Source organism: Erithacus rubecula (assembly GCF_903797595.1).
Source record: "Erithacus rubecula genome assembly, chromosome: 3".
In the NCBI taxonomy this organism is placed as follows: Eukaryota; Metazoa; Chordata; class Aves; order Passeriformes; family Muscicapidae; genus Erithacus; species Erithacus rubecula.
Window position 1 is genome coordinate 123,387,801 of NC_136689.1, and position 144,179 is coordinate 123,531,979.

General features: G+C 38.5%; 3 protein-coding genes and 2 long non-coding RNA genes across 7 annotated transcripts in view; 3 read left to right on the forward strand and 2 right to left on the reverse strand.

Moving 5' to 3' along the window:
* Window positions 1-15,096: 15,096 nt before the first annotated feature.
* Window positions 15,097-46,416, reverse strand: LOC306800268. Its single transcript, XR_013773789.1, has 4 exons — window positions 46,140-46,416; window positions 36,687-36,826; window positions 32,777-32,863; window positions 15,097-16,119 (listed from the first exon to the last, which is right to left on the reverse strand). It is a non-coding gene; the product is annotated as an uncharacterized lncRNA (long non-coding RNA).
* A 6,527-nt stretch (window positions 46,417-52,943) lies between these two features.
* On the reverse strand, window positions 52,944-55,203 carry LOC306799713. Its single transcript, XR_013773670.1, has 2 exons — window positions 55,092-55,203; window positions 52,944-54,446 (listed from the first exon to the last, which is right to left on the reverse strand). It is a non-coding gene; the product is annotated as an uncharacterized lncRNA (long non-coding RNA).
* Window positions 55,204-59,218: 4,015 nt separating this feature from the next.
* Window positions 59,219-78,570, forward strand: RIPK2 (receptor interacting serine/threonine kinase 2). Of its 2 annotated transcripts, none has more exons than XM_079302459.1 (11): window positions 59,219-59,622; window positions 62,747-62,900; window positions 64,045-64,200; window positions 66,435-66,592; window positions 69,600-69,649; window positions 69,983-70,144; window positions 71,543-71,628; window positions 71,820-71,909; window positions 72,750-72,855; window positions 76,629-76,808; window positions 77,624-77,875. In XM_079302459.1, the coding sequence occupies exons 1-11, from the start codon at window positions 59,441-59,443 to the stop codon at window positions 77,755-77,757; spliced, it is 1,458 nt and encodes a 485-aa protein (XP_079158585.1). In that variant the 5' UTR covers window positions 59,219-59,440; the 3' UTR covers window positions 77,758-77,875. The 2 variants fall into 2 exon arrangements, with proteins under 2 accessions (XP_079158585.1, XP_079158584.1); XM_079302458.1 differs by lacking the exon at window positions 77,624-77,875 and adding an exon at window positions 77,969-78,570 and having other exon boundaries at window positions 59,224-59,622.
* A 1,743-nt stretch (window positions 78,571-80,313) lies between these two features.
* LOC306799138 (Y+L amino acid transporter 2-like) lies at window positions 80,314-102,601 on the forward strand. 2 transcript variants are annotated; one of them, XM_079299745.1, is made up of 10 exons: window positions 80,314-82,967; window positions 89,275-89,792; window positions 91,101-91,226; window positions 93,549-93,693; window positions 94,581-94,704; window positions 95,415-95,518; window positions 95,794-95,890; window positions 96,408-96,557; window positions 98,798-98,981; window positions 99,685-102,601. In XM_079299745.1, exons 2-10 carry the CDS (start codon window positions 89,291-89,293, stop codon window positions 99,747-99,749), a joined length of 1,497 nt encoding a protein of 498 aa, XP_079155871.1. In that variant the 5' UTR covers window positions 80,314-82,967; window positions 89,275-89,290; the 3' UTR covers window positions 99,750-102,601. The 2 variants fall into 2 exon arrangements, with proteins under 2 accessions (XP_079155871.1, XP_079155870.1); XM_079299744.1 differs by having other exon boundaries at window positions 99,690-102,601.
* A 29,090-nt stretch (window positions 102,602-131,691) lies between these two features.
* OSGIN2 (oxidative stress induced growth inhibitor family member 2) overlaps window positions 131,692-144,179 on the forward strand; it is a 14,573-nt gene continuing 2,085 nt past the window's right edge. The window contains exons 1-5 of the mRNA XM_079302972.1: window positions 131,692-132,096; window positions 134,958-135,112; window positions 139,899-140,035; window positions 141,678-141,869; window positions 142,474-142,565. Of these exons, the coding sequence (XP_079159098.1) occupies window positions 132,053-132,096; window positions 134,958-135,112; window positions 139,899-140,035; window positions 141,678-141,869; window positions 142,474-142,565 (620 nt within the window). The 5' untranslated portion in view covers window positions 131,692-132,052. The remainder of the gene's footprint in view (window positions 132,097-134,957; window positions 135,113-139,898; window positions 140,036-141,677; window positions 141,870-142,473; window positions 142,566-144,179) is intronic.

Genomic DNA, 144,179 nt, shown 5'->3' on the forward strand with positions numbered 1-144,179 from the left:
ATAGCAATACAGATCAATATTTTCATGTTAACTTGCACTTAAGAATAAACAAAATATATCACAAAAATGTCAGAATGAGACATTTGATATATTCATTCTTGGAGTTCATTGAAATTTCTTTAAAGAGCCTGTAAAAAATGGGTTGGTTTTTTGTTTTTTGTTTTTTGGGTTTTTTTGTTAGGAAGTATTATTTTTTTATTCAGATCTATTTTTTTTTTTTCATTTTTACTGCTCGGCTGCTTGGAAATGAATGATGTTATTACTGAAAGCTGAAAACAAGGTTTATCTCACCAGGGTATAATAAATCTTGCTAAAATACAGATTTATTTTTTAATGTAATGATTCTATGTTTGAAAAATGTTAAGGTTGAGACAAAAATCAACAAAAGCCAGGAAATTCAAAGTTAATTTTGAATTGTGTCCATAAAGCACCTCATTAAGTCCTCTCATTGTATCCTGTGTGCAATCATACAGTTTCCACAGACATCTGTAATTGTTCATAATAAAAGGGCATATTAAGGGCAGAATTAGTGGATCTCCCTGATCCAGTAATAAAATAATCTTAGTGTTCATATGCTCTGTAATCCACAAAATGTGGTTTTATCTGGATTTAAGTAACAAAACACTCTGCTTAGTGTAATCTGGAAAAAAAAAAACTCCAATTAAAGAAACAAAACCTTGAGTTAGGTGTCAAGCAAGGCACATGGGAAATGGAGAGAGCTCACAGATTTCATCCATTCACAATTTTGTAAAAGCACTTGTTGCTTTAGCATTAGAATTATTTGCATGTTTTTTTGCTGAATGAGTTCCTTAATTAACAATTACAGTTCATCAAAAATTATCTCCTGTAGCAATATCTCAATTGCCAAGCATTTCACTGATGCACAAGCAAGTAAGGACTGAAGCCCTCCAAGTTTTCCTGGAGGATCACCATAGGATTGACAAGAATCACCACGCTTCCAGAGTTTGTAGGTTTGAAGCAAACCCACTATATGCACTCCCAAGCCATTTCACTAGACTTTAAAGATCTCTTTGAAGAGAAATTTTCAAAAATCACTAAGAAATGTCCTGAATTTTTCAGAAAAAAAAAAATCCTTTTTTTTTGGGTGGGCAAAGAAAATAAGAAAACTTGAAACATTAATGTTCTATAATTTTTTACCACACACTATGTCTCAAAAACATATAATTTGGGGTTAAAATTAATTTTGTTTTTGTCCTTGCGAGATTTAAACTGGGGGGGGGGAAGCACCCAGGTTTTCTTTGTTTATGAAACACATGCAAATGTTGCATTGTTCTTCTGATGTCCCTGGGAGTGGAGTCCAGTGTGCCAGCTTAGCAGAGAGGTACTTATCTTTATAATGCAAGTGAATGGTTTTATTTTCCACACCTCACTGACCTTGCCATGGGCAGTATGTGGGGAACTTAGAGCTTGAAAAGTGTGCAGGGATCTCAGCAGCCAACAGATGGGTGATGCCCCTGAGTCCTGCTGATGGGCAAAATGCTGAGTGTGGGCTGATGGTGGGCTGGGAGGAAGGAATGTGGGCTCGTGGGACAAAATCACAACCCCAGCACGGAAGCCAAAAGGAGCTCTTCTTCCTTATGGAAATGCAGGGACTTACTGGTCTGAGCCTCACCAGGCAGGGTAGAAACAGTCTCCATATGCTGAGCTGGAGCCAAAACCCTTTTGGGAGCCCATCCCTTGAGGGCAAGGCTGCTGGGACATCATCTCAGCTGCCAGAGGAGAGAAATCATTGGAGGCATGTGCTGGCCTGGCAGAAATCCTAGGAGAGAAGGCAGCATCACAGGAAAACAGGGTATTGGCAAGAAGGAACTAACTGCATGGCTTCAGGAGGACACAGGCAGGGCCTTTGTGGGAGGAGGAATTCTCTGTTCCACCCCTACAGCATGGACCAGGCAAGGTGTAATTTATGTGTACATATCTGAATGCTTGGAGTACACCCTGTAAAACAAAAAGCAGCCAGGCAGAAACAGCTCAGTGTTGTCACTGAAGACAGTGCTCATACCATCTTGGGAGAATTTAGGTAATCAAGCCACACTAAATGCTCTTAGGCACCAAGGAACTTCAAGCATAGAGGACTAGAGAGCTTTGAAATGGACACCTGTTAGAAAAAAAAAAAAAAAAGTAACCACACACAAATAAGGAAAATTATTTTTATTTCAAAATCTCTGAAAACCTCAACTTCTAAAATCTGGGAACATGCAATATTCCAACTCCTACCAAAATTGTCTCTGGTTAGATCCTGCCTGCTTGAACATGAATTTAGAGATGTTTATAAGATTCTCTGTGGGGAATCAAACAATATGGTGGGAAATTGCACTATGATTATCAAGATCCTTTATGCTCTCTCAAATCAGGAGCCCCAAAATTGAAATATCAAAAATCATCAGTCACTTTGAAAATTTAGGTCATATTTCTGCCTGTCTTTTTCCCAACTAGAGCTCTCTTTGATCTGTGGCCCTTTTGCATTTTTTTCCTCCAGCTAAGTGAGATTAAGCTGCAAGAGAAAAGTAAAATTTAATTTACCTGTCACTCAGAACGAGCAGCTTCAGGGCTACAAAGTGTCCCAATATCCTTTGAATTGACTGTCACAAAGGCATTTTTAGGTGGATAGATCTATGTTTGTTACCTTAATGTTCTCTCCAAGAATATCAACAGGACACAAGTTTTATTTTGGACCTAAGGTATCCATGAACTAGCCTAACTAGCAGAGAAACACTCCAGGTATTTTAATCTATTTTAAAATTCAAATTATTTTAATTTTATTTCTGCTTGCACTCAGAGCCTGCTGACACAACCTTCATGAATTGATCAGTAGTAGCAGGCAAATTAACATGTTTGGTGCTGAGATCCTGCTTCAATTCAAAGTTCATTTGCCATGATTCAACATCTTTTTAGACATGCTATACCTCCATATTAAATCTCTTCTGATTTACAGACATAAAACAAGATTTAAGCTGCGTTTAGGCACCCAGGAAAGAAAATTTTTTCATCTATTAAGATGCTGGAGAGCTGTGAGAGTTACTAGGACTTACCTCCTTAGATTAAATATTTCCTTATTTTTCTTCAGAACTATTTTAAAGGCAATTATTTGGTACTTTGGTCTTGCTAAGGCTTCAATGAGATCTGAAAGTTCAGCACACAAGATCCCCAGAGCTATATTTATAACACAGCTGTAGGGCAAGCCTGGACCAAACTCCAGTCCTTGGACAAGGTACATCCACAAACACAAATCCTCCCCTTCCTCCCCATAACAGGATGTCAGTGTCTAAGATACCTCTTGGGCTCCATTTCTGGTGAATGCCATTCCTCTGGAAAAAGAAAAACTGTTCATTGCTGTCTGTCTTGACAAGTTCTTGACAATTACACTATTACTTCATCCTGCAGAAGTAAGAAAATGACAAATAAGCTGTTTTTTTCACATGTCAATGCCAAAATATTGATCTTTTATTAGGAAGCACTAAGCCAATTATAGCTGTGTTTAATTTGCTTTAGCTTAATCTGAACTTGAATTTTATTGTACTTTAAAGAATGTTCCATTGTGCTTTAGCAACATTAGATAAGTAAGACCATAATCTAATTGAATAGAAAGGTAGTCGAAAAGGTTTTGCAAGCATGAATGATGTGGAAGATTTCAAAGTGTATAAAAATGTCTTTGCTTTTTTAATGTGATCTCAAATCTTGTCATTGCTGTACCATTTCTATGACTATAAAAGCATGCCTAGAGAAAGGAGTACACTACTCACTTAAAATCCTAGCAAAACCAAAATGTTCTGAATTTTGCAGGTATTATCTTTGCTCCCTTACCTAGACTGCTGTATAGAACTCTGCATTCTGAAGCTGTACTGTACCTCAAAAGCAGTTGCATTTTGATGATGGATGAAACAAGCTATTCAAGTTCAGTGTGTTAAAGTGCTACGACACCCTTTGGGAGAAGGTATTATATATATGTACCAGAGGTACTATTTCAAGGCAGAAACTCTGCCAAATGTTAAACTGAGTCTGAAGCCTTACAGCTGAGTTGTTAACCTCTGGAAACAGGAGTTTAAACTGCAAATGCTGAGCTAACGTTACCTCTGGGGGAGCAAATGGTAATAATGAAAAATTATGGAGCTTTCACCTCCTCTCTAAAGGCAAAACAAACATTTTAAGCTTTATTTTATACTTTTTTTTCTGCAGTTAATTTAGACAAACTTGTTGGCAAAATAATATTTCCTGTGCTTAGTAAGTAGTATTTCAACTTTCTGAAACCCATTCAGCAGGAAAATCACATGGGTAGGCTGTTTTCATCCTTGGTCTGTGCCTAGAAGTGAATTCTGCACTCTGCCTTTTCAGTGCCTCCATCAGAAAATGGAAAAAACATACAAGGTAAATGTGCCAGATACTCAGTGGGTCCCAGTGTATAAAATCACAGGAACAAGCAAGTTGAGGTGAAAGCAAGCTGAAATGGAGTTGAAAGATGACAGGAGAAGTATTATCACAGATGAACTATCTTTGTTTGTTATGTTTAAAAAAAAGGAAAAAAGAGAGAAAATGCTCTTCAGTTGTGTGGAAGGTGGTAATAGAAATCAAAAACATGTTCTACTTTGGGTAGGCAAGGGGGAAGGAAAAGCTTCTTCTGCTCCACTCAGAACAAATCTTTGCAAACTCTTGGAGATGAATGTCACAAAGGAGCCTTAAATGGCATGATTGGATTTATTCACCAAAAGTGGTTCTCTTTGCATGTGATAAATGCTTTACTTCTTCCCTAAATATAGCTGCAGGCAGGGAAAGCTGGGGTAGGGCTTCCATTTCTAGCTTTGGGGAGAGAGTTGATACACCTCTTGGAGGGAGGGTTGCAAGGTGAGAAGAAAATGACAAAACAGAAATTTAAAACATGTGAACCCTAGCACAACACCCGCTGATATATTTTTATTTTTGGGATACAGAGATTTGAACTTGCCCATATACTCATGTACCAGTGTTTACTTATTAAATGCAATCATATAATCATAGAACATTTGGGATTAAAAGGACCCTAAAAATCATCTATTTCCAACCTCCTTGACATTTTACACTAGAACAGGGTGCTCAAAGACCATTCCAACTTGGCCTTAAACTCTTCCAGGGATGAGGCTTCCACAACTTCTCTGGGCAACACATTGCAGTGCCTTACCACCCTCACAGTAAAGAATCTCCTCCTAATATTTAATCTAAAACTACTGTCTTTCAGTTTGAAGTCTTTCTTCCCTGTCCTGTTAAGACATGCCCTTGTAAAAAATGCCCTTGACTTTGTTGTAGGCTCCTCTAGGTACTGGAAGGCTGCTGCACAGTCTCCCCAGAGCCTATTCTTCTCCAGGCTGAGAAGTTCCCTGGCTAAGGAAAGCACTGCCCTTTCCACCAGTGTGTGACACCAAGGGGCAAGACAAGGCAAGTGCAGCCTCAGAGTCTGCTTGGCATTTTCCATCACCAGTCCTCAGGTATGGATGTCCCTAAAATGCCCACACCCATGCATGGAAGTTGTGGAACCAAATTGTTGTCTGCAAACTTGTAGGGCCTTGGGAGGCTCCAGCAAACAAGACCAGGCACTGCTGGTCCCTGGAACAATAGGACCTTAGAACAATGCATTGTATGCATTTTCTTACCTGCACCACTATTACTTACCTGCAAAGTATTTTCTCCTGCCCTTTGAGACTCTGCAAATTGCAGGAATACAATTCTCTGATTCCAAATAAAACTGTGGTACCAAATCTACCAAACACCAGCCCTTTGAAATTGTTGTAACTCAGCATCATTATATTTCACACAACTTTTGCCATTTTTGTGTTCCTGTAATCCAGGGTCAAATCTAAGCTAAAGTTATCTTTCCACTGATAAAGAGGTGTATTGGACCCCACTGCTGTTATTAAACTGTTTCATAAACCAGTTTGATCTATAGAATGAATGGGCATTCTTATCCTTCCAGGACAAGGAGACAAAAGGACAAAAAAATCTATTGACCTTTCAAAATCTTGCATAAAAACTTCAAATAAAATTTATGTTTTTGCAAATTTTTTTATTCTTGTACTATATTGCATCAACAAAAACTGTTTTGCTAATTGTCCAAAATTATATTTAAATGAAGGCATTAGTATAACATTATGTTGACTTAAAAAAATTGTTTATTTATAACCCCTAACCTCAGGCCCAGGCTGCCACAGTGAAATTGCATTGCCATGTAACAATTCTTCAAAACACTGATAACTCAGATAAATGCTCTCTATTTTGATGTAATGATTTAATTAATTCTTGCCCTTCCAGAATAAAATATTTCTGGGTCATTTCCAGATTACACAAAACAGTTAATTTACTCTCATAGTTCATTGCTTTAAGTAACCAGCAAACAATCTCTAGTCTCCTTTCTGTTCTTTCAATCTTTCTCCCTGCCAAGTAAATCCCATTTTTAAAAAAGCATATTGGTATTCTTTTTTGTTTTGTTGGTTTAGAACACATCAAAACTAAAAAAAATTGTGAGCTATGGAAATTCTGAATACCTACTTTGTTTTGCAGGGTTTTTTTTTTTTTAAATAAAGAATTCATAATATGCACTCCTCTGCTCATTACCTTGGCACTCCTTGGCCTGCCTTTTCCCAGTAATTATGTTTCTACCCACATGACATAGCTAAGCACAAAAGGGACTCTGCTCCAGCCTCTGTGGAGCCTCCTCTCTGCACAAAATGCTAATGCTCATTTATCATCTCCAAGATACACGTGTAGCAAACAGAGAGCATGCTAATATACTAGTAATGTTTTACACTTTTGATTCACATCTACAAGTCGTGACTATACAAGTTTCAGGTGATGCTACAATATTTTCAATAAATTCTTTATATCCCACTATGTTTACTATTAAAAAAAAAAAAAAAAAAAAAGAAAATGACCCATTTTCAGTGGCCAAGCTGAAAAAATAGAAAAGAAAAAATAGAAAAAAAAATAGACAAGATATAGAAAAATAGACAAACTATAAAATAACTTAAAGGGAAATAATAGAAAAGAGTTTACAACAAATTTAATTTTTACACTTTTTTCAGTTTTACCAATCTATCTTACTTTTGTCTGGAAACATAACTTAAATAATGGCAAAAATAGAACCACTATCTAAGCTGATACATTTTCATATTTGCCGATCTGATCATTGCCCTGAACATCAATGAAAACCATCTAATCTGAAAATATGTCTATATTAACATCTCTGCTAAGGGAGGAGACCAGAAACAGATTTTTTTTTTATAACTCAGTTATGAACATGCTTTATAATAAGATACTTTAAAACCAAGTTATTAGCAAGATGGAAATATTCACTCTTCCAGGGCAGATTATTGCCTGTACCTACCTTTGGGTCAGTAAGGTTATAATTTAAAAAATCTGTACTCAAGGAAAGCAAGAAAAATATCTGGTAAAATGAGAGATGTTCTGTACTTGAAGAATAATTTTTATTTTGGTTGTTTTTATTATGTGTTTTTAATTGGTGCTGAAGGAAAACATTTAGTCAATTTTATTGTAACAGTTCATTGCAGCTGCTCATAAATTGGATTATCAGGGGTATATATGACAGTAAAACAGCAAAGATGATTAAGCAGATCTAATTTGGACAAAATCAATGTGGTTTTCTCTTTTTTTAAGGAGGAAATCACCATCATGTTAGGATGACAAGCATGTCAGATCCACAGGATTTAAAATATTCCAGTAAGTATAAAATCATTCTTAGGAGTCAATTCTTTCTAAGGGTCTGTGATCAGGAAGACTTCTTCCCTTCTCTTTTCTACTCAACCCTTTTAACTGTTTCCCACAGTAGAATTCACTAAGCAAATTCAGAAATGCCAGGAGCTGCATTTTTAAGAGACAGTTAACATCTTCATTAACTTTGTTCCCATCACATAGCTCTTCTTTGCTTTGAAACAAGACTGTGTACCTGATGGATCCAGAGTAAACAAAAAAAAACAAAAAAAAAACCACAAAAAAAAAAAAAAAAAAATTTTCCACTTATACAAGATTTAATCAAGCACTGTCTGCAATGGATGTGTCTGGGGGATGTCAAGCTACTTTACTTGGACCCTTGGTAGCTCAAAACATAAAATGTTTCCAGTACTGTAAAGTTGAATGGAATGAGGGTAAAGAGGTTTTTCTCTCCCACTTCATCTGAACTGTTTTGATCCTGATGTGTTCTGCAATCACTCCATTAGAGCTGTTTGACTCTTCAGGCAGTTCAGCCCTGCTGCTCAAGGCCCATAGTATGGCATCAAAAGGATCACTGGTAGAATGGGCAATAAATTGTAAATATCAACCTTTCATGCAGGTTTTACCCTTTGATAAGAGCTGAGATAGTGCACTGAAATGAAATGTCTCCCTCTACACTTCAGCATTTTCACTTTGGAAAAGACTAATACATTTCAGGTCATATAGCTTGCTCCCTAAAGTGAGATATTTACTAATTTAGAAGGTGCTATCAAAAATAGCATGGAATAGGAAATGAAAGAGAGCAAAATAGTGATATCTTTCCTGGCACAATACTCTCTGGGGCTTTGACCCAGCAAAAAATCCTCTTTTCTTAATCTGGAATGTGCTGGCAAAAGTTCCAAATAAGATATTAGGAAAGGCAAATAGATTTCTGTGGTGGAGAGGATTGTATTAACCTATCACCTTTACTGAAATGATTACTTTCTTTGGAATGATTTTTCCTTAAAAGCCATAGTGGTTTTGTGTACTAACTACAGAGAGAGACAGAACATCAAACATTAATATCTTGGCAACATTTTCCTCTGACAGATATGACATGGTTCAGGATTCTGCTTTCATTTTCCTTTAGTATAAGATTCATGTATTAGTCATCTTTCATGTAAGTAAATGTATTTAATCATATTTGGATAAAAAAAGAATGCTATGTAAGCACTCAATTGTGAAAGCACTCAGCTAGTTTATGTGAGGTATTTTGAGATCCCCAGAAAAAACCCAAACAGTATTGCAAACAACAACAACCACAGTATACTTCAAAAGAATTATTAACAATCTCTTGGAGGGAAGACATTTTTTCACAGAAATGGTAACTCCTTTGTGCTCCCACTCAGAGTAATCAAATAAAATATGCAGATTTTTACAACAGAATTTTGCAATTTTTAAACAGTCTTCTTGAATTTAAACATGTTGCTGATTACAATTGATATGAGCTTTCTTTTCCTGGTTTCTGCTTAGTTGTTAACAGATGTTAGGTGCTGCAATTAAAAAAATAAATAAAAGGTTGCCTTATGGCTAAGTGTCATGTCAAATATGGGTGTGTTCCTCATTTGTGGAAAGTTATATTGACTTGAATGTTCTAATCCAGAAGGCAAACTTCATGCAGATTCCAAATGAGGACATGTTCATGCTAAAAGAAGTACTGTTGGTAAGAAATTTTGCACAATCAACCATATTTGGTTGTAATAATCTTGGATGCAAATATCTCTTGGCCATATAAAAACAACATCCTGGCTGCACAGACCAGAGGCATCTGAACACGACTAAGAGTATTAGATCCAAAACACTTTTTTTTCTGAAGAAACTTTGTTTTATCAGATGGGTGTTAATACACATCCTAACTTTGTATTTTAGCTAAACCAAAATAAAATCCTCAGAGCTATATTGAGTTTACCATAAAAGTACTGAGTTACCTTTTCCTTTAAAAATAGCAAGACTTCTGCATAATTAGAAAGCTTGTCTAAGTTTACATCATTTCACCCTTTACACTAAAATCTGTTGTCTACCTTAGCATTTTCTGTCTCAGATAATAAGGATAGTCTGAAATTTTTAAGGTGAAGCACTTGCTTTTTTTTCTTAATTTAGAAACTGTAGAATCAGCTATCTGAAAAGGAACCCATTAAGTGGCAATGCCTTTATTTCAAGCACTTAGGCTTCCATGTGCATACAGGTTCATCAAAGATTCTACAAAAGGAAAGAAATCCTGGAACAGCTACTGGTCCATTGCAACAATAGTCACTTCCTAAAACAAGAATGGAGATCTGGGGGGTCTCCTATGTGAATTTAAAAGCATTGCTCACCTTTGTTAGCAGCATTTGATATGCATATATGTGCTTATACTTTGCCCACCTTTAGCTCTCTTGTCCCAAAGATAGTTAATTTTTGCACATTCTGCTCATCATTCTCCAAAATTTTGTCCACATTTCATCTGTGTTCCACAGATCCTGAAGGATTTAGCTACACTGACTTCTAGGGGACAGCTGGTCTCTGCAGCTACCTGACCTAGCATTCATTATCTCCTTTCCCAACACTTTAGGCTTGTGATAGAGCATCAAAGAGCACTTGCTACATACATGGTGTTTTCTTTGACATTGTTCTCCATTTAAAATGAAAAAATTCTAATCAGACTATGGAAAACATTCCTTCCTAAGAGTAAGACATGGCATCAGAAACAAAGAAAATCTCAAGGAACCAGTGAAGCTCAGGGTGCCACTTTGGGTCATTTGGCCATTGTCAAGTTAAAGATGTTTCTGGCCTTCATCCCTGGCCCTGTAGATTTGGTACCAAACATCCTCTGCCACTTCTACTCACTGTTTTCTTTAAAAATGGGCAACTGCTCACAGATTGTCTTCCATCAGCAATGTTTGGGTAATGCATCTCTATTTTATATGAGGTATACCTAGAGAGAGAATATATAATAAACTATTGTGCTGAGGCATTTATCTTTGCAACACTGAGAGGGATAACTTGGGAGCAACGTATAGTAGCCATGAAGATAAATAATGCTGCAGGGCATAGTATCATTTATAAAATATTCCTGGCACTCTAGGTTCCATTTCATTATTAGATTTTTAAAAAGAACCATTTTCTTGGTTAGTTTCCAGAGCTAGCCGTCACAGAGGCTAATTTCAAATTGCTTGAGGCCCTGGAAACAAAGATGTATTTGTGCAAACACTGTCTTAAATGCCAGTAAAAAATGTGAGCAGGACCCACTCAGCCTTGTAAGTGAATTATATACATGACAGTTTTTCTCATCACAAAACCCCATCTCCCCCAAATTTTTCTGTCATGCACTAGCATTTACAGAACAGCTTTCAAAGTGACAAAACTATTGGACAGGGAAAAAAGGATAACTAACTTGGATGGCTAACTTATATAGCTACTCAGCACAGAGATAGCTTCCTGTGGTGAACACTTAATTTTGGTCAGTGTGTGAAGACCTCTCTCTCTACCTATCTCCACTGAGATCTCTCCTGGACCATATTTAAGAAGGATGTGGGACAAAATGTGGAAGTCCAAGGCAGATCAACTGGAATGGTTAGGTGTCAAGGACTGAAAGAATTTGGATTGTTCAGCCTAAAGAAAAGGAATCTGGAAGGAGAGTAAGGCAGTAACTGGTATACAAACCACTAAAATTATTTGAAGCAAGAGATATTCTTCATGTCTGCAGTAAATAGAAGAATCTCAAAAGACAATGAGGGAAGCTGTGGTTGAAAACTTTTGCAATGTAGAAGTTAGGATAGGTTACTGGGAATGTGACATTTTCACCACTGAGTGTTTATCCTGAGATTAAACAAGTGCAATTAACACTGCTTAGGATCTGGGAGAAAGACTGCAACCTTCTAAAATCTATTCAGACCAAAGATTCTGTGACTTCTTAAAAAATGCTACATAATAAATATAGGCCTAAATGCTAGCAATAAAGCAGGAAAAATATAAAATTAATCATCATTATTCAGCACAGCATCTTATGCCAGAACTGTTAGCTTCTTTTTTTTTTTTAATGTAATGGCACAATTTAGCAAGAGAATGATAAATTATTCATCTTAACAAATGAGTTTAGTTAGCTTAAACAAATGAGTTATTTTACGGTTAATTCAGTATGTAGACTTTAGATCTGGTGGAGAAGAGTTTAAGCCCATTTTGAAACAGATTATTTACTTGAGATGATCAGTTGCTTTCCTTGCACCCTAATTTTTCACCTGTAAAAGGAGGAGAACATATTTTCCAGACTTTAATTAGTTAGAGTAGGAGAACGTAGAATAAAAGTGGAAGCCAACTATTTCCAAGGGTGGCCATATATTTTCTTTAGATAAAAAAATTCCCAGGGAAAAGGTAGGAAAAACCCAATAAATGTTGTAAGAATAAAATCCTCATTGCCTACAAAAATATGGGATTCTTTTCTTTTTAGGGTGGAATTGGTGGCAGTGGCTGTTCCTTTTGAATGTATCTTTTCTATTTGTAACATCATGTAATTATGGGATTGTAGCAATGAAACAGGGCTTATTCCAGATAACAAAACTTTAATATCTTTTATCTTCCAACAGGTGAAATAAATGATGTCCATTAGTGTAGAAACAGATCACTTCTTTTAAAAAAGCAACATAAGATGAAACTGAAATGATCTGTAAACAGCATCAAGCATTAGCAATAAAAGACCAGCATTAGCATAGGTATCATTCCATCACTGTTTAATAATTTCTCTAAACAACCCAAAAATTAAGGTTACATTTAATGGATAGCATTCTAATCAAGATTAGTTCTATCATATTTCAGGAGAGTAAGCATGGCAGATATAAGTTATTGACCCTTAAAAGTGTTTCTTGGACCAAATTACTCTAATGGCTATCAATTTGCTGTGAATAATTGGTTTTAGTCAGATATATTTGAGTTTATGCATCACAGTGCATATGTACTTTTCCAGAGAGGTGGATGGGAATTTAAGACCAGCAGGGAGTGAAAACAAAGCTTTCATGCTCTAGGGAAAACTCCTCCTGAAACAGTCAGAACCACATCCTAAAAGTTTCAAACTGGCTCTTTACTCACCATCACTCAGCACACAAGCTTTAAAGCCAAGTACCAGCCTTCCACCAGTGCTAGACTCCCACTGCCAAGAGACTCTAACAACCTATTAGTTCCTCCAATTCATCCAGCTGAAAGTGCAGATGTAAGAACTGGATCCCTCACCCTGCAGGAGGAGGCTGTACCAGGACTCAGCTCAGACTGCATTTGATCTTACCTGCAAGGTGATTGAAGTGCAGCTCTCTGCACAGGTGAATGTTGCCTCTGTACCTCCTCCCCTTGGCTCTGCTGTACACAGCAGGCTCTGACAGAATTTTTCTATTTAGTTTGGGGTCCTGTGAGCTGAAATTGGCCCTCCTAATTCTTTTGGTAGTGCTAAATGTCAGTTATTTGAGGATTTGTAGTCATAAGGCACTTTTTAGACTGTTTCTTTTTCTCACGGTTAGAGGGAGTGGCATACGTATTTTTAACAAGGAGCTATAAAACATAAAAAGACACAAATCTTAATTCTTTAGCTGAAATGCAGTGGAAAAAAAAGAATGTTGTAAGACCCAATTAAGGGTCTATTTTTCTAATACAAGATTACTAATAAAGTACACCTGTTACTGAAGCATGACTCAAAAAAAAAACATACTATTTTTAATAACTACATTTGTCTCATTGAATCCCTCTCTCAAACCAGAAGACTCCTTTCCCAGATTTCGCAAGAAATAAAAAATGAAACACTTCTATTTGAGTGAAAGTTTTATAACTCATTTTGGTTTTGATGGACTTGCCATTTATAGCTTTCACATTAAGTTTAACACATTTCAGCATGTCACTATGAGCCTGACATACAGAACAGATATAATAACATTTCTTCCCTGATGTTCAGTCTTGGACTGTATTCAGCGACTGCTGTCATAGCTGGACCCGTGGTGTGAGGTAGATCATTTTGCATGTGTCACAAACAGACACTCATGCCCACATATGTGCAGAATCCAAGAATGTAGAGAAGCCTGGATGACTCACCTCCAGTGCTTCTCCTTTTTTTTTCGTCAGCTAGGTTGGGTGGCGGAGCCTCTCTTTGTGCAAAGACTTCCAGGATCATCCTCCACCTCCCTCCTTCTCACAATCTCTTTACTTTTCTTATTATTTTCATTTTACCTATTTCATAAGCCCTGGTTTTGTATCAGTCATGTTGTTTTTCATGGCATCCTCAAGGTATATGAAAACAATGTTCTTACACAAACTGATTTAAATGTCTTTTGGTAAAGCGAAACAAAGACATTTGGTTCACTGGTGCTCTGCATCAATGTGACAATACCAGAAGATGCAGATCTTCTTTGGAGACAGGATAATCTGTCAAGGAAAAAACAACAACAAACAAACAACAAACAAAACCATAAGACCCCAAACTGCACTTAAAAGCCATATATGAAACTTCACATAATGTAGTCCATTCCCAATATATGTGCAAGAATTTATCACTAGAAAAAAATTTTAATCTGTCTTGACAAAAATAAGGAAGAAAATTGTTCCTATTTTACAGGTTGAGGCTAAGAGCAACTCCAATCCAAAATCTCATGTGATGGATACTCTTTTTTCTGTAAGTCATTGCACTGAAAACCATTGAATGGGAAAACAAATGGCAGGATAATGTCCATACATATTGCAGAATCAGGAACATAACATATGCACATAATCTTCATTTTCAAGCCATGATTTTGTTCAAACAGATTACATGCATCCATTATAGCTTTTGTGTTTCTCAAAAACTAATTTCATATTCTTACAGAGAAGCAGGTAATAAGATATATTTTCACAGTTGAACATCCAAAAGACCTAATTTTATAACATTTCAAATGAGCATGTAAGTTTAATTGCCTTTCTTTTTGCTTATTCACTACCAAGAAATCTTTTGGTAGGTGCCCCATGACATTTTTTGAATGCTTTAAAGGGGTATTTGAACTTTGCTATAACCTTAAGTAACTTTTGTGTTACTTGAATATTAGTGGTGCAATTTTTTCACTTCTGTTTCTCACAGTGCTTCAATAAAACTTTATTGGCTCAGAGTTTTCTGCAGGATATCACCAACATGTGCATTTGAGGAATCTTTTGATAAGCAAGACTAAAAGTATATTATTATTGTCTTAAGGAATGAAACTGTTTCTGCCTGAAATGCAGGTTTTTGAATATGGCTTTCTGACCTTAAATTGCCAAATATAAACAGTTTATGATATTAATGATGACATCATGAACTCTATCATGTTACTATGTAATTAGCTAACAAATTACATCTTTTTTAGTGTCATGTTGTCAATCACATCTTAGGGAAGGTGAGCTACTTGTGGGCAAACTTTAAAGTCTCTAAGACAGACTTCCATAGATGAATATGTGCTAGATTACAATGAGCAGTCAGCTCTGTGACCTGATGCTGCTTCAGGAATAGGAGAGCCTCTTGCAGTCCTCTACACTCTTTAATATTGTGGCTTATGTGAGGCTGTGGAGACCACTTTTTAGGAAGCTTTTCTGATAAACAGCTCTCTCTCTGTCTTCAGGTAAGCATCTATTTCCTCATTCACTCTTCTTGGGTTCTGATACTACAGCTTCAAAAACTGTGCGATCGTTGAAATGAGGAATTTGAAAAGCAAAATTACTGGAGGGCTGCCCTACAATACTGGGTTAAAACTAAGAACAACAAGCAAATACATGGTCCAAGACTTCCTTCAACTGAGCTTGGATATGGAAAAATTATTTACAGAAACATCTGGAACTGTGCACTCAGTGGTGGATCATCCACCTTGCCTCACCACGGACTTCAGGAGAATGTCTGCTCCAGCACCTGGAGCACACTCTTGGAGCACCTCCTCCCCCTCCTTCTTCACTGCTCTTGGTGCCTGCAGAGCTGCTGCTGTCACATATTCTCACAGTTTCCTTCTGGCTGCAGTTGTGCAGGTTGTTTTCCCCTCTTACATTTGTTACCCCAGGGCACTACCATCATCACTGATGGGCTCAGCCTTGGTTGGCAGCAGGTCCATCTTGGGGCTGTCTGACATTGGCTCTGTTGAACATGGGGGAAGCTTCTAGTTACTCCTGAAGACCCCCACTTCTAAAATGGCCATGGATACCCAGCTCAGTACTCCTAATCACAAGCTCAATGAGCTCTTCTTTGAAGCCAAAGTTAAAACCTAAGCAGTTCAATTCAAATTTCTAGCACAGAGCATTGCCAAAGATGAAGTTTTGATGTTTCTCCAAGCATTTTTCTTCTACTAAGCTTGATGTCTCAGGTGAAAAATGACATTAAGCCAGATGGCATAGCTGTAAAAATATGTGAGTAAAAAGAGAATCCTAAAGGGAGAAAAATAAAATTTAAAAAAAAAAAAAAAAAGTAAATTTATATGCTGAAGAATAAAAATGAAAAAAAAAAAAATTAAAATACAGAAATCACCTAAACTACACTATAAAAAGGTTTGAGCAGTGCCCTAAGTAACGAGTAAAAGTCAAGCTAGTGGTGGAGAGGGACTAAGATTAAGCAGGATGTGCAGGAGTGGGCAGAAGTGGGTAAGGGATCCCACTATACTGTGATTGGGATAGAATGCAGAACACTGAAGACCCACCACTGAACATATTCTCACACTCTGGGAACCTACCTACAGACAATAACTTAAGAGAGAAATTTTAACTATACAAGGTATTATACTATGGCAGGTGTCTCACTTGATTGAAGCAGTGCCTCTCTCAACAGTGACAGCAAATCATGAAAGCAAGATAAATATATGAGTTAGTTGTACTTTAGGAAGGTACTTCTAATTCCTCTTCTTGAAACATAACTATAGGTGTTTGATTTTTTAACACAAAAGGCAATCACATCCCAAAACGAAGATGAATGTGTCTTCATATTTCTAACATGCAGGTGTTGAAATATTTTTCTTTCTCAGTGTAAACACACAGAGTGCCTGAAGTACAGCCAGTTTCAGCAAGTTGATGGGCATCCAGCAACACAAAGCAGTAATCCATCAGCATGGTAGAGCTGCAGACTCCAGGCAGAGCAGCAGCTGCTAACAGGTGCCTTATTTTATACACTATTATTTGTGTTCAACCCCTTCCCATTCATTGCTGAGGAATGGAAAATTTGACGTTACAACTCCCTGAAAACTTTTCACACTTTAAATTTCTATAACGGTTCCATTACACTCAGTGTATGTTGGACTAGAAAGTAACTAGAAAGAAACACAGGAGCACAGGTGTGGTGTTTGCTGAAGTAAAGCAAAAAAGGACAGAAAGTTATACAAGCTATGAGGTAGGTGTGGTTCATCTGTCACAATATGAACAGGTCAGTGTTTAACAAAAAGAAAGAAAGCAGTGGTTTCACATGGCCAGGGATGACTCACTGTCTGAAAACCACAGACACTAATGGAGTTTTCTGTGAAAAGGAGCAGACTCAAACCTCCCTTTTCCACTGGCTCTGCACTAGAAGCACAAGATGGAATCTAGACAGTACCATACAGTGCTGCAGGTTTCAGCAGGCCTATTCCTCTACAAATGAAACAGCAGCAATACTTTTTAATCAACCCAACCATATTTTTACAAATACTTGTCTCTGCAAGGGTCTTGACTTTCAAATAAAAACAATGCAAGAGAGTAAACATATCAAAGAACCAAGGAGGACTATAACATAAAAAACATTTTATTGTGGGTTTGTTTGTAGTTTGGTTTGGGGTTTTCTTTCTGTGGTTTCAGATATGTTATTATGCCTTCATTTTTTTCAAAGTGAAATACATTTTGTGAAAGCAAAAAAAAAAGCTGTCACTAATAATCACCAGACTCTAATATGCAAGCAAGCAAATCCTATAGCAAGCATAAAACCCTGTCAATTCATAGCTAAGCAGCAATATCAGCTATAAATTTGGTCTAACTTATTCCAACCAAACTTCCTGTTATCTCAAAATCTTTAAGCCCCATATTGGGCACCAAGAGGATTGTCATGGCTCATTCTCAGACAGTAACAAGGCACCACACAGCCACTGGCTCTTTCCCTCTGCAGTGGCATGGGGGAGTGAATTGGAACAGCAGAAATGAGAAAGTTTGTGGATTGCAATAAAGACAGTTTAGCAGGTAAAGCAAAGCAAAACAAGGAATTAATTTGCCACTCCCCATGGGCGGGCAGATATTTATCCATCTCTAGGAAAGCAGGTTTCCATCATGCCTAATGGCTACTTGGGAAGACAAAAGTCATCATTTCAAATGTTCCCCCCTTTCATTTCCTCATCTTTGTAAACTGAGCAGGACACCATACAGTCCCATTCATCAGCTGGGCCAGCTGTGTCCCCACCCAAATCCTTGTGCACCCCCAGCCTCCTGGCTGGTGGGGAGCTGTGAAAAGCACAAAAGGCCTTGGTGCTGTGTAAGCCATGCCCACCTTCCAAAACTCACGAGTGGAAAAAAGGAAGAGATCATTAAGGTAAGCAGGAACAAGCTGCATGAAGCAGCAATATAAAGTGACCCTCATAAATACAAGAAAGATTAAGTGTAAGGTTTCTAGAACTATTTAGTTCCAGAAAAAGATTATAAATTAATTTGTATGCCACTGGAAGAAAATGTATCTTCACAAGTACAGACATAAGGCTAATCAAATAAATGTATGTCTCACTGTCTTAAATCAACAAGTTTTTCATTCAAGTCAACAATAGTTATTTTTCCAAACAAAACTATTCATAGCTGTAAGCAATACTAGAACACATGGAAAAAAACCTACCCCACGATGGCCATCACAGAACAGTCATAATTTTACCAAAGCTTTTCATTTTGTCTTTATTGTCAGAAACTTTGAGGATTCATAGCAACAAAGTGTTTGAGCACAAAATAAAACACCCTAAAAATTTCACAATAGCATAAACTGCCTTATGTCCTCTGAAAGGGCATATGTGGAATGAACTTGCTTTCTATGCTTTCTTTCTATTCTGTTTAGGGCATTATTGTCCCTTAGGACTCAACATTTTATGTATAATGCAATCAAGATGTAAAATTTGCATAGGTAATTTAATTAATTAACGTTAGCTGTGTAAGCTTTACTGTGAACAGCCAGCTAGTCATCATATAGCTCTATTCCTATCCAAGAATAGAATTTTCCATTTCTGGAAAGAAACGGACATTTCTTATGGGCAAAATATTTCATTGAACATCTGAGTCCAATTCTCAGATTCTCAGGTGCATATATCTTTACTGAAGATTTATCAGTTTTTCAGTTTACCAGTTTCAGTATAGACTTCCTCAAATGACAGCTGCCTTTGCACCAATATTAAGCTAAAGTATTCTAGGAATTGTTTTCCAGACAATTACTAGAGGGGTTTTTTTGTGCTTCCTGTAATCCGGTCACAACTATTGCATTCTTATGGAACACTACAGGCATTAAAGTGGCATTTCAGTGCTTGTGTTAGTGCTTCATTTGTGATTAGCCTATACTAATAAAGAGTCAACTATTTTGAATGAAAAACACCATGTTACTTGAGTGAATAGATGTGCTTATGGGCATAGGATCCTCGGACTGGATATGAATTCTTCAATGGAATAAACTTTATAGTGTAGCTTCAGGCAGTTACTTAACCTCTTAAACTCCAGTAACTCCATCAGAGGACTGGAAATTGGTATTTCTCTCCCCACACTTTACATGCCTGCTCCGTTGAAAATACCTGTAAGACAAAAAAAATCAGCTCTGTAAATGAAAGAAACTTTCTATTTCACTTCAGCATTTTTTAGATCAGGTTATGAGACACAGACTCTTGTGTGTGAGACATTCAGATATGAACATCGATTTGCTGTGTATGAACTTATGCATTGAGTACAGTAAATAATCTTCATGGAGAAATTAAAAAAACCATTTTCTAAGTATTCTTTATCATCTTCCCTATACCAAGATGGTTGTTTCCCCATGTCCAGGTAAAAGGAACCACCATGTCAGTTTTACCAATGCTCTGTTCAAAGTATGAAAATGAAAGGGACTTGATTCAGCATGGAAATCTGCTGCTATACAAGGTGTGCTACAAGAAGGCAGACTTGGTAGTGTCAGTTCAGTACTTATGCAACTGAAAAACTGCAGGTGGGAATTAGCAAGCACTGCCTAAGTGAAACAGATATAAACATTTTAGTCCTGTCTTAGTCTGGATATTAGAAAAGTCAATGCTCTCACCCTCTGAAAATTTTGCAAACTCATTAAACAAGAACACTTTTTCTAGCCTTGTACGTCTATTTGCCCTGCAAGAAAAACATTGTCAGATAGTGGCAATCAGAGGTGAAAAAAAGAGATATAAATTCAATTTGTACATATTCTGTACATTGGTAGGGGTTATTTATTCCTTTACTGAAAAAATAGCTATAATTTGCAGGATTTTGTCAAAGCTACAATACACATGTATTACATACCCCTCAATCCTCCTGTTTCTCTTCTTTTCACACAATTACATTTGAGTTGTTTTTATGTAGAGCTGATGATGGTTTTCATGTGGATATTACTCAGGTCTTCACACTGTTGATAACACATGCTGATAATTAGTTACTAATGATTGATAAACATCTCATTGGAGTTCATGCAACATTTGGTGTTGACAAAAACATCAGATTTTTGATTCTTTTACCAATAACAGCTAATGAACTCCAGCCTACAGAAGAAATTGCTCTTATTAGACTCCAAGGGCTTTGTGTTCATTTACTTTTTGGGACATAGCAAGATTATCTTTAATCTCTGTTCTATCATTATTGTGTAGTGGACTCAGGCCTTCCTGTGTTGTTTTTATTTATACAGCTGAACAACCTTTTGCTATTTGTTTAATTTCCTTCACAAAGTCTGGCCCAGACAGGTTCTTGGCATGTCTCACATTATCCCCATACTACTTCATCTTCTAAACATAATTGCATTGCTGAGTAGAACTTTTTCTTGTTCCTGGTAAGGTGTCTGCTTACTCCTGCAATTTTCTTTGTGGTTTTTATTCATCTAGTGGTGATGTCCTACCATAAAATTTCCCCTAAAGTTCAGAACATAAATTGTCCTTTTCACTCAATAAGATTGCACATCTCCAGTTGCTAGTCCTTGATCTTTTCAATGCAACTTCACAAATCTTAACACGTTCATCCACATCCCAGATGCCAGCCATCATGATACTTCCTTAGCATCTGGAAAACTTCTGGCCACACAAGCAATCAAGAGACACAGTAACCTCTAAAAAAATCCATTCATCAGACCACCATCCAGATGGCTCATCTTCCACCATCAGTTTATTTGCATTGCCCACTTGCCCTAGCCTGAGGTGACTTGCCTCACAGGATTTGCCCCATCTAGCCTGGCCTCTGCTAGTTCTGGACAAATCTCATGACTGTCACTGCTCAAAGAAGGATCCACAGACCCATAATCAAAGTCTTTATTAATTTATGAATCTTATCTAAGAAATTCACAAATAAGCTCTCCCCTTGTGTTAACAAAGTTAGGAATTCTGCTTTTATATACATTTGAACTTTCAAGTATCAAATTAGTGTAATTTAGGGTTTCAAAATCCTGTCAAAAATTCATAAATTTCAATTATTTGTTCACGCCATCAGTTAAAGCCTTTTCTATCGTGTTTATCCTATCTATGCCCAAAAAGGACAATTCATCATGGCCACAAACAGCTGACCCATCTTCCTGACAATCTCTAAGAAATAAGCTATTACTTATGTTTTAATTGGTCATTTTAACTTAGGTCATGCCGGTCATGAAAGAGGTCATCTTAAGCAGCCTTGCATACCCATAGTACTATGATTACTTTGCAAGTACACCCTGCTGTGCATCAGAGTTATGATGGAGGTGACTGGTTCCTTTTCAGCCAGCAGCTGCTCCTTGACCTCTCTAACACAAGTCTTAAGTGTCATGAGTGCTGCTCCCTTTTGTTGATGGCATTTTTTCTGAGCACTCTCACCTGTTCTTGATAAATGTCCTATTCCCCTTTCAGGTTTGCACACACAGAAGTCTTTATTTTTTTGTATATGGAGGGTCCATATACAATACTTGCCAGCTTGCCCCTCTGGCTCATTTCCATGCCCCCTGACATAACTTTAACACCAGTTAACACTCTTTTGGCAGCTTCCACTGACACGCATATGGGTGAATCCATATCACTGAGGAAACAGTGAGGCCAGAAATTATCTCAGTCACAGCCAAAACAATATGCAGAGCAGCCAGGAGTGAATAGATCCTTGATTGTTTTAGACCCCATGCAGCATGCATGAGTTGATGCTTAGAAAATGGATTGCACAATGGGCCATATGGCAAGGGGCACTGGAATGACAGGAGCTGCTCATTTAGGAGGGATAAGCACCAGAGGCTTCACAGTATGAGGGGCCATGGTGAAGGTTACTGTTTGTATGGGCTGAGGAGTTCACATGCTCTGTAATTGATGTGGAGGGATATAATTGCTGATGAAGAATCAGACTGGTATGAGGAGTAGCAGTGGTCAGGCATGCAAACCTCATTTCTGCAACCATTCTACACCTGCAAGGATGTCTTGATTTCTCCAAATAAATGAGACAACTCTGCACACAGACAGCAAGGCTTCATTGTGCAAGAGAACAGTAGAAATAAAAGCTGGAGAGATGCCCATGGCACCAAAAGAAAAATTTTGCAAAGCATTTTTAAGAACTTTTCTAGCAATGTATGCCGCTGCTTGGCAAAAGTACTAAACAAATCTTACAGCCAAACTTTGTTAAAATGTCATCATCTTTAATGCAAATAGGTTTGCTTAGTACACAACCTCACATGAAGTGCAAAGGTGGATTATTGGCTCAGAAAATAAAATCATTAAGCTTTGAAATGCAGAAAGAACATTAAAAAATAAAAACATCCTCTGTGAAAATTTCACTAAAAGAAGGACTCTCAAAATGTAAATATTTTTGGACAGTAAGTACTGCAAAGCTTTCATTATCACTGCCATTCTTATTGTTTCTGCTATATAAAGACATCTGAGATTAGAAAGTACATGAAAACTACTCAGTGAGCCCATTAAAACAGCAGCATTATCTGAAAAGCAAATTCTAATAGCACATAAATTTAAATCTCATAATAATCCCTTAATAGGAGAAAAAGAACTGTTATTTCAGCATAGACAGTGCTGGCATGGGGTGTAATTTAACTTGAATATCGCATCTCTGTCAGACTAACCAATGCCCTGGGTGCCTTGATAAACTACAAGGAGCAGATGCATAATAAAATAACTCAGACAGCTTGCTGAAGTTTCATCTGCCAGTGGGACCCACTTGGTACAGGCAGAGCCCTTTGCCAAGTCTACTTTCTCACTCTGTATAGATGGCACAGCTCCAGTAGCAGCTCTGATCTTCTATCCAGCTGCTCCACACACAATCTCAGAGAGATATCTTTCATTATGCTTAGTTACAAAGGCCTACTAAGAACAGTGAGACCTACCCACTACTCCTTAGCAGGTGGATCAGCATTTTTAAAAGCCCGATTTTAAAAGCCCTAGAGGTGACAAAATTCAGATTCCAGAAATGATTCAGGGCAAAGTGGACCTTGAGCCTAAAAGAATGTTAGGTCTCAATATCAAAAAGCAGGCTAGGGTTTTGTTAAGTTCTAAATTTTTAATAGAAAACTCTGACCTTGTATAAATACTGAATTTCCTATGTGTAGTTCCTGAAATCATTTGGCTTCCCAGCTATGATACTGCAGCTCCCTTTAGAAGGTTTCTTTTACATGTGCATTTTCATGGCAGAGGTTTAAGTCCTCGCTTAAATTGCTCCACTAGAACTTGCTTAACCTTGAGGGAGTCATGCTCTGAGGGGTCATCTGAGCTTCAAGTGAGTCAGAACTGCTCTCCCTGGTCATGTATGTCTGTGCAATTCCTCCAAAGTTCACCCCACGGTTCTGTGATTGCAGCAAGCCATGTTATTCTATCATGCTTTTGCTGAAATATAGTAGTGGAACTTTTTATGACGTTTCTAGAGGGTATTCTAGCTTCCAGGTTTAGCCTGAATAAAAGAAGTCTCTGGGGAGAACTTAATGCAGCCTTTCAATATTTAAAGGAGTCTTGTAAAAAAGATGGAGAGAGACTTTTTATCAGGTCCTGAAGTGACAGTATAAAAGGCAACAATTTTAAACTGAAAGAGGGTATATAAAGAGATGAAAGGAATAAATTCTTTACAGTGAGTGTGGTGAGGCACTAGAACAAGTTACTCAGACAAGCTGTAAATGTCCAGTGCCTGACCTCAAGATCAGGTTAGATGAAGCTTTGAGCAACCTGATCTAGTGGAAGATATTCCTGCCAGTGGCAGTCCCTTCCACCCCAAACCATTCTATGATTCCGTGCTTCTATGACTCTGTTTATTTGTGAAAAGGCATGAAAATGCCAGCTTCACCAAAAGAACTGAATAATAACTCTGCTAGGAGTATTTACTTTAAGATTTTAAATCCTCTTTTCCTTCCTGTAAGCTGTTGCACAAACATTCAGTGTTGATCAGAAAACAAACTTCTTCCTATAGTGTAGCACTCACACAGGGAATCAAATCTCTCAAAAAGGACAGGACAGTCAGTCAACTAAATGGTGCCATTAAATTTTCTTGAAAGGACCCTTACAACGGCCTATTCACCAAACTATATAGCCTGATGAATTCTTATGATTTTTTCTGTGCAGTAAATAATCTCTTGGGGCTTGTGCTGTGATGACCTCATTGTACATTTCTTACCAGACCCCATACCTATTTATTATGATTCCTCCACTTTTATATATTCCAAAATTGTCCTTCACACTTGACAGTCCCAAGTCTCAAAAATTTGCAGATTCTTTTGGTATATTTTACCTAAAGGATACGTATCTTGCATGTTTTAATATTTCCTCATAAATCCTCAGGTTATTTATGGAGAACACATCAGAACTCCATTGGTTTGGAGTTTTTATTAAAAACAAAATTTCTTTTTATTGAAATTAAAAGAAATAATGATGCAAACATTTATAAATTCTGATTATTCAGAACATTCTTAATTCCTAGGAAGTAACAGAAATTCTTTTGATATTTTATATTAGTTAACAATCTTCTCTCTCTTACTTTGGCTACTAACCACTTTTAAGTAGCATGTTTGTGAAATGGACTCTTTAGATGCAAAACATTAACCTCCACTAACAGACATTTGCTTAAGTAATAAAACTCTATCAAGGTACTCCACATTTCTTACTACAGCAAATCAGCACTGTCCACACACTCAAACTGGAGATTATACAAGCACATGTACTTCTGGTTAGACATCCTTAAAAAATACCTACTTGAATTTCAGTTTAGGGATACTCTGCTGCTCCCATATTTTGGGGTTCAGTTTTGTGAAGCTGAAATGTGATAAACTGAATATAAACTGGCTCACTCTTATAGATCATTAATCAGGCAGGGATTTCTTTCTTTCTTTTTTTTTTTTTTTTTAAGGTTATTTCTACCCTAAATTGAAAGAAGTTCTTGGATGAATTTAGTAAAAATTTTGGTTCTGTAATGAGTACAGAGTCAAGATTTCTGGATTATAGTCTTGGACATTACTAAATTATGCATAACTTTTTATGGTTTCTTTTCCCCATTACTAGATTGGATTATCATAAAAATTAATTATTTTCCTACCAGAGCCTTCAAATCAAATACTGTTCAGAAAGTGAAAACTGAGATAATTTTCAAACTATACAGTCTCTTTAAAAACTTATCAACAGATTCCAGAAAAACAAATTCTAGAACTTGAATATCTATGAAGAGAAAGTTTAGAAACAGATTGGGAAAAATGTTTTAGCATAGGATTTTTTCAGCACAAAACCAGACATGTCAATGACATTTTTATGTCCTCTTCATAGTAAGTTGCAGAATGAAGCCAACCAATCTGCAAAAATTGTACATGTACCGTAAGTCAGCAAATATTCCTCCTGTTGCCTGGGCTGTTTGATCTCACAGTCTAGAAAAAAAGCAGAACTATATTTAATGACTCTAGCAGCCTGAATTTCCATTTAAAAAACCATCCCTGAACTCTAGTCTTTTGAAATACAAAACCTCCTCTCATTTTCCTGTTCAGAGAGCCTGAAACAGATGACGGCAGGATCCTTCCAGCAAATTGCTGACAGGTAGCTGTCTGCCAGGACTCCAGCCATGAGCCAAATTCACAGAGGTCAAGGGTTGAGGTGAACATTATACATCCACAGACAAGTCTTATAACAGCCAAGTACAGAAGAGAAGGCTTTTGAGAACCTCCACAAGGGTGTCAGCAGCAGTGTGGAAGGAATGGGGAAGATATGCTTCAGACCCTTGCACTTGTATGGTAGGTGACAAAGTCTATAACTGTATGAGGTCTATGGACATTGTTAAGTGACAGAAATAGTGGAGATATTTTGTCAGTACTTGGATTACCAGGTCCTCAAAAATATATTGTTCATAGGTTGCTTATTTGCTGTGTCACTATCCCAAAACAATTTGTTAGTACTGGTTTTACTATTTCATTTCTTGGGCTGAATAGCAGAAATTCTTCACTGCCACAGAAATATTTGCACTTTCTGTTTAAAAGACAAGCTGGGGTTCATCACTCTAAGCAGCACAAATAATATTTCTTCTGGAGTTTTGTCTTTACCTTTGAAGAAAAAGAGGACTCTTCATGTAATTCCTGTGTTATGTTAGTGAGAGGCAAGACAAGAGAAGCCAAAGCCCCTTCAATTGCTCTTACCAAAGGAAAGTTTTACACAGGTTAATGTGTGACAGATGGCAATGACAGACTCTGCAGAGTTGTTCACGAAAATAAGACAACTGAGGCTAGAATAAGAGTATTGCCAACAAAGAAAAGGTAAAAGTTAATAGACTTTCTAGGCACTAAATGGAGCATTAGGAATGTGGATGTTTACAGAACAAAGCAGGAAAATAGAGTAAAAACTTCCACCAATATTCTCTGAACAACAGTGATATTCATGTTGGGGGGAGCACTGATAATAAGGATTTTGCCTACATTTCCTAGAAGCATTCCTTCCTATTTTCCTCTGCTTCATATTTGAGTGCTTAGAAAGATAGGTGACACCAATTTATGCCAGCTTGAACTTACTCCTGCTTTATCCACTCTGCAAGTACCTTATTTAACCTTAAATGAAAAATCATCCCTGGACCTAACTTCAGACTGTGTAAGGAGAAAGTCCTTTGCTGTTTCGATGATGGGATGTAATTCTATAGGCATTTAGTGACAGGAAAGAGCTTGTATATATTCCTCTCCTAGTCAGACATCTTAACTAAACTTATTTTGTTATAATATTCTTATGGTATGGCCAAATTTGTTTTATAAATATAAACTTGATTTCCTGACAGTCCAAGGTGAAGCACTGTGTTTTTGTGAGTGAGGTGGGTATCTTGATAATATTTTGCAAACTGGAATTTCTGTCTCTGTCACATTGTAACATAAATCACATACCATGTATGAATGCATCATTAGAAGTCACATAGGTTTATGGCATACTGTGACAGCTCTTCCTCTCAAGAGTCTGCTGGTAGTTTGATAGTGGTCTCAGACCTTGACATCAGTGCTTTTGGCAATTGACCTAGAGACACGCTCCAGCAAATGATGCTGACTGTGGATAAGGGATAAAAAATACATGATGAAGATAAATCTTCCTTCCTTACTAACAAGGAAAAAAATGTGGTAAAAGAGTGTGCTTGATTACTTATATACAGAGAACCTAAGGAACCAAGGGCTGTTTACAGTGAAATGACAAAGCGCTGATGGAAAATCTCTTTGGCAGCATTTGAGGAAATGACAGAGTGAACAAAAGAAACAGCCCATGTAAAATGTCGTGCCTGCACAAAAATCCTATTTCAAACTTCCTAGCTCTACAGAAATTTCAAGTTAAATGTTTTATTTCTCAGATTTATTACTTTAAACTCTCCAAAGTTTATAAAATATTTCCAGAACTGAGTGGTTGTTTATGCTAAAAGGCACACAGCACTATGCTAATGTAAGATAGGGAACTGCAGAAGTGTCACTGCAACAAACCATTGCTAGAGGTGTCATTTGGAATATTGTGTGCTGGGCTGGTCATCTGTACTCAAAAAAGATAAAATTGAACTGGAAGAGAAGCAGAAACAATCTATAGAAATTGTTAAGTAAAGAGAAAGACTTACAATGAGACTTTTTAGAGGTGTTTGGCCAAGCAAAAAAAATGGAAGAGAATAAATAAGGACTCTAGAAATATGTCTTTGAAGAAATTGAATGTCTTAAGCTAAATAAAGAATGTCTTAAGCACTAACATAAAATCAAATTACTGTAAATTGATCATGATAAATCTGTTCTGGAAATTCCTAGAATCTGAGGAGCAAAATTTTAAGAGTATCTATATAAGCTCTGGGAGAAAGTGAAGCTAAATTTGTTTCAAGATGAACTTCAGTTGATGTATAGGGAGAGCTATATAACACAGTAAGGAAATGTCTAGGACTAGGACATTGGTGGCTCACTTCAGTCCCCTAGACAGCAGCAACTAGTGCCATATCCTCAGCCATTGCTCCTGGCCTCCAGCTGCAGTCCAGAAAAGTTCTTCTGCAAGATCTGAGTAGTATTTGCCAGACCTATGTAGATTTTTCAGATAAGTAATAGTGTCTCAAATGGCTTGGGGTGACCATCTTTAAGCTTCTGAATCAGGTTGTGGGCATGGGCAATCAGATTTCAGGTATGTCATAGACAGAGACATACCCTGGAATTTTATGAGCTTGTATTGAATTTATAACATGTTCTCAACACATTTTATATGTCACATATGGAAGCATGGGAGGATTTCCCCAGGTGGATGCTCTAGTTTCCAGGGGAGCCAGATTTTGCTTTCAGCTTTGAAACTGAAAAGTGTTCACCATAATTGCAGGGAGGGAGTTTTCAAGACACATTTGAGAGTCATAGTGCATTATATAGCTTCAGGCTGATGCTAAGGGTTAAAGAAGCTACTGATAAAAAGAGGTGGTTTTCTCCCAAGGTTTAGTTTAAAGGACTTTTTTCTCTTGCCTTTCTATATAGAGAAGAAAGTAGTCAGTCCTTGAGTGAGTTCTGTTTTACACATACTATGCTAGTAGAGAGATGTTCTCAGTTTCTCACTCATGCTTCCCATGGCACAGCTGTGACACCCTGTGTAAAACCATAAATTCAGTACAGGGTGATGGAGATACTTTGCAGAGTCTCTATAGTCTTTGGAACTAGAAATTTTTCCTCAGTTGCCCACAGCTCTGGCTGTTTTAACCTACATAATCCAGACTGTCTGTTAGATCATGACCTAGACCGTCTCTTCCAGCCACATGCTCCTGTTTTTATGGCCATATTAGCATAAAAATCAATGCTGAATTCTAGGAGAACTTGCATTATGCTGCCTGAATTTTCTGTGAAGGCTAGCAGTATGTATTTTTACACTGATTTGCTGTCCCCGGACATGTTTTTCCACACGTCAGAATAAATAGATGCTATCTTATTTTAGATGTTCAGTGTCTTTGCTGTAGTCTGACTATTTTCTGGAATCAACTCAACAGATTTTAAGAGGTTTTTTTGGTTTTTGGGGTTTTTTTCTGTGTTTGTTTGTTGGTTGGTTTGTTGTGGTTTTTTGTTGGTGTTTTTTTTAAAGGTCTCATACACATTCGATATACTTGAAAAATTCTCAAGAAGGTGATAGCTACAGTTAGGTATTGAAAAGTATCCACAGAACTGTAAGTATAAAACAACATCATGCACAGAGAACATAACCTATACTATGTCAAGCTGTGAGCTTTTTATGTGCCATGAGTTTTCAGTTGTTTTACCTGAAGCTGCTATGTGGTTATGAGGAGGGGAGTATAAAAGGCCAGGTAGAAATTAAAAGCAAGAAATAAAACATTTAACAATACAATGTGTCTGTAAAAAAAACTTTTACATAGTAGATAGGAGATTAATGAAAAAATGTTTAACTGACTTCTTTCCCCTCAGAAAAATGAAAACTGGTGTCTCAGATCTCAGTCTTCATATTTAAAAGCCCCCTTGGGAGAGGTTTTGGGAGAAAAATAACAAAATTACCTTCTGAGACAGCTGCTGCTTCAGGAGGGGACTGGGTGAGAATCTGAGTTGTTGCAGGGATGCAATGCTGAATCAGAGTATTCTTGTGGGAAATGCCCCAGTTTAGGATGCCTGTGAGTTTACCAGGGAAAGTGAGCCAGCATGTAAGCTGTGACACTGATCTACCACCCTCCTGGCATGGGCATGAGGAAGCAAATCAGGATCCTGGTGCAGAGAGCTGCAGTTACTCTTTCCAGTATCTCAGTCATTAGTCACAGCTGTCACCTGAGACCTGGTAGCTGACTCCAGGCCAAAATCAACGGCTGGCTACAATCACAGAATGTAGGAATATATTAAAGGAAGCAGGAATTACATTAGGTATCACGTCTTATATTTTAGTTCCTTGCCCTGTCAATAGAAACAGAGGCTGCTGGAGCTGAAACCAGTGTACACAAGTACAAATCACAGAATTACTGAATCACAGAATAAATTAGGTTGAAAAATACCTCTGAGATCATTGAGATCCAACCTGTGGCCAACTGCCATGTCAAATGCCATGCCTGGTTTTTCTTTAAATACCTCCCTGGACAGTGATCCCACACCTCACTGGGGAGTCCATTCCAATGCAATCTTTCTGTGAAGAAATTCCTCCTAATGTCCAACCCAATCCTCCTCTGATGCACATTAATACTATATCCTCTTGTCCTGTCCCTGGCTGCCTGGTAGAAGAGACTGACCCCTACCTGGCTACAGCCTCCTTTCAGGTACTTGTAGAGAACAACAAGGGTCCCCTGAGCCTCCCCTTCTCCAGGCTAAACATCCTCAGTTCCCTCAGATGTTCCTTACAGGACTTGTGCTCCACACCTTTCAACAGCTTCACTGCCCTTCTCTGAACTTACTCCAGTACCTCAATGTCCTTTCTGAATTGAGAGGGCAGAATTTTCTTTCTCCTCTGCTCTGTTTTAAGGTGTAGTAAAAATGCTCTCTTGACCTGGACCTGAAATGAGCTAAAAGTGCACATTAAGGTTCACAGGACCTCAAATTCTTGCTTTCTGGTGCTGAGTTGGCTGAATCCATAAGTTTGGCCTTGGCAGTCAATGACACACCAAACCCAGAGGCAAATTTAGCATGTTAGCAGGAATGTTGATGACTGGACTCAAGGCTAAGGTTCAGTCATTAAACTATTGCAACTTCCTCTGATACAAAGGCAGAGCAGAGGAAATCAGAAGGAGGCAATTGTATTTGACCAACTGGACCGTGCTGCACTTTGTGTAGGAAAATGGCAGTGTACAGGCTGTGGATGATTTTATTTCTGTTTTCCTATGTAATGAAGTGCTACTGCAAACAGGATCTTGAAAATGCTTTCCATGCTCACAGTTCCCAAGAGCAGAACAGCAGGTAGAGAACATTTTTCAGGCTTGCTGAAGCAATCCCAGCTTAGCACACAGGCATCTGATACCCCAAATCCCTTCTAAATGTGTAAGAACTGCTGGATTCAATTCCATGCAAGTAACTTTTTCTGAAGTTTCATTGAGATCAGAATGGCAGGGGTAGAAAGATTATATACTTTATTTCAGAAGTCCTTTTAATTTTGTCTTAGCAAAAGACTGGTAAAATTTCTGCTAACAAAGTTAACAACTCTTTTTTTAATGAATTCATTCTATATGTATAAGCTTTGGTGCCTTCTCAATGAAACAGGTGACACATCCTTCTATTTTCTTCATGATAGTGACATCAATTTTAGAAGATCTTGTTTTTAGCATTGCTAAAGGGTTTTTTATTATAGATGTTCTCCAGAAAAAAACAACTTTGTATGTCCTGGAAATGTGAAAACTTAAGAAGACCATATCTAATTCCAAAATCAATCTAATTGGGATTTTTATGCATTCAGTTCACCAAAGCAATGCTATCAGGTACTTCTTTGCATCACATTCTGGTGAAAAGAGGTCCAACAGAAGAATCCTCATCCCTCTTAGGAAAAACTGAAATCAGTAAACACAGTCTGGAGTTACAAATAGACTTAAATTTCTGGAGGTATTCCTCTTTTTTCACATCTGGGAAAGTAGGAGTTAGGTCACATGCATGATCTTTGTTCCTGGACTGCTCTATCAGTTAGTTCATTCTGTTTTTCTTGAGAGCTTCAGGTTTTTTTCTTCTCTTTCATTCTCCAAGGAGGTTCAGCCTGTCAACCCCAAATGGTGCTTATATGATTATTACTATCCTACAACCATGGCACCATTCAGAAGAATAACCAGAAGAATATTCTTATACAAGAATAATCCTATATAAAATCTTACATAAAAGAAGGGCACAGTATGGTTCATATTGGTTTTCCTGTATCAGCTAAAGCAGTAGAACGACTTGCATGGTCTTCTGTCTGTATTGGTAAAGTTGGAGTTTTATTACTTGAATTTTGGAAATTTGGAAACAGGCAAAGAAAACAAGCAGCAGCTCAGGACCTGACAACACTGTGTAAAACAAAAGGGTGATCAAATGCAGAGCAAAGCATCTGTGGAGCTTAAATGAATTTGCAGTCTTGCGTTAACTCCTTGCAATTAAATGTCTTTATAGTCATATTAGCCATCATATGTCACAAATGCATTTTGTCCCTTAACAAAAAAATGCAATCGTGATTTAAAAGAAAAAAAAAATCAGGAATTTCTTATTCCATTTGGCAGAACAATGAGTAGCAGGTTACTTATACAAATAGCATCTCACAAGCCTTATTTTCTCAAATGCCACAGTTGTCTTCTACATTAATTTTTAATTCATGGTACCACTTTCCTCAGACCTACGTCCTTGGCCTTACTGTTTTGCCAGCTGATGGTTGCATGAATCAGCCTTAGATGTAAAAAGCTGACTTCTGGAAGGCAGAGTTATTTAGGACAACTGATGACAAACCACTGAAATTAGTAGGTGTTAGCCATTAAATTGTTCTTAATGAATTAATCTCACAAGAGCAAAAGCAGTACTCACCAGACAATGAGGATGGTGGCTGGGTGTACTCCTTCAGTGGAAAACAAAACACAATGTTCTAGACTGGAGTAGCATCCACTTCTCATTCTACAAAACATATAGTGTCTACATGTATTACAACAAAAGTAAGCCGAGAGAAAAAAAGATGTGATGAAGACATTTGCTTCCACAACCACAAATAAAGACCAGATATAAAATACAAAGGGAAAGTTGGTTATAATGAAGGCTGACATCTCACAGACCTTAATTTGTACATAGGTGTTCAGGTCAGATCTCTTGTATCAGAGCCAAATTGCTGAACTTAAGCCATATAAGCTTACCAAGACTCTAGTGTGTTTCAAAATAAGAGAATCTGGGAGGTAGAGGAGTTAGTGACAAGGATGTGATCCACATTCAGATTTTAATGTTTTCCTGAAAACCAGGTCTAGTCTGATCCTGCTCATTCAACACCCATTAGCTGTTGGAGGGCAGGCATTCTCCTGCAGCATTTCTATCAGTTCAGTTTCAGAGAAACAGAAATCCAATCTGTATTGTCCAGGTGTGAACTCTGAGATCAGCAAGGAAATTCATACTCTTACTCCTTATCCAAACTAGAGCACCTAGACATAAGTCTATAGATATGTCTGCCTTATATCTATAGTGTCTACCCAGCTGTATCTTCAGGGCACACACATTTGTGAGACTACATTCCCAGCCTCCTTCAATTGCATATATGCTATTATTAAGGTATTATGACCCAATAGCTCTTACATTCTTTGGCTCTGATTTTATGGTAGCCCATAAAACAGAGTCATATCTTCCTTTCTGCTAAGGAACTGACTGAACACCTGCTGAACTTGCATGAAAATCTTTCTGATGACTTCAAACAATTGTGGAACAGCTTCCAGGTAAAATGCTCACTCCGTTGCTTTGAGTTGGGTTTTTAAGTGAATTTAATTGTTATTCAGTAGTGCTGTTTTGTCTCAGAATCAGTGCAGGACTTATTTTGTATTGGCAGGAGCAGAGACTCCTTCTGCTGAGAAGACAGGAGATGTACAGAGCCAACTACAGTTTCTATAGTTCCAGCACTTTTCCAACACCTTCCAACACCAACACCTTGGCAGCTGTTGCAGCAAAATCTGACCTTAAGCATTGTATCAGCTTTTTACATCTACTGCTCTCTGTAGTAACATCTTTTTTTTTTTTTCACTTTTGCCATGACTGTGTGTATCTTGTATTGCTCTTTTTCCTCTATTAGCCCAAGGCCTGACAATAGTGCACTTTCACAGCTACTACAAATGCTATTTACATTTAAAAAGCAGTCAAGTACTCACCTGTATGAAACTCAAAACTTCTCCATGCTTCATGTTGGTCTGTCTAATGCTCTTCTTCCCTCAGTGACTATATTCTTACACCATTGTGTCAGGAGGCATGTAACACAGTAAAGCACTGCCAGCAAAAGCCACATCTCTGTCCAGGGAACATATCCCTTTTCACTCAGCAATTTCTCTGCTGCAATGGGTATGGTTCATTTCCTCTAACTGAAAAGCAGGTCCCTAGAGGAAAGTGCCTGCTGCACATGAAAATACACTGTCAGGCAAAAATGATGCATTCTTTGGTTTTAATGTTTAATGTGATTCCATGATGACCCTCAGCCCACACAGCAGGAATTTTTAACCTAGGTGACATTGGAGACAGAGAGAATCAGTTAAACAAATGTACTTTCTGTTCAGCAAGTCACTCCCTATACGTTCTACCACTGAGCATTTGTATTGCAAAATTAGGTTTGTTTAAGTAAAGCTGGCAGACAATTTTGTGATTAAATAATTGTTTGTCAGAAACTATTGATGTGTCCAAATAGAAAGGTATCACTGAGAAATACTCACTCTACTTTTAAAGGACAAAGCTGGACTGCTCAAATTCAGATGGAAGACAGATGTTCACTGACTTTAAAAGAGTTTCAGGCAGGCATGTGGGGGTAAAAATCCAACCATGACGTTCTTGCTTTGCATGTGTCAGTTCATGGATCTGAAACTCACACACCCACATACCCAGCAGGTTCTCTCTTTTCTGGACTATTAAGTCATCTTCCCTTATGCTCTCTCCAAAGAGATAATGCTGTTATCCATGAAGTTGTCCATGTGAAGTGTAGAATCTCCAACAGGAATGACTGAGGCACAGAGATTTACTCAAAATCATGACTCAGGCATTTGATTAAAATCTACCATTTCAGGTGAAAGAAAGAAAAAAAGAAAAAAAAAAAAAAAAAGAGAAAAAAAAAGGAGAAGGAAGGAAGGGAGGAAGGGAGGAAGGGAGGAAGGGGGGAAGGGAGGAAGGGAGGGAGAAGGAGGAAGGGAGGAAGGAAGGAAGGGAGGAAGGAAGGAAGGAGGAAGGAAGGAAGGAAGGAAGGAAGGAAGGAAGGAAGGAAGGAAGGAAGGAAGGAAGGAAGGAAGGAAGGAAGGAAGGAAGGAAGGAAGGAAGGAAGGAAGGAAGGAAGGAAGGAAGGAAGGAAGGAAGGAAGGAAGGAAGGAAGGAAGGAAGGAAGGAAGGAAGGAAGGAAGGAAGGAAGGAAGGAAGGAAGGAAGGAAGGAAGGAAGGAAGGAAGGAAGGAAGGAAGGAAGGAAGGAAGGAAGGAAGGAAGGAAGGAAGGAAGGAAGGAAGGAAGGAAGGAAGGAAGGAAGGAAGGAAGGAAGGAAGGAAGGAAGGAAGGAAGGAAGGAAGGAAGGAAGGAAGGAAGGAAGGAAGGAAGGAAGGAAGGAAGGAAGGAAGGAAGGAAGGAAGGAAGGAAGGAAGGAAGGAAGGAAGGAAGGAAGGAAGGAAGGAAGGAAGGAAGGAAGGAAGGAAGGAAGGAAGGAAGGAGGAAGGAAGGAAGGAAGGAAGGAAGGAAGGAAGGAAGGAAGGAAGGAAGGAAGGAAGGAAGGAAGGAAGGAAGGAAGGAAGGAAGGAAGGAAGGAAGGAAGGAAGGAAGGAAGGAAGGAAGGAAGGAAGGAAGGAAGGAAGGAAGGAAGGAAGGAAGGAAGGAAGGAAGGAAGGAAGGAAGGAAGGAAGGAAGGAAGGAAGGAAGGAAGGAAGGAAGGAAGGAAGGAAGGAAGGGAAGGAAGGAAGGAAGGAAGGAAGGAAGGAAGGAAGGAAGGAAGGAAGGAAGGAAGGAAGGAAGGAAGGAAGGAAGGAAGGAAGGAAGGAAGGAAGGAAGGAAGGAAGGAAGGAAGGAAGGAAGGAAGGAAGGAAGGAAGGAAAGAGGAAGGAAGGAAGGAAGGAAGGAAGGAAGGAAGGAAGGAAGGAAGGAAGGAAGGAAGGAAGGAAGGAAGGAAGGAAGGAAGGAAGGAAGGAAGGAAGGAAGGAAGGAAGGAAGGAAGGAAGGAAGGAAGGAAGGAAGGAAGGAAGGAAGGAAGGAAGGAAGGAAGGAAGGAAGGAAGGAAGGAAGGAAGGAAGGAAGGAAGGAAGGAAGGAAGGAAGGAAGGAAGGAAGGAAGGAAGGAAGGAGGAAGGAAGGAAGGAAGGAAGGAAGGAAGGAAGGAAGGAAGGAAGGAAGGAAGGAAGGAAGGGTGCTAGTTGTTGAGATATTACATATTATGGACTGTCTTTTTTACTGGTAACTTTGAAATGTCCTAATGCCATCTCAATGTACAATATCCACACATGCCTCAAAACATCAAATCTGCACTAAAAAAAATCACTATAGTAGATGGTAAAGATTTTTTATTGAGTTTAACACAGTCTGTACCACAGGAGTAGGGAAAACTTGAGTGATCCTTTGAGAACTCCTATTCATTTTTAAGGAGTTAATAAATTTATGTTCATGGATGCCTTGAGGTAGCTAATATCCTCATTTTGAGAAAAATGTAGTATCAAGATAACTAGTTCTCCATACTAAATAAAAATTCATTGACAGAACTGCATAAATAACATAAACATATTGATCTCAGCCTCACCCATGACATTATCCTTTACTAAAAAGTGTTCTTCCTTCTGAAGGTATCACAATTGGAGTTGAAGGGAAAGATGCTATTTCACCTCATCTGTCCTGAGTTTTCTCCTTTTTTCCTGTTCCACAGAGGGGTTCAAGTGCTATCTGTGAGGGAAAAGAGAAATATTTAGATCATCCAGTACTCTGTATTATAAAATGTATTCATAAACAAAGCAGTTTGAAGTATATTTGCCTTGGATCTCCCTTCCCAATGTTGAACAATCTCTACTGTACACTAGAGAAATTATGATGGACTTTTTACAACTTTTTCATTAGAGCATCATGCTTCAACAAACTATTTCAATGAATCACTTTCTTTTTTTCCAATGAAAATAGATTTTGCTGAGAAATTTCTAACCACTTGACTTTTAGAATAAGTTAATAACCTGGACCTAAATCCTGAATTCCTTCTGATGCATACCTCATCCTTTCAAGGGTTTGATCTGCCAAATAAAAATTTTGGGAGTAGTACTAGAAATAACAACCTTTCATAATGATAAAACTGTATTTTGTTAAGAAAGCAATTTTATTCATAGTGAAAACCCCTGGCAAGTTTCTTTTGACTGCAGTGACATCTACTGGTACCCAGAAAATTTTCTGGACATGAAGACAAAAATCAAAATGACACTAAGTATGGATGAGGTCTAGCTTGGCATTTTACTTCTAAGGAAAAACAGATAAAACAGATGTTCCAGAGTTCAAGCATGTATCCTCCCAAGGACTGCAGCTTGCTCTTGTGTCTTGATGTCAGAATACATGGTTCAAATAGAGAGAGAGCAAATACAAGTGTTTTAAAAGACAATGAAACTAGATCACCTGATGCAGGAGGAGAGGATCACTGCTCACTTTCTGCTCCAAAGTGAAGAAAAGAAAGGAAAAGACTGCTACAGGGAAAAGAATTCAAGAATGCTGCGGGGTCTATAGAAGCAGCAGTGCTGGCCAATATAGCAGTGAGCTAACGGCTTGAACTGTCAGACACCGCCCAGAGACTGAAATCAAACACCAATAAGATGAAACCAGCACAGTGGTTAGCTGAGGAGCTGAAATCCTGCACAGATCACCCTCCAGCATCCAAACCCTATCTCCTGCTTTGTTTGAGTGGTGCACATTTGATTATTGCATGTACCCTCCAGCAGACTGCATCCTCAACAGCACTGGGGCTGGTGGCTACATCTTCCTTCTCCTCACTAACAGTCCTTGTTCTGCCTCTACCTCTCAAATAGATAGTGGGTGCTTAAGAAAGTACTATAGAAGAGCTAAGGATTTTTATAAGATACTCATATAGCTATTTTTCATTGTAAATTGTTGCCTGTCACGTTTTTTTTTTTGTGGGGGATTAACTGCAAATTCATAAGAACACATACTAACCTCTTAAGGCATTGTCAAACACGCCTTTGAAGCAACACTATGTAGAGTAGTACCCTGAAAAGTCATTTATATATAAGTATCTCCCCATTTTCTTTCTCAAACAAATAGAAAATCTTCTATACTTTAGCTGAACTCCATGTAGAAATATGCACAATGGAAAAAGTATTCACAAATGTGTCCTTTCTTTAATAATGGCATAAGAGCATTTTGAAAGTCAGTACTGAGCATATTCAGATATGAAATTCTTAGTAGATATTTCAGACATGATTATGAAATCTATCAAGAGATATTGTCCAATATCAAAAATTTAATTCTATTCAAATTAAGAAAGCTGTCTTGTCTAATGTATTAAATGATTCTGTTCTCTTCTCCCCTTCAGTGAAAATCAAGATGATGCATTAATGAGAGCTTCCACACTATCTATGCCTCTATCCTGTAGCCATTTGGAGAAGCACTGGGAGCAAACGAGTTATGAGTCATGGGAAGAAAAAAAAAGACATGTCACAAATATTGAAATGAAATGCAAAAGGAAATGACAAGGTCTGGAAATATGAGCTGCCTAACAAACGACAGATAGTAAAATAAGGCAAGTGCTGGAAATGGCAAATAATACAAGAAGACAAATGCTGGGAAGAAAACACCATAAAATCAGAGAATGAAAACAAATATAGAACTAATGGCATCATTGATCCTAAGGATTTTTGAAAGGGTAAAACAAAAACACTGAAACAAACAAAGCTTTAGAGAAGATATTAAATTAAGGCATAGTACAAAATAAAGGATCAAAAGATTCACTTAGAGACTTGATCAGAAGCATCAGACTTGCCACTGATGAGCTCTTTGTTGTTTCTTTTCTTTGTTGTTGTGATGGTGGTGATTATAGTGGTGTGGTGGTGTATCTTCAGTACACTCTATTTCCTGGCATATAAAAGTACACTCAGATACCATTTTCAGGACTGTGGATATTTTTAAAGATCTTTGGCCATTGTTTTAATGTCACCATTCAGATTTTGATTTACACCTTGATTAGTCTTAATGACTTACAGAAAGTACACTTACTAAGGAAAGCAGAAATTTCTCCAAGCTTATTTATTGATTCTAAAGGAAAAAGAAAGAAGAAACCATGAAAATAAAGATTAAAGGCCAGAGTTTTAGCTGAGATGTGTGAGTGTAGTAAGATGATTTACCTTACTTGGGAACTCACCTTTAGGTTCTGTCACTGGGAGAGACCTTCTGAGACTAAGGTCTGCTAACAGAGCAAGGTCTAGGGAGGAAATAGATTTGTAATTAAGAGCAGTATTTACTTTGCATAAGGCAACTTCAAGCATGTGTTCTGAGTCACACTCAGAACTCAGGGCATTCTCTATGCACGGACTTTAGGGAGAACCAAGAGGAGATACAAAAAAAATGAAAAGACTTTGAAGTAGCCACACCAACACATTTATGAAAACCTTACTAGCATGAAACTAATATGTGAACATGAAATATTGCAGAACTTAAGGAAAAGATAGAAGGTTGACTTACATCACCATAAAGATAAAAGTGGATAAAACAGCAAAATTCTCATGAATTATTGACACTAAAATTTAAACACTAAAATTATTATAAGCAAAAAAGAAAACTATACATATAATTATCATACAATGATAATTCAACTTCCTAATATTTATTGATTTTTGCTTGATTTTCACTTATATAATTTCTTCCTGAGTCAACACATCACCAAGAGAAGTTTGTAGGTTGTATTTCCATCAGGTATCATAGATCAAGAAACTACTGAAAATTCAACTTTATTGTACTGAATTTTATAAAATTTGTCAAACTAGTGCATTCAAAGAGATTTTTTGCACTGATTTACCTTTTACTTAGAAAATAATTATCCATATTTGCTTGATGGATGCATGTAAATATCAAATTGCATTAATTTCAGTCCTATCCAGGTTGCCTTAATCACAAGGATTTTTCCCCCAGTAATGAAACATGAGCTTCATTGAAAAGGGTGATTTCCAAGACCAAGAATGTACAAGTCTGTATAAGGAATGAGTCATATAAAATTAATATTCAGCCACAGGATTCTTGAACACATGAAACTTTTTGTCATTTGCTGAGAATTGCACAACTAGATTAACGTACATGGGATTACTTGCTTACACTCTGGGTTGTATAATTTGATAATAAATGTACAAACAAACCATGGCTTCAGTCATAGCCATGTGCAATTCTTACAACTTTCCTGTAGCATAAGCCTTTAAAAATATATCCCTAAAAAAGATACTGGCAATATTTAAAATGAATGAAAAACTACATCTGAGTGCTTGGTTTAGTCTAATATGAATTTTGCTTGTGTAAATATATTGATTATTTGTTTCAAGGGTGAATTTTGAAGGGGGTAAGAAAACTATTAATATTTTAAAACTCAAAGAGGTTTACTACGATTTTTCAGATCACTACAAATACTCTTACATAAGTGGTAATAAAGCCAAAAATTACAAGTCCCTTTGTGTTTCCTTGTGGTTAAATCTATATTCAGAATTAATTCGAACCAAACTGAAGGTGGCATGTCAAGATCAAAGCATTTGTATTTTAGTCTTCCACTCTTTAGTGCTGGAAAGAACAAATTACCAAGTTCATAGTACCATGCCTCTTATCCAAAGATCTTGATGTGCTTCATAAACTTTAATTAAGCTTCACAGCATGACTACCAGTCAGGCAGAAATCTTATCATTTTCAGAAAAAGAATAGCATGGCCTTTATTCCTTGCACAGTTGCTCTGACTATATACTGCATTTTCTCTGCTGTGATGTATTTTGAAAAAATATATGATAGCAAAGCAAAAGGCCCCAGCGAGCCCCTTACATGGACTGTTCTATTTTTAACTTTACCACTCAATTTGTGTATGCATATCTAAACTGATTTTTTAAAGTTAGAAAGAGTTATAATTTAGATTTTGTACTCTAGAATCAACTATAGAAAATACATGCGAGAAAAGCACACAGAGTAAACACAGATTTTTACATTACTTGCTAGAGCAGTTGTACTTCTCAGAGCACAAATCCTTTTTTGCCCACATTTGCATGTATGTATAGCAGTATGAGCAAATTTTCTTTTGGGATACTGAAACACCTCAGTAAAAGAGCACAATATAATTAAGTGATTGTTTTCCTTCTTCAGAGCGTGCCTAAATGTTTATGCTTCTTTTAAATACAGTGCTATAAAGCAAGCCACCAAAGTGAGTGAGAGGGATATATTCATTAGCTTTTTGTTAATTGCAGTTGCAATTTTAGTGGTCTTGTGATACTTCTGACCAAAAACATGTTTATCTGGATACAAGTCATTTGAATTGAAGTTTGATATTTTGTCTACAAATAAAAACACGCATTTATGAAATGCTGAATTTAAACCAAAGTGCAAATACCTTGAAAGAGACACTAAATTATGAAAGTATATGTGATGAGCTCTCCTAGGTACGTGTGGTTCAGAGAAACAAAAAATACGTCTGAAATGTAGCATATGCATCTCAGTCAACACAATATAAATCAGAAGAAGTACTGTGCAGTATGAAAACTTTGCAATAAATTATAATACTTTAACAGTTAAGGAAAAGTTCCACAGGACGATTCACAAAGCATGGAGATATGAGGAAAAATACAAAGCACAAAGAGAAAATATTTGTGATAAAGAGATCGAAGTATTTCACAAAAATATTGAGAGTATATGCATTGTCCTAAATTATTTGAAGTACAGATGATGTTAGCATTTAAAATTTAACTGGAAGGCAATGTTTTCTTCAAAGCCAAAACAAAATAGCAGCTGGTAGCATGAAGCACCCTTTCTAATTTTTTAATGGAAATACATGTATTTCGATGTTGATTAAAATGCTACCTGTAAGAATTTTTAGCTTACATGTACTTATTGCAGTATCTTCTGAGAAGGCATATGTAGGTCTGTGTCTGCATGTTTGCCTACATTATTTTTGTTGCTATGAACACTAATAACTTGAAGCTGTAATTGCAAAATTTGATTTTAATAAAAGATGTTATCTATAAAGCAAGATATACCAGCTTTAATCAATCACACACATTTTTTTTCTGGCAGGATATATTTAGCCTTAGTCTCATTACAATTTAGCAGTATCTATGAAGTATAAAATGCTAGCAAAAGAATGAATCTGTAATTTAATGCCATCACCTGCAGAGTTTACTTTATAACGGAGCTCATAGCTGTCACAAAAACTCTTTATTGCCTTTCTCCCTGCACTCCAGTTCAGGGCGGTGCTCTGTCAGAAGTGTCACTTTGAGGATGACAGGGACTCGCTCCCGCCTGAGAGCCGCAGTGAGATGCTGCCTCCCGGGCGGGGACATTGATGTGCCGAGGCTTTTCCAGGGCAAGGCAAGCGGCTCCCAGCCCTGCCTCTGCTGCAGCAGCCAAACCCTGCCCCAGGCTCGTCACTGGGACACGTAGTGCTTGCTCAGCAGGTCTGCTAATGGGAGCGGATGAGCTGGCAGCGCGGCCGTGCCAGAACGAGGAGCGTGGGCGCTGGGTGCTGGCTCACCTGAGCACTGGCTCACCTGGGCGCAGGGCACTGGCTCACCTGGGCGCTGGATGCTGGCTCACCTGGGTGCTGGCTCACCTGAACACTGGGTGCTGGCTCACATGGGTGCTGGATGCTGGCTCACCTGGGCGCTGGATGCTGGCTCTCCTGGGTGCTGGGTGCTAGCTCACCTGGGTGCTGGATGCTGGCTCATCCGGGTGCTGGGTTCTGGCTCACCTGGTTGCTGGATGCTGGCTCATCCGGGTGCTGGGTGCTGGCTCACCTGGGTGCTGGCTCACCTGGTTGCTGGATGCTGGCTCATCCGGGTGCTGGGTGCTGGCTCACCTGGGTGCTGGCTCACCTGGGTGCTGGTGCTGGCTCAGCTGGGTGCTGGATGCTGGCTCATCTGGGGTGCTGGCTCACCTGGGTGCTGGGTGCTGGCTCACCTGGGCGCTGGGGCACTGGCTCACCTGGGCACTGGGTGCTGGCTCACCTGGCCACTGGGTGCTGGCTCACCTGGGTGCTGGTGCTGGCTCACCTGCCCTGTCACAGTGCTCAGCACCAGGCTGTGTCCATCCCGACAGCCTTTCCGTTCTCCGGGGCACTGACACTGAAACTGGCAGCCACTGATGTGCCATTATCTCCCTCCCCGTAAGACCTGCCTTCATATTACGACAAAAAAAAAAAAAAAAAAAAAAAAAAAAAATTCTAAAATAAAACAACATCTTCCCCACTTGGATTTGATGGTCCTTGTGGGTCTCTTCTAACTCATGTCCTGTGATATATGAGTATCTATCTTATTTTAAAATTGTTTTGCATGCAAGCAGAAAAAATTAGTTAAGTGCTTTCAGTTCACAGCTTTTCAGCTGAAAAATCCACGTCTCCAGATTCTACACACATGCTATATACAAGCTTAGTGTCTGTACAGATTTATTTGACCCTCTTAAGACCATTTGGCTGCTGAAGAGATAATAAGAAATCATTAATAATTTTTAAATCTGCAAATTTTAAGAATATTTAAGAACATGCTGTCATGGCAATAACTGCTTGTGATAGCAGGTCCTAAAAATACTCCTGAACTTATTATACAATTAGCATAGACATGATTCCCAAAAGAACCATTTCATAGAGTACTTTTGAGGGCCTAGTGCCAGTGCATTAATGTTTTCTGTGCTATAAAATCACTAGAAGAGAGTCTCTGTTATGAATAAAGACATTTCCTTTGCAGTGAAGGAAAGCCTAACTGATTTTCATGATGAAACCTTTCATGGCTTCTTGGAAAACCTGCTGCCTAATAAAAAAAATATATAGGGAAAGTTCCCCACATTGTAATTTTTTATCAACAATAGTAAACTTTCATCTATTTCTATTAACAATGTCTTTAAAATCAGGTCAGACATGGTTGCCAAAATGGTTGATTCAGCATTTAACTCACAGTAGCACTTACCTGTAATATTCTGCTGCTTTATTGACACACAGAATAAAGAAAAAAATTGAGATCTCATTGAAAAATTGGCCTCCAAAGGGATATTCTGATGTTTGCCTGGAGGAGTATGGCATAATTTAAATGTGATTTTTATGTGCAGAGATAGAGTTTCAAAGCAAGGAATATAACTCCCCTAAATCATCATGAGTGCTTCACTTGTAAAAAGCTGCTTGCCTGAGCATTCTGTCAGTGGCTTAGTTATGTCTTTCTGCCAGACAGATGTGGAATAGTGTGTAACAATACAACACTGATGCAGCATAAGCCTACTCAGCACTTTTTCAATGGCAAAGTGCATTAATGGTAGAATTGTCACAAAGTATTCTGAGACAAAATGGAAACTACTGCTCAGATTAGTGCAAGATATATCCATCCTACATTCTTATATTGTTAAATAGAACTGGCACTTCAGGCAACTGTTTAAATGTCTCAGAAGATTTAACTGGAAAAATTAGTTACTTTTTTTAATACTTCACAGAAAAGGAAAGTTTAAATTTCAAACAATATTTTCTAATTCATCAGTCAAGGGCATCATCAATCATAATTGCTAATCAACTGCTTCCAGAACAGCAGGGAATAGCACAATCCCCTTTTTCAGAGAGTAGCTGCCACAGCAAAGCCACTGCTGCATTTCATTGGAAATACAATTCAGGAAAATACTGGAAAATGTGTCTTTGGAAACCAGGCTACAGATATTCCAGATACTGCTAAGACATTAAGAATCAACAGTATTAGCAGGATGTCAGTGGGCTATTTTAAAATTTAGCAAGCCCTCCTACATTAATAATTAGGAAGAGAACCTAGTCTACAAAAATTTAGTTTACCAAAAGCAAGAGTTTTAAATTGTTTGAGTTGGCACTGGTTAACAACAGATTGAATTTCCAACTGCACAGGCGGCAGGAAATGGAGCAATTGCCCTTCTGAAGCGTGTGTCCTAGGCATTTACTTTAGAATGAGATGAATGGATTCAGAGGTGATGATTTCTCTAATCAGACCATAAAAGGAGTCCATTGACTTGTTTAGATGAAGACATCTATATTTGTTTAGGTTATTCACAGCAAAAACAAACAAAGAAACAAAAATAAAACAAAACAAAAAATCCTAAATAAACCAAACCCCCACCCCCCCACACACACACACACAAACAGCCCTTATAGTTGATTTCATACTGAGGAAAGTCCCAGATAAAACTGAGAATAGAATCTGACAATTTATTTGACAAACTGCTGCTTCTACTCCTGTTCTTACAGAAACTATTGACAGTCAATTAAAGAGCTTTAGGCTTTATTAAGACAGCATATAGGTACAGGTTATAATTATAGAGATCTCCCTTCTTTTCAGTGCTATAACATGCCTACATATCCAAGCCTTTTCATGGGCAAACTGTGCTGATATTTGTTGTCACTGGCACTTGGACTAGATGATCCTTCTAAGTCACTTCCAACTGAATACTCTAAAGTTTTAAAGACTTTTTAGAAGGAACACAGGGCTTTCAATGAATACTCAACATACATTTGATACCTTCAAGGAGTCAACAGAAAGAAAAGCAAAACTCACCTCCTTCTTCTTGGAGAATCACAATACAGTGCTAAAAATAAGGATAAACTTTCCTGGAAAGAGCACACAAACACCAAGAAGCACAAACACACAGAGACATTGTGAATACACACAGCTAGAATGGCATTACAGAGCAACATTAATTGATCTCCTCTGGGCCAATGGGCTTCATAAATGCTCTGAAACACCTGTCAATGACAAGTCTACAAGTCATGTCTCTTAAGTAATGCCCAGGTTCACACATATCCTCTTCCTGCTCCTCCAGCTGTTTTATTGCTTCTGTCAGCTGTCAGGGCTCAGGTGGTGCTGCTGCAGGCAGCACTTCCAGTGGATGCCAAGGTAAAATAAATCAGAACATTTTAGCCAATTGATGCAACTGCAAGCACATGAAAAATGATTGACAGAAAATTACCACCAAGCAAAATATTGTATTAGCTGTCAGCTTATGGTAGTGAAGTTTTATTTGTACATACCCTCACCTGCACTGTTTTTTGATGCAGGAGATTCAGCAGCTTGTTTCATTAATTAAGTCCTGCCAAGAAAATCCTTCACCACAGGTAGGCAGCAGGATTTTGAAAACTTCTTTGTGATCATTACTAAACAATGCTTTTTATCTAAATCATGAAGAGAAAATATATTTCAGATATAAGGCCATACATTTTTTAATATTTTTTTCCAAAAGAATGAGCACCTCAATTAAAATGAATATTCATCTGGATAAGGCAAGCTATGAAAAGGTATCTTCTTTGCCTTAAAAGGTTAGATTTTCATAGTATGACAAAATAAAATACCTTCTTAAAGAAATACCTCCTAGAGTTTAAACTCCATGAAAAAATAAGATAAATCAATATCAAAGAGGTGAGATTCACCAAATAAGGCTGCTTATTTTGTATTTACCTGTTTTGCTGTCCTTTAACTTGAACCTTTATGGCTGCTACAGAGGGAATAGGAACATTTCAGCAGGGAAGTATTGGCTTTTTGGTAAACTGTTTTGGTTTTCCTTTAATTTTATTTTCAGTAATTTAAATGAGATGTCTCAAGTAATGTACTTCTCTTTTTCCATCTCTACTAACAAAAGGTATGGAAGGAATTTCAAACCTTATTTCTGAAAGCATTTATTAACAGTATTAAAACTCCTATTACTGGCAACAAATAGAGCAGCACATTCATATTTTGAACACCTTCCTTAAATGCACACTCTCAGATGTCTAAAGTTCAGCATGTTCTCTTGCTATATTTTTTTTTTAATGAATGCAACTAAAATTTTACTTCTAATATATCTTTCAAGAGATGTGTTTCATCAAACTGCCACAGCACTTAGCCCCTTTCCCTTGGTGGTTGTCCTTGTTTTGCAAGACTCTGTGGCTTCCAAGCTGTTCTGCCAGTGACCAAGTAAGATGGAAAACATACATAAAAATATCCCCTTCTTCAGGATAGAGCTTCTGTGGCAAAGGCAGCACAAAATCCCTCACACAAGCTTTGGCACCAAGGGGAAGGGAAGGACAGAGCCATTTTTTCTTCATGTAAATAAGGTTCCCAGGGGCTCAAGCTATGCTAAGAGTGAATAATATGCGTCAACAAGTGTCTAGTCTTCAAGACTTCATATATTTTCTGTAGAGGCCATAAAAGAAATACCTGACTCAGAGAAATGTATGTGTGTATGAAATTTCTTCCCTCTTTGTAAAGTTCTTCTGGGATTTAGACAGTCATACCTAAATGGCTTTGTCTTTCTGGCACTTCCTCCCAAGGCTGAAATTCATGAGTACACTGAAAGAGACTTCTCCTTAATCTCTTTCTTGTCCTCTTAAACCCTCTGTGATGACCTGAAGAGTATGACCAACTAATGCAAAAGCTGATCAGCATTTACTTTGATTTTCCTTTCAAAAGCAAATTAGATCATATCCTAGGAGAGAAATAATATCTGAGTGATTACTTTAAAAAACTTTTCATATCTTCTTACTCTAATACAATCATTAATAGCAATTTATGGCAAATAGTTACCAAAGATGATAATAATTTTGTACAGTTGTTCTACCAAACATATGTTCTTCTCTAGCACTACAAAATGTACATGAATATTTAAAACTGCATCAAATAAACACCTCAATAAAAAATTAAAATACTGAAAGATCTTTTGAAATGTGCTTGCATATGAAGGATAGTCACTAAAAATGTACTGACATGTAAAAGCTTTTACCCATAGATTTTTAATACAAACGTCACTTTAAATTAACCTGTGTATATTTTAAAGGGATTCTATGAAAAATGAGAAATGTAGATCTCAACATTTTTTATACTTCTATTCTACAAATATCTGAAGAACACAGAAGAAAAATCTATCCTCGAGAGTGTTTAATAAAGCTGATTATTTAAACAGCTGTTTGAAAAGATGTGTCAAGCTGCTTATCTGAAATGTCACATTCACATCCTCACAAATATCACAACACAGCTGAAGTCTTTCCAGTCACGGATTTGAATGACAATAGTGACATCGAGTGGTCACTGCTGTTAAACGCTGCTGTGCATTGGCAGGATACCCCTGCCGTGATGGTAAATGCCAACGTGCAGTCAGTGTGAGTGGCACACAGTGCCAGGTCAGCTCACACTGCTCCTACAGCAGCTGCAGAGGTGAGTCCATCACAGCCTGCCAGCGTGCAGCTTAGCTCACAGTTTAAGTTCACAGTTTGTTCTCCTGGGCAGCAGATATCACTCAGTGGTAAAGGATTCAATGAACCTCTCGTGGTTTTGGTGCTCACTGAATCATGTTCCCAATATGCTGACCCTTTCTTCACTCCCTTTCCAGTGCCCATTGTCACAGCAAGACAGGATTTATACTAAAAATACCCCATCCTTTTTCATTAGTGTGTTTCATTTCTACATTTCAAAATGTTGCCCACACATTAAGGCTGTATGTAGCCCTAGCTGTGAGGGCAGTAACCTTCCATCAGTGACAAACCAGAAATCACTGGAACCCTTCACAGGCTTGAGTGCAAACAAGGTTCTCATTCAGAGCACGTCTCAATAACACATTCCCTGCTCAAACACACTTCCATATCATGCCCTGCATCTGCAGGCTGTGCCTTCAACAGAAAGCTCTCATCAGTACCAAGAGCTATAATGAGGGAACATGCTAAGAGTCCAATGCAAAATCTTTGATCTTCAGATTTCAAGGAGGGAGTGGTCTTTTGTCTGTATGACATTTAACAGCTTCTGCACATGGTGTGGGATTTTGGAGGAACTGAAGAATAATGTAGAAAAGAAAAACCATTTAATCATTGTAATAACAGCCCATGTGGATAAACAACCCCCTTCTCAAATCCATATGGTATGCACAAAATGTCCTGTTTCATTTGCATGTTGCTTTCTTCTTCTGATGTTCCCAGTCATTATTCCCTGATAAGCTACATTGGAAATAAATTATTTCTGCTGCATTTCTGTAAGAAAATTAATTGAGAGTACTAAAGTAATGGATATTTACAATAGGGCTGAAGCAGATGAAAAACATAGTAGGCTTTGGTATGTATACAGGAGGCTGAGATATCTAAAGACTTCCTGCAACTGAGATGGTTCCAGCATGGACCTGCAATAGTGCCCTTCCTGGAGCACCTCGATGCACTTACAGAGATAAGCAGCACAGGAGACAAGGGAGATGTCTCTCAAACTCCCAAAGAATGTACGAAGATGTAAAAGGATGGCAGATGGGCCCAAAACATAGTCTGTATTCATAAACATTTGGAGGCGTGGAGGAGGCCAGTGGAATGGGAGAATAATAAGTATATGTTAGGGGATCCAGGATAATACTTTATGAGAATGTATAAATCTGTAGATTGAGTATAAAAATAATTTAAATAATGTAGCATAAGCTGGGTTGCTGAGAGATTTCAGTAATGAAATTGAAATACAAAAGGATTGTTAGAAGATGTATCATTGTATTAAGTGGGACTTGCATGATGCAAATGGTATGGAATAAGGCATGGAGATTGTGTTGAGTATGGCTGGGATGGAGTCAACCTTCCCACAGATGGTCACAGTGCTGTGCTTTGTACCTCAGCTAGACAGGTGTCACTGTCACACAAGTGCTTTGGCTACTCCTGAGCACTGCTCCCACAGCATCAAGGCTGTGTTTCCAACATCCCCACACACCCTAAAAGCCAGTAGGCTGGGGGTGGGCAAGAGGCTGGGAGAGGACAAAACCAGGACAGCTGACTCAGGATGACCAAGGAGATATTCCATACCAAATAACATTGTACTTAGAAATAAAACTAAGAGAAAGAAGAAGAAATAGGGGCATTTGTAATTTAGGTGTTTATTTTCTAGAAAATATGCACACCCAAGTCCTATTTCCCAGGCATTGGCTGGATATCACCTGCTGATGGGAAGTAGATAATATATCTTTTTGTTTCCCTCTGCTTCCATGTGCAGTCTTTCCTTTTTCTTTATAAACTACCTTCATCTCATCCTATGAGTTCTTCATCCTCTATTTCTCCCCTGGGCCCTGCTAAGGACAGTGATAGAATAGTTGGATGGGCACCTGGAGACATTCAAGGTCATTCCATCACTACTTCATACAGCTCTTCCCAGCCAGCTCTTCCCCATGAGAACATTACATGAAAGAACTGAAAGGTTGCAGACCAATTACAGCCCAATTTATTCTTCTGTATGTGTCTTTCTAGTCTCCTGGCCATTGCCATCAATAAAGCAATTAATCATCTGTATTCTTTGTCTGACACCAAAACAGACTGCTGAAAAGGTATCTAAAAGCTTAGAAGCAGGCATCTACTCAATAACAGGATAAAAAAAAAAACCTCAATTTGTACTCCAAAACGTTCAATGACCACGTTTTTCAAAGAAGTATGGGACACCTAGATAAAAGAAAATGTTGATAATTCTTTTTTAATTGTCAGGCAGACATAGCATATAAAAAGCAGGCACTTTTGGAAGAGCAATGTATGATGATATACATTCACAAGCACAGAAGTTTTGAATGAGTTTAACACCTTACATAAGCCAACCTAAATCTATTCTTCTGTCAGTCCAAGTAGATTCTTAAAAAGAATTGGGCATCTTACAGTTTCATAATAAATGAATAACCAGAACACTGGAAGATTTTTTTTTAATATCAGATGCATAAAACTCTTCTTACCTGTTCTCTTCCTTGTTATTTTCTCCCTGCTTCCCTATTTTCTTCTTCTTTCCCTTGTACTCTTCAATTATCTTTGATCAATTTAAACATTATTTAAGGAAACAGAAAATATATTTTGGGTTGTCTCTGTCATTTTAAATACAGATATTTCTAACCCAAGCTTAAGTCTTTGAAAGAAATAATAATTAATGAAAAAATCTGAGTATTTTCCTACAAGACCTTTAAACACTTCCAGCCTTACAGAAATAGGTTAGACTAAAATTTCCAATCCCAATTTATCACAGAGGTTCTTATTTACCTGAAATTTAAATGAAATTTACTTCCCATTTTGACACTCAAGGCACAACAGGAAAACAAATTTCTTAATTGTTTTAAAACTGCAATGCTTTCCAATTTGAAATACTGACTCTTTTTTAGTGAAAAATCTTGTATAATCATAACACCTTGATAGATTTTTCCAGAATCAATTTTTCATGACAACAGTTCATGAAAAGTCAGTAGTCCTGACTAAATCACAGTTGTTTCCTTGCCCATGCTTCTATTCTAGAGATGGAGTCACATCACGCATATTTCCTCTTTTATTTTGCCTATATGTACAGCACAACTACTACAATATAAAAATATTTAGCTTGAAGGTCACATCCTAAATTAATTTGTATTTGATGCTCTTAAAAGGTATTCTTTATAAAACTTTTGAAAATTTGGCTTCAATAAATTTGCTTAGATATGAATCTATACTAGAGTTTTTCACTTATGGAAAATACACAGAAATATGTTTCCAGTTTACCAAATCACACAAAATTTCTCTTTTTCCTTGAAGACCACAAGATGGCATGTGAAACACATAATACTGACAACATACTTGAAAGAGTACAGTATAAAAGTGGTATGCAGTTCTACCAGAAGACCATAACATGAATACTCAGTTTTAAAAACCAGCCTAGATCTTTGGCAGGAGTTTGCCTTTTTCAGTCTGAGCTCTTTGTATTGGAAAAGGAACAAGATGTGCAAGCCTTTTATTAACAGGAGGGATTATTCTTTTTAATATAAAAGTATATTAAAGCATTCTAACAGACAGTGGGCCTTGACATCCAGAGTGGGTAGCAGAGTGAACTCCAGCAAATTTCTTCCAGGATTTCCATTTAGCCATAAGAACCAGATGATCTTCATGCATGCAGCTGTGGTATGCTAAACCTTCATTTTAGTGAAAATTAATTAGGAGGTTTTATTAAGCAAGAAACTGTATTTTAAAATGGAAAAATATGGAATCTGGTACTGTTTTGCTACACCATGGAAGTTCTGAGCCTGATCACACTGATGTCTGAGCACAATGAAAAGTTTTTCACTTATCTCACACACTTTTAAATTCAGTAGATTCAGGAAATGCCATTGGGACACCTAAAGGACATCAAAGATATAACAGTGTTGACTGTCAGGAGTGATTGTTGGGGTATCTTCTCATGTGCTTTATCCAAGATGAAAATATTATGTTTTTGCCATTGCCAATAAAAATTGAATCATGTTGATGCATCCAGTTTTCTGAATTGCACTCCAAAGAAACACCTTCATTCCTCAGATCACTTCAAATGCATTCCAAACCCAATCTTTCTGCTCCATCCCAACTACAATCTCAGCCTTTCTAGGTTATTTTACTCTGTATGAAGGTGAGTTGTGGCAACCCCAGGGCAGTTAACACTTTACAGGCATTTCCTGTATTGACCAAGTGCAATTTTGTTCATGGAAGACAGGCACAGGAAACATCTGCTCCACTCTATAAACACTAGTGGAAGGGTCACGTTAATGACTTGCTAATACCTGTGGGCATTCTGACAAATGGAACCTGTAAGAGTGTTGTACCCTGTGTAAATGGAGCCCTCAATACAGATCTGGCATCTATATTGTTCAAGAAAATACTCCACCTTAATTTCTGTTTCGATTTTTTTAGTCTAGTTTGGTTTAGGGGTTTTTTGCCTTCTTTTTTTAGACTATTTTCTGGGATTCACCTCACCACAAACTGTTACATTTGTGATAAAAATATGCCTTACATTATTCCCAGATGACACATGCTAATTGTTGACACAAACGGAAAGAGAGGGACATGTGTTTATGCCTGATAAAAAGTGATTAACAGGTTGATTCATTATGGCTTACTATAAATTCCTTGAAGCATAAATACTGTTGCTGAAAGTCATAGACTTTCAACATAATACTTATCATGAAATACATGCTCTTAAATAAATGAGAAGTAATTGCACTTGCTAAAAAAATTACTGAGGCTTTGACTATCTGAATCACAGAATCTAGGCAAAACCTTGGAAGGTTTTCAAACCTGGAGCTGGAAACTGGGGCTATTTTTCCTATTATGAATAGTCCTGTATACCACTAAGTATGCTGAGTTCTTTTGAGTCTTGACTCCTCATTTCATTTACAGATAGGCTGCATCTTAATTTGACTTCAAAGCACATAGATGTTGTCAAATAAACATGCCAATTTTTCCCTTATTTAAGTGCCAACACAAACCACAAAAAAACCAAATGTAAATGTATAACATTTCTAACTCCCACATTCCCACCTGGTACTGTAAATCCACTTGATTATCTAGAGCTTGCCTGTAGTTAAGTAATGAATGTTGTTCTCCTTTATGACTCTGTCATGACTGACAGCTTGACAGCTATTTGGAAAGAATTGTAGCTATTCAAGCTAGACGACAGAGCTCCAACACATTATGTACTTCTGGGAACTGAAATTACAGACCCAGCAGATTTGCTACACCCCAGGAGGTGCCTTGAATCATAGATTCATAGAATGGTTAGGATTGGAAGGGACCTTAAACCTCTAGTTCCAAACCCCCTGCCATAAGCAGGGATACCTCCACTAGATCAGCTTGCTTAAAGCTCCATCCAACCTTGACTTGAACAATTCAGGGATGGGGCATCCACAACTTCTCTGGGCAAGCTGTTCCAGTGCCTCATCATCCTCACAGTAAATAATTTTTTTCTGATATTTAATCTAACCCAACACTCTTGAGATTCCAATTCCCCTGTAACTACATGCTCTTGTAGAAAATCCCTCTCCATTTTCTTTGTAGAGTCCTTTCAGGTATTGGAAGTCTGCAAATACCCCAAAGCCTTCTCTTTTCCAGATTAACAAACCCAATTCCCTCGCCTTTCCTTGTGGGAGAGGTGTTCCATCCCTCTGATCATTTTTCTGGCCTCCCCTGAACTCACTCCAACAGGTTCATGTCTTTCCTGTGCTGGGGATCCCAGAGCTGGATGCAGCACTCCAGGTGGGTGTCAGCAGAGCAGAGCTGAGGGGAAGAATCACCTCTCCTGACAGGCTGGTTTTGCATCAAATCTGCTGTACTTGTATAATAGTTTAAATTTTAAAACAGAAAATAAATGGGGGGGGGGAGGGACACGACAAAAACTTGCTCAAATTCACAGCTGAAAGAAAATTTTTCAGCTTTCTCTCAGCTGAACTAATTTTGTGGGAAACACCAAGAAGAGCAGCATTTTAGACTGAAAAAAAAAATAAAGGTTAAATCCTAGGAGTAGGGGGAAGGGGGAAGCTGAAGTATTTGACAAAATACTCAGCACAAAATATGCACATAGACTAATCCTGAACACAGCAGACCACTGAATACCTATGTTATGGGCTGATGTTTGGACTGGCTCCTCTCCTTGCTTCCCCCGTGCAGCTGCCGGTCCCTCCCTCGGATGGTTTTATCTAGGCTGGTGTTTTCCGGCTCTCTCTCTCTTGCTGCGCTTCGGTTGTGGGCTGTGTCTTGCTCTCTGCCGTCTGCTCAGCTGTGACCCCCTCCCCTGGCTTCTTTGGCCGTTTTTTCCCTTTTTCCCCCAGCTGTTTTGTCTGTGCCCCCGTGTTGGCTTGTCTTGGGTTTGCTTTTGCTTGTCTTGGGCTCGCTTTAGCTTGTCTTGGGCTTGCTTTGGGCCTGCTCCCGGCTGCCCCTCCCCCTCTCTCCCTTCTCCCTGCTCCAGGGATTTGCACCGACTCCGGAGGACGAGGATCTGGACTTCGGGGGCCGCTGCTGGAGGTCGGCTTGGGAGGCTCTGCCACTCTCCTCGGCGAGGACCGGCTGGGTTCGTCTCATCTGGGTTTGGGTTGGGGGAGTGTTTCTTTTGTATTTTTGTTAATAAAAAGTTTTTTCCATTTTCACCACAAGAACAATTCTTTCTGAGCTCATTGAAGGAAGGAATTGTAAAAAAGAAAAAGGGGGGGGGGGGCCCTTTGGAGCTCTTTTTTCCCCAAATTTGTCCTAAACTTGGACAACCTAATACTCCCTGTGTTTGTAAAGTTGGAGGTGTCAGGGAATGCTTCTAGGCCTGGCACTCATCTTCCAACAGGAGATAATTCTATAAGAATTGAATTAATAATCCTTTTTTTAAGAGTTTTTAAGAATTTGTATGAATAATCCTTTTTGGCTCATGAGAAATACTGCTTTCCTAATAATCACCATGGTTCAGGAATTAGGAAATACTCTGAACAGGCATTTCTGATTCATATTCTATTTTAGATGGATGATAGTCATCCCATGCTAATAGTTCTTGTTGCTAGGAAATGGTCAAAGACAATTTTATTAGATTCAGCACCCAGGATGGACCTGGGCTTCACCTGACCCCTGAGAAGCCACATGTTAACAAAGGTACAGAAGAGTGCCACAGTGCTATCGTGTGTAAGGAGAATTTTGCATAATCACTCCCTCTTTTCTTTCCTCCTCTGCCAACCTTTTGCATCTGCATTACTTCTACACAGAAAGCTTCTCTGGGTTCATGCAAAACCAGGGGCTAGGAACAGCACTGCTTTCATTAAGGTGCTCAGGTCCCACAAGTAAGTGGAGAAAAGAGGGAGCTCTATGAAAATAGCAAATAAACACTGAAATTGTTCAAGTGTGGTGTGGCTTTGTTAAATTGCTAGGGCTGAAAGGAAATGTCATATACCTTCAAAAGAGCACTAGAGCTTATCCTGATATTACACTCGTGATGTGTCATCACCACATGGGCACCAACAGTAGCATAACATGGTTATGCTAAAAAATCCAGGTGACTCAGAAGCATCAATCCCCAAGCACTCCCTCCCTCCTTCCCTCCAAACTGCTAGAACAGCTTTCAGCAGCTCTGCTCCTCGATTCAGTCAGCTGGGTAGTGTCAACATGCTGTAATAGCTGGATACAAGTACTTTCACACAGCTCTCTTAATATTAAATTGTGACAACAGACATCTAAAACCACAGGTAACAGCTTCCAAAAGAGTTCAGATCCTTAGGAATGGCCCACCTAGAGTGTGGCACATGCTAACAAGGAAGGGTTGTTTGATGCTGGCAGAGCACACAGAGGATTTCAAAGGCTGCTGGTTTCCATGGTTGTAGCACTCATCACCAATAGATCTGAACAAGTCTATCATTGCACTGCCAGTGTGACAGCAGGAAAAACAGGATCTCAGCCAGAATCTAAACACCTGATGAATTGTTTCAGAAAAAAACCAAAACAAAACAAAACTTGTTTCAGTAAGAGCAAACACAATTAAAGAGGTTACTAGCAGAGTGCTTCATTACTGCAATGTGGATAGTACAAAATATTCAGGCAAAATATTCATTTCAAAAAGGCTATTATAACCAAATATCCCTTGCCTTTTTATGTAAAAGCTTGAAAAATAAAAAAAAAAAAAAAATAAAAAGCAGGGACAGAGGCATTGTGATTACTGAATGAAATCTCATTTTCTAAAACAGGGTTTTCCATGCAGCTCCAAAGACTCAACTAAAATTCAGAGCACAAATATCAAGGGCTAAGAGGAAAAAAAGCCATTTCCCCAAATTTTTCAGAATATTTAAGAGGTAAAAGGGTCCATCATGTTTAAGTCCAACAGCAAAAATACAGTAAAGTTGTTTGAGATATAAAATAATCATCATGCAACCATAGCTTCTTTCAATCTGAACATCTTGTCTTGACAACAGATTTCTGCTATTAGGAAAACACAGTCAATCTAGTGAACTGCAAAAAAAACCACAACTAGACTTGGTGCTTAATATCCATAAAAATGAAAACACTAAAATTATTTGGTGGAGGAACAAGACTGAAACAAATTTGAATAAAATTTATATTTATAAAGATATGCAGGTACTGTGAACTTTTTTAAACATACACATGAATATAAAAGGGTACATGTATATCTATGTGTAAGAGGCCTGGTTTTCAGGTGGAGACACCCAGGAAAAGATATGTATTTTGTAACCTATTCTCAACATCAATGTGAATATCTGTTTACAGTAGAAATCTAAAAGCTCTTTCCAGACTATGCTGGCCACAGGGAAGAATGTCAAAGAGCAAATACCTCCTCAGTGTGGAAAGTGTGCTTAATTTCAGTTGTTATTTTACTTGATCTTCTACAGAGATAAAAGGAATGGAAAGTGTTTTACAAGTCAGCATCATGATGTATCACATTGTAGTTAGCTGCCCTCCAGGATTTCACAAGCTGAAGGAAGACTAAGCCCATTGCCAAAGGTTTCACACTTTCAGAACCATTTTTCAAATTTTAAATTCAAGAAAATTACAGTCATTACAACACAAATCAAACCACTATGAATACTACTACACACACAGAAAGTATCCTCTGCTGTAGACTTTGCTTACATCATTATCAGTAGGGATATTCAGATTTCCATGTGAAAGGACAAGTCAGAACACTTAAAAATGAAAAAGACTGCGTGGGAAGTCTCACAAGTTAGAATTTTTAAAAAGTAAACCAAAGACAGCTATTTATCTGCCACATGCTATAAATACTGCTTCTATCACTTAGAAACAGTATTTAACAAAAACTTTAGTTTTATAAAAAGTTTAATCTACTTTCGGATCTCAGCCTCAGCCCCAAGCTGCCATTAGGGTTAGGGTTAGGGTTAGGGTTAGGGTTAGGGTTTGGGGTGTGAGGAGGACTCAGCTCCAGGAACATGCACCTGGAACAGGCATGACAAGAGAAGCATGGCATTGCTCCAACAGTGCTGCCTCCACATCCACTTTTAGAATCACAGTCATTTTCCTGGGGTTTAAGTCAGTGTACTTAACACTATAAATATACATTAAATCAACACAGCACACAGTAACAAGATGCACAAACAAATTTTCAGTATAGTGTCATCTTAATGGCAAAGACTGTAACTATGTATGGACACCGTGGTTTTATAATGCAAGCTCATGCTAATTGTCCTTTGCATATCATTTTCTTTTGGGGAAAAAAAAATCTTCCTTATACATCAAATTTAAAATTGTATGACTAATGGTACTACCAACACAGCTAATACACAGAGGGATATACATAAACAGATACCCAAAACCTGCATACTGCAAACACTGCCTTTCTGGGAAACCACCCAGTGTTTCTAAAGGAAACAGAATAACTGGAAACTGAAAGTAAAGTAAGTCACTGGTGGCTTTACGTGGTTGATCATATGTTCATAATGCTGAAGCATTTGGAGGATATAAATCATCCAAGATACAAGAAAACTGCAAAAGCCACAAAGCTACCAAAGTGCTAGGACCTAGACATGTTTTAAAATTAATGTTGTGAAATATTGAACATATTGTAGTTTGAAAACTTAGGTATTTTCCCTCATTCTCTGGTCCATATCCACGAGCGGGAGAAACGGAAGGTGAAAAGCCACAGGCGCTTAGCCCCGATCCACACACACAGAAAGTCAAGTGAGTTGCTCTATTTACCATTATTTCATCCTGTGGAACTGTCACTCCTTCTGGAAAGCCACAGACCTGTACTTTCAAATGAAATTACTTTGTTAGTCTGTGAGAACTTGGCTTGGAGAGCAGGCTTTACAAAATCTTCCTGTGTAACCTCCGCGTAAAGCTGCCATAAATACATCAGCGTATCAGCTCGCTAGGAGCAGGAGGGGCAAGGGTGAACCTGCACTTACTGGAAATTTCGAAATTCCCTTTTTGAAATGCTACTATCCTCAAAAATCCTCCTAGGACAATCACGGAGGAGATAAGCGACGGCATGAGACAATTGCTTGAGCAATGAGTATACACCGGATGGGGCTCTGAGCAACCTGGACTAGCGGCAGGTGAGTCCTGTCCTGGCAGAGGAGTCGGGACTAGATGATCCTTAAAGTCCCTTCCAACCCACACCATTCTACGATTCTATGCCGTGAACAATTCACTGCGGAGATCAGCGCTCGGCTCTGGCATCCTGCATCACCTTTCGAGGGCAGAACTCGCCCGCGCCGGACGGAGGGCGCTGCCTGCTCCTCCTCTCCAGCGCAGGGGATGCTCCTTGGGCCGGGCCGGGGGATGCTCGGGGCAGGGCCCGATCGGGGCAGGGCCCGAGGGACGCGGCCCCTCAGCGCTGCCGCGGCTCCCCAGCCCGAGGCCGCTGCCCGGGCACGGCTCCCGGGCCCCGCCGGCACCGCGCTCCCCCGGCTCGCTCCTCCCATCCCGGCCGCTCCGCCTTCCCCGACCCGCGAACCGTGGCACGCTTTTTCCGTGAGGAAGTGCCTCGGCGGTGGGGTAGAAGGAGGAGAGAGCTGCTGGCCGACTGGAGGCAGGCGGGGCAGGGCGGTGCGGGGGGAAGCGAGGAAGCGGGGCCAGAGGAGCGGCGCTGCGCCCGCCCGAGTGCGAGCATGAGCGGCGGGGACGGCCGGCCGGGCGCCCTCACCTACGGCCTCCCCTCCATCCCCTCCAGCAAACTCCCGGACCTGCGATTCATCAGCCGGGGCGCTTACGGGACCGTGTCCGCCGCCCGCCACGCCGACTGGAGGGTCCCGGTGGCCCTCAAGTGCCTGCAGGGGCCGCTGCTGGACAGGTACCGGGGTGGGCAGGGGCCGGGGCCCGGGGCGAGGGCCGGGCCAGCCGCCTGCCCCTGAGCCAGCCCCAGAAAGGGTCCCGGTGCCGGTCGAACACACCGGAGTGGGTTTCTGCGATCTGTGGATCAGATCCTAGTGTTTCGGTGGGCAGCCTTACTTTAATTCCACGGGGAAAAGGGATCTCACGAGGATGATTCATCTTGTCCCAAGAGAAAGCGCGGACCGGCCCCGGAGCTTCCTCTCTTTCGATTATTGCAAAGGGGTGGTTTCGGTCTCGGTCTCGGTCTCGGTCTGTGATACACTAAGTTGTATGTCTTGGAGTTTTTTTCTTCTGCTCTATGGTTCTTGAGCTTTTCTCACAGTGGGATTGAGACTTTGGCTTCTTGCTGAGTCTCTTAGTTAATAACCATTTTGCTGAAGTACCAGCACGATATTAAAGTACAGTGATTACTATAGATTTGGTGTTTACATAGAGAGGAATATAGGGAGTATACTCTTCTATCCATTAGAGATTGCTTTTAGAAGAAGCTTCTCTGAGACAATGCAAAATTACTCTTTTCCCCCAGATCTCACAGTACTGAGAGAAGCTGATTTAAAATAATAGGCTTGCAGGTCCCCCTGTCAAACTGGTATTTTCCATGTAGCAATCAGATTCCCCGTTTTCCAAGTACTCAAGTGGCAGAATATTTATTACAGGAGCTGTCACTCTATGTAAGGGGGCAGCAAGTTGTACTTTTTCATTGAAGTCTCTCTTATTCAATCCCCATAGTCCCAATTTGTTAACACATCAATGCAAATTTGCCTCTTCTTAGGCTGTCTGGAGCCTATCTGACTGTAAACCTGCCTCTGAGCCTTATCTTGATGTCTTCAAGCTTTTCCCTCAGATTTCTTTGATCTAGTATTAGGCCTTTAGGTAGGATAGCTTCACTCAGAAAGGTTTCTAGTCTCGTGACTCAATATACTTGAATATAAGACAAGTTGTTTTAAGCTCTTTCAACTCTTATTGCCCAAGTTTGTGTATACACAGGCTTTATCTCTGGAATCTTGCCAGAAATGGAATTTCAGTTATTTTGTGTTTTTCTGATAAGCTGGGGGGGAGATGAACAGGTGTTGTGGGGGGTTTTTTGTTTTGGAATTTTTTTTTTTTTTTTTCTATCTGCGTAAATCCCAGCTAATTGGAAATACAGCTTTTATCCTCAGAACACAGCTGGGAGAAACCACCAAGGCTATTTTTAGCCTTGCAAGAATTTGGGTTACTGGGACATCTAACCTGTGAAATTATGATTAGGAGGGCAAGTAGGTAATCAAAATAATTCAGTCACCTACCATATATCATGCAAATCCCAAAAATGCTATCAGAAGACTCAAAGCTGTAAAAAAAATCCATTACACCTGAGTTTTGGCAGCAAGTGCTTTGTTAGTTGTACAGTAGGCAATATAAAATGCCAGCCCGTAAGTGTTGTAAGGAAAAGGGATGAGTTCATGGTGCCATTAATTCCCCAGGTGGGAAGTGTGTGCTGTGCATCCCAGAATATGGTGTGTGACCAGCCAAAGAGCAAAGCCAGTTGGGAAGCTGTTGTGGGAATGTGCTCATTTAGGCATTACTCAGTGCCCTTCTGGCATGGAGCAAAGGTGAAGTGACTGACAGACACAGGAATAGACTTCAGTATGTTGCAATTTGTTTCCTGGCCACAGCTGAATCCCATGCTAATGTGCCTTACTGTCTGGGAAAACCCCGAACTTCCTGAAACCTAGAAATTTCTGGAGAGAGGGAGAAATGCATAGAGTTGCATCTTCCATCCCATGCTTGTCTCAAAGGCTGCCTTTTTACATCTATCATTTCCTAGAGTTTTCTATAAGTCTTTTTCCATCACACAGATAAAAGGACCTTAATTTCATGTCCATCTAAATTCAAAATTTCCTGCTGCTAAGAGCTGCAGGCTTTAGTTCACATGGCTTCTTCTTTCCCCCATACATTCTGATAGCCTTTTCTTTGTGAGTTCTAAACCCATCTTGATGGATCCAGACTGCCCTGAGTGCTTTGAGGTGTACCCTGAGCTCCATGGGCACAAGCCAGCTCTCACCCCAGAGCTGTGCTGTGCTGAACAAATCATGGTGGGCATAGCCCTGGCCCCAGCACAGCCCTGTTGCTTCTGAGTCAGACTGGCTCACATCCAAAGGATCAATCTTAAATGTGCTGTAAATGTCCTGATTTGAACATCCTAGTCATGTACCTGTACCTGTACCAGTCTCCATTGCTCAATTGTCAATTGTCCTCATTGACAATGAACTCTTTTTTTTATATGAGGCATACTACATAGTTTCTATTTTTAGGGATGGGATCATACTGAATCCTAAATAGACTTGACCTTTCAAATCCATGTGCTGTAAGGTCTGAATTTGTAAAAATGCATCAAACCCACATTTATGAGGGGTTTTGAGGTAACAGAGTGGATGCACACAGTCAAATTCAGGCATTCAGACATCATGAGGCTGGTCTGTTCCTGCTTCCCATGTGTCTAGGGGATGTTTTCTCTAGAGTGTGATTCAAAGTAGGGAATAATTTATGTGAAAATAAAGCATTGTTAATTGTTCCTTTGCCTTCAGAAAGGAACTTCCTTTCCTTCAGAAGCCAAAAGTGCATTCCTTTAGACCCTATTATTTTAGTGTACATCAGAGTCCACTAAGTTTAAATGCTTGGAGAATGGTGTGTATTAAAATCTCCACTCTCTAGGAGATAAATATTGGGCCTGAGTGAAAACTCAGGATTTGAAGGTGTTCAGTAAAGTGAGAGAAATACAGGTGGTTGTTACCATTATGATTATAAGGAATGGTGGAAGCTGGAAGTTCTGACTGTATCCTTATTTACTAGAAACATGGGTGAAAGGTGTGATGGAAATAGATTTGTGTGGTACAGAAAAACCAGGGAAGCTGTCTTGTCTCTGTTCTGATTTTTATTGCACCATCTTGTTCTCAAAACAGCATGGTAGAAATCAAATGATGAAAATGTGATGGTACTGCACACAGGGATGTAATTGACACAGCATATAGTGAACCCAGCATTTGCTTTGAGTTTCCTTGTACTGGTATGGTAATGTATTTTATTTGTTTGCTTGTTTTAAGTGATAGAAACCATCTTCTAAAAGAAGCAGAGATACTACACAAAGCCAGGTTTACTTACATTCTGCCAATTTTGGGAATTTGCAACGAGCCTGAATTTTTGGGGATAGTAACAGAATACATGACCAATGGGTCATTAAACCAGCTATTGCATGAGGTAAGTGTACTTATGGTTTTTAAATATGATAGCTGGGTGCTTTCAAGGAGATTGCAATTTCCATACTTAATTAGTATAGGAAAGTATTTTATTTATAGTATTTCACACTGGAAGACAGTCATTATCCCTAGTAGCTTTTGGTGCTCAGATAGACCTTCTGTATGTCAAAAAGACAACTAAACTCAGCTGACTTACGTTTCGTTAAACTTTTTCCTTTAATATTATGACCTATAATGAGCTTCAGGTTGAATTATTATATACAGTCACTTTAAAAATATCAATTGTTCTCTAATTAGATTCTGAAATGCTTGCTTCAGTCTGGGTTTCTGAATTGCTGCCAATAGAAATATTGATTTTTTTTTCCCATGAGTTTGAATATTAAAAAAAAAAGAAGATTTTTACTTTAGTTTATAGATACCAAATATTGCTAATATAAACAGGTATGAATATTTCTACCAGATCTTATTCTCTGAGTAATTTCTCCTGCACTGAACTCTCAGTTGCTCCCATTAGCTTGGCCTGAGCAGTGTTGCTACTGAAAAGGTACTGCAGTTGTGTCTCAACAGCACTAAAGTCTCTTCTCCACTTTTAATCAATACACACCTTGTGTGTATTAGAGAGCTCAACTGTGTGTTTTTCATAAAGGCATTAGTGTCAGTATAACTTTCAAGATTTCAGTTGAGTTTTACTACATTTTTCTTGGTGTATTATTATTTATAAAGGCAGTATTTTTGTGGTTTTTTTGTTTCCCAGTCTTAGTTGAAGATATGATTTTTGCCATTCTTTGTGTAGGACTCATAAATTGTGGGGTTTCGTGCAGTTTCATGCAGAAGTTACTCTGTAATTCATATTTCCATATGAATGAGTAACTGCTCAACATCATGTATAGCAGTCATGAACTACTATATGAATTCTAGGGAATGGAATCACAGCAATGCATAATTATCATTTTTGATAATGTTTCTTTCAACAGCTAGTGAATCTTAATGCTTTGTTACAATTTCTTATGAAGTTTGTGTAATGTATGTCTTAAAAGATTATTTCTTGCCCAGGTCACCTTCTTCTTGTCTTCAGTAAGTCTTTGTGTGTCCTGTTAGATCAGAACAGGTGATTATATTCTGGTTTTGTGGTTTTATCTTGGCAGAAAGATGTATATCCTGACATTCCCTGGTGCCTGAGATTCCGCATTCTTTATGAAATTGCTTTGGGAGTAAACTATTTGCACAACATGAATCCTCCATTGCTGCACCATGACTTAAAAACCCAGAACATTTTGCTGGATGATGAGTTTCACGTCAAGGTAGGGTTATTTAATTCTTATGTTCTTCAGCATCCAGAATGAGTGAAAGTGTTTTTGTTATTGTAAAGGAGGAAGGGTGAGGTTGTGGCCGTGCAGAGAGAATGTAATTGTATGGTGGATTTTTTTTTTTTTTTTCTTCTATCCTTGCAGACAGAACTTTGGAGTTCTTCTTTTGGAAACTCTATATTACTCAGTTGTGGATTTTACCTGTCTGAAAAGACCAGAAAGGGAATTTGGGCTATTTCTGCTATAGCAGTAGCTGATCCTCAAGTGGTGAAACTCTTGTTTGTCCACCTTCCAAAGATAGCTACATCTGGCACTTTCTGAGAAGAAAATAGTTTACTTCTGATAGGTCAAATACAAATATTAGTGCTCATTTATACTTATTATGCAGTATGGACATATCTGTTCTGTTGGTGTAGTATAAGAAGAACATGTAAAACAATAATGTGAAATCTTACTGTGTTGGAAGTTGGCTTTTGTGAAGCTCATTAAAAACGAGCAAACATACATGCAGAAGTATCAGTAGTTCAAAACTTTAATTCTGCCTTTAAAAATATCACTGCCATGACATGAAAAAGAGACTGAAAGTACTTCTGACAAAATGTTCAGGTGGTTCCATAATTGCAGGAGTTAGATTTGTTGTTTCTTGTTTTTTTAAAGCTCTTTTTTTATTATTGATAGAATGTGTTACTCAAGTAAATAGAAATAAGAGATATTTTGCACTGAATTTATTCTTGAGAAGTGAATGTTTCAGTTGTTATTGTAATTGAGTCTCTTTGTGAGTCCTTTGAGCAAAGATCCGCTGCTGGTTTCTTCTTTCTCCATTGCACAGAAATTTTTCTTGGCAGCAAAGTGCCTCACATGGCTTTGTCTCCGCTCACACCCTCAGCAGGTCATACTTCCTCCCACTCAATTGTGCTGGTAATGCCAGCTCTCGAGCTTCCTGATAAACCTGATCAGGGAACTAGTCCAAGTCATTTTTTTATCCACTCTCTTTTTAATCCATAACAACCTTGGTGTGGCCTAGTGCTCTGCCTGATCATATCTCAACGGTTTCTTTGCTGAGGCAATTGAAGAGAAGAGGTTTACTCTTGCATACCTGCCCTGCCTCCTGTTAAGGAGTGTCCTTAGGGTTTTAAATGAAGTAAGATTCTCTAAATTAGTACAGTTGACAGGAAATGCAAACAAGATTGTCATGCATGCCAAATAGAAGAGATACTGCATATGTATAAAAATAACACCATTCACAGAGTGCATCTGTCTGTCCCTGATCTACTGAATGAGCAAGAGTTAAGACCAATTACAATGAGGAAGGCTTGATAAGAGTGAGTTGTAGAGAAGAAAGGTTATTTTTCATTGTGGATTTTGATGTATGCTCTTCAGAAAGCTTGTTTCTGTTATCTTAATTGCCACAGTGCTTGCATAGACATCTTTGTTGGAAATGTTTTTGCTATTAACACAAATACTGGACAAGTGCAGAGCTGGTAGCTGGCTGCTTATCCCCCGTGTATGCCAGACATTGCAGCTCAGCTCAGGTGTATTCTACTAAATATTTCTCTCTATCCATAACCTAATATAGCATCTGATACCCTGAAGACAGCTAAAGTCAGTTACTTTTTCATGTAGATGCACTGTGTCTGTCGAAAGGAGCAAGACCCAGAGTGCACAGTAAAGAAAATGCTCAGCAACTTTTTGTGGCACTAAATTTCAAAATACCAAATTTATTAATTCAAGATTAATGCATCATAATTTTGGGAATGTGGTGAAGTGCCCAAATTTTTTTCTGTGAGAGGAATCTCCTCAGGATACTGGCAAGCTGAGTTTTGTACAACTATTATGATTTATACTAAACTTGTGCTTTCTTCACAACCAGGGAGCTACAAGTAATCAGTGATTTTTTTTGTTTGGTTTTTTTTTTTTTTTAACACAAGGAAGTGATTTTCTTCATATCACAACCATCTTCAGCAGATTCCTCAACCATAGTGTACATGAGTCCTTCCTTAAAAGAACAGGATAGGGCATTACTATAGGGATAGGATGAGTCATGACCTGGGAATGCTTTATGGACTGGAGTTGATGTTTTCTGTTGCTAGGGGAACCACATGCTTTTTGTGTGTCAGGTTAAGAGCTTTGGGTGACCCCTGCTTCTAGGTGTATTTCAGGAATTTCTAACAACTGTCAGCGGATGAATCCAGTTTTTCTTCTCAGAACAAATGATTTGACCTTTCCAGATTGCAGATTTTGGCATGTCCAAATGGCGTGTCATCTCCATGTCACAATCACGAAGTGAATCCTCTTTGCCAGAAGGAGGGACAATTATCTACATGCCACCTGAGGATTACAACCCCAGTCAGAAAACGCGGGCAAGTGTGAAACATGATATTTACAGGTAACTCCTGTTGTTCTCTAGCTTCAAATCTGAACTCAGATATGACTTAATGAACTTAGATTTTATTCTTTTCAATGATAATATCGTAGCTGTGTAGACTAAATGAACTGAGAAATAAAGAATTGAGTGATAGCTGGATTTAATGACTCATTTATTTTGTGCTATGACTAGTGTAATGCTCCATAATTAGGCTGAGACTACAGAAATAGGTAGGGGGCTGGTTTCTGTAAATGACTGTACATGTATAGACAATGCAGGGAAAGAGGGAAGCCATTCATACCATCAAGTCAATCACATACTCTTATAATTTGTGTAATCAAATAACATAATTTTCAGAATGTACTTGGGGGAAAGAAGAAAATGTATTTTTGGAAAGAAGGTAGATAAAAACATGATAGTGGGGTTGGAGAAAGTAGTTACAGTAATCCCTTTAAGGAGTAATTTGCTGTATGAAAGTTGTGGTAGTTTTGTGTTAGGCAGTCCTGAGTACAAGTAGTAAAATAGTAAATAGAGTGATGGTGAGCCATATAACAAAAGGAAATCTCTCTGAGTATGTTGGAGTTACAACTGGCTGGTCTGAAATGGTTTGGAGAGCTCAGAGATTACTTGAAGGATTTTGGGAGGAATTATTTTGTGCATTGGAAGATTGAGGAGGCATGAACTGGCCAATCACTGTGACAAAGTCCATCCATCATTCTGGTGTGGTCATTTACCTCCACTGATCTCTGACATGGTTGTGTCTTGGTGAGAGGTGACTCAGTGTCAGAGGGTCCTACTGACTTCCAGGGAAGCCACTATTTCCTTTAATTATCCCTTACCCTTAAGAAGCACGTGGCATTCCTTGATAATCCTGTCCAAAGAATACAGATGACAAGATACCTGCTTTCCTTACCCTTTCATGGGAGGATATGGATAAGGAAAACATTGAAAACAAAAAAGGGTGTATTAAGAGGAAGGAAGGAGTGACTGGCAGCCTAATGAATGGCTGGAGATGAAGAAGACAAATGCTTCTTAGAAAAAAAATATTTTCAGAGGAATAACAACCAAATAGGAGAAGATACAAGAATACATCAGTAGAAGGGTATAGAAAACAGATAAATTGGGAAGGATAGACATTATGTGAGAAGAAAGAAGAGAAACTAAGACAACATTGGAAAGAGATATGTTCAAGGCAGGAAGGATATGAAGGTGCAGAGACAGTGAAGGACCACCAGAGAGGCCACACAGGAGGTTCTGTGCTCACAATCAGGAGATGCTACAAAGCAGAAATAAGAAAGGAAAACAGGAATATAGTGAAGAGGAATGCTGCAGTGTTGTAGAACTGAGAAAATAACTGTAGAGAGATGCCAAACTGAATGAAAGATATTAATAAATATTTGGATATCTTCTGGATGTCTAATTAATTGATCACAGCTGAGTGTCGTTGAGATATTGAAGCTAATTTGTGCAGAAGGCTCTTTCTTAAAGAAACAAATAGTGTAAACAACGGTCAAGCAGCTTAATTTCTACAAAAGGGATGATTTGCTATACCAAAAATATCAGCCTGCATGGACTTGTCAGGAATACATCAAAAGCAGACTTTTCTAACAGGGAGGACTGCCTTTATTAAAAAGCTACATGAATAAATTTTTTCATTGAAGAATGGTAAAATATAAACAGAATAGTTAGGAAAGCTCAATTTATATGATTTGATTTTAAGCATCAGTTAGTTATTTGTTTCTTCATTTTTCTGAATTCTTACTTGGTAGCTGTCAGATGGTACAGTGCTCTAAGGCAGTTAAATGTAACCTATATGCAAAATTTGGTACTTCCTAGTGATGTAGGAAGGAAGCTCTACATTCATACCAAGGGTGGGGAGCAAGCCTTAAGAGCAATTGATCATGGTGATTATTTTCTGGAATGACAGTGTCACAATGCTTATAAAGACTTGAACTGAAAACATGGAAATACACACTTGTCAGCACCTTGCTTGTATTCTGAAGTTATGGAAGCACTGAAGCTTCAGCTTGAATTGTCTTTTCTGAGTCCAAGTAGTGGAAGCAGATACTTGAATACAGTGATGGGATTAATATTAGGACCTTCTAGGATAAATCATGGAATAGAACTTCATTCAGATATGGTAGAATATGTGAAGAAAAATTGGAGAGAAGGACTGAGAATTCAATGCTGCTTTTAAATGAAATCAGCTAACTGTATTTAAATTACAAAGTTGTTTAAAGTTACCTCTTTCTACTATATCCTGATGGCTGAAGAGAGTGACTAATTTACTGAGGATGGGGCAGGTTTATATTCACTGAAGCACTTGCCATTCATGTTGGTTTTAATGCAAAAGGTCACTGGTTTGAGTAAGCACAAGTGTTCAATCTCCTGGCATTCTTTCAGAGTATTCTTCCCAAGAGTTTCTTTTGGAAAGTGAATGCTGTGACATCTCTCCCTATGGAGAAGATTGCAAATGTTGAAAACATAAATGGGGTGGGAGGAAGGGGGAAGCTGGAGTGGGCATCCTAAGTGCAAGTTTATGTTTTACCTGTCTCTGTGACACTGTGTTGGGATAGAGCTCTGGGTCAAAGTCATCCTCCTGCTAATACCCAGCTTCCCTTGGGAATGTCAGAGAGTGTCTGTCCATACTGGGAAGATGCCAGAATATTGCAGTTAGGACAGAACAATTGGCTCTCTGGGGCTCACTTTAATTTGCATGCTGAGATTTAAAGTCCATGTACCTAATTCACAACATATTAGCAGAGCTAAGTTGATACAGATTTGCAATATGAGTTTATATGCCATGGATCTTTTCTGTACTTAACAGCATTAACTAGTTCTAGATGAAGTCACCCACTAGTTTTCATATATTCATATCATCACTGTAGTTAGCTATAGTGAGTCCCATGTGTGCTTCCAGGACCATTTTACCAAAATGTTTAAAATAAAATGTAAAGCTGAGCATATTGTGTTGTTAAGTGTTGGTAGTCTAAAATAACATCTTCTGTACTTTTTATACTGTAAACAGTTATGCAGTTATCATGTGGGAAGTGATGTCAAGGAAACAGCCATTTGAAGGTAAGGCCATGTCTTCCTTTAATTTGTTTTTCGTGCTTTACTTAGAGGTTCAACATGGAACCTGGGGACTTAATTTTAGGGGTTACTTTCCAATAATTCAACTTTTAAGCTTGTTGAAGAACACTTTGAAATATTTTTCAAATTTTAGTATCCTTTTCTTTTTAACTATAGTATTGTTTCATAAATTAAGAATACCTTTTCGTTAATTAAGAAACATAACCTCATTTTGATGGGCTGTAAATTCTATGTCTGCAAGCCAAATTACTCCTCCTATATAGTAAGCTCTTTATATTGCATATATTTCTAATGACTTCACAATGTCTATTTTGACAGAAGTTATAAACCCCTTGCAGATAATGTACAGTGTGTCACAGGGACAGCGACTAGACTTGAGTGAAGGAAGTCTGTCAATGGACATTCCTCATCGAGGACTTGTCATAAGACTGATGGAAAGTGGATGGGCACAAAACCCAGATGAAAGACCATCATTCCTGAGTGAGTTTACCTTGCCAGATTTCTGTTGAACATGGTGCTTACAGAGCATAGTTTATAGTTGTGAAAGGGAAGTGTTAAAGATGTCAGATCTATGTGCTTGATCTTGTTGCTTATAAGGTGCTTAGCTGCTTCCTTCATGTCTATAAACAAACTTTTATCAATGAAATTACATGTGTGCCATAAAACCAGGTTGGTTGTTGGAGTCTTGTGCATTTACCGTCTCTTTATTTACCTGTAAAAAACCAGCATATTTTGTTTAACTGCTTGTGTTTGGAGGTTTTTGCTTATTGTTCAAGATAATTTGGGGTTTTTAAAGGTGGGTGGGAGAAGTGAAGTATAAAATGAGTACTGTGGGATTTAAGAGCACCCAACCAACACCAGCAAACCATTGCACATTAGATTAGCTGTATTGACTTCAACTTGTATTTGCATCTCAGTGTAAATCTTTCACTGGCACTTTATCTTTTATAGTTCCATCTGCTTCATCAAGCAAGAACTCGATTTTTTTTCCAAGGAAATGTATCTAAATACAATATTTTCTAAAACTAAAAAAAAATAGACACCTGATATTTCCATATGCATTGTTGTTTTCCTATACCAATTAGCAAAAAAAATAAATAATTCAAGTGTATGGTCACACTGAAGGGAAAAATATCTGAGATGTGTACAACAGTGTGAGCTAACTTGGATTCTCTTTTTAGTGCTATGTGTGTAGTAAGATGGTCTTTGAAAAAAAGCATGCATTGCTTTTGCCACTACTTTACTATCATAAAAAGAAAGAAGAAGTTGCAAAACTGTTGTAAAATTAGGGGAAGTACAGCTTACTAATAGGGAATTAAGCAATTACCATATCATAGGGACACAGACACACTGAGGCCAGTGTCATTTGCTTTCCCTGGATGTAATAGGTTAGTGCTTTGATTATCCCATCCTTTCTGGCCCTGCCTCATGCTTTAAGCATGTATTCTGGATATTGCTGTGTTGGGTGTGTGTTTGTTTATTTTTCTGGTACTGATCTTTAACACCTCTTCTGGAGTGGGAAGACAGCAACACATTCTGAGATCTTGTAGTGTTTGGTTCCGTTCAACTAGTCAGGCTTGATGGGGCTAAAACAACAAACTCTCCAATGTCTCCATTCCATAATTGTGAGACTTTTGATCCAGCACTGTCCTGGATCTCTATTGATACACAGTGATCAGGTGGCCAGGTCAGGACAAGGGTTTCTTTTGGTGGTGTGAACTGTTTAAGAGAAGCAAACAGCTTCTGTTTTAGCAGTATAAGTGGTTTGACATGTGTCAGTAGACAAATTATTTTTGTAAATGTGGGAAAGACACCTTAGTACACTGACAACTTGATTTCCACTTCAAACCATTCACCAAGTACTCTTCCCTTGTTTAGAATGTTTAATAGACCTGGAGCCAGTTCTGCGAACATTTGATGAAATAGCTCTGCTGGAAGCAGTAATTCTGTTAAAGAGATCAAAGGTAAGTAGCCATTGTACAGTCATGAGTTGGTCAAGTGAGTTGGTAACTTTCACTTGCTAAAAGAAGTGTAATCTCTCCTTTGTCATTTCTCCTCATTTGTATAATCTTGTATCTGGTTGAAACATGAGTGTTCAAGACTGTTCTCTTGTCTTATAGCAGAAATTGAATACAAGTAAATATTTCTCTTCCAGTCACTATATGAATCACTAAGTATTTACAAGAGTGGAAAAAAAGCAAATGTGGAGCAGATGTCTCTAAATATACCTCTGAATCCTGAAAAGGTAAATACTTTACATGTTACATTTGGTATGTCAGCATCCTGAGAGATTTTAAAGGAAGGTTAACTTGGTGAGGGGAGTTGTTCTGCACTTTACTTTCCTGTGCAGTCAGAAAAGGCATAAAATGCAGTACTTGAGAGTGTAACAAATGCAAAGCCATATATGTGAAGATAGAAAAGGGTGAGTATGCTGAAATTTGAAGGGCATTTAAATACAGGAAAGCTCTAAATATGTCACAAAGCTGTGAAACCAGGGGAGGTTTAGATTGGATCTCGGGAAAAGGTTCATTGCCCAGAGGGTGATCAGGCACTGGAACAGGCTCTCCAGGGAATTGCACCAAGCCCAGCAGAGTTTAAGAAGTATTGACACAATGCTCTTGAGCAAATGATTCTTGGGGTGGTCCTGTGCAGGGCCAGCAGTTGAACTTGAGGATCTTTGTGAGTCTTTTCCCGCTCTACATATTCTGTGAGTCTGTGATCCCCTCAAGGAGGAATGCAGCACACAATGCCTGCCAATAGTAAGAGATTTCTACTGCTCCCTTACACCTCCCCAGAGCTTGCTTGTATAGGGTCATATAGATTTGCATTTATATTTTGTTTCTTAATGCTGCTGCTTTAGGTTCTTACTAGTAGTTAAACTTGTATACAAAATTGCTGTCATCTTTGAAAATACTTAAGTATTGGAATTACGAAATTTCTTGTGATTTACCGTATTTTAATTGTGCTGTCTATTCAGCATTTAGATAGCAGGGAAAACATGCTGATGGGAAGGTTCTATGTAAAAAAAATTGCAACTTATCTTTGTTTAATGTGCCTTTTCAATATGCACCTGTATTTCTTTCAGCCAACATATTCTAGCTCCATACAATGTGATGCACTTCCCCTTCGGAGCATCTCTCCAGATACATCAAAATTCAAGTCTATTCCTCAGTGTAATATCCTCTCATCAGGTGAGATACTCTTGACTTTGTGTAAATTTAGGTTGCCATTGGAGTTTACATTCACACTGTGGCATTGCATTTGTGCAGAAGTGCCAGGTCTCTCTATGCCTGAAAAAAAAATGTATTTTATAAACTTTGTGCTCTGGGTAAAAAAACAGAGTTTTTCAGCTCTGATTTTCTGTTCCTATCATATGTGAAATCTCTACAGCTCACAGGTTCAGTTTTCCTATTCAGAATTGCGAGTGCAGAGCTAACATTTTCTTGTCCCTTCACTCTCTTGGCAGTTTAGTTAATTGATTTTTTTTTCTTCATTTGTGAACTACTTCTGAATATAAAGAAGGCTACACATTTTAAGACATTCTAGAAGCTGAGTATACTCAAAGTTTCCAGTGCAAGTTTCTAGATAATTTTTAATTCAGTAAGTGGAAATGTCTTTAATAGATTGCTTTGCAAAAGTATCTACAAAGACCTTTTGTAGCTGTCTCCTTTTATGAATAAAAGTTGGCAAAGTTCCCCAAGAAAACTCAATTTTGAGGTTTTGCTGACATCAGAAGCCAGAAAAATGCAGTGGAACCCAGACAGAATAGCAACACATTGTGAAACCAAAACTGCATTTCAGATTCTTCCCTTGACAGAATGTAAATATATTTCAAAAGAATGGAGTGTCCTCTGGCATTGCAGGGACCAGGAGTATGAAAGCAGACAAGACTGTTGACTTCACTGCTATAAAATAAGGAAATCAATAAGTATTCTGAGGTGCTGCAAAACCAGAGATATTCTGGTGGAAGTAGGAGAGCACAGGCAGTTCCTGTTTCAGCTCCTGTTTGAGCACACAAAATTTTTGAACTTCTACTCAGTGTACTAGAAAGGTAAAAATACAGGATGAATTTGGGTAAATAAATTATGGGAGTCTTAAGGACTGGGAGAAAATGGAGAAAGCAAGTGCAGGCACTTTGGCTGTACCTCAACTGTATCATTTATCTATACAGCACAAAAACCTCAGAGATGAAGAATAACTGGTATTTATCTAGCTTAATAAGTATGTTGTGATGAATTTTAGAATATGGAGTATTAGTTTGAGCATGAACGAGGAGTGTAAGTGTAATAAATTGTTGTGTCTGTCTGTGGAAAGTATCAGTGAAAATCTGTTGGAACATTTAATCTGAATGGTCAGCTGGTGGTGGTTTTATAGAGTCATTGCTTAGACTTTATTGTATTTATATATAGATGCTGTAAATCTTGTGAAAGTAGTGCCTGCAAAACCCTATTGCAGAAGTGTTTGTTATTACTTTGCCAATAGCTACATCAGGTAGTGTGGTAGTGGGAGGCAAGACTGGCTTTTCAAACTCAGATGCAATTGTTTCAGGTGAAAATTGTATTCCAGGTAGCTGTTAGCAAGAGAGGAGTTTGGCACAGCACCAAGGCAGAGTTTAGCTGAATTAATGACTATAGACCTTGTTTTTTCCATCAGTACAGTCAGAATGCTTTTTCAGAAAATTGTTTTTTCAGAGTTAAGACTTTTCTTTAGCCTTTAGCCTTTATTTTCATTTTTACTTTTTTTTTCCTTTCCTAGCAAGTTTTTCTTTAAACAACTCTTTTCCTTCTTCCCATTTCATTTCTGATACAGAGAGTAATCCTTTAATATACTTTATTTTGCTGGATGAACAGAGTGCACTCTTCTGAAATCCTTTTTAAAATGAGCTTCTTTATTCTTGTACTATCCTAACTAGTCCTCCTGGTGCATGTTGTAACTTAAGTCATTGAACTAAGGCTATGTAGTATTATGAGAGACATGACAAACTCTTCTTGTCTACAAAATCTCCCTTACTTAGTATATCTTATAATTTTATTTTTCCTTTTTCACAAGATCCTTCATTACAGAATAATCTACTTAGGGGTAGTTTTTATTACTCATCTCACTTCTAATCATTAGCCCCAGCTTGAAACAGAAAGTCTAGGTCTCATATTTTTCCTTCTTTTTATATTTCTATTTCTGTTACTGCAGTCTTCTAGGTCACCTGGATTCTTTTTGAGTCATTTGAGTCAATCTGTTTTTTTCTGAATAGCTCTCATTAGCATTTTTTTGAGGGAACTGGGGTTGTTTAGCCTGGAGAAAAGGAGGCTCAGAGAGGAAATTTTGCTTCTTTGCTCTCTGCAACTACCTGAGAGGAAGTTGTGGCCTGATGGGGGCCTCTTAAACTGACAAGCAATAGCAGCAAGAAGTAGGATGACTGGAAATGGCCCTGAGTTGTGCCAGGGGGATTAGATATTAGGAAAAATTTCTTCATGGAGAGAGTAGTCAAGCATTGAAACAGGCTGCCCAGGGAGGTGGTTGAGTCACAAGCCCTGGAGGTAATTAAAAGATGTGTAGGCATGGCACTTCAGGACATGGGGCAGTGGTGGACTTGGCAGTGCTGGACTCAAGGATCACAAGAAAAAATTGTGTGATTTTTTTGATTGTATTTTTTTTATGCTGTGGTCAAGGTCCTTCTCTCATACCAGTACAATCCCAGTAGTTTTGTCTTTATGTTATAAAATTAAATAGGAGTGCTTAAAAATGTATAACAATCTATCCCAGCACAGCTGCTTGAAATTCTTTCCTGGAACAATCTTCTACTCACAGTGGCTGTCTCCTAATCCCCTTTCTTCATGGAGTAGATAATGTCTCACAATACTGCTAAATACTCAAAATGCTGCTTCACAATACATAGCTCTGCCCAACTTTCTCTCTTGTTCATGAAATAAAATGCTAATTACTGTGAGTTCTAGTCCATCATTTTAAATTACTGAGAATGGAGTTTCTTCCACATTTTCCTTTTCCTGCTCTGTGTACTTACAGACATATTCTTCTACAGGTCAAGAAAGAGCTGGGAATACACCTTCAGATTTCCCCATTGGACAGGTAATCTTGAGTTGTCCATGGGGCTACTTCATTGTGCCTTTAGATGCTCATCTGATTCTTGCATCTCTAGTTCTTAGTTAACATCGTAGTTACTGTGTCTTTATCAAGTGACACTGTGAAAGTCTATTCAAAGCTATTTACACAGTTAGGCACAGGTCCTGTAGTTTGTTTCTCATCAGCTGTTTGTTATCTTTTCCTTGTTTCATTCCCACTGCTGCTTTCATATCTGTCATCCTTTTCTACTATAAAAAAATCCTTAAACTAGAAACTGTTAAACTTCCCACCTAATAGAAATCCTTTTTACTTTTATTTGCAAAGGTTTACATTAAGCTTTCATGAAGTCATATCCTGTTTTGATGGGCTACAAAAAGTTTCATTGGCATCCCACTGAATGTTAACTTCTCCCACAGTTCCTCATTCTTTTTCCCTCACCTGAATCTTTATTTTAATATTTTCACCTTTGCCACACTGCCAGGCTTCATCAAAATAAATTAGTCTGCTTTCCTTCTGACTTCTAGTTACCTCTTCAAATACTCAAAGGATTTATTTTGTTCTTCTAGTCCTTACAAAAATTTTTTGTCAAACAGAGCTTTTTCATTAAAATTCACATCTACCAGATTTATACCCTCAATATTTCTTCAAGATAAAGCAGGACCCCAAACCATAGTCAGGCCCTGGTAAAATATAAAGGACATAAATGTACTCAGAATTTGAGTATGAGGACTAATTTGTTGTATATAATGTAAAAGTTTGCTTAGTTGGCTTATGATTTCTTTTGTGAAATGGCTCTAAATAGTCTCTGATGGGTGTATTTTTTTTTAACACAGAAGTAATACAGCTTGTTTTTTTCTTTTCCTTCTCCTTTTTCTTTTTGTCTAAGATGGGAATTCTGGGTGTCTACACTCTCTCAGCAGTCAGAGCATGGACGGAAATCTGTCTGTAACTCAGAGTGCCAAACTCCTTGTGCATCCATACAGTGCTGTTCTCTCATCTGACAAGAGTAATTCAGATGCCTCCAGCTGCGCCTCCTGTGTGCTGCGGTCATCGCCGATTCCTCCAGGTACAGCAAACATCATTTGCTTCCAAGGCACACAATAAGTGTTCTAACACTGAATGGATGTTATGGATGTCTCTATCAAATGGAAGCTGAACTGTTAGTCACCTGCAAAATGAAAACAAAACATATGCAAATTATGAATGCAAAATTAAGTAATTCTGCCCTTGTAGACTTGTGTTACAAAATAAGCAAAACCAGTGTAAAATGGGACCAGGTACAGGTGGCTACTGTAGCTACCTGTAGCTACCAGGTTTTTTTTTTCCTCTCCTCTTAATTAAATCTGCTGCCACGAGTCTTCTTTATCCCATTCCCTTTGCTCATATTATTTCTCCTATCTCCTACTGCTGCAGCAGTGCTACAGTCCAGCAGAACAGGAGAAAAACTTATCTCAGATTTAGTCAGCTTGTTGCCTGTCACTTCTCAGATTCTAGGCTTTCCAGTCTCCCATTTAGCAGTGGTGGGGCTAAAAGAAGCAGCAACTGTGTCAGCATCTCACCTGTAATGATCCTCTGTGTTAGCTGGAAGCCCACTACATTATATGCTTATGCATTAAATAACCATAAAAAGTTAACACAAAAGTTAACAAAAGTAAGCTTTAATGATGAATTATTCAGAAATATTTTTGAAGGGCCACACAATAACATGCAAATTTATAAAGATCTATTGCACCATCCCTCTTCTGAAAATGTGAGAATCAGCACCTTCTCACTGTGTGAAACCTTATCTTGAGAAAAATGCCAAGAAACTACAGGGATGTTTTCAGTAATCTTCAATAAAAATCCCCCTGGAAAGTGAATTTACCACCTGTCTCTTTTTAGTACCAGGTCGGGTTGAACACTGGAACAGGTTGCCCATGGAGGCTGCAGAAGTACCATCACTTGGAGATGCTCAAAATTCAGCTGGACAAGGCCCTGAGCAACCTGAGTTATCCTTGAAGTTGGCCCAGCTTTGAGCAGGCCATTACATCAGATGACCTCCTTGAGGGTCTTTTCCAACCTAAATTATTCTGGGATTCAGATAGAATAAATACTCTTAATCACCAAAATTTGTCAAATTGGAACATTTTAACAGATTTTTTTCAGCTTGTTCTTTTTTCTGTGGCAGTATTTGTTGACAGACAGTTACAATCCCTTCCTTTTTTTTCTAATCCTTTCCAATCTCAGATTTTGTATTGGAAACCATACAACAGAATGTAGCTCATCAGTGGATCCAAAGTAAAAGAGAACAAATTATTGATCAGATGACTGAAGCATGTTTGAATCAATCACTGGATGCTCTTCTATCAAGATTTTTACTCATGAAAGAAGATTATGAACTTATAAGCACCAAACCTACAAGGACATCAAAAGTACGACAACTGCTTGATACTTCAGACAGCCAAGGAGAGGAATTTGCCAGAATTATAATACAAAAGTTGAAAGATAACAAACAGCTAGGACTTCAACCTTATCCAGATATTGTATCTAATTCTCAAAGACTGCATTTTTAAGTTTATTCCTTCTTTATGAAACCATGTGAATATTTCTTACAACACGATTGTTGTTTCTATGTAGTATTTAATACATGTGCAGCTTTGTCTTTAGTGTGCCTATGTAGAGTCTCAGAAATGATCCTGAGTTCTTCTAGCTTGCATTTGGTCAGTGACCAATTAACAAGTTGGAGTGCAATCATAAAGCCAAGCACTTGATGGTTGTTGACTTATTTTGTAAAAGTATTTTGTTTATACATGACAAAGAAAAAAATTAAAGGTTCACCATTTTACGTATTTTCTGTTTATACACATCCTTTCCTTTCATATCTCACAGGATTGAGACATCTCATCTTAATGTGGCATGTTTGTTTTTCTCCTTCCATCTGCTCTTTCTCACAGAGGAGGGAAAAAAAGTGGTTTTTTTCCAGGGCTGTTCTGCTGTGTGCATAATGAACTTTCTTCCTTAAGCCATGCTGGTGTGCCTACAGGAGAGGAGTGGTAGGTGGTAGGAAGTTTACATTGCTTTTTTACAAGATTTTTTTGTTTTACTTTGGGTTTCTTTTCCCATTTTGTTGCCAGAGCAAGTGCCTTAGACCATTGCACAAGAAGAATGTTAGTCCAAAGAGGAGCCCAAGGGAAAGAAGGACATTGTACTTGTCATCTTTGTTCTGCTGAGAAGTGATATAGAAAAGCTATACATTGTGTGGTTATAGCCACTTCATCTATTCTTGAAATCATATTAGGATGAAATCCAGAGCTTATTCATAAGGGCATTCTCAGTTAATACCTCTTTAACATTTCCTTTGTCATCTGCCTTGCCTTTGTCACCTGCCATCTTACCACCCCTTACCTTTGTCATCTGCCATTAATACTTCTCATGTCATGTTGCTAGATCAAACTTTTAACTCAGTTTTATTTTTGGTATTTACATGATGAGCAGTAGTTGGGTCGTACAAAGGTCAATCATGCCTTGCCTTGCCATGCTGGAAATAATGTGCAGAAGTCTCTTCTGCTATGACCTGCCTTAACCTTCTCCAGATCACATCTCTGCTGTCCTTCTTTGTCTGAAGGGTGGTTGACATGTTGATGCACAGATGGGGCCACCTGAGAGGAAAAGGTACGTGGTATTTTTTCACAAGACTTTAGTGACTTTATCTAGATGACTTCAAAAGTAGTGAAAAGATTGTTTTAATTTGTCAGAACACCACACAGGCAGATTATTTGTACAAGCTCTAATAATTACAATTTCTGCTGAGGCTATCTAAAATTAGGAGGGATTCAGAATTGTTTTTAATAAAGTAAGTTTTTGACATCAACTGGGTATTTGCCTTTTATTTTGCTTCTCTCTAGAGGCTATAAAATTAAGGTTAATTACATAGCTGGAGCCCAGGACCATGGTGCAATGAATGGCTGTGCTTTTCCTACAGCAGACCTAATGATGTCTAGCAAGGAGAGATCTGAGTGCCAGAACTGTGTGTTTCACTGCACATCACATTTTATGCCACAATTGTTCATTATTGGTGCTTAAAATAAGATTTGTATCTTGCAAGGTACCAAAGTAAAATTTCTTCAATGTGTGTCCAAAATTCATCATGTATTAGGAACTTTCCTGAGGACCCACTGTAAGCTACATGAGGGGAAAAAAACATCCTGCAGCTTTCAGAGTCTCCCTGCTGAGTCCTGCCTGTCAGTACAGAACTAGCCTGGTTTCTCTTAACTACAACATTAAATATGGCCCTATGGAGTCACATTCAGGAATGGTGCTGTCACACTGCTGCAATCCCTATGGGCTCCTTCTCTTCATGTGCCATGACCCTGAGGTGGCACAGCTGCAGGAAAAGTAATTTTCTACCCCCAACTCTGAATATTCCCGCATCTGTTAGGCCATGAGCATTCCAGCCAAAGCCCAGCCTTCCAAGGAAACCTTGAGGCCATTCAGAGTAAAGACTTGGGTTAATCTCCCTCCTCTTTCCTCAGACCCTGAGTCTCCCTCCATTAATAGAATAGCTCAATCATAGCACAGTAGAATATCACAATCATAGAATAGTTCAGGTTAGAAGGGACCCCTAAGGGTCAGCTAGCCCAGCCCTTCTGCCATGGTCAGGGACATCTTCAACCAGGTCAGGTCGCTCAGAGCCCTGTGCAGTGTGACCTTGGATGTTTCCAGGGCATCAGACACCATCACTCTGGGCAGCATCAACCCACCCTCTCCAATGTGTTAGGCATACACAGATTTTCTTGAGTGAAAGGGGGGAAGGGGCAGCCACTGTCGAGGCCTGGGAGATACAGACAAGGGCACAAGGAGAATTATTTGGGGTTGGCATGGGTTAAGAGACAGAGGTTGTGTACTTGTGTGCAGAGTGAAAGGTGTGAGGAGGTGAAAGACATGGGAGTCAATATGGGCCACAGTCTGTCACTTCTGATGTTTTACAGTTGTTTTAAGAGTATGTACATTCTTCACTTCTTCATTGCAATTCCTAACAGATTTTTCTGCTGTTTCACTCCAAGTGTAAAAGCTGCTGATGACTGACAATAAAAGCTTTTCTCTGAGTTTTTACAGGTCACTGAAAGCCTTTCAAGACGTGCATGTAGAACTGTCTTTGTACATGTACAGAGGGGGAAATAGAAGCATAGGACTACACATATTATTTTGTGTTTGTTGGCATTAGATTTTGTATTGTATTTTAGCACCTTGTCACTTAGCAGTGGCTGCTCCTTTGTTTCTGCTCCCATACCTGAAGTTAACATGATTGGAAGAAGTTTGTTGGTCTGTGAGCTATGTTCTCTCCTGCATTAACTTCATGGCAAAGTAAGTAAAGATCTGATTTTACTAAGATGACACAGATGGTGGCCCTTGTTTGTCATTCAGAGTCTCGCAGCTAATGGTAGAGGGTGTTTGGCAGTGTGTTTTCAGTCCGGGTTCAGTGCAAGTGCATCTGTTGTGGATGAGGACTGTAGGGGCTTGTGCTGGCTGAGGCACAGAGTTACAGAACAGGAGGAAGCAGAGGACTTGGCAGGGGAACCACTGAGCTGTTTGCTGCAGCTGAGCAATGGTATGAATGAAGAGGGCTCTGGAAATAATTGAAGTAGTCTTGCTTCCAGTGCAGCATATGAAAAGCCTTCCTGAGCAGTAATGGAAGTGTGGGCAAGAAACCAGAAAATGTCACGGGTTTATTCAGGCAAGCATGCCTTAACTTGCTGTTCAGTAAGGAAATGCATGTTTATATGTAACTAAGAAGAATCACTGTGAACAGTAAGTTGGTACAGGGGACACCTCACTACAAACATTCTTATCAAATCCTGAAATGCTGTAAAAATGAGTAAGAAAAACTTGTTGCAAATGCATTCACTTCTTTATATTGTCCATCTTGCTTACCTAAAATGCAAGATTTAAATGTAATCTTCCTTGGCAAAGGAACTAGATTTTGTATTTGCAGAATAGATGTCCAAGAAAAATCCTTTTTGTGCACAGTGCATGCTTTATGATTGCTCAATGTTAATTTATGTGCTGCTCCTGTAAATCTATTGCAAGTATCTAGTAGTGTGTAACCATGAGGGTCAGACCAATAGAAACATTAATGAAGAAAGGACTCTCTTTCATGTTCCAACATGCAGCTTCTACAGGCTTGAAACAAAGGGCTGAGGCTGGCTCAGAAGTAGGATAAATAGATGATATAAAGGTGGTCTGAGAGCAGAGTCCCTCAGTATAACACACAGTCAGAAAAACAGTTTGGTGCCCCAAATCAGAAACAGGACAAACTCAAGTTTAAAATTCAGAGTGAAAGTAATTACACATTCTTGAAAATATGCATTCTGGGCTTTAGGCTATAGTTTGTTAACATTGCCCTGGCAGAAGAAAAAGACTTCAAGATGACAGAGGCTCTGATTAACGAACATGGTGCTCAGCCTCTCTGTCCAACAAGGAACACACATTCCTGCAAAACAATCCTATTGCCAAAATTCTTCTTGCTACACTATAATGTACGTAACCACAAACTTGCAGGCAGCTGGAATTGTGCAATCCAGGCAGACTTAAAGAGCTCTCATCCTTCAGAGATAAAACAGCTTGAAAGCTGCTTATTCAAAGAATTTGTCCTAAACCTGCTTTGAATAGGGTCTTTAAGAAGCACAGCCATTTCTGTGTAAACATTAACTGTATACTTGCCTCAGCCTACCACAAAATGCATGTTACTTTAAAACGAAGAAGCAGGAGGAGCAGTGGCTTATAAAAGATTTGTGTTGTTTGTATTGCTCCCTTTGGTCGCTGTGGATTACAGAATGGAACGCGCAGCGTGATTCTGTGCTCCCGCTTGTCTTCTGGTTGCACTGCCCAAGCCATTGGAGGGATATCTGTTCTTGGACTCAAATATGGGTCAAATGTGGATTATGGTCCAGTCTGATGAAGTGCTGTTATCTGGTGCCTCAGCTCTAGTGACAAGACCTGCTGGATCAGCTCCTTCCAGATGAACTTTGGCACGAGTGCATCATTCTTCACGGAAAACAAAAATCCCAAGTTATTTCTCTTGCATTTATTAACTTTTTGTTAATATTTTATTTCCTAAAATCCAAGAAGATTTTGTTTTCTGGATGTTTATATGTTTCAGTAGACATTATGCTGTACACCATACTGGCTTTGCTAAAGAACATCATAGGACAACCTGTTTTTTCAGAAGACTAAGTGAATACACTGGGTAAATAATTTCTTTTGCTTATTTTTATCTTAGATTTATTTTAAAGCTTATTGAATTAAAATAAGATCTTAACACCAGATTCGCCTGTTTTGTGTCTCATGCACGTCATAAATTATTGTAAAAGGCATAGATCTATCATTCTTAAGAAAAATAATTGAGTTAATTAATATTTAACAATGTATAGATTAAATCTGGAAGAAAATCTGAGAGAAAAAAAAAACCAGAAAAGCATTCAGTTGTTTGAAAATAAATAATACCTATGACTTTCAGTTGACTACAACTCTTTGCTAGAAAGACTTTCTGATTTAGCAAGTTATGCCAGCAGAATAAACCTCTGTGTAGTGTTAGAAAAAATTTCATTGTGGCTTTCTAAATCAGCATGAAGGAATTAGACTGCATTAGTTATTCATGGCTTCAGTGACACATGGATGAAAGATTTCATCCCCTACCCCAACTTTCCTTTTGTTATATTTCTATCACAACTTTCTTAGAAATAAAGAGCAGCAGTTGTGTGCTTCTGCCTGCTACTGAACTCAGTTGAGGCTGTTTGGAGAAACCACATTCCAGGAGAGTTTGAGATCTTTCTTGAAAGCTCTCATTGATTTTAATATCCATGCTACTGTAGTAAAAATAGCAGGTAAGGCAAGGCTAAACAGAGTGAGACAAGAGGCTATTCATATAACATGTTACCTTACCCATCCTGGTGAAACAGAGGCATTTATTTAGAGCAGCAGCCTGAGAGGCACTGTTCTATTACAGCAGCCTTTCTGCTGAAAGAAGCAAGCATATCACCTACCCCCTGGTAAGATGCTAACTTCTCTTTTTAATCCCTCCTTAGATTTGGGCTACAGCAGCTTTTCTCTCAGATCTCCTCTGTGATATGCTTTGTGGTGGGAATGGAATGCTGAGGGTGGAGCAACTCCCTCCTGTGGGAAAGCCAGTCTATGACCATAGTAGTGCATTGGAGTATGTGAAGCAATAATTCATTAAATATTTTTATAAACATAGAAATTGGAAATCAAATGGAAATGTGCTTGTTTCCTATTGAGTGAGAAATGTTTGCTTCACATGAGATCAAAGTGGATTTTTTGTTGCTGTTGGTCAAGTCTTAGTATTATAATTTCTGAGAATATTTTATTTTATGCAGTTTCCTTATACTGCATAATTTTGTTTTATTTGCTTTCTTCATTGGGGCATGTCCAACAGTACAATCTGCCATGAATACTCCCTTTGAGACCTGTTGATGCTCATACTCAGTACTAGTGTTTTGAAGTTTGAACTATAGGCATTTTGAAAACTGCTTGCTCATCTGATTTCATATTCCAATAGCCATTAATATAAAATATATATGTTTGGATTTTTTCAAACTCTTGATCAATCTTCTACAGGCAGGAGAAAATTGCTCAGAATGTACTTGGAGAAAATAAGAAATTCCTCATGACTTTTGCAATAGCTTTGTACGTGCATATTGATTTCTAATACACATGTAATTAAAATGTGCTAGATTTTGATTTTGAATGTTATTCTTAATCTCACTAATTTTCTGACTGAAGCTAGTAAATATTGGAAATTGATGAGTATTCTTTGCGGGTTTGACTTTGCCTGGTTCATTGGTGGCATAGCACACTTTCATTATTGAGAAATTTTGTGGAGGTAGGCAAAATTCACTAAAAGAAGAGACCATGAAATGAGGTGTAAATCTGATGTCCAGCATGTTCCAACATCTTTCATAGGAGTTGGCTTCCTAAACGCCCTCATCTTCCAAGGCAATCTGCTGAAGTCAACATTAATTGATCTCTGAGACCTTATTGAGTTACCAATATTTCTTGAATTAAAAGATGAGAATTGCTAAATGCTCTAACAAATAGAAACACCTCAGTCCCTCTGGAAGGCTATGGAAAGTTTGTAAGGATCTAAGTTCCTATGGAAGTGCATAAGCAGTTCCCTGACCAAGCCTGGCTGAATCATTTGGCAAAGAACTTACCTCCTTAAGAAGGAAGCAATCATTCATGAAATGTAGACCCCTGAAGAATGGGAAGTGTCTGAGAAAATCCTGGCCTGCCAAACCAACCCTTACAGTAATTTATGGAAGAACTGTCTTTGATTCCAGCTCTAGTTTTCACCTACTATCAACTTGTCCCTTCTTCCTTCCCTTTTGTGTGACATTTGGCAGTGGTTTAAGTAAGAAACAAGCTATTGAAAATTATCTGTATATGGTGTTACTATTGCTTCTCAGATGTCAGTCTCCAAGGTCCTTTCTATTGCCTCTTTGCTCATACAGCTGTGAGGTAAACATGAAGCTGCAAAGGACTTAGGGTCATTATGTCTGTCTGGGCTCTCAAGGCATTGTGCTTTTCCTGAGAGGAAAATTTCCCTCCATTTATTGAGAAAGTCCCTAAGGAAAAGGAAGATCTGCATGAAAATAGGGTTCTGAAGTTGTGTAACAGAGGTCACCTGCTGACACAAGGCAGAGGCAGGTGTTGGCAGCTGTGTCATTCAGCCTGCTGCATCCTCTCAGGCACATTGATTCCAGAAACCAATAGCTCTTTCTGCTTGTCCCACTCCATAGGAGCAAGACAGCAAGGATCTTCTTAGCATCAGAAAGCTTTTACACTTTGCTCTTCAGACTTCATGTCCAAGAGTTGCTAAAATGTCACAGTTGAGATGGACATGTCACACAATGTTTACATTAAACACATGTTTATTATAACAGCATGCTGTCTTTTATACACTCCACAAGTTTACACTTTATTCATTGGTTACAACAGATCAACACAAACATTCATTAGTGCAAAGCAGTCTCCACCACTGTTTTCAACTAACTTTCACAAAACCTTTCTAAAATACTTCTTCCAGCTGCAGGTTTCTTCTTGCTTATCTTCCTCTCTTCTCTATCTCCATGCCAACAGCCTTGGTAAAATTCCTTTTAGAAGTAGATCTTATCAATTAACTCTCTCTGACTCACAGACCACCTGTCAGCCCCTTCCACACTAAAATACTGTACTGGTATTTTTGCTGCCATAAAGTTTTATCATCACAATACCCAAATATTTTAAAGCAGGATGCAAAGAACCTCAGTTTTTAAATTACTGCATAAATTAAAACTTTCTGGTCTCAGGAAGCCACTCCTGAGTGCTAGAAGCTTCACCAGGAATATTTGTCATCTACTATAATACAGGATTTTACTACTGAAAATGGCCACCCTGAAAGAAATCACCTTCTTAGAGCTGTGATGGCTGTCCCCAATAAGCTCTCAGTTAGTAGCTTTTGCTGTCTTTCACTTGGATTATGGGGACCCTCAAAATGTGGCCTATATGTCCATATTTTGGAGAAGACCTCTTGAAGCATTCTTGAATGCATAAGCTCCTCAGTTTAAGCTTCTTGGCACACCAGTTTAAGGCAGAAGCAACAGTGATGGTACTAGAAAGGGGTCATCATGGCATGAGGATGAAGTGATGGTGACAACAGCAGGACAGGACTACTGACCAGGTTCAGTAGGGAAAAAACAGCAGAAGCTACAAATGAGATAAAGAGTTAGACAACAGACACTGGGAATATCCTTGAATAGTTTTCATCATTGCCTGGAATGTAACAGCAGTAAATTCTTTATACACTTGACCAAAAAAAGTTTTTCTTATGCTATTATACAAGGAGATCTGTACAGGAGACTATTTCCTATATTCCATTAATTCTCTCAATAGCATGAAGACTTTGCTGAGAACAAGCATGAGTGAACTCAGTGAATCTTGAATTCATAGTCCTGAATAAAGAAATCAGTAACAGCTCCAACATTGGTATGGCACTGAATTAAATCAGTGCACTGTCAAAGCTGCTAGAAATGCTACTGTTGTCTTGGTGGAGGACAGGCAGAAGCTGTTTAAAATATTTTGTTCAGAAATTTATACTTTCAGGTGATGCAAATTAATTACAGTGAAGTTGCACATCTTGGTTATGGAAACTGGAAACTGATCCTCTTACCCTTTCATTCTCAGGCCATATTAATTTGTGGACTTAGTTGAGGATCTGGATAAAATCTTTGCTAATGTGACATGTCTCAAAGTACTGAATTTTGAACTCTTTCTTCTAATTATTTTTCTTTCATAATGGTTTCATCTGCAGTCACTTATTTATGGAAGAAATACTTCTGTACACAGCTCCAGTTGCACATTTTTAGAAATCAGAAATAATCTTTTGGTAGCACAAGAGATAAGAGAAAAATATGCAGAACATTGTGTTACTTAAGAAAATAATTTCAACTTTACCTTTGTGCCTCATGAAAGCTGAAGCTTGTAAAAGTGCTACTAGGCTTCAGTAGCATTGCCAGTTTAAATGATCAAACTCCCTTTAGCTAGCAGGACATCTGTACTAGACATCAAAGTTCAGGTTTGACAGCACATACACAAGTTACCTGTACCTACCAATTACTTGATGTATTCTTTTTTTGACTGAAATAGTTGTGCATTTCACAGCCAGAGCTTACATTTAAAAATCTGGGGAAAAAAAAATTAAAAATTGTACATTAAGCATAAGAAGAACAAGATGATTGTAAACCAGCTATGCTGTAAAAGGAGTATTAATAAAGAATTATGCCCAGATTTTTAGCATGCTGCTATCATGATGAACTCTCCAAACAGCTGCTATCATGGGAGGGGTTTCTGCTGATATTTCATGTAGCCATTGAGAACAAAAATTGAGACAGGAGGTTCTGGAAGTATTGGCCTGTATTTGGGGATGGGAAGGGTGACGTTTTCCTCCTTTCTGTCACACAGAAGGAAACAGGGGAGGCTTCTCTGGAATTTAAAGGAAGATATATGAATGATGTATTGGATGCATGGAACTTCTCCCTGCAAACCAGGAAGATGTTTTTTATTCATAGAGAGATGATGTGAGAAGTGGGAGGAGTCACTTGTGTGTGTGAGAAGGTGGTCAGAAAAAAAAGGACATTTTTGACAAGAGTTAATATTTAACTTTAGTCCGGTGCTCCCACAGTGTTCCTGTGGTTAGGGAAAGTGCCATTGGGATGAGAAAAGCATTTAATCTTTAAAGAGAGTTTGGCATCTTTTAATTTTTAATACTCATCAGGCCTCATTTGCTATTTGATCAATTAGGAAAGTGAGTTGCATGAAAAAAGCTGGGAAGGAACATATAGAATTATAATATATTAAGGGTTGCTAAAACAGTCGTATTTTACAAAAGAAAGCAAAACTTTCAGGAAGTCTGGAATGGGCAGATTGTTTTAAACTGGCCATTGACCCATGTTTTAACAACACAGATTTGTGAATCATGTGTCATGTGTAAATGTCATGTGTAAACATTTGTACTCAAATGGGGTTTGCTTTGCCAGTGTTGCATGGATGAGATTTGCTCTACTCAGGGAACTTGGATCTAGGTAACAGGATTTTGAGGAAGTTATCTTCAGAAGTGCTTTAGAGTGTCTGTGGAGGGGGGAAGGGAAGGAGAAACAATCCCTCATCCCAGGGACCTCAGCCCCAGAGCTGTGCCTGTGTGCACCAGGCCAACTGATCATGGAGCTGTGCAGTTAGGTTGTTTTCCCCAGCTCTCAGCATTCTTGGATCTTGTCCTGAGAGCGCCAGAGGGAGATGCTTTTACATGTTTTGTTGGACTCTCTTATACAGAAGTGTTCCAGGGACAGAATGTTCCATACTCAATCCCTGTGAATGCCAGTGGCTTCTCCTGAGAAGTCAAGTGAGGTTAATAGCTAAGCTGCATTTTTCACTGCAGCAGCAATCTCATCTCTAGGAGCAGTAAAACTAATTTTTTACCCTCATATTAACATTTACCTTGTGAGATTAGAGGTTTTGAGGCTCTTTTTCTCTTTTCTCTGGTGTTCCCCAGAAGAACAGTTTTCAAGTGAATGTCATTTGATGAAATAAAAAATAATAAAATTAAAATTATTTCTGGGATAAGAACAGATTTTAGGAAGAGATATTCTTGTAGAGGACACTCCAGCTGTATTCAAACTGTGTTTCCAGGGATACAGTGTCTCCTTCTTCCTCAATGTAATGTAACAAAGAATTATAATTCAAGACAAATAATAATTGTGAACTAAGAGTTAACAAAAGCTTCAGAATCTATAACCAAGGACAGTGACCTCATATTTATCCTTTGAAAGGGTATGCAACCATGAAAGTTAAAAAAATTCACTAGTGTGCTGCTCCTGAACTGCAAGATAAAATCAGTGAAAATAGTTGTCCTTTGTACCATTTATGCCTTGTATGTTAATTATCTTATCTATGTCTCTGATACCACATGTATTACAAAAGATGTTCTCTCCTCTTGTTTTCAGGTAATGTGAATTGAAGATGCCAGCCCCTTGGGAAATATGTTGCAATAAAAAGTCCAGAACCAAGAATGCAAAAGCTGAAATGGACAATATGGCAGAGACAAGTGAAAAAATGCAGATGAAGAAAGAAATCACTTTACTAAATGGAGTTTCTTTAATTGTAGGGAACATGATTGGCTCTGGCATATTTGTATCACCCAGAGGTGTTTTAATGTACAGTGCTTCCTATGGACTCTCACTGGTCATCTGGGCACTTGGTGGGATTTTTTCCCTGTTTGGAGCTTTGTGTTACGTTGAACTGGGAACATCCATCCTGAAATCTGGAGGCAGTTATGCCTATATTCTGGAGGCATTTGGGGCCTTTGTGGCCTTCATCAGACTCTGGTCTTCCTTGCTAATTATTGAACCAACAACTCAGGCAGTGATAGCAATCACATTTGCTAACTATATTGTCCAGCCAATTTTCCCCCATTGTGAACCACCATATGATGCAGTCAGGTTGATTGCAGCTGCCTGTATATGTAAGTAGTGATTGCTACAAGTTAAGAACTGTAATTGTACATGGCCAGAGGAGGTTTTTCTAAATTTCTATTTCTTTGCATTCTGTGAAAATAATTATTACCTATCTGAAACATATTCTTAGGAACTAATAATGTTTTATTTGGATGTCTTGTGTTTGGGGCTGGTATTACTAGAGGGGAGAGGAGAATTGCAATAATTTGTCAGGGATAAATTGTGACTGCTGATTAAAGATACATGTATGTCTATGATTCACTGGCCTAACTGGATGATAGGACACTGTCACATGCACAGATTCATTTATAAAATGAAGGCAAGAAGTTCTTTTGAGCATTGCAAAACCCTTTTTCTTCCTTTCAAAACTTAAGTATAGGTTATAGGCACGTCAAGGAAGCAGAAGCAAAAACGAATGAGACTTCTAGATAAGAAATAGCCCACTTTGACCATGAGCACTCTAGGTCACCATGGCACATTTGTTCTGCTCTCTTCTCCAGCAGCTGGGCTTCATCCCTGGTCCCATTGCACACCATTGCCTTTCCTCATCTATCTCTGTTCTGAATCCTGGGATTGCAAGGGGGAGAAGTTGCCTGTGATGTGTGTGTGTGCTAGAGTGAGAACAGATGGGCACAAGGCTCAGCCCCTGGCTGGACCTTTGCCAGCCAAGGGACAAACCTGATTGCAGAGGATATGGAAAAAGGAGGAAAGGAAAACTGGTTGATCCCACCCACTCTCTGCAACCAACTGCTTTGTTATTTTTGTTCTGTCAGAGCTGGGACTGGAGAGGACTCTGTAAGTAAGTGCTGTGCAAGCTTCAGACTCAGGGCCAAAATAGGGACTCTGAGCCATGAGCAAGGAGTAACAGCGTGCAGGCCTGACTCAATTCAGTATCTTTTCCACAGAAGTTGTGCAGAAGTTGTCCTTATTCTATACGTAAACTAGAACTTAACTCCGCATGAAGAAATTTGTGACATACAGGATGAAAGAACTATCATTTGCATGTAACCAGCTCTTGTTGAGTTTAGTAGAATCTAAATATTACTTAAAAGGAGAAGGAGTTAGTCCTAAAATTTAAAAACTGATGTGTTTTATCTTACCTACTGTCATGAAATCAGTATTCTTTAGAAAACCATTGTGTAAATTTTAAACCAGGTATTTCATTTTAATAAATCTGAGTGCTCCTGAAGTGGTGAAATTTGATTCAGTTTTACTCCTTGAAAGAACAGTGGTATCTAGAAAAATGAGTTTGAAATATAACTAAAGTGATGTTAAACATCCAGTGCTCCTTTCATGCATATTCTTTTTCTCTGCAGGTTCCTTAACATTTATTAATTGTGTTAACGTAAAGTGGGGTACCCGTGTACAAGACATTTTCACATATGCAAAAGTTATGGCTCTTATCTTGGTGATATCTGTTGGCCTTTACAAAATTGGCAAAGGTAAGTATAATTTTCATTTACCTAAATTCTATGCAATTAATCATATGTGATTCAAAATCATGTAGGGATGATTTCAAATTATTTCAAAATCCATGTAGGAAGATCTTTAAGACTTACAAATGAAGTGTTGTTTATTCTGGAAAAAAGAAGATCAGATGTATTTTATGTTTTGTTAACCAATAGGGGGTTAATTATTCAGGTCAAGTCCTGTGCTGCTTGGTCTGAATAGCAAATAGCAGCTGAATTAACATCACTTTACTGCTGTCTAGTTCAAAGTCAGCCTCGGTGTTTGACTCATGCATTAGTGCTTGCCCTATAACAGGACAGGGAAACAGAAATTGTATTTCTTCTCACCACCATTCTCCCCCCACCTCACCTCACTGGTGCCACCCCCAGCCACAGCACCCTGCCCAGGGAGATGACAGAGAGGGTCAGTCATAGGTGGGATTTGTGGGAGGGTGTGTTTGTTCTAGAAACAAAGGAGGAGACTGCAACAGTGCAGTTCTGTGAATCACTGGGCATGGTGTTACTGTAAGGCATCACAGGGCAGATGAGCCACCTCCTACCAGCAATAACTGGACTGAACTGAGCACACTACAAAGCTGGAGAGCAGTGGATTCTGGTGATACCTTAGAACCTTGAATATGGCAATAGATCGTTGAAGTCTAAAGAAACCTGAACAACCAAACCCAGTTCTAAGGGCAGAGATGTGAAGATTCAGAGAAGAAGTCTTGCTTCAGGGTCACAGTTGCATGAAGGAGTAGTTCCCTCATAAAACTGGTGCAGTTTTGCAAAAGTGTGATTCTGTGATGTCACCTCTGTAGCAGCATTGCCCCTGCTTTCAAATTGCCTCCTTCAAAGCTGCCTCCCATCCTGCTCACTGGTGAGCTGTTGGACCCAGGGGCTGCTCCCTCTGGTCCCACATGGAGCCCACTTTGTTTCCTCTGCATTGCTCTGTGGGCTCAGAGAGGGTTAAAGAATAGAGGAAACATTATGGTGAGGCACACAAAATGCTGAGAGCTTTTACTGGTAGTAAAGGTCTCATCTCTGCTTTGTTTAAGCAGAACTGAGCACTTAAATACAGGAAAGACTGGGAGTAGAATGATGTAAATTTCTGAGGAAGCTGTGATTAAGTCAATGACCCTTTTAAACTCAGTAGCTGTTTTAATGAAAAGGAGAGCCATGATATTTTAGCCCTGCCATATTCCTACTGATGTGTTTGGATGCACTGCTTGTGTTAAAAGACTGTAAATAGATCTGATTTTGAATATGAGCTGCCTTTAGGAAAAAAAAAAAAAAAAAAAGACAAAAAAAAACCAAAAAACCACCAAAAAACCTTCAAAAACCAAAAAAACCTCTTGAACATTTTTGACTTTTCTTTCTTTTACTTTCCAACCATTTCTTTCTCCAAAGTATGAGTACATCTCATAGCTTCTCTTATTTGGTTCAGTATCCTGCTCTTCAATGACTGAATTGCTTTTGTAGTACCTATAAACTCCTTAGCTGAATCAGTGCTTTAATTTTACAAAAAGAGACATTACTTTCTTTCCTAATTGAGGTTTCAGCATGTTTCTGTCTTCCCTTAATACTTAACCCACTTCCATTTTCATTAGATAGTCAGCTTTTCTTCTGCAAACTCAGTAAGGCCTTTCTTCCCCTTTCCAGGATGGCAGTGAAGGCTTTTGCAGTTTCACAGACATTTCTCCTATTTTGCAGCATTCTGCAGTTGCCATCTCAACTGATGGAGCTAAACTACAGCGGAATTTTGAAAGGAAAGATTTTTAATTTCATCTGTTAGTTTTGGGGAACACCCTTGAGGGTCAGAGCATCCCACTGACATCCATGGCTAAAGGAGGTCCCCCTCTCGTGGCCACTAATGAATCTGGTGAAAATAAAAGTATAGCTATCAGGAAGAAATACGAGACAGATTCAGGAACTGAAACTGGGTTTGTCAAGCACCTCATCCTGGCTGACAGGGTACTGCATGCCCTTGGTATGGCTCCCTCCTTTGGCAATGTCAGAAGCAGTAACGTCAGAAGAGGACTTTGTGAATTCTGGTAGCATTACAAAAGTCACATCCAAATAACAAACATGTGAAAATGTTCTGCTTTCTCCCTGTGCAAGTGTAGCTGTCTGAACATCTCTCTGAAACTCTCCTGTTAGTTGAGTGAAAATGTAGGTTGTGCACTTTTAGATGCAGTAATGACACCTGGATGCAGTGGGGGGTTATTTCCTTTGGTTAGCTGACACTCCAGGTGGAGTGCCCTTCTAAGTTGCAATCCTTGAAATGTAACAGGCAATTGGCACCTGCCATTTGTACAGGGGAAACAGAAAACCTGAGATCTCCCTTCGAGGGCTCAGCCACCAGCCCAGGGATGATCGCCCTGGCTCTCTACTCCGCCCTCTTTTCCTACTCAGGATGGGACACACTCAACTATGTCACTGAGGAAATGCAGAATCCTGAGAGGTAAACACATGCTTTTCCTTTGAATCACTGGCAGGTGATGGCAGGATGACCCACTCTGTATTTGTTTCTGATTGGAAATTAGTCGAATTATTTTTTCTCTAAAAACCTTAATTTTTTTTCAAATGAAAGAGTAAGTAGTACTTTCTGATTGTTGTACTCATTTATCAGCTGTATCACACTAATGAATCATTTACATGTATATATATATTTTACATCTTACACTTTAACAGACAATTTTTTAAAGAAAGAGAACATATCCCTGCTGAAAGCAAGGAAAAGCAAAGGTGCATCTAGCCCTCTAAAATTTCCTGCTTCTTTGCAGTTAGACAGAATTATTTTTCCAAACATTTTTTTGCCACCAGTAGAGTAAGACTGTGTCAGATTTATGGCTTTTATAATGTGATCTTCAGCATTACTATTTATGGGCAAATATAACCTCCTCCCTTCTGTAGGGATGCCAGCCCTGTGGGAGTTGTATGCATCAGCCACTCAAGCTGATACAGTCCATCTTGTCTTGGGACATGCATAGGTTATGAGTCAGGAAAAAAAATGCCACAATCAAGAAAATACCTAAGTCTGAAGTTAAAGCTCATTTTTGAGAGCTCTCTTAAATTGCTGCATATAGCAGACAGTGTATTATATTAAATTTAGATTAAGGGTTGTTTTTTTCTAAACTTGTGACAGCCACACAAGCAACAAACTAAGCTTTTTATGGAATTGCTTCACACATGGCTGCATGTTATTTTGTAAACCTGTGATTCAAAATGATGGATTATAAGACATGATGAAGGTATCCATTCACAAATGCTTGAATGTGGAAACAATCTTCTATTTAGGTGCTTCTCATTTGAATAACATGAAATAATTTTTCCATTTTCCTTTTGCAGGAACCTACCTCTTTCTATTGCAATTTCAATGCCTATTGTAGCTATTATTTACCTGTTGACTAATATAGCATACTATGTAGTGCTGGACATGTCAGCTCTCCTCACAAGTGATGCGGTGGCTGTGGTAAGTTGTGGAACTTAACCCAAACAAAAGACACCACAGGAAAACTTCAGGTAGCATGCTTGGCAAACAGCTGAAATACTGTCATGCTGAAGGCTGCTTAAAACATTTTTCTTATATAACAGTACCAGCACATTAGAAGGTATCAATAATGTATCCAGTAAATCTGCTCTTGAAAAATCATCTTGTATGCTCTGTAAATCCTGCTCTTAATACTTCATCACAGGAAAGATGCTTTTGTCAGGATGAAAGAGGCATAGAAAGTCTGGGTGTTTGGAGAACCAGGTTTTTGTTATCATTCTAATGTACAGTATGTAATGTTTAATGCTGCATGACCTCAGCAATATTTTCAATGCAGAAATGTGCACTGAAATGTTTTTTAAAACCTTATCAATACTTTATACAGGAATGATAATTCATGGATCACTATAGTTAAGATTTGTCAGAATACTTTAAAGCCAACTAATCATCTTCTTTTCCATCATTGAATTTATCTAGGAATAGTTTTAAGATTTTTTTAATGTATCTGACAATTTTATTTTGATACTGATCAGCTTTTTCAAATCCTAATTTCCTATGTCATTATTGGGTGTCATAAAAAAGCATGGGCTATGACACTACATTTGGGACGATGAGCTTTCATGAGAGTTTCTCTGGATTATCCATATGCCTAACATAGTGACCCTCATCCTTATTTTTTTTTCCTTTTACAGACATTTGGAGGTGAGACCCTTAGTCATGCCAAGTGGATAATTCCTATAGCAGTGGCCATGTCTTGCTATAGTGGCTTAAACTCATCAATTATTGCAGCATCTCGGTATGAAATATAAGATTTATTTTAAATAACTGAAAAGGAATCATTAATCTGCATTTTTTACTACTGTTTGGTAATTTTTGCTGTGTCAAGTCATTCAGTTATGATGGAGGTATTATTACAATCAGACATCTTCTCATGATGAGCACCATTTGATAAACTAAAGGCACTTGAGAAGAGAGCACCACTTACAACAGAGTACTAAAAGAATTATTTCTTTGCTTTGCCAGGAAGCTAAAAGCTATTAATATGGTTGAGTTTCCTTTGGTTTTTTTTAGACTTTTCTATGTTGGAGCCAGGGAAGGACACCTCCCTGTCAGTCTGAGCTTGATTCACATAAAGTGCTTCACACCAGTCCCTGCTCTCCTGTTCAATGTAAGTGACACCCCTGCCTTGTGCCTGCTGGGGCAGTTGGGGTTTGGACCTCTGGTAAAACATCTCTGCTCTGCCCTGGATTTCTCACAGGCTTCTTCTGCCCTAGGGACATCTTCTGCAAATGTCCAAAATTTCTAAACCTCCTTGAGGAGGTGGGACTGGAGTTATTTGGGCTGATAAAGTTTTTTTTCCAGTGGAAAGAGAATGGATTGATTCATATTCTACATTCTCCAGCAATATTAGTAAGAAGTACAGTAGCATTGCTGAGAAAATAGAGAATGGCTAAAGATGTAATGGTATAGACAGGAGCTGTTTGAGTCTCTAATGTGAGCTTTTTTTGGTTGTTCTTTGCAGGCAATATAGCACAACTGCAGGGCACAGAATTTACTCTAATGCTCTCAATTTATGAGTGGGCTGATATCCTAAGGTTGTACAAATAGGTCACAAACAGGCCAGTTTATAATTTTACTCTGTCTTTATTTTCACATTAAAAACTCTTTGTTTTTATTATCTCTAGGGCTTAATGACTTTGCTTTATCTCCTTGTGGAAGATGTTTTCCTCCTTATTAATTACTACTGCTTCAACTACTGGCTCTTTGTGGGTCTATCAATTGCAGGACTAATATATCTGAGATACACTCAGCCACATAGACCACGGCCTGTTAAAGTAAGTAAAAAAGACAGGGAGAAAGCTCTAAAAGCCAGCTAATGCATGTGTTCATATGATCATTAATATCACAATCATAACAGCACCACTTTTATTATAGATTATTTAGTAGCCATAGAAATTCAAAATACAAGATGAAGGAGCAAAACACATTAGAGTCCACAAGAACATCTGTTATGGTAGTTTTGCTGCGAGATTGAAATTATATAGACCATTTACTCATCTTTCATTCAGACTTAGAATAATTTTTGTTTCAAAACAAATAAGGAATGAGTGAATAAATGTCTGGGGGTTTTAGCCCATCCTGGAAGAATAGCAGACCTCAGTAGAACTGGTGATGGAGGCTACAGAGAGGTTAACACTCTGATCAAACCTACATGATTTAATAAATACAGTAAAATCCCTCCAAAGCCCATAAATATCCACAATTCTGCCCACATAGGAGTTCACTTAAATAATCAAATATATTTTTGAATGTTCCCTCCCACTGCATAGTGGTCATAGACAGTAAAATGCAAGTTTAATGATTGACTTATATGAGCATTTGACTACCAGATCAGGGAGACTGCACAGAAACATAGTGTGCCTAAAACCTGTTTCTAGTTTTAATCCAGTGATTGTGCAGGAAGCAAGGGTGGAAACACACAGAATGCACACAAAACCAAGCACTGGCTCCCGTTTGTTGGCACCATGACCTGCATTTTGGCTCTGCAGTGATGCAGCAAAAATCAAGAGAATTACAAATTAATACCCCCCCAAATATTTCTTCTTTGTCAATCTCTCTTCCTAAACTTCTGCATCATTTTACAAACACATTTTCTTTCTATTTAAGTGTAACATCCTGATTAATTTTAAAAAAGGGTTCAAACAAAGGATAAAATATCCTAAGCACCTTTTGCTAGAAATCTTCCCAAATTTTCTTAAAGCATGTTCTCACTCAGTTTCCAAACTTTCCACAAAATATGTGGAAGATAAAGATTAAATCTTGCCTTATTGGCAGTTTTGCCTCTGATTCTACTAAGGATTACAGTCAGATTATGCACAATGACTGTTTAATTCCTGTCAGCATTTGCCAGCTTAGTCAACACCACAAGTCCACATAACCATTTCCTTTTCTGAAATGTAGCAGTTGGTTTTCATCAACTTACATTTTTAACCTTTATAAGGAAAAAAGAAAGTATTTATACCAGTAAACTCTCACTAATTTCATCTGATATTCAAATATCAGATATCCTGATATCCTGGACCCTTGAGAAGGCTCATTACTAGAGACAGTAAAAAAAAATAGTGAAAAATAAATTCATAAAGAGGTTATTGAAACTTGCATTGAATCATAGAATCATAAAACATTAAGGTTTGGAAGGGACCTTAAAGATCACCTAGTCCTAACCACCCCTGCCACAGGCAGGGACAACATCTTTTCCCAGGCAGGGACAGATCAGTTTGCTCAAAATTTTATTCAACTCAGCCTTGAACTACTGCAAGAGTTGAGCATTCCACAACATCCCTGGGCATCCTGTTCCAGTGTCTCACCACTATCACAGTAGAGAATTTCTTCCTAATACCTAACCTAAATTTCCCCTCTTTCAATTTGTACCCAATACTCCTTGTCCTATCACTACAGTTCCTGACAAAGAATCCCTCTCCAGCTTCCCTGTAGGCCCCCTTAAGACACTGGAAGGTTGCAATGAGGTGTCCATGCAACCTTTTCCTCCCTTGGTTGAACAATCTCAACTTCCTCAGCTGCTGTTGTAGGGAAGGTGCTCCAGTCTTCTTATCAGCCTCGTGGCCCAGTTTTCCTTATTTGTGATATGGTATTTGCTAAATCCCCACAAAAAATGGTTGTAAATCAGTCCATTAGCTCTACAACATCAAGATGGTAATTGAAGGTCTAGTGAGGTAGTTCCCAACCAAAACTACATGTAAAAATTCAGAACTGAAGTTGGAGAAAGCTACCCATTACTTAACGTACTTCTTTCAAAAGCTGATATTTAACTAACTGTAAAGGAACTGAGTTTATGCAGGCCTGAAAAAAATAAAATAGTCAGATGCTCAGATGTGTACCAAATAAGAGCTCTCAACAGTGTACACTAACATATTATGCTAACTGTAAGCAGTCAAAAGATTGTGCATACTTTTATTATTGGCATGTCTAACTTTAATCTGCAAAGCCTGTATTTTTACAATAAAGTATTTGTTGCATCTTTTAACAAATGTTGTAATTTTTTTTGTCTTCACAGCTTAGCCTCTTCTTCCCTATAGTATATTGTTTGTGCTCCCTATTCCTGATTATAGTGCCTCTCTACAGTGATACAATCAATTCCCTTATTGGTGTTGGGATTGCCCTCTCAGGCATTCCTGCATATTATTTGGGAGTCCATCTGCCAGTTGAAAAACGACCTAAATGTCTACTTTGGCTCTCTGGTAAGCAGCATCATGTCCCAGTCACTATGGCAAAACCTTGGTCAGAAAAAGGAGAGAATAATTTTTCCTAAAATCCTTTTCTTTATGAAGTTTTGCTATGCTTTGATATGTGGCATGTCTGAGTTTCTCTGCATTATCACACGATCCTGAAAACAAAACCATGCTTACCTGTGCAAAACTGTCCAATATGTGGATGTCATATGAAATTTGTGGTGCTGAACCATTTCAGTATGTTGGCTCAATAAAAGCCATGTAGGATTTTGAATACTAAACCTAAGCATTTTAATGCCCTGGAAGGCAGAAATATCAGTATGTCTTCACTTTCCATCCAAGGAATGGAACAATCCAAATCAGAGAGGCCCACAGATTTTCAGAAGCAATGAAATAATTAATTATTGGCTTGAAGCATAGTTGCCAGTCTTCAAATCCAGGCAGTCCTAAAAACCAAATATTTAATATTTTTATTTATTATACTTTTAATTCAGCTATCAATTCAATTAAAATGTTGATAAGAATATGATTAAAGAAGAATATCAATTTAATTATTGACTTCTTTTGCCTTTAGCTATTTATAACATATGCTTAATTCTATTGATTAAGGTGTATCAAGATTTTCCTAATACCTGTGTACTGTTTTCAAATCCTCAAAATCCAGATGTATATCTAAGATACATTATAAATTTCTCTCACACTTTTTTGCCAGTACAGCTACAACAACGAAGTATGTTCAGATGCTCTTCTACTGTTCTCTGTCAGACCTGGACCTAGACGTGGAACCCACAGCAGCTAAGAGTAAATAGAACTGACTCAACTTTGAGAATTGTGCCTTGACATCTCCTGTCTGGAACAACTTTTGTCATCTGAGGTTCATGTTCAGTTATTCTAGAGCACTAACCAGGGTACTCTGCATCAGTTTGATGTCTGTTAAGTTGTGATGGTTTTATAAAACACTCTGTTTTCCAGGATTTTTTTTAAAAATTCTGTTTGTTAATAGCGAGTTATCATGTAAGGTTTTGAAACTATAAAGCACTTAATGATCAAATATTTATTGATAGATAAGTGCTGAATATTAAATGCAAAAGAAAAGTAAAAAAAATATTAGATCAGATCTTTGCAAAATTCAAAGTCTGAGTTTGAAAATAGAAGCCACAGTAGTCTTCTAAAAATGCAACTAAATTCTTAGCCAAAGCAAAAAAATTTATATAGTTCTTGTTGGTACACGTTTTGAGCTTTAATATTAGTGTTGGACTATTCTAATGAATAATTCCTGGCATATGTAGTTTACCAAAAGCAGAAAACCAAAGGGTTTGGTCATTTAAGTTCTGTGAGAAGTTTTCTTTTGATGATGGTCCACACACTTTACTCTTTTGTAGAAAAGGTATTTCCAACAAAGAAATGATACCATCGTTCAGAATAGTTTTGCTTTCCAGAAAAACAGTCTGCCATGGAGAACTTCAGGCACTGGGTCACATTCCATCTAGTGTATATTCAGGGAAAACACCTTCTCAGACTGTCCTTTGCTTGCCTACAAGGATCAAAATCAAGCTGATATTTCCACAGTGGAACTTATGAAATTCACAAGGACAATTTAAAAATTTATGTTTTTCAAAATTCCTTGAGCCCCTTCCTAATCCCTGAGATCTCACCAGTTTCTGCTGGCAAGGTAGCCTGCAGGTCTCCTACTGTGCACACAGAGAGCCTCCAGATAGGTCTTCACAATCTGCAGGTGCCTGTTGCACAGTCCCCAGCACAGACAAGTGCACCCACCAGTAGGTGCCATGAAAGAAAAGGGCAGTTAAGAGCTAGGGATGTTCTCTTGAACATTTACTTTTTCAGTGTGGCACACAGGAATGTGCAACTAGTCCTAATCCTTAGTCTCCTGAAAAGGAAAAGACAATAACTGTTATGGGAAAAAAAAACCAAAAAAAAAAAAGGCACCAGTCTTGCAACCTAGACCTTAAAATGCTTCAGCTCTAATATGGTTTGTTGACATGCAGTACCATTTGTAATCCTTGTTGGCAAGTCATACTTCCTTTCTGTTTTTATATTTAAATGTATCACGCATTGTTTTCAATTTGAATTTTGCCATTCCTTTTCAATTAACCTTGACTAACGTAATTTAATCTTAATCAAGTCTTTGTAGCTTCCAGAATTTTTGTGTATTATTGATGTCTGTTCAAAGAAAGAGCAATGGAACAGGCAATTCTTACTATTTAAGCCTCTCTTCACTCCCTCCCCACATTGCAAAAGTCATTTGGAGGATTGTAATTTCATGCATCTAGGGTGTAGATTAATTTGCCCAGCTCAGAACATCCCCACGTACTCTTCACACACAGTATAGTGTTACAGTATAGCACCACTGTGATGCTGTCCTATGAGTGCACAGGAATTCTGCATTTTCACCTCATCTCTTACAAAGCACTGGTTAGTGACAGAGCTGTGGTCCCTGACTGTATCAGAGCACAGAGAGAGTAAAAACCCTCCAAGCTGGCACCAAACTTAACATGAACACCTTTGTGTCCACAGAGTTCAAAGTCATGCTTGGTACTGAGCCATGTCACACCAAGGCAGCACTGCACCATCCTCTGAAGTTTTTCAATGCAGGACCAAAGTTTCTAAATTATTTGGGACACCAGAGGTCACATCTCAGGTGGTAACAGCATACATTACAGGGAAATATACATAAGAGCTACAAAATAAGAAAATTCCAAACAAAATTCTGAGCTGAGAAGCTTCTTTTGTTGTCTGTTCTTTGACAATTTTTTTCTATTTTTTTTCTTTATTTTAAATGAATCTGTGTATTGGGTCTGTCTGGGATAGAGTTAATTTTCCCCACACCAGCCCTCACAGTGCTGTGCTGTGCCTTGGTAGCTGCAAAGGTGTTGATAACACACCAGTGTTTTGGCTGTTGCTGAGCATCAGTGCTGTATCCCCAACATTCCACTCCCAAGCAGTAGGCTGGCAAGATTCTGGGAGGGGACATGCCTGGGATAGCTGACTCAAATTAACCAAAGGGATTTTCCATACCATATGACATCAGCTTAGCTATTATAAAAGTTAACAGGAGGAGGAAAGTGGGCATTTTTAATTTAAAATGTTTACATTCTGGAGAAATCACTAGCCATCTTGAAGCCCTACTTCCCAGGATGTGGTTGGACATTGCTCACTGATGGAAAGTAGAGAATAAAATATTTTTTTTCCTCTTCGTTTGTGCTTCATACATAAACTTTTGCTTTTGCTTTAGTAAACTGCTTTATCTCAACCTACAAGTTGTTTTCCATTCTTATTTTCTCTCCCTTGTCCCACTGAGAAGGGAGTGTGATAGAGAAGATTCATGGGCATTGGACATCCAACAAAGGCCAACTCAGCACAGCCTTTTGACTTCCTGGGTGTGATGCATAAGCCTTCGTTTTCTTTCTGGACAGAAGAAAAGTAATAGTCAGATACAAGGTCATAAATGTAAATAAAATTACTGAGATTCTCTGAACATTGGAATCTCAGAAATGTTAATGTGATTGTTAATTTTTCACTCCTTACAAACGTAAGTTATTGTCAAATATCTAAAGCAAGTCATAGATGCGTAAAGTGTTTAAACAAATAAACATCTGATTCTTGGAAAATGCTATATGTGTGGCTTTAAAGCATAAAAAAAGTACTGTGAGATAAATTTACCCTGCTTTACATCTCACCAATTGGGTTGCCCGGAGAGAAATTAGACTTACTCTCCTTTGTGTTCTCTATAAATCAATTAAAAAACATTCATGGAAGGGAAAAGTTCTAGTTGCCCTCAGATGGGACATAAGGCAATACAAGCACTTTCTTGCTCTAGGAGTTACTAGTTATTTTTATATATTTTTCACAGATGCTCAATTACACAGCAAGACAACAAACCACTTCACTTTTTCAGAGACAGTCTTGGCACCTAGGCTAATTATCTCTTCATTAAATATCAAAGTAGTAGGAGGGTGCTGTGTGCTGGTTCCACATGGAAGGGTGGGGGAGGGAACAGAGGGGCTGTCCCCCCTCTGGGAGCTTCCCCTGCGGGATGCGGGGACCAGTCGGAGTCTGACCTGGTGGCTGACATCCCAATGAGAGAGTTGTTTCATTTCCATAAATCACATTGGTGGGGGGTGGGCCGCGCTCTTTCTGTTTCTGGCCTCTCCGAAGGTGCGGTGGCTCTGGCTGGGGCCCTGGCCCAGCTCCCGGCCCTGAACACATGGCCCTGCCCGCATGGCCCTGGCCCGGCTCCGGGCTCGGCCTCGGGCCCGGCACCTCAATGCGGCTCGGCTGGGCCGCGCCTCGGCCTTGGCCCTGGCCCTGGTGGCCCCCAGCCCCGCGCGGCTCCCAGCTCAGCTCGGCTCAGCTCAGCTTGGCTCGGCTCAGCTCAGCTCAGCTCAGCTCAGCTCGGCTCAGCTCAGCTCAGCTCAGCTCAGCTCAGCTCAGCTTGGCTCGGCTCAGCTCAGCTCAGCTCAACTCAGCTCAGCTCAGCTCAGCTCAGCTCAGCTCAGCTCAACTCAGCTCAGCTCAGCTCAGCTCAGCTCAGCTCAGCTCAGCTCTGCTCAGCTCTGCTCAGCTCAGCTCAGCTCAGCTCAGCTCAGCTCAGCTCGGCTCAGCTCTGCTCAGCTTGGCTCGGCTCAGTTCAGCTCCCCTCTCCACGTGGTGTGGCCAAGGGGGGATGAGGGAGCCACCAAAGTCTCTCCCTTCCCCCCTCCCCGTTCTGAGAGAAGAGGCCTCCAGCTGCCCGCGTGGCTTCTTCACGATCTGGATGCAATTTTTAGCTGTTTTAGTGCCTGGATAAGATTCTCGATCTCCTGAGCTCCCCTGAATGAGAGGAAATAGAGCATGGAGTCTACAGAAGTCAGCGGAATGAAGATAAAGTTCCTGATGGGAAGAGATTGAAAAGATGAAACTGATGAGTAGCTGAAAACCTTTTCTGTGGGGTTATAAGGGGACTGTGACTACACTAAAATTCCTTTAAACTATGAAATATGCTTGGGGAGGTTTGGATGCTTGAGAAGAAGACTTTTTGCCTTGGTGAAATGGAGCTCTCTGTTTTGGGACTGGAATATGAACAGAGACATTTGACAGAGAAGGAGATGAAGAGAATTTTGTTTTTCGGCATCCTGCCTTTAAAAGTAATACCCCATGTGTGCATCATAACCCGTAACACGGCTCTGGAAGGACTGTGGGAATGGGAGGAAATCATAGTTTGTAGGTCCGGGCGGATGCAAATTGTGAGAGTGGAAACATCCCCTAAACCCAAACCAGAAAAAGAGACTTTTCTCTCTAGAGTGAACTGAAATGGTTATTTAAGTAGATAACTCACTGAAGTGTTTTCTGTATGTTATTGTTAAGAAATGTGGAGTGAAGGGAGGAGGGAATAATCTAGAAATCCTACTCTGAATTTTTTTTGTGTTATTAATACATTTCTTCTTATACCCTTTAAAATTTTAAGCCTGCCTTGTCTCTACTCCTAATTCCTATCTCTAAAGGAATGCAAATATATTAAAATTGGCAAACCCAAGTCACACTGTGACAGGCTGTTTAAAATCTATTTTGCCAGCCGGCTTCTCTCTGTGGAAGAGACTTGGATGTGGACAACACTGGAAGCCTCTGGAGGAAGCAGTATTTGGAGGTGAAGACTTAACAGCAGCCTGTCAAAATGCAGGGACAAAAGATCCTGGTGAGCAGCCCACATGCAGAGCTGGGGAAGGACCTTTCAGGGGCAAAAGCTGGGGCAATACAGTACAAGGAGATAATACTAGCTCTTATTTAGGAATTAAGAAAATAGAGGATTCTTCCTTTTTACAAAAAGTCACAGTTCTTTAAATAAAAAGAGGAGAAGAGGATTGGTATCAGATGCCATTTCTGTATCAGCAATGGAAAACAGAAGTTGCTGTTGATAGAGGAAATGCTGTCAGTCATAGCAAGTTTGAAAATATCTGGGCTTGGCATGAGCCTGAGGAGGCACAAGGGCTGTTGTGTGTTCCCTGGATAGAGAGGTGAGGAAATGCCTTCATACATCAAGTAGGATGAGGATATAGAAAGGGGAAACTACCTAAGAGTTGCACAACCGAATACTGGGACAGGTCACAGCTCTATTATACTGTAAGATAAAAGCCTTCACTATATGTGAAACTTGAAACTGAAGATACTTCCTAATACATTTCTTGCAATTTACCTTCATTGTGTAACATAAACCTAAGAAGTATTATTGCACAATCTTTCAATATGTAGTATGAGCTTTGTCAAGTCCCTGTTCTGATAAGCTATCAGTTTTGTAAGTCTTCCCATTTTTTCCTGCCTGATTGATTTTTTTACTTATGAGGAGTGGCAGCCACACAACTACGTGAAGTTCTATAATTTTGCAAGTGGCTCAAAAGCACTAAAATTAAAAGAAATAAAAAAGTGGATAAGAAAAATAAAATGCAAACCTAAATAAGATGCCACACATCACAAGGGGGAAATTAGCTACTTGTACATCAAGAGCCTTGATTACTACCACAAGAAAAAATTATAAATATATTTTTAGGAGCATTTAATGTATCAGATGTTACTGAAAAACATAAAAGATAAGTGGGCTACTGAAATGCCTAGTTATTAGCTACCTTGAAAGGTCAATATTACAGTCAAAAGAACAGAATGGAATTTCAGTTCCATCACCATGGGCTTGAAACATGACGGTCAACATTAAAGCAAATTTTGATCTTCTTGGAAAGAATAAATGAGAATAGATTGGTTCATGCTACAATTCAATTTAAAAAACAGTAGAAATGAGTAGGTGTTTTAACACCTGTTTATCCAAAATTTTCTGTCTGTGAAGTGATAGAAATGATAGTTCAGCATACACAGAGAACAAAGATCAATTCAGCAATATATTTATATAATGCTCAGAAATGTTCATTTCCCAGAGCCAAAAACAACTGTAAGCCACACCTGCTAAGAAAACCTGTTTTGTGATGCTTGAGAACATACTACCTACATGCAGAGACCGGGTTAGGGGGGTGGGGTGAAAAAGGGAAAGAGCATGCACTGGTTTAAAACTGCAATAAATCCTTCCTCTGTGCAGAAGTGCAAAGAGTCTTTTAGAAACTAAGAAAAGCAAATTTGATAATAATGACCATAAGTTAAAGGACAAGCTGCTGAACCAAATGCCTGATGCAAAAAAGAAAATTCTGAACTATTACAAGGCCCAGTGTGTGTTCAGGTCTAAACATGGTCTTCAGAGTGATATTACCTTATTTCTGACTGGACTTCCCTCTTGCCCATATTGTACCATCATATGAGGAATCCTACAACTTACATTCATCTTTCTCTTGCTATCTTAGGACTTAGGTCCTGTCTGTCTCTGAGACTGGGTGATCATGGAAGCAGAATTTAAATTGCCAGTGGAGTTACATTTGATTCCACAAGAGGGAGAGCTCCTCTGCCTGATGATGTCAGGAAAAAGAGCCTGCAGTTTTTAGACCTTCTGCTCGGGGCAGTAGAGCCACAACAATGTGCATATTCCTGAGAATATACACAGCAAAAGTCCTGAGATATACAGGCTTAACTCCAGTGTAAAGTGTCAGCTACATATTCTGACTAATATGTATGTTCAACAACCTGCTGCAAGTCCAATGAAGATGAGGTTAAAGTTCAAACATTCCTCTTTCCTTATAGGATTGCCTTGGTGTCTGTAGCAGCAGGCAGATTTTTTTTTCATTCTAGCTGTTTCCAATATGTAACAGAATGAATGAAAAGGATGGAGGACATCCTTTTCAGAATTCCCACATTAAGCATAAATAATAAATGAACTAATCATAGCTAAGAGATAATAAATTAGCAATTTTATGGAAATGAAAGAAATAGTTCTGTATGAATGTCTGAGTAGTTTTCCATCCTTATACTCCCCATTTGTCTTCTCTAACATTTTGTCAGATAAAACTTGTGAAATATTCAAGTCTCTCTGCTATTTGGTAGTGAAGAAATATTTATAAACACATTCTTTGGAATATACAATGTTGATGTCAGTTGCCTGTTGACCTGCTGTCAATATGATGTCAGTACATGGGCAGCTATGGCCCTTGTTCTATAGTTGCTATTTTTCCATATCACTCTGTTGAATTCACTTCCACTTCACCTGCCTTCTAAAGCAATCCCCTAGCTCTGCTCACTTTGTGGAATACCAATCCATCCTTGGCTTCCATCTCAGCTTATGACATCCATCTGCTGCCAGTAGTTCTCTTGATATATGAAGATACTCTTAATCAGCTCCTCCTAGTAATATCTGCAAGCAAACAATAGGCACAAAATGCACAAGACACCTGAAAGAGGTAAGCAGCAAAAGGTAGCAAAGTGAAGGGTATGCAGATTTCATACTCTTTTCTTCCTTTTGCTTACTTTACTCTCAGGCAGAGTACCTGTATTAGTTGTAGTGCTTGCTATAAACCCAGATGGTAAAGAGATGGGAAGAGTACGGGGCTATTTCCCAGTGTTTTATGGGTGGTGTCAGGAAGGCCAAGATGCAGCTGAAGCTGAACTTAGCAAGGGATACAAAGAGAAATAAAAGGGTTGCTGCAGACGTGTCTGCCAGAAAAGAAAGCTCAAAGAAAGCCCCATCCTGGAAACAATCAAGAGCAGCTTGCATGGGGCTCTGAACATCCTGACCATGGCAGGGCTGTAGGTCTCCTAAAAGGTCCTTTTTAGCCCAGATTTTTCTATGATTCTATGAGTCTGAGTCTATGATTCTTCATTATGGCTGAACTGCAGAGTGGAGCAGAGGGTGCAATGAGCTCCTGCACTGTAATTTTTTTGTCCTGTTGATATCCATTGCAATAAATTATTAAATTCCAGGTTAGAGAAAGGATGGGGACTGACAGCTCAGCCTCCTGTGTGACTGGGAAGATGTATGAGCACAGGCCAGGGTGGCATAGTGCAATCCCCTGAACACAGCACAGGCAATCCATTTCTCCTAATGGCTCAGAGCAGGGTGCTTTTGCAAAATCCATTCCCTAGACACAGGACCAGGGCAAAAGTTTCAACAGTGAATCATCTTCATGGCTTCAACACCCTGGGCTCAAGCTACACTGGTTTTCAGCTGCTCTGTTGCTCTACTACATGGTTTTGGTAGAATAAAATAGGCTGTAACACAAACATGGGCACTAGGAAATAATCAGCCAGGAATGATTTCTGTGTGAAGTAAAGCCACAATATGTATTTCTCATCCCTAAGTGCACTGTAGGGCACTGTCAGAGAAATGCTGTGCTCTGGCTGAGCACAGGCAACAGAGCAGTCCTGTGGTGCCAGGGGGATCTGAGGATAAATGACAGTGGCTTGAGCACAGCTGAAGATGATAGAGAGGTAGAGAGGGCAATAAAATTGCTGAGGACATGAAGAGGAGCACAGGTAGCTTTCTGCACGAATGGGACAGACACTCAGCATCCTTCAGCCAGAACAGGAATATTCACACTCTGACATCTATCAGGATATAAATAATCCTAATGAAGTGGCTGCTGCATTGATAGACTGGAGGCTGTCAGCCTTTAAGTGTCGTGAACTTGTGCTTCTGCTGCTCTCTCTGTGAGAGCCAGCATGTCTGGGCAGTGTCTGGGGAACAAGGGAGGACAGTAGCTAGTATTCAGGCTCTCAAATTAATTAACCTAAAAAAAAAAATTCCTGAGATCTAACAGAGCAATGTTGAATTCTTTTCTGTCAGGCCTTTTAGTTTCTCTGTTTATTCTTTAGTTGCATTTCAAACCTTCCACTGCAATAATGAGGGATGGAAAGGGCATTTTTTCAGGCAGGTTTGTTCTTTTATTAGTTATTTTTCGATTTTAAAAGGAGAAAGTACTATAGAATCAAAAGATTCAAGTTAGGGTTTAACCACAAATATGGAACAGTGCAAACCAGGAATGCAATTACAATTGCAGAATGCAGAGAGTTGATTTGGAACAAGGGAAGAAATCAGCAACTGGTGTGGAAGGACAACATCAACCTTTCTGCAACAGCTATGCCAGCAGAAAGCCCACAACAATTTTAGAATGCCAAATGCCTGATTTTTTTACTTTCCCCTTTCATATACCAACAGTTTATTTATTTTCTTTCCCTTGCTTTTCCCCTACTCTTCCCTTCCTTATTATTTCACTGCCATAACTAGAACTCACATGAGAGTGATTTTACAGAAGTATTAAGGACAGCGATTTCTTCTCACTGCCTCCTTTTTCTCCTCCTCCCCCACAAGATTTGCTTTAATGACTTGTCCTAATTAAGTTTGAAAAAATTCTTTATTATGTTCCCAGATTTCTGTGGTGTGATCACTTAACCTGTAAATTATAATTGCAGATTTGGTACCCATGCAGACTGATTATTTTAATTGGTACCTGCTATCTCCCTTTTAGCTTTCATTAGATCTTCACACCCAAGGAAGCTAAGACAGTTAAATTTTAGAAATAAAGAGGATACAAAAAAAATAATATGTTTATCTTTCAAGTGTTTATTGCTTTCATGTAATATCATTAACTATGAAAAAGAGAATCTCTTGAGTACTATCTGGGTATGGTAGACCACACTTTAAAATAAAAACAATACTTCTGAGAACATTCTTTAGAAAAGGACCAAAAATCAAACTAATGTTTGTGGGGTGAAAACAAGGTATGTTACCTGAAAATTTGACCAAATATATTTTAAAAAGCACCTTTGCTTTTTTTGCATTGATAAATCTAGTGCCTTTCCCTGAAAATATGAGTGATGGATGGTACAGGCATTCTTTCACTAACTTAGCTTCCTTTCAGTCTTCCATATAATGAAAAGAACTGTTTGAGATCTGAGCTAATGATTTTGTAGGAATGCCCTCCAAAGGAGAAAAAAATCAAAACAAACTGATCTGAGTTTGGTCTAGCAAGGGAAGGATGAGAAGAAAAGTGAGAGAAGGCTCTGAAACAGTCAAAATTGGCTGGTTGGAAAACACCATTAAAATTGCCACTCCTTTTTCATAAAAGTTACCCTTCTGTAAAAAGACATGAAAAATTAATCAAGTAATCTTCACAGAATTTGGCTAAAGTTTCAACTGGTGACCATTTAGATTTTTTTCCCTTTCATTCACTCTGAACTCAGGTAAAAGGGTAAAAGAAAAGTTACTGAATTAGAAAATTATTTTAAGCTGTGATATTTTTTAATTACCAGCACATCACTGATGCTGGGTAAAAATAGGAGCTCATTTTCAACTGCTATAAATGTCAGAAATTAAAACAAATTGACATTGTTCTCTTGCCACCTAATAGTCTGTAAAACCAAGACACAATGATTTAATTTATAAATTTTTTTGGTTTTGACTTTGATTGCTTGGTGTACCTCTAGTGCAATACCGTTTTATTCATAATAGCACTTAGACGCCAGTGTAAAGGTTTTAAAATGCTATTGACTTTGTAGCTGTATCTTTATTGACCTATCTGATTTAATTCCAAACTTTTTTTCTTTATCAGACATAGCCTGACAATTTTGCTCTGCATTCTCATTCCTAAGGGTGTTTTACATTTCTGTCTGTATTCAGTCTTAGGAGATGCAGATTTGCCAATGGAATGGAGAGCTGAAAAGACCTTCTATGGCTCTTGCACACATTGTTTCCAGCATCATGTTTCTCTTATTTAGTTCTGTGCTGATCTGATTCGGATGGGGGTTTTCTTCCTTAGAATGAGAGAATCATAGATTAATTTATGTTGTAAAACACCTTTAAGATCATCCAACTGTTAATCCAGCATTACCAAGTACTCCATTTAACCCTGTTCCCTACCATCTCTTAAATAACTCCAGGGATGGTGACTCCACCACCTCCCTAGGCAGCCTGTTCCATTTTCATCAAATTAAAACACAATGCATAAAATACATAAAATTATAGAAGCAGATATAATGAGAATTGCACTACTACAGATATGTAGTACAAATATGTACTGTTTCCATAAAAGAGAGATAGACATAAATAAGATGTAGAAATACATTTCAGCTACTGCTAGTGAGCAAGACAGTTAATCCCACTGCTGAAATAGATCTTGGGACCAGCACTAGGTCTGCCCTGTGGCTGTCTTGTGGTGTATTCACAAGCTAGTACAGCTTTCTCAATGCAATCATAACAGACAATCTGCAACTCCTCCAGCAGCACCCAGCAAAGCAGTACTGTGTTCTCCCTTCCACATTTCCTTTTCTATGCACCAATTCTCCCTTCCTAGGGAGCTTCTCCTACCATTACTGTCTTGGTTTCCTAATTCCTCCTTGCCCTGATGCCTGTCAGCTATCACATCATTCTCTATCCAGCTGTATTTCAGCCCTCCTCTTCCCTTTCACCCAGTCTTGATTACAAGCTCTGTGGGATATAGAAGTTCAGGGTTTGCACAAAGTATTGCACTTGTGATTGCTGCAAGTCTATTGTTTATAATGCAGACAGTCTTCTTAAGCTATTAGCAAATCCAAAACTCACTACATTGTTGCATATTCACAAACTTTCAGGTAAAAATCACTCCTGACTGTTGTTGTAAGCATCAATTCACACCATGGAAATAAGAAAACACTTGATAAAGCAAATAGTTTCCACTGGTGATCATGCCACTTTAAAAGGATAGAGAACCTGTTCCATCAGGTTATAGACATATTATGGACAAATTGACTTCATTAATTTCAAGCTGTGATAGTATAGACAGTCAAGATTTTCACAATCAGCAATGCACTAAAAAATAGAATCAGAGTGAGGAGTGAAATCTGCTGAAGAATTTATTTTAGATGTTTTTACCTGAGGGGTAGGCATGTCCTTAAAAAAAAGCAATGCTTTGGAGGGGGCTTTCCTAAAACTGCTGGCACAGAGTCGGAAGTTTTTCCCTTTGCAACCCAGGGAGGGCCACTGCTGGGGCCACATGAAAGGGAAGTTATGGCAGCCTGGAGAGGTGGGAGGGGAAAAGCCCAAGTGCCAGGGAAGGAGGAGACATGGGGCTAGCAGCTCCCCACAAGTGAGACACAGAGCCATACTAGCCCTTTTTGGAAATGGTGGCCATCCCAGTCCAAATGAGAGCATTCAGAATGGATTTGCACTCTAAGAAGAGCCATGTTATTTTAAATGTATTTAAATACAAGTAAGGAAGCTGGACTTGTGCTAAATGGTAAAAAATGGCTGAGAAAGGCCTGATATCCACTTGTCTACAGTACAGTTTCCTACAGAAAGAAGTAGGCTGCTAGGTCATGGAGTTTGGTTTACTGATTGTATTGATGCTGGCTTACTCAACTAATTAAAATCCTCATTAGTGATCTTAACTGAAAATCTGCAATTTTCAGGTCAGGCTTCTGTCTGCATTCATTTGTCTGATCCTGGGGTTAAAGTATATGGACTAAATAGCAGAAAATAGCTCTTCCTACATACCTCCCTCTGTTCTGGTGTGTCCTTGACAAGACACTTGATCTGTTCGACTTTCTTTGCCAGGTTGTAAATGAAGGCAAGATCTTCCCACTTGTGAGACACACAAAAGCCAATTTCTTAGCCTTTGATAAATAAGGTGTCTGATAAAAAAAGTATCAGTTGTATTTATTCAGTCACTGACATTAGTCTGAGCAGTGTGTGAGCATAAACTGGCTAAGTACCCTGAAGACTTTGTTTTGCAGCAGACCTTAAGCTGTTTACACTCAAGTTGCAACAGCACTCTGAAAACCCATGACTGAGATACCCAGCAGTAATATTGTTGTGTGCAGATAATACAAATTAGCTTGGTTAAACAGGGAGTGTGAAGGATTTGCACATAGAGGTGTGCAAGATTGTATATGATCACAGTCATCAGCTTCCCCTAAAGCACATTGATGAAATAAGTTTTCTGTGCCTTACTATGTCCTTAAAGGTCTGAACAGCCTTTTATTCTTCAGGTAATCAGTTCTCAGTACAGTGTGGCTGCAGTGCACTTCAGGATTTCTGCCTTTAAAGAGATTATTCTGAGCCACATATACCAAATACAATTGCCAAGATTCATGCTGATTGAAATAAATGAATGCCTGTTAAAGCTGAATAAAACAGAATAGCTGAATAAAAGCTACATAAAACAGAAATGGCATACTAGAGTTTATGCCCTCTACTTCCTCCTCATTCTCTCACAAAGAAAGATTAAACTGGGCCAAATAACATTTGAAAAATTGTTTCAGTTGTGCAAATCTTACCCTGTTATCTTGTCACTAAGGATGTTTTGCAGTTTGTTTCACCCATATTTGAATGTGGAGTCTACAGTTGCAAACAAAAAACAACATCCATTCTACATCCCATGTAGGATATAATGACCTAGGTATATTCTGAAAAATGATTTTATATTCTGAATGATGATTTCATAGACCAAAGAGAAATATCACTCATGGAGGTGATGGATTTTGAGCATGGTGGTGACTAGGGGCTAGTGTGAGAGGACCCTCAAAGGTGGCACACCTGGGATGTTCTTGGGGACTGCTTGTTTCCAGAGATTTTGTCTTCCAAAAAGCACTAAGAATTTTTCTCACATTGTATTTTGTACCAAACATACACCATTAGCTTTACAAATGGCTTTCCAAAAGATATGTCTCTACAGGGAAAGTTTGAAACAATTCTGGTAGAGCCAGCTGGAAGGTAAAGAAAACACTGTGGGAAGTTTTGTCAGGAAAGAAAACTTTAAATTTTAAAACAAAATGTTTCTACTCAATATTTTAAAGTCAGACTACAAAGTACAGGTCACAAAAGCCTTTATCCTTACATTAGTATTCTCTAAATGCTCAGAACACCAGCACACTATGCCATTATTAAAACCTCAAGCTTTTTCATATTTCCTGTGATTTTGTAGGATTAAAACAAAAGGGAAAAGCACTTTGGAAACTTACTGTTTTAGCTGCAAATAAGACAGTTGCACAGGATGAATTGCTTTGGAAGTGTCTGGCTTCTAATGAGAAGCAAAAAAGAGAAGCAACTTCAAGTTCAGGAAGCACTGGAGATCAAGAATTGCTGCAATATTCCATGCTCCTTTTATACTAATATTATTTTATTTTCCCATGGGGAAGCGCTACCTTCAGAACTCATGGTCTTCCTGAATGTCATCCCTTCTTTCCACTCTTTTTAACCAACAAACCCTCAGAAAAAATTATGCCCTAACTCCCCAACAAGAAGTTCCTCAGATCCTTCTCTCAGATGGCACACAGTGAGAACATTTTCACTGCCCTTTGCCAAATAATTACAAGCTTTTATCTTGTGCTCCACTAAGGAATATTATGCTTTGTGGAAGTTTTCCTGAAAAACACTGTCATTTCCAAACCCTGAAGAATTACAAGTACTCACAGCAGCACTTCAGTACATTTTCCACTGTTTAATAATAAATAATGTAGCTGATATTATTTGCTGTAATACTTTATGTTAAAAACATCAGAAAGGTCAGTTATCTACCTATACCATGTACTTGATAAAACTCTAGAAACTTCCCTCCTGTGGAACACTTGGTCATGTAGGGACAGAAAATACAACAGGGGCTTTGGGGAACATGGATTTGAGGAAAATATTTGTCTGAAAAAGCAAATATCATGAGACAGGTTTATGGAAAACCAGGGAGAAGTGGATTGTAAATCATTACCCAAACAGAGGAGGCACAGTTGTCTGGTTATTTAGACACAGACTGGATTCAGTGTAGGCTGTTCACTTGGACAGTATGGACACAGGATTTTCAGCACTGTCACCATGAAAGACCATTAGTAGCAAAGGGAAAAAGGTTGATGAAGAGGAGGTTAACAAATGTTAGCAAGGCTCATACACACTGATCATCATGTTGGACTCTTTCATAAACAAAAATATTTAGGGAAAAGGTTAAATGTAACACTAGCAGCAAATCCACCCCTACAGAGTGATTCATAAATGTTGCTTTAACTACAGTGCAATCAACATTCTTGACACATGGTGACGCAGATTGTACAAAAGCTAATCTTAATATAATTTATCCTCTTTTTTTGATGTCAGGACTTGTTTTTTAAAAAGCGAGGGTGTATTCTTTAAGTTTCTATTATTAATATTTTATTAGACTGACTGCTACAAGTAGAAAAACAGGTCCAGCTGTTGGACATGAACAATGTTGAAGTAGCGTAGTGGTAGCAGATCATCAAGCCCTTGTACATCCTTCAAACTTGCAATTTCATGTGCTGGAACACACATACAAGCATTGAAAGATGTGTTAGAAAACAATTCTCTTTTGAAATAGGGCTCTCCATATCCTCCCTTTCAATTGCACAGGCCCCAGCCTCCCTAAACACACTAGAACAGGCAAGTTGCCTGTAGCCAAAACAAACTAGATGTATTTAGGTCCTTCACAAGTACAGAACTTAACATCTCTCCACAACAAGAAGAACAAATGTGACTTAACATAGAACAAACAAATCCAATACCTGTAATTCTGGGGACCTTTTATCAGGTGCATTGAGGGCTCTCAGAGTAACTATGCAGGTGAAACTAAGCAACTATTGGGCACCAGAAAGAATGAATATACACAAGTAAAGGACAGAAGTTCCCCAGTTATCAGGGACAATATTTCTCAGAAGATAATCACTGCATTTTGAGTATCTTAGGCCAGACCCCCCAAGGATTCCTACAACATTTTCTAAAGAAAAAATTGGGTGCTTTCACAAATGTGCTGGATACCAAAACTCATGACTTCAGAGACAGTGCTTCTGTGAGAGAAAGACCTACCTCCCCACCTTCCCCTTGATGTATCTCTTCCTCAGACTCTTCTTTCTCTTACTGTTCCTTTCTTTAACTTTCCCTTTGAGATGGTCTGAGCACAAATAATGTGGTAAGACAATGAGCTCAGCTTGTACTTAGCTTTGAAAACTTCTGCTTCTATTTCAGACCTGAAAAGGACTCACATGCCCCAAAACTCATCTAATTTTGCCAGTGATACAAGATGGTCTAATAAAAGACACTGCTTTTAGCAAGAAAATCTGTCTTGATTTTGTCTTTAGGCTGTCATAACAACAGCACCACCACCACCATTATTTTTCATGTGACACAGTCAATCAGTAGATATTTTTTGTCTTTCCATAAGTGATCCACAAAGCTAAAATAAACCAGGCACTGGTTTTTTTAGACTGATGGCTCAGAGAAAGAAGGAGAGAGCACTACAAATAGTACTCCAACCAGCAGAGCCATAATTCAGGCAGAAAGCATGTGTGAAAGGAAGGGACAGAGGTGGGGGAACTTGTGGTTTCAGAAAACATATAGAAACACCCGAGTTAAAAAATTAAATTCAAAACCACAGTATGGTGATAACAGACAGATATGTTCCACCAATGATATCTAAAGGTCAAATAAACTCATTAATTAAATCAATATTATTTGTGGGAAACTTATAATGTTTAATTAAACTGATTGTTATGCTTAATCAAACACTGAGGTTGAATCCTTTTGTTTCCAGATTTCTTTTTATTCCTTTTAAAGAATCACATCTATCAGGAGAGTCATTTTGAGAAAAAAACAGAAGAGAAAAAAACAGATGTAACAAGAGAAGGAGATAATTTGCCAAACAAATACAGGGCTGACTACAAGCACGGAGTGAGAAAGGAAAATAAGGAGTCAGGAGTGTTTGAATAAACACACTGAGGAAGGGGAAATGGAGGAAATAAAAGAGATGCAAATATTTTCACTAGATGTCTAAAAAGGCAAATAAATGGTGACTCTTAGAAACATGATGTAGATCAAAAGAAAGGAAGCTGATTCCTGTGGTAGTATTGTAACTTTCATAACAGACCATACAGCAAAAAGGAACAGAACCAATAGCTTTACTAATTATGAATCCGAAACAGAAATTCAAGAAAGAGGATTTTTTCCCTAGTTTTCATATAATTTCTGTTATAAAATGTTAAAATTTAATCTCAAACTACAGCATTTATTATAAAACAGCTTCTAAACATGATAGCTGTTTCATATATTTAGATTAGTTTCCTTTATTAAATGTCTGATCTGCTAAAGGTAAAGCAAAGACTGTCACATCAAACTTTTTTTCATTGACTACTGTACTGCTTTCAGGGAGTAATGCAACCAGTTTCCAAGTATGTATTTCCTTGAAAAAGATATCTATTTAAAGAATTGAGTGGGGTGATCTTCACATATATTTTCAGACTTTCAGCTTGGATCCATCAGATTTTTAGTCATACCACCATTCTTCAGGCCTCTCTAAGGACAGTCATAACAACCAGATATCTAAATTTCAGCATAAGAGTTTATCTCTACTTTATTTCTACCCAGGTGCAATTATACTCAACTGCCAGTGTTATAAAACATGGGTAAGTCAAGAATGCCTGTTACAATGCTCCACTCCATAAAGACATGGAACTCTCAACAAAAGCTTTGAGATGTGCATTACCTATTTTATCTAATTTGTGCTCTTCCTCAGGGTATTTGAGACATAAGTCCTGAACCATCTGATGGTCCCAACACCATCTGAGCAGCAGAAAGGGTGTTTTGAAAAGGACACTGAGCTGAGCAGTGAGAACATAGTATGGTGACCAAATTTCCCACATTAGTTTTCCTCTGCAAGATAATGCTCCTCAGTTTCCTCTTGGGATTTTCTTTCACTGTTTCAGGTACAGTGACCTTTCTTTTGATCTTGTCCCTTTTCACATATTACTTTGAACTATGAGGAGCTTACTTCATTTTCTCATTTATATTTCAAAATGTAAATAATTTACTTACTAACTCTCTTGCATCCCATTTACTTTTTAACAAAAACCACCACATAAAAACCACAAAATACCTCAACCTTAATGTCCTGATTCCAATTCTCCCAAGGCTTGGATAATCAGGAGAGGTCCTGCTGAAATGTACAAATGTGAGCTAACCACACCAGTGGGATAATACAAACCACTCAGTTTTCTTCTCAAAAGACTCAAAAATTGCTAAAGATACAGGCATGTTGCAGAAAAGCATCTAATTTCCTAAAATAATGCTGTTATTTCTTGCATTCTGGTCTTTCTCTACTAATAGTCTATTTATGAGAGTACTTCCCATAAGAATTCCTGTTGGATTTTCTGGTCATGCTTTTAATTTTCTGTTCATGTAATCATATTAATGAATTGCTTGGGTAGCAGCTTTCCTTCTCAAGAATGAGGTGTTAACTGAGTTCATTTTTAATCTGAAATATGTGCACCTAGCAACCAAGCTTAAAAAATGCTGTATCCAAATTCCAAACTGTGTATTCATTACTTTCAGAATTCAGCAATGGTATCAGCTTATTACAGGAGTGGAAAGTCTGATTGCATCATGTCAATTGGGTAAATTTTGTGTTCAAATTCAGACAATTTTTTAGAAAGTTTTCACTTTAAATACTCTCCATAGAAAAAGAAAGAAAAAAATTTTTTTTTGCTTTTTAGTATCTCTGTTTAAGCTGAACAACTACATGTTGGACAATCTTGTAATTTACAGAAATTAAAGTAAAATAATAGTTCTGGCAATATAGTAAATTTTGTACTGTGTAGCATTTATTTTTATAATAATTTATATCTTTAAACTGTGACATATGACCAAAATAGTTCTGGTCAGGCAACATGGTAAAATCCTGTATTAGGTAAAAGTCGTTTGAGCACTTTATTGATTGACACACATTAAAGCAATTAATGTACAAGAGAATTTCACATTGCTCATTGAATTGCTAGTTTGTAGTAAGACTACGGTGTTTAGGCAACCAAGCCTCAATAGTGAATTCCCTGATTTTCACCAATAAAAATAGATGTAGGTTATGAGCTTTTTTGCAAGTAGTTTCTGTTCAAATTTTAATAATGTGGCCTCTGATAAAAAGACCATAACTCTGTGATTTGCAGTGGAAACCTACTGCAAATACAAAGAAAAAAATAAAAAAAACAAAAGTAGCCTGAAGTGGACTATGTCCTTGCTCTCAAAATTCATCACTTTCTGTTCTAACTGAATTATTAGTAATACTTGCAGAAGAGACTTCTAAGTTACAGCTTTCCTACCTTCATTGTGATGAATTTGTTGACATGAACAGGAGTCCTACATAAAAATAAGGTTTATGGACTAAAATCAGAAAACATTTGCACCACCAGCTTATTTAGGTATTAGCATTTGCACAGTTGCCATCCCATTCCTGTTTCTAACCATGAGCAAACCTTGCAACAATGTTTTCACCAATTAGATTATACTTCATATTTGAAATATAACTTATGATAAGGTTCTGTTGATGGCAGCAGACAGTTTACTGACATCGGGTTCCTACCTGGTTTGTACGTGACTTTTTCACTAGAGGAGTGTTGTGCTTCTGCTAATAAAATCTTCTGGAGAGCAGTGCTTAGACACAGTCATTTATCAAGCTGTTCTGCTTTCAGACCAGAGCAGAATTAAAATTTCACCACACAGACTATGAGCAGAGCAAACACATACCAGTTACCAGTTGCCTATATGGAGATAGCACTTTATTTTTCTACAGTGACAGGAGATGCTTTATGCAATATTCATATTTGGAGCTTTTTCCCCCACATTTGGCAAAGCATTAAAACTGAGAATTGCTAAAATAATATTTTAAGTATAATAGGAACATAGTCAAATAATATTGTAACTTCAATAAGGACATCTTGTACAAGAATAATAATAAATAAGACTCATGGGGCCAACAAAGCTGATAAGATGGAGAAACCTTGCAAAAATGTAGTGGCTTAGACTAGCAAATCTGATATGGATTTAGTTTTTATAACACTGCTCAATTTTACACAAATAAATGAAGTCCTGGCAATATTTTTCTCCTAGCCAAGGGTGACTTTCCACCTTCAGCCCACACTTTGTATCATGCATACTTACCATCTGATTGAATAAACAGTTTAAGTTATGCATTAGTAAGTTTTGGTAGGAAGCTGTAATTTACCACTAAAATGAATTTGAATGTAAATTTCCCCCCCTTGATCTCTGCTCCAATTTGATAGCTCTTTTCAGCAGATGGCATTTTTAGAAAACAACCAGATTCCAACTGCTTCTACCAAAAGAAGGTCTGGATTCAAAGAAAAAAAAAAAAAAAAAAAAAAGCTTTTGCCAAATGCCAGTTACTACCAAATCCAGATCTGCTAATTTAAGCTGAACTCAGATGACTTGGATGAAACAGCAAATTGATTTACAAGCAAGAAAGAATTCTCACAAATCCCTGCTCCCCAGCAGGCTGTTAGCTACTAAAATAGGGTCAGTGGTTTGGCAAATTGTTCTCCAGAAGAGGGAAAGGGAAGTAAAATGAGAAAGAATTATATAAATTTTTCAGCAAAAGCCTTCAAAAAAAACCTCTGAAATTTAACATACAGAGGAATAATAACTGGAGAAAATGATGCTAAAGTTCATTTGTAAATTACATCAGGCAACAGTAATGTGGACCTAGATGTAATAACAGTGTCTACACACTGAAAACACAGGTATGCTGACAGACACCAGGAAACTGAAGGACTTAACAGTGTCATAAAAAGTACACAAAATATGGATGAGGATGTATATTCTGCAGTAACAACTCCAACAACACTGCAAGTAAGATACTTCAATATGTCCCGGAAACCCTGGAAAGTAGCAAAGTCTCCTCTGCATAAAAATTACCTATTCATTTTGTAATAAGTGTTTTGTGCTTATTTTGCTAAAGAAATTGATTGAGCATTTAATCAAGTATGGGAAATGTTAAAATGCTATATTAAGAACACTCTTTTTATTGGCAATTTGAGCAGCATTTATTACTGATTTTCTCTTTCTGGGCTGAACAGTACTTTACTTACAAGGTGAATGAGTGGTACTTGTGGACCCATCAGTTGAATAGCTCTGTGATCATAAGATCAGAGATTTTCCAGTTATTTGAGTCACATTAGTAACAGCTCAGCTAATTAGCAATTTTTAAAGGATCAACTCACTAACAAATTAAAAGAAGTATCTGTATACAAAGAGAGATTGTTCGATTTGGCTCCAGTCTTGATAGTAATAAATAAAAGCATCTATTGTGTGAAAGCGGGAAATGTCTCATCTGTAGTGATAGGGATTCATTTTGGATGACACAGCCACAGTTTCTATTTTCTCAGTGTTTTGTGGGGTATGTTTTGGTTTCTGCTTATTGAGAGTGAAATTTAAGGTCAGAGGCTAAATGATGTCAAAATGCCTTCCAATCATTTGATGTGACAAGGCAGCTGAGCTGTTCAGGATGTGTCCCGAACACCACAAATATGTGGCAATGTTTAAGGTAACACTGTTGGTGGACTTAGTGTTTCTGCTTGCAGATAAATTTTCAAAAGTAAAGTTAACAAGGACATCTTTGAAAATATCACCGTACCCCTCTAAAAGTGGCTTTTATTCTAAAACAAAGAGACTGCAATAGAAAAAGTGATTCTAGAGGCATTGGCTGAATGCCCCGTTGCCCCAAGCACTCTGATGTCTTTTATGGATGCTATGAAACATTTCAGTTTGCCTTGGATTAGGACACTGGCAGTACAGAGCATGTGATCCCAGCCTCAGCAAAGCATTCTTTCTCTTTGGGATACAGCTATGGAGTGATTTTTCCTAGGAGATTAGATGAATCTAGCTTGGGCATCTGTAATACTTTTTTCACATAATGGAAAGCTTTTAATCAGAAATGCGACACAAGCCAGTAACTGGAGCCCTCTTGATTTTCTCAAAGCAAAGACATCAAACAAAATAAAAAACTCCAATGACCTTAAACTAGTACCCTAAATATGCAACAGAGACATCTTATTACTCAGAGAAAACAAGGAACCATATGTTCCAAAAAAGAGGTCACTACTGCAAGTTTAAAAAATATTCTAAAGCAAGCTATTTGCTGGCATAATATTATCCCTGTATCATATCTGGGAAAAAAAATTTCTTCAGAATTGCTAGTCTGAACATATCAGGAGTCCTTTGAACACAGTGCTCTGACTTCCAGGGGGCTGGTATCAGGCATTATGGAAAGAATATATGGCCAAAGCCACAGGGCTTTAGTCTGTGACTACGAAGTCAATAGATTTTGTAAGTGAATGCCAGGAAAGAATGTATAGACTACAGCTCAGCAATTTCTGAGAGGAAGACTATGAAAACATATTGCTTTTAATGTGTTAAAAGCTCTGGTGATCTTTCATGCAAAAAGCTCTGTCAGGATCTGTCATCTCCTGAGATGAAGCCTTTCTGTCATTGTTTCATACTGAGCACCGTTACCATAAGTAACACCACATCAAAAACGGTAAAATTTTGGCTGGTGGATCTCCAAGGATTGATTTTAAACTGCTCAGAAAGAGTCTAAGGACAAATTAAAAGAGTCCTGTATGTTTTGATTGTAGTTGAAATGATATACAGTTGTATATATTCTGCTAAGATAATTTCTTATAGTGATGGAGTTTTGTTGTTCTCAGTTGAATCACTTCCAAACAAAATATTAGATAAATCACAGCAAATAAAAACAAATAAAGGCAAGGTATTAGCACAAAGAAAAGTCCTGTAGAAAAAGAGTTTAGTACAAGCAACCTGAACACTAATGTTCATATGCTAGTGGTCTGAGGCGTGAAGTGTTGAGAAAGAGTTTGGTGAAATTGAAATGGTTTTAAAGCAAGAGAAGAAGCAAAGTATATCTGACATGTAAAATAAAAACAGTGTCATAATTATCTTCAAGTATTCAACCCAAAGTCATGAACTGCTGGAATGAAGTGGATTTTTTTTTAAATAAAGAAAATAATTGAAGAGTGAACAAAAATTAGTTAGTATCAGAAAAAGCAAAATCATATAATAATCATATAATAACCATTCAATCAAGAAACTCAAGACAACCAGAAAAAAATCTGGTTTTCATACTAAAATTATCAGGAGGAATCATTTTAATTGTAACTAGTAATCCATACTCAAGGAAAAATCACAAATTCAAAACATAGAAGCATTGCTTTTCTCCTTCCCTTGTCTCTAATTTATTTTACGCAAGCTTTACAGGGTAGAATTTACAAGTATGAGCCCAAAAGCGCAAATAAACAGACTCTACACTATTTACATCACAATTTGCTAAAAATCCTTTGCTCATTTATCAATGTCTTTTCACCCCAGAAGAGCTTCATAGGTCAACACTAAACAGGAAAGATGATGCTTTTCCCTAAACCATCTGATACAGCTGTGAAAGCAGACCTGGCTGGCTCCAGCTGATGCAGCTGCACCTAACTGGGATCTGCAGGCAGCAGCTAGAAATCATTCCTGATTCCAGTTCCAGATGGATCACTGGAATCTCATACCTTCCTAAGCCTGCCGGATCAGTGTAAAATGAGAAAGCCTAAATTCTGTCCTAGAATCCTTGGAGTTTCAGAAAATTTAAAACAGTATCTTCACTTTCACCTGAATATGTGACAGCAAAATTGAAATGTACATAAAACACAGTTTTCCAAAGATGAGGTCCCCAATACTGATCACTTGGCAGTATGAGTGCATCGGGGCTAAGTATTCGGATCCCACATTCCCAAGTAGTTCAGCTGAATGTGTACTGAAACGCTAAATGCCTGCAATTGTTTTCTGTAATATGCAAGGCCCAGTTGGCTGGCATGTAGAACAGTTAAGCCTTTATTGTTGCTAGACTTAACATTTTCAGCAAGGTTGAATAAAGCCATTATCAGTGAGACTTCCATCTGTTGTTTCAGGAATATAGCATGGGGCTTTTTAAGCAAATGCAGAGACCTATGTGCATTACTGCAAAACAAAGGTACCAGAAACACTAAGCCACTTAAGAACATACAAAATAATGGGTCTTTTCTGCTTCTGTATCAGTTGTTCACAGCAACTTGTCTCCATAGATTTTCATGCAACCCCAGCTAGGAGGTAGATTAGGCATTCATCAAAAAATACTCCTTGAAGATGCAAATCAGTATATCTGGTCACCAGGAAAGTATATTTGACTATTGAGATAAATACTTCAGAGGGGAACAATAGTATCTGCTTTTACTTGGTACTGAACACTGGTTATTTCTTTAAAATAAAATCATAAATATGTCTTTGTATTGTAGTATTCCAAATTATTATGATCCAGACTGCAATATAACAGCACAGCATGCTGTAGAAATAAAGAAAAAAAACATTGTTTTGCCCTCTGATTCTGTAGAATTCAGTACTGAAGTGACAAAAAAAAAAGGACAGAGTGATGAAGATCATCCTATAAGAACTAGAAAAATAGAAATACTTGTTATAAACCATTTAAAGAATTATTATTAAAGAGCCCTTAGATTTTTATTTCCCTACTTTTCTCCTCAAGGTAAATGCAACTGTTTTCCTAGAGACATAGCTAAGGTGAAGCAATTCTTACTGTTGAGTTCAGGTAATGCGTCATGGTTCATTTGTATGGATTTTCTTATCTAATTTCACCATCACTGTGTTACTCATGCAGATTGAATGAAAAATCAGATAGCCTGTTCAGTGTAGGGTTGCTTATACCTCTCTCACTGCTTCCAAAGTGATTTGCTCTCCACAGTTGAAGACTTCCTAACTCCATAAAATTTACACACGTTTCAGCTGTGAAATGCGTGGGAGGGAGGTTGCCAAATGTTTAACTTTGTTTTATGGCTTGCTGGAAAAAAAAAAAAAAGATTTGCAGTGGTGAAACTGCTAATTTTGTCAGACAGAAATGCTCTTTGAGGAATTAATGTCATTATATAATACTGACCATAAAGTATCTAAAGAGCAGCTTGTTTTAAGCTTTCTTTTTGGAATTCATCTCAGCTATTACAGGTGGTCTGTGACATGATCAGTCATCTGTTTTAGAAACAGGTGAGCTTAGCTAATATTTTCCACTATTCCATTATATCAAGGAGTTTGTCTCAATGATCCTGATGGGTTCTTTCCAACTCAGTATATTCTATCTTTTTGTCTTCATCATATGGATTCTCTAGTTTCAAAGCATTTGACACTCCTCACCTTTGATAAAAAACAAACACAAAAAAACAACAATATTGAGTCAGGTAATTTTATTTATGTGCTTCAAACTGGTCCTTAAAAATGCCTATCTAGTACAATACATGCTTTCTTTAGAAAAGCAATTGAGTACAGTTATTACTGGCAAATGCTTCCAAGAATTTTGCCAAGTCACCACCCAAGAGAAAATGCCATTCTATCCTCAAGTTCATATAAAACCAAATGCAAGCTGCACACCATTTCTGTGGTCTACAAAAACAAGACAAAACAAAAGACTAGGTTACAAAAGATGAGAAAAATTATAGTTAAGCAGGCTTACAAGAGGCTTGATAATATATTTGATACACAGCAGAAAATCCTGTTATTGCTTCTAGAGCTTTCTGCAATACTTGTTAATGGCTGGTTTGCTTTTTGGGCTGGATTTTGTTACTCTTTTAGGACACCTATGTGTAGTTAAAGCACACAGAAGGTACATGCATAATAAGAACACCCTTTTGGTTCCCTCTCCTGAAATCTGCAGTCTTTGCTTTCCACCTACTTACCTCATTACAGACTGGTCACACCCTATTTGGAACTTTTAAGTTCCAAGGTCTGTGCAGCAGTCTTGTGCCTTTTACAGACAGAAAGCAGTTAATAGATGTGACAATTAGAACAGTGTGACTTAATGATGCACGTCCAAACGAACAGCTAAGTGTGGTTGAAGTGTTGTTGCTACAGAGGTGCAGCTATAACCAAGCTGCCAGTGGATAATGGGCACCTAGAATATGGAAATCTAGCATTTAAAGAAAGAAAAAATATTTTATGGCTGTTCTTTTGTTTCCTTTGGTGCCTAATGAAAGGCAAGGCAGAAAGTTTGAAATAAGCGTGCAGTGGGTGTTGGATACTGCAAGAATTGACTTCCTTAATTTTCAGCAACTGCATCTCTCATTCTGTAACAAAGCTGCAAATCAATGTCAAGAGAGGGAAAAAAAATCCAACATTTGTCACTTATAGTAATTATAGGTCATCTTCACGAAATGAGAGTATTAGAAAAAAACAGATGCTAGTATTTTGATCATCTTCCAGCAGAATCATAAAAGTACTGATGATCTTAACTACACTGAAAGTGAGATTCACTGCTACATAAAGTTTAGGGAAGTTCCAAATCAGCATTAACTGTAATTTTCAAGAAAATATTTTCATCATCTTCTATTTTGTGGGATTTTTTTCATTCTCACTTACTGAATTTGGTTTACTGCACAAGTTGAAAGGCCTAATGAGAAACAAGCCTCCAGGACAGCAGTGCCCACCCAAACACACATCACTCTCCTAAGAACACAATCAGAAATGAAATATTACAAATAGACATGTCAGATAATAGGAAAAGCAGGAAAGAAAAAAACAGCTGTTATTCTAAGACCCAGTAAGTAATAGCATTGTCCTGTTCAGTAAATGAAAGCTTTTATTTTCCTTTTTAATTAAATATCTTTAAGAGCTATTTTTTAATGCTCCATCTCTCACTACTTGATATCCTCTCTCCCATAATCTCCTTCACTCCCCACTTGGGCAATACAACCTAAGTGTGATTCAAAGAAAAGTGTGAATTAGGAAAAGCAGTAGGATATTTATGACAGCTGGATTTTGAATAGATTAAAGGAGAGGGGAATGCAGAAGCCACAATAAAAACCCTCCAGTAGGCTGGAGTGCAATAGACTTCAACCTACAGTAACTGAATAATTTCAGCTCTTTCAACCCCTGGGGTTTTGCTCTTGTTTTGAAAACTATTGTTATCATTCTTAATACTATTCTTCAAACCCCTTGGGCCTTTGTATATGCCGGCCTTGACCAGTTTGCTTGGCACACAATCTTGCCCTCATGCTTTTCAAACATCCATGCCAGTACACAAAGCTTCCCCAGGGATTTGGCACTATCCCTAAGAGATGCAACCTAACTTTCACAACAGGCAGTTTGGGCAGTGGCTGGGAATGATCTGTGTTTCAAAACAGAACTGATAAACTTAAAAATAGCATGTATCCATCTGCAATTTTGACACATAGAACTATGTTACCCTTTTTCCAACATATATAACATGTCAGTCCCCTACACAGTGTGGCTGAGAAGGCAGCAGAATGCATCCACTGGGTACTGTCAGGAACAAGCTGCGCATTCTCATGTTTAGTAAAAAATGCTGTTAATAACACAGCATGGCATTTAAAAGAAAACAAAGCAGCACAATAGAGATAGGCCCACTTCTTTAAGAAATTATAAATCAGACTTACAAAAATATGGATTTGAAATTAATTTATAGTAAGGAGTCACTTTTGATGAGGTTTTTGCATAATCAGACATATGATTAAGACACATTTTGCAGGTTTTTGGGGGATAGAGTTTAGATGTAGCCTATATAATAATTTATCTCTAGGAGCTGTACTTTGGCAAAATAACAAGCACAGATAAATTGCGAGGCGAAAATTCTATTCTTCTAAAAAACTACTTTTTGTAGATATAAAAACTCTGAGATAACAGGAAGACTTTCATAATTAAAAATTGCAAATTACTTCCCTAGAGATGAATGTGCTTCTTGATAGTTACATGGAATATAAAGTAGAATTATTAGTTGCTAGCATCAATATCATCAGTGATCTTAGATGGGATGATTTACATTAGGTCACTGCTTGGGAACTGGCTCAGCATTGGAGAGCAGACAGTAAACTTTTTAATATTCTTTTATAATTGTTATTATTTCCCTTTCCTTTTCTATCCTATGAAAGTCTACTTATCTCAACCTGTGAGTTTTTTTGTTTTGGTTTGGTTTTTTTTGCTGATTCTCTGCCCCATTCCACTGGGGGTAGTGGTTATGTGGTGTTTTAGCTTCCAGACTTAGTTAAACCAATGGCAGAATTCATCCTCCTCTTTAATCACAGAATACTACATAGATACCTTTTGGGATGTTCAGGCAAATCACACCCTGAGGTACAAAATGCCCATAAAACTATCCTAAAGAAACTCCTATACTAGTAAGATAATTCTTTGACACAGAAATTGTTGAATATTTATTCTCAAGCAAGCATTACTTCATTAGCACTTAGTAACATCTGAAAAGGACCACTGAAAATAATTTTATTCACAGATGATAAAAATATCCCAGGAACCTTATAGACCTACTTTAAGATTGTTTTATAAACATCTTTCCCTGGTCCGTCTTGACAAGTATCTTGACTTTCTGGCAGGATCTGTTATAACCACAACAAACTTCTTCACTTAGATTCCCCCATTTTTACTCTTCTTTTTTTTTAAACTTGGTCAGGCAGAAAGTTGTTTTGCAGCTAGGCTGCCTAGTTGCCATCTTACTTAACAGCATTGAGAGCAAATAAACCTTCCTAATCTCTCCTGGCCTTTTTTCAGCACCTCGTGCTTCGGGCAGAGTGCCATAGGCTTGTGGCAAACTTTCTATTTGCTTATCTCAGAAAATGTTTCACTACACTGTCACTTGCTGGGCCTTGCAGTTCACACATCTTGGAGTCATTTGATGTCACAGAGAGCAAGTTTGCTCTTGATGAGACATCTGTCCTGGGTAAGCTCCAGAACTGAGATACTGCATTATTCATTCAGACAGAGTTGATAATAATCCTGTAGTGACATTTGAAGCTTTGCAGGTCTATTTTCTACTTAGTTTAATCTCATATTGCAGTGGGTGGGGGCCTGGGAATCTTACCAGAACATTGCAGTCACTTTCCTTGTTTCACATGCTGCATTATAATGTGCAGGTTGTGTTCAGCACGCAGCTGAAGTCATTCTTCAGCTACTCACTGACCATGTCGTTTCTACAGAAGAGGATTAAGTCCTTGTTTTCCATGCTGTGTACTGTGATTTGAGGCAATAGTCTCCTCTTCTGATGCTCCCACCTCAGGCAGGAATTTTAAGAATTCTGCAGCGTCAACTACTAAACATATTTAGTTACCAGTCAGTTGATCAGAAGTTACTAATTTTGTTAAAAATATCCTTGTGCTTAAACAAAAGCTGTTTAATGCATTTTTCAACATCATTGGTTAAGATAATGACTTCTGAATACTTTGAGAGAAAATATTTTCAAATTAAATTGATTTTGAAAAAAGATTATTCTGGAACAAATGTACAATTTTATTACCTGAATTAGTATAGGGAGTGTTAGCAAAAGAAAGGAGATTTAAATGAGCTAATTGGCTAGCATGATTTAAAATGTAAAGATTTGGAATGAAGCCAATAGTCAATAACTGCCCGAATATCTTTACAAAAATGAATGCAACAGGAAAAATAGATCCCTTTGAATTGTGAGGAAATGTTTGCTGTGGCTTGATGTGTTTTAGTCTCTTCCCATTTGTTCCAATCTTAGTGGAAAAAACTAATACAAAGGTATATCTAAAGAAATACATTTTATTCTGAGACATGGAATTGAAATAAATCCCAACCTCAAAACTAAGACATTTGAAAAATACAGGTTAACATGTAGAACTTAAAAGGAACAGAAAATTTTACTTCTGGAAGAAACATATTGAAAACACACTGAAAATTACAACATCTATGCAGAACATAATTTCCAGGGAAGCCACACTTTTTCCAAACTACCTCTTTATATCCCAAACATAAGGTCCAATAAAATATTTTAATTTTAAATGTGCAAGCATGCTGGGGAAAGACATGTTCTGATCTTAGACATGGACACAGGTGTGTTTGCTTTTCTTCTCAAGTGTATATACATAAAGATAAGAACACAAACTCATAATAGTACCAGTATAGCTGAGGTTCTGTGTTACAGTCTAGATAGCCAGATTTGTTTATGGGAAGAAATAAGGGCAATACTTAAAGCCAAATACATCCTTAACACCTTGATTTTGCAGTCACCAAGCAACTGGTGAACAAAAACTTTTGTTTGGTTATAGCTAGTTTCCTTGAAATGTGAGATCCTGAAGACATGGAGTTTTGTATCTGAGAGGAGGTTGCTCTGACTATGAGTAAACTATTACGTGAAAAATATTATTTTCCCCCAATTTCTGCTGAATTTTCTGCAACTCATTGAAAAGCAGAACACAACTTTAATAACATAGCAGAAATATTCAAATTGTATGAGTTATCTGGTCAACCAAAAAATCATTCACATAGTTTCCTGGACTAAAGGTGGTATTTTTGAGGACAGAGCAAGCTAAATTCAGCTTAATGTTGTTGATTCTGGTCTAAAGACATATTAGACCTGGTGCTGCACTTGAAGAACAATGTGTTTAGCTGAATATGTTTCATCCTTTCAAAATACAGATTTTATATCAATATTCTGAATTTCCTCAGTGGTACTCAGGTGCTGTGTTCTTTTACCTTAAGCTTTTACAAAGCACATAGCCAATAAAGTCATCCTTTGTACTGGAACAAGACCAGATCTATTAAACAGTAATTGTTCTTGGGCTACAGATATGATAGTCTGTTGAATGAACAACCTTGAAGTGAGCTAGACTATCAGCTGCTTCAGACACAGCATCTCCACAGCTTTGTAAGATCTTGGTATTGTGGATTTATAGAACAGATACACCATGAAGACATTTCTAATTGTCAAGTTTAACTCTGTGCAGAAGGCTGTAATTGTTTAATAAATAGTCATAGATTCATTGGCATTCACTCTTATTGTTTGGTAGACTTGAAGAGAGAAAAGTACTGTAAGACATGGGTGTCTCAGACTGATTACTATGAACAGAGGTTTAGAAAGCTGGGTCTATTCAGCCTGTGGACGAGAAGGGTTGGAAGGATCCTTAATCCATAAATATCTGATGGGAGGGGATAAAAAAGATGGGAGGGAACTCAGTGGTTCCTTGGGAAAGGATGAGAGTCAATGGGCACAAACTAAAAGACAAGAAAATCCACATGAACGTAAGGAAACATGTTTTCATGGTCAGAGTGGTCAAACACCTGAGCAGATTGCTCAGGGAGGTCATGAATTCTCCATCCTTGGAGACACTCAAAACTCACCTGGCCTTGGTTTTGGGCAGGGTGGTCCTGCCTGGGCAGGGGGTTGGACTGGATGACCTCCTGAGGTCCCAACAACCAGAGTCACTGTGATGGGTTTGACTAGGGAAGGAATGCTTTCTCCCCAAATAAGCACTCCTCAAAAATATTTATGACTAGACACAATTCAAAGCAGCCAACTGATCATATATGAAGCACTGTTCCCGAATAGGTGGCTGTTAGCCAAAAAAATGCGCCGAAAAAGTTTTAATTGACGGATTTCTGTCAGTTTCTTCATGTGCGTCACACGAGAAACCCGATGGGGCACAGCAGGGCGCTGAGGGCTGGGAGCAGCCCGGTGTGAGCCCCTCAGGAATGACAGCCCGGTGAGAGCCCCTCGGGAATGACAGCCCGGTGAGAGCCCCTCAGGAATGACAGCCCGGTGAGAGCCCCTCAGCCCGGTGTGAGCCCCCTCAGGCCCCTCAGCCCGGTGAGAGCCCCTCAGCCCGGTGTGAGCCCCCTCAGGCCCCTCAGCCCGGTGAGAGCCCCTCAGCCCGGTGTCAGCCCCCTCAGGCCCCTCAGCCCGGTGAGAGCCCCTCAGCCCGGTGTGAGCCCCCTCAGCCCCCTCAGCCCGGTGTGAGCCCCCTCAGGCCCCTCAGCCCGGTGAGAGCCCCTCAGCCCGGTGAGAGCCCCTCAGCCCGGTGAGAGCCCCTCAGCCCGGTGGGAGCCCACTCAGGCCCCTCAGCCCGGTGAGAGCCCCTCAGCCCGGTGTGAGCCCCCTCAGGCCCCGCAGCCCCTCACGAGCCGCCGTTAGGAGCTGCCTCGCGCCCCTGCGCCGCCCACCCGCGAGTCCCGCGCCCGGGCCGGGTCGCGTTGGGCCGGGCCGGGCCGGGCTCCCCGCCCTCCCCGGGCAGGCGGCGCAGCCCCGCATCCTCCTGCGGGAGCGGGGCCCCGGGCCCGCGGCTCCGCGGCAGCGCCGGCAGCCTGCAGCCGCACTCTCCTCCCCGCTCCCCTCCGCTTTTCTCCTCTCCTCCTCTCTGCTCACGCCGCTCGTCCCTCCTCCCTGCCGGTGCTGGCGGCGGCTCCTCCTCCCCGTGTGACCCGCTGCCGCATGTGAGCGAGGAGGAGGGACCGCGCCGCGCGGGCTCCACTGTGGCGGCGGCAGGAGGAGGAGCGGGAGCCGGCGTGCGGTGTCCCCCCGCAGCCTCATCGCTGGGCCCCGCCGGCGCTCCCCATGCCCGTCTGGTGCTGCCGCTGCTCCCTGGCCGATCACTTCAGGTGAGGCGGCGGCGGGCTGGGAGCGATGCGGGCGGGACGGCGACACCGGCGGGGCCGCGGCCTCCGCGGGGCTGCGGCGGCGAGCGCGGCGCTGCCCGGCCCCGCACGGCCCCGCCGGGGAGGGATGGCGGCGGCGGGGCCCGGGCGGGCGCGCCGTGACCTTGGGCAGCGCCGAGGCGCAGCCGGGCCGGGGGCAGCCCGCGGCCGCTGATGCTCCGTGTCGCTGCGGGGTGCGCGGCGCTGCACCGCCCGGCGCGCCGGCCCCGAGGGCACCGCTCCGCCCGCTTACCTGAACGAAATCCCTCAGTCTGGCAGTGGTAAATTCTCTTCTCGAAGTGTCAGCTTGAGACTAAATTCAGATTCCTTTTATGTAACGAGTTTTCTGTTAACCGCTCACCACTGTCCGTTTCTTTCTTCCTTTTTTTTTTTTTTTCTTTCTGAAAGTACGCAGTGTATTCTAGCATCTTTCAAAACGGCTTCCTAGAAAAAGCACAATTTAATATCAAACTATTATTATTATTATTATAATTGTTATTACTATCATTTTCAAATGGGAGAAAAACTGTTATGTGTATGTTGTGTTTTTTTCTCTTAATGTGTTTTTTAAGCAAAACCATGCATGCACGTTTGTACGTGTTTAGAATCTGGACAATTGACAGAATGTAATTCCCAGGTTGAGTGACCAGTAAGAGATAAATTAGGCACTAGTGCCCACTTGCATGTCTGCAGGACTAGATCCATAGGTAATTGTGCCAAGTCCCCACCACTGCAAAGCTGTCTACCATGAGTTTTATCAAGATAAAAACTGCTCGTACGTGATGACTTTCAGTGTTGTTCAGAGGTTAGCAAGGTGGTGGCCCGTAACTTCAGATCCTACTCGGTTCCAATATGATGTTCTTGCAAAGAAGGAACATGCTGCTGACAGCAATCCTTCATATGCACTGCATTTTGTATGCAGGTGTTCCTGTGCAAAGAGCAAGAAACTGCACATTGTGTGTAGATGTTCCTGTGCAAAATTACCAGTTTGGTAGTTTGTGATACACTAAGCTACACAGAAGCAACGTTTTTATTGTTAAAAGATTCTTCTATAGCCTACAGCATTGTGCACATATGTCTCAAATGAAGTTTTGAAATGTTTATTTTTGTTTTATGTTCTGTCAAACACAGCAAGTATAATAAGGCCACACTAAAGCATGCATGCTCCCCTTAAGCCTTTCTTTTGCAAAACATAAGGTAATGTTGCCTTAGTCAACTTTGAGCAAAGGCTGGAATATAAAACAGTCTACCTGCTCCTTTCTAAAAGCAGAGCTGAAAAAATCAGTATGACAATTAGATATCCCCTCTCTGACTCTGTCTTCATCTAACTCATGCTGTTTGGATCTTAAGTGTCTGCAAGAGCTAATGCGCAGCTGTAATCAAACAGTAAGCAAGTAATTTGCTGGTTTTTTTTTTTTTTTTTTTTCCTGTTGTACTGCAGGGAATAGTGATACCAAATATTTTCCAAAATAAATGCAACCTCAGAATAGCTCCCCACCCTTTTTAACAATGCCTTCAGAGATATGTGTTACAAAGTGTGCTACTGCTGTTGTTACTGCACAGCTCTGTCTCCAGTTTACTTCAGACGTCCCCGTAGAGGAAAGGCTTTTGAAACGAAATCTTGGGTGCTGTGGGAGTTGAGGCATTATGTAGTGTGTGTGCCTTCTTGAAGGCCCTGGGAATTGGATCATTACAGTTTTCATCCTATGTAGAAAATAATTGCTGAAATGCTAGAATAGCTTTAACATAGCTTTAACATTCAGAAATAGATAAGAGTGTTTTTATTTATTATTGATAATTAACCATGTTTATAAAGAGAAAAAGTTCTAGAAATTTTTCTTTAAAAAATTCCCCTGTTGGTAGGGGTATTTTAAATGAAAAATTGGTTGTCCTTACTTTACAAAAGACTTGACAAGTAACTGCAGTAATGGACTATTTTTTATTTGACTGTCTTTCAAGTTAGACTCATAGTTTGTGTGCTTCTTCACTGACCTGCAAAGGTTTCAGATAGGATTCCTAAATAATAAAAGACAAAACATTATAAGACAAGTCTTTGTATTGTAGAAGCACATCTAGATGGTGAAAGAGTTACAAGAGAAACTTAAGTGTATTTTTCAGAGAAAGAACTGAGAAATCTCAGAAAATGGCTGGTGGTAAAAGTAGTCTGCTGTGCAGGAGCTGACCTGACTACATGGCAATTCCTTCTGTAAAAACTTTTAACAGTGGTAGGATGGGTTATGTCTAGGGCTTAAAGAGATCATTTCACAAGGATCCATCCTCACACCACTGCCAACTTTAACCAGCCTCACTTCCCTCTGGATGGAAATTGGTGAGGTGAAGTCCTGTGTGCTGCTCAGCCAGCAGGAAGGGATAAGAATGCTGCTGTTGTACCTTAGCTGCTCCTTCAGGCTTTGCCTGGCCTTAATGTTGTTAATTGGCTAGGCAGTGTGTATCTCCTCACTTGATAAGGATATTGAGGAATGAGTTCTACTGTGTGTGGGATCAAAATAATGCTTGTGGTTATACGTTGGCTTTGTATAAACTGAGATTAGAAATCTGCACTTCTGCAGAGCCATCTGTGCCTTTTTGTTATCCTGCTGTAGACTTGCTAGGAGAAAGTGAACTTTTAAAAATCTTCTGTTAGAAAAGCTGTGCTGAAGAGTAAAATTGTGTAGATTGGATAAAACATATCTGTTTTGGTCTCAATTTTGCCAATTTTGTAGCTCTTAAAGTAAAACATCAAAAACGACTGTTTATGAAGAGACTGTTCTGACAACAGTTCACTGTTTCATTTTAGTTTTCTCCCATCTGTCCTTCTTAATTAGAACTTACAGCAGCACTGAAACCGAAGGACAGCTTTTGAATTCCTTTGTTCAGTACTTTGGTGAGAGCCTTGGGAGGAAGATTAAAAGAATGCCTTTAATTGAAGAAACTGTTCTGCCTGGGGACTCCCTTCTTACTTTGCCTGTAGTAATAATAGGTGAGTTTTTTCACTTTTTTAAAGATTCACTGTCACTGCTGTTGTGTTTATAGACCTGCTGCATGAAATAATTTATCATTAAATAGCTAATGCTTAGGACTTTTACAGTGAAGATGTTTATTAGAGTAATACAATTTAACAACAGTAGAATTATGTTATATTATATTATATTATATTATATTATATTATATTATATTATATTATATTATATTATATTATATTATATTATATTATATTATATTATATTATATTATATTATATTATATTATATTATATTATATTATATTATATTATATTATATGACTTGTTGGAGTATATTGTAATTCAAATTGTGCTTTGGAAAAATGAGCTGTGTTATTTGACTGCAGATGTAGGAGAACTGTATTGATTCTAGTGTTGATAACATAGGGTTTGATTAATGTGATATGTCTATTTCTGTATGCATGGAAGTTGTCTACACCAGTAGAAATCTGTGGGGTCATATGGGAGAGTGAGAAGCATAATGTAATGTGCTCCATGTTGGTTAGCTGTTAGCCTCTCATTAATTGCCTTTTTCTCTGTTGCATCCATCACTAGTGTTTAAATATTCCTCCATCTTTTTCAAAATGAATCCAGTTTGGCTAGTTTAAAATAATAAATTGTAGTCTTGATTGAACATTTAAGGGCATGTACTTGTAAAATGGCAGGATAACAGAGGGAGGAAGCTCCACAGTACACAACTTAATTGAGAGTGCCAGCATAGTGTTTATTGGGCCAAGGTTTTTCAGCAGCTGGTCACCAGCTCATTATTGCCATGACTTCATGAGGGGATAAAGAAAAGATTTGAAGTAAAGAAGGTTTTCAATAATCTAGTCCAAAGCTGTTGGGACTAGAGCAAGTACCTACCTGCAAGCAAGCAGAGATTTTGGAGACTGATGTTGCAATATAATTGTGTTCACAGTGTCTCCCCAATGTTGGTGTTTGTACAGCGGCTGTTCTCAAAACTCTCTTTATGATAGTTTTAAATAGTGCTCCTGTAGCAGACTTATGTGTATGTGACAGACGTGAATCACTTGAGGAGTTCTGCATCACAGTTGAAGAGAAAAATGTCCTGGCATTTTGTCAGCCTTAGTATAAGTTTGTCATATGTTTTATGACTCAGTTTACACTGTTAGTTTTGCAAATACCTCTGCTCAGTACTTACTTAGTATGGAGCACCTTTCTAGGTGGTGACACCAAACACAGCTGCCTTAACCATTTCTCCATCATCCAAATACTTCTTCACAGATATATTTGAGACACCTTGCAAGCTGATCTTCTCCATTGACAGCCTATTATCACTGAAGAGCCTTTCAAGGCTCATTATCAAATCTAAAATGATTTGATAATGTAGTGGAGGAGTATGAAAATAGTTGTCATCCCCTTTGCCTTCCCCCCCAATATATGACCACACTTCCTACTGGTTTGGTAACTTTTGTGCAGTACCTGTGTTGGGAAGAAACAGATACATTCCATCAGGGCTGAACAATTTCATGCTGAAGCTCTTAAGTTTAGACCTGTTCTGTGCTAAACATTTTCATCTTCTTCACTAGTTTTGATCATTACTATGTAGAATGTTGTCACTTCTTATCCAAATAACAAAGCTCTCATGATACTTGAAATTGAATATTTGCTTTACATTTAGACACAGAATGTAAAGATGTTTGTACTATATTTTGCTGTTGATCAAGAGAAGATTTTGCTGATACTCAAACAAACTTCACTTCTTAAATTAATAGGGCTATAGGGGTTTTGATTATATTGATTGTACAACTACAGTTTGTTTAATAGTAGTATCTCCTGCTTGCAGTCAGAGATCTTATTGGAGGCACTTTGTGTAAATAAAGAACAAACCCCTTGGGTATTAATTTTTCATTTCAAAAAGATTTTTTTTTCTTTTTCCCCAAGAATTTTTTTGAGAAAGTCATAGCAAGTCTGATTGAAGACCTTGCTGCTGAACCTTCATCCTGTGTGTTCTTGACAGCGTATCCTCAAGGGATTTCCTTTCCCTTGGATTCAGTCTGCTTAAAGAATAGAAACTGGGTTTGGAGCAGCTCTCTGGATGGTTCTCTCAGAAAAGTTCAGGGAGCTCAATGATAGTAATTCACCTTAACATCACCGAATCACAGAATAGCTGGTTTGGAAGAGACCTTCAAGATCATCCAGTCCAACCCATACATTAACACCTCAACTAAACCATGGCACCAAGTGCCACATCCAGTCTTTTTTTAAACACGTCCAGGGATGGTGACTCCACCACCTCCCTGGGCTGACCATTCCAGTACTTGATCACTCTTTCCATAAAAAAACTTTTTCTTAATATCCAACTTATATTTCCCTTGGCACAGCTTTAGACTCTGTCCTCTCATTCTGTCAGCTGCTGCCTGGGGAAAGAGACCAACCCCCACCTGATTACAACTAGCTTTAATGAAGTTGTAGAGAGTGATAAGGTCACCTCTGAGTCTCCTTATTTCCAGGCAACCCCAGCTCCCTCAGCCATTCCTCACAGGGCTTGTGTTCCAAGCCCCTCACCAGCCTTGTTGCCTCCTCTGGATGTGCTCAAGTGTCTCAATGTCCTTCCTAAACTGAGGGGACAGAACTGGGCACAACAATCAAGGTGTGGCCTCACCAGTGCTGAGTACAGGGGAGAATGACCTCCCTGCTCCTGCTGGACACACTGTTACTGATACAGGCCAGGATGCTGTTGGCTTCTTGGCTACCTGGGCACACTGCTGGACTTCACCTCAACAAATTTCCATTCAGAGAGAGGTGAGGCTGGTTAAAATTGGCAGTGGTGTGAGGATGGATCCTTATGAAGTAATCCCTTTAAACCCTAGACATAACCCATCCATCCTATTTTCAGTAATCTCCTTGGCCCTTGCCAGTCTTTGTTTGGGCAACATTTGTTACCCATTTAGTTCTTTCAGCTTTATCCAGTAGGAATGATCTTTCCCATGGCATACTTGGCTATGGCACACATTTTCCTCTTTCCATTGTGGACAAGCTTTGTTTATACCCCAAGAGGAAATAAAGCTAGCTGTGCAATTGTAAAAAGATAAAAAAATTCTTTGCTGAATTCAAGTTACAATTCTAAAAACAGTTAAGAATTTACTCCGCCAGGGTAATGCTTGTGAACTACTGATATGATTAAAGTGTTTTCATAATTTCATTTGATTTTGTTATGGATAGTTTCTCTGTATTGTGACTGTTCTCTCTCACATCTATCTCATGGCGAATGGATGACAGGAGGGGTTTGTATTTTCTTTAAACTTTAAATTCCTGTACTGAAGCATATCCAGCTATCTTATGTTGATCTGTTTGTGGGAGGGCAGAACAGTGTGAGAGTAAGGAAGAACTTTATCACTGTCTTTAGATTCTTTAGATGATTTTCTTGTAGCCTATGGCTGTGACCAATCTACGTGCACAGCGCTGTAATAAGGTATAAGATATTCTGCCACTGGAGACCAGATGAATATAGCCTGGAGAAAGAGGAAAAAGAGATCCAATATATGAAGAGACAGGGAATGAACAGGGCCTCAGGGAAGTAATGGGGGCATTTAGGACTGAGGAATCAGAAAAAGGAGAAGAGACAGGCTGTTGGAGAAGTGGGATTGTTAACAGGTGATGAAAATAGTGTGTGCAGAGGTGATGGGGAAAGTAAATGACCTGTGAACTCTTGACATCAAGAGATTAAATGATTAGAAGCAAGAGCAAACATCCAACACTGCCTGCTATAATAAAGTATGAATAAATTAGTAACTTAAACACAGAATTTGTGTAGTGTGTGCTAAATACCATATGTGCAAACAAAGTACTGACAGGGGCTCATTAGGAGAACACTGTGCTTTTCATTTAGTTGATGAGTAAGAGGAAGTGTAGAAATAAAAATACATAGCCACACATTCTGTATCATAGCCCATACTTTTCTCATTTAGCTTTCCATAACTTTTGATGTTGAACTTTGCAACATGAATATTACTTCTGTATTTGCATGTGATAAATGTGGTCCCCTACTTTGTTTAATACTAGTAAAATAAATGTTTACCTTATGTAATGTTCTGATCCCGTCTATCTCATACCTTTAATAACATTTTAAAAATAAGTGTCTATTAAAATTACAGTAATACACATATACACATTGAAAATGCTACAAAGCTGGTAAAAGTGTTTGACTTGATACTGTTCCTGAACAATGAATGTGGTCTTACATGAGTTTCTTGTACTTTGCCTCTTACCTACGGGAGGTCTGTGTTCTCTTAGCTTTTATGTTGTTTTTCTGTGTCTGTAACTTCTCATTTGACTTTCAGTCTTAAGCTTTCCACTTGTCTCTTTCTTCTCTTTATTTTATGAACAGACCTGAAGAGCATATAATCCTGACTGTGTTTCTGTTCTGTGTTGTACAGTGCCTATGGGAATGCAAAGTTGTAAGATGGCAATAATTTTCAGCTGTCATTGTGACTGACAGGCAGACCATTATCAGAATAACAGTTAATTTGACATACTAAAGTAGGGAACTTCTTTATATGCATTTTGGTTCCTGATATAAAAGTAATACATTTTTCTCTAACTGAAAAAGAATTTTGCTCTGTCTATTTGAAGGATAATCCTATAAAAAGTTTTGTTTTTCTGCTAAGTATATAAACTGCTTTGAATCAGGGCAGTCTGGCATTATACTACTTCAGTACTATTTTGTTGCTGTATATTTAGTGATTAACAAACTGTAGATTATAAACATTTTTACTAAAGCAGTACATTTTTTCTTTAATAGGAAATGGACCTTCAGGAATTTGCCTTTCTTATCTGCTCTCTGGATACAGGCCATATTTGTCTCCTGAAGCTATACACCCAAACCCCATCCTACATACAAAATTAGAAGAAGCTCGACATCTTTCCATTGTTGATCAAGTAAGCTTTGGTTGCTATCTTGTCTAGCTCTTTTCCTACTGCAAGCTTTAGTACATTAATAAGTTCCTTTGTTATTCTATTATTTTAAGTAGAATCAACTCATGATGGTTAGATCCAAACCTGGGCCATGTAGTGTTGTTTGTGGTTCTTGAAGTCTTTTAGTTTGTGGTATTTTTTGGCTTTACTGTCTGCTCTTTGTTGTATTCTTGCTACTTCCCAGGAGTGTCTAAAGCATGACTTGGTCAGTGGCTGATGCAGGAATTATATGTTACATTACATTACATTTGGGATGTTTGGGCACTATTAGCAAGGAACATGTGCTACTAAAGTATATAAAGTACACATAGTTCAAGTTTAAATATTCTTAAATACTACAGTTCTTACTAATACTTGATTTTTAGTTATATTGGGGACATATAGCCTCTATAAACACAATCAATTTTTTTTTTTTTTGGAACAGTATGCATCCTTCAGTGTTTGTGTTGTATTGACAGTTGCTCTTGTGCTGTAATTGTTACTCTTATATGCATCCAAAATTTCTGTCTGATTTGATTAGTTACATCTTCTCTAGCATTTTTCTTTCTACTTGTACCTTGGTTTGCCTTGTTAACACTATTTCCCACTCACCTCACTGTACTCCTGATGGATTACTGACAATGATATCACTGTATTGCCTTTGTGACTAATTTATTTGAAATACAAACATGGATTTATGTTTGTAGGAGGTAAGGAGGAGTTTGTTTGGCTTTGGATTTTGGAGGGTGTTTTTGTTTCAGTGCTGTGATATTTGCACGTAATGTTTACCCTAAGTCTCAAGGTCATTTTCTTTTACAGGAGAGTAAGTTGCCTAAGTTTTGGCTACAGGTGTTTCATGTAACTTCATCCTCTCCTGACACCCTAGTATCTTGCCTAATTAGGGAGCCAAGCTGTACTGACTTTGTCAGCAAAAATTTGGTTTAAGTCCAGTTTCAAATCTCTATTTTCTCTTCAGATATATGCTATTGCATAATTTTTGAAATTATTACAATTTTTAGAAGAAGACTGGTTAAAAGATGCTGAAATGTGAACTTTACAAAGTTCTATAGATTTTTCTCAGCATTAACTGCTATGTAAAATAATCCTATTTTTACTTTTTAGAAATAATGCTTATATTATCTTCATTATTTTGAGATACAAAACAGTGTTGGAATTAGCTAAGAGCTGTCAAAAGAGCCTTTTCTACTTGTTGTTTAAAGCTTAGTGTTTTTAGATTTCAATTTTGCTATGTCAAAATTTGGCTCCTAGAAATATTAGCAGTTCTTTGTTAAAAGTAGTCTGTAGTCTATAAATATAGATGTTACTAAGTTGCTCTGATCTCTATTTGCCCACATACTTCTTGTTCTACGATGAATATCAAATATTGACTTGCCCCAGAATTACTGTTATTGACATGGAATTTTTAAATGAGTGAGATGTATTATTCAGAGTTACAAAGAACTGAAACATAGCAGTTATTTCTGAAAAGTGTTTTGATTCAATGTCTACATTAAATACCTTTACCTAAAATGCAACTTGAATTGATTGCATTTTCTGTTGCAATTCAACTTCTGTACATCAGAACAGCATGATGAACGTTAAAAGTTTAAAACTTGTCATCCTTCAGGATCTGGAGTACCTGTCAGAAGGCCTGGAAGGACGCTCCTCAAACCCAGTTGCAGTGCTTTTTGATACATTGCTTCACCCTGACGCTGACTTTGGTTACGACTACCCACCTGTTCTGCACTGGAAGTTAGAACAGCACAATTACATTCCCCACATAGTACTTGGAAAAGGACCACCTGGCGGGGCTTGGCATGTGAGTAAAAAATTCATCTTGCTCCTAGAGTAACTTGGTAACTCTTGTGTTTTGGGATTTTTCTTACTGCCTTATTCCAGGGCTGTTTTAGATGGTAGTGCCAGGTGCAGTTTCATGTGTTCATTACCAAAGCCCAAGTAAGTGGGGGATATGAGAAAGGAAGGAAGAAGTTGCCCTTTACTCTTGGGTGTTTGGGACCATGAGTGCTGTCTTACATTACCATATTATTATGTTAGTTTACATTTAATGAATTATAATAAAGAATATTTTCTAAAACTTTTTTTTTTACTTGTCTGCATTGTTTCCAGGTGTTTTATACAAAATCTTAAATCTTGATGTCTTTATATGATGCTGCTTTCACATGTTTTTCTTCCTCTTTAGTATTTGAAATAACTTGCTTTTAGTTTCTCCTTCATGTCCTCTCTCTTCACCTGCTTTTTTATTAGCTCATGTGATTACCTAAGTGTAACACAGAAACAGTTCTTGTAACGTCCTGGTTTTATGTTGTGTTCTGGTACTTTGTTGCTCTAAATGAGTACAATGACAAGAGCTTCACATGAATTTGAAATGTGTCTGATGATGCATCTTCATGTTTTCTCCATAGTCCATGGAGGGCTCTATGCTAACCATCAGTTTTGGAGACTGGATGGAATTGCCTGGCCTCAGCTTTAAGGAATGGGCAGCTAGCAAACGCAGGTAAAGATACTGCAGAATCTATTTGAGAATCCTAGTTGCTATAAAAATCTAGATTACTGGAAAGTATTCCAACTTCACCGTTCACAGGAGGGCTTTTTGTTTAGTTTATTAAATGCCTGATGGCACTGGAAATTCTTCTGCTATGTGTACTCTGATGGAAAAAACTGGACGATGGTCAGGCAGAACAATTGCTCGAGTTCACTGAAGGTAAATGTCCAGGCAGTGGTGTGTTCCAGCAGAAAGAGGCACTTACTGAAAGCAGTTCTGATCAGAGGTGAGGGAAGATGGAGGGAGGAATTTCAAATCCACTGAAGGAAGTATTGCAAGTTCCTCTTTCAACACTGATGCAGCTGAAGTTGCTGTGCACACCAGTTTTCTTGCAATTCAGGAAGTTGTATATTTCAGCATTTGCTTTTAGAGACAAAGCTGCAGCATCTGAAATCTATGAATTTTAATTTTAAGAGAATAATTGGGAATTTCAGTGTTGATTTGTAGAAATAAGTTTCTTGAAAAAACTTGAAAAGTTACTCTTGTGCAAGCTCACTGGTTTTACTTCAGTTCATAAAGGTCTGTGTCAGCAGATGAACCTAGGAACCTCTATGTGAGCTTTTTCTAAAATTTTAATTTTTTTTACTTTTTTCTAGCAAAATTAAAGGAAGTTGGTTTTGGACTATGTATGGGAAAAGAAGAAGTAGAGTTACTTGAGCATATGTCTTTAAGGGCAGACTGTTACTTATTTCAGGACAGCCCTTGAAGTGAGGAAACTGTAGCTTTGTTCTTTAATCCTTTTCTTAGATAACCACAGCAATCTTGCCTCCTTATTAACTGAAATCCCATAAGCTGCTTATTATCTGAAGCTATGTATCATAGTTTTCAACAATGCTAAAACCAGAAATGCTGACCTGTTACACTACAATTAAACAAGCTTATTTAAAATGATTGATGATAATGTAAAATTCTAGTTAGTAGAACCATTTCCTAAGTTTCCTTGCAAGAGGTGTAACACTATCACATTATTCTCTTCCAATAAATATCTCATGATGATTTTCAGAGTAGTAACCTGAGCATTTAAAAGAACATGCGCTATTATCTTGTTAGTCTAAGAAAATTATTAGCTTGATTACTTGTAAATATAATTTTAGTGGCAATCCTTATGTTCACTACAGTTTGTTTTGTCTTCTTGCAGTACGTAGAGCTTACTTCTAAAGAAGCAGCAAAATTCATGCAACTGTTCCAAATAATTACACTGTTAGCTATTTTTCTTAGGAATGAGACTGCAATAATCACAAGAAAAGCACAGATGTAATAGCAGGGTTTGCAATGCAAAAATGTTTTTTATTGGGCACTTGAACCTCACAATCCTGTTTACATAGTTGCATTAACACACTGTGTCATGTTTGCTTTGCTCATTCATGTGATATGGTACGACTTCATTTGATACTTCATGAACTTAACCATACCCAAGGGAGAGGTCTTTTGTAAAGTATAATGAATCCTTAGTTCCAGTAACATATTGAACCTAGAGTTTCAAATTTAGCACTTAACTATGACATTTAATTAATTAGATAGTAAGTGTATTCTCACTGGGTACAATTTTAGCCAAAACTGTATTGT

Excerpts from the sequence above, each read along its gene's own strand:
- LOC306799138 (XM_079299744.1), top strand. The coding sequence starts at position 89,291 with ATGCCAGCCCCTTGGGAAATATGTTGCAATAAAAAGTCCAGAACCAAG. Across the intron at positions 91,227-93,548 it reads CCTTTACAAAATTGGCAAAG|GGGAAACAGAAAACCTGAGA; the intron begins GTAAGTATAATT and ends CCATTTGTACAG. Across the intron at positions 95,891-96,407 it reads TCCCTGCTCTCCTGTTCAAT|GGCTTAATGACTTTGCTTTA; the intron begins GTAAGTGACACC and ends TATTATCTCTAG.
- RIPK2 (XM_079302458.1), top strand. The coding sequence starts at position 59,441 with ATGAGCGGCGGGGACGGCCGGCCGGGCGCCCTCACCTACGGCCTCCCC. Across the intron at positions 69,650-69,982 it reads AAGGAAACAGCCATTTGAAG|AAGTTATAAACCCCTTGCAG; the intron begins GTAAGGCCATGT and ends CTATTTTGACAG. Across the intron at positions 71,910-72,749 it reads TACCTCTGAATCCTGAAAAG|CCAACATATTCTAGCTCCAT; the intron begins GTAAATACTTTA and ends TATTTCTTTCAG.